General features: G+C 44.6%; 4 protein-coding genes and 1 long non-coding RNA gene across 5 annotated transcripts; 4 read left to right on the forward strand and 1 right to left on the reverse strand.

Annotated features, from left to right (window-relative positions):
• Positions 1 to 928: 928 nt before the first annotated feature.
• Positions 929 to 32,797, reverse strand: LOC121140294. The gene is made up of 8 exons (XM_040744989.1): positions 32,451 to 32,797; positions 24,851 to 25,066; positions 17,594 to 17,774; positions 13,324 to 16,527; positions 8,632 to 8,793; positions 6,306 to 6,478; positions 4,312 to 4,429; positions 929 to 1,142 (listed from the first exon to the last, which is right to left on the reverse strand). The coding sequence occupies exons 1-8, from the start codon at positions 32,795 to 32,797 to the stop codon at positions 957 to 959; spliced, it is 4,587 nt and encodes a 1,528-aa protein (XP_040600923.1). The 3' UTR covers positions 929 to 956.
• On the forward strand, positions 9,475 to 11,326 carry LOC121140513. The gene is made up of 3 exons (XR_005877393.1): positions 9,475 to 9,644; positions 10,832 to 11,123; positions 11,224 to 11,326. It is a non-coding gene; the product is annotated as an uncharacterized LOC121140513 (long non-coding RNA).
• Ttl (tubulin tyrosine ligase) lies at positions 32,622 to 63,740 on the forward strand. The gene is made up of 7 exons (XM_005068606.4): positions 32,622 to 32,952; positions 35,376 to 35,454; positions 45,508 to 45,740; positions 49,698 to 49,833; positions 50,506 to 50,775; positions 55,749 to 55,892; positions 60,468 to 63,740. The coding sequence occupies exons 1-7, from the start codon at positions 32,796 to 32,798 to the stop codon at positions 60,577 to 60,579; spliced, it is 1,131 nt and encodes a 376-aa protein (XP_005068663.1). The 5' UTR covers positions 32,622 to 32,795; the 3' UTR covers positions 60,580 to 63,740.
• A 7,949-nt stretch (positions 63,741 to 71,689) lies between these two features.
• On the forward strand, positions 71,690 to 94,929 carry Polr1b (RNA polymerase I subunit B). The gene is made up of 15 exons (XM_040746274.1): positions 71,690 to 71,960; positions 73,467 to 73,634; positions 74,101 to 74,247; positions 76,001 to 76,133; positions 77,366 to 77,502; positions 78,441 to 78,664; positions 79,257 to 79,428; positions 81,948 to 82,119; positions 82,778 to 83,059; positions 84,770 to 84,903; positions 87,036 to 87,206; positions 87,899 to 88,055; positions 91,337 to 91,533; positions 91,920 to 92,173; positions 93,437 to 94,929. The coding sequence occupies exons 1-15, from the start codon at positions 71,784 to 71,786 to the stop codon at positions 94,317 to 94,319; spliced, it is 3,408 nt and encodes a 1,135-aa protein (XP_040602208.1). The 5' UTR covers positions 71,690 to 71,783; the 3' UTR covers positions 94,320 to 94,929.
• A 2,339-nt stretch (positions 94,930 to 97,268) lies between these two features.
• Chchd5 (coiled-coil-helix-coiled-coil-helix domain containing 5) lies at positions 97,269 to 101,091 on the forward strand. The gene is made up of 4 exons (XM_013112271.3): positions 97,269 to 97,456; positions 97,786 to 97,926; positions 98,006 to 98,171; positions 100,905 to 101,091. Coding segments are annotated over exons 1-4 (339 nt in total). The 5' UTR covers positions 97,269 to 97,454; the 3' UTR covers positions 100,935 to 101,091.
• Positions 101,092 to 143,483: the final 42,392 nt, after the last annotated feature.

The raw sequence follows: 143,483 nt of genomic DNA on the forward strand, positions 1-143,483 counted from the left end.
GAAGTTTAATAAAATTAACGAACCACTAGCCATAATAATGGGTGAGGGGATTAGAGTACAAATTAACTATATAGGAACTGAAAGATGTGACATAATTATATATTTGACAGAAAAAGAGAATGCAGAAGTATTGTCCACAACAGCCAATAAGCTCAATAACAGTTTTACTCAGAATAGTTGAAATTGGAAAGAACTCAAGTGTCCAGTAATTGGTGAATAGGTAAGTGTGGCGTGTTCATACAATGGAAATATTTGGTAGGAAGAAATGAAGTACCAATACAAATCTACTCTCTTTTTCCCTTTTCTTTTTTTATTGAGCTATACATTTTCTTCCCCTCTCCCCATAAATGGTCTTTCAAAAGCCATGCTAAACAATGTAAGCCAGTCACAAGAAAACACTTATACTATTGTATTTATAGGAAACATCCAGTCTAGGAAAATCTATAAAATAAAATACAGAAAGTAATTAACAGCTACTAAGCTAGGGCAAAAGGAGATCACTGAAAGGATTCTCTCAGGGATGACTATTCTAAACTGACTGTGTCGATGTTTGCATAAATCTGTGAGCATTAAAAACAAGGATATATTTTAAATGTATGAATGCTATGATGCGTGAATTACTAAAATGATTTAAAAAACAGAATGAGCAGAACAGAGTGAAAGAATGGATGGGACAAACAAGAAACAAAAAAGGGCATGATTCTCTTCAAAGTACATTTAACTTCTGTCTGTGATGCTCTTTATAAAACCCCTCTGTGTGTGTCACATACAGACAGGAGCATTCCCTGTTAAATTTCCATCAGTGCCCCATGTTCTTAACCAGGAATCAGGGAAGCTCTGCAAAGCACAAGCCCAGGCCACACAGACCTGTGTCTCAGACTCAGCCCAAGAGGCACGCTAAGACGCCAAATTACTCGTCAACACAGGGTGACTTGGAGAATATGCCTCAGCTTTTATTATGCTTCTTGAACCAGGGCTGCCAACGCTGGGAGGTTCCTCGTGCTTGTTTTTCGTAAGCCCAGCTCATCACAGTCTTCGTTTGAGGCTTCTTGAAGTCGGTGTTGGAGTAGTTTCCTCTTCCACTGTGTGCAGAGGGTAGCAACCTCCAGCTCCTCTGGATCCGAGGAAGGCCATCTCAGACCCTGCAGGAGCGAAAGGGTAATCAAGCTCAATTCTGGGGGTGCTGCCGTATGTTTCCAGGGTCACCAGTTTGGAGCTTACTCTTGGGGGTTCCTTCTAGAGGGTTAGGGCTGCCTTTCTGGGGTCACAGCTCTCATGTTACAGCAGCAAAGTGTCATGTGTGAAGGGAGTAGGAACAGCCCACCCTAAAAGGTGATGAAAGGCAGACAAAGGGCTTTATATCGATCCCAGTGAGATGTCCTGAGAACATAAGCCCATTGCTGTATTCTCTCTCAGCAGATAAGAGCACTGGCTGCTCTTCCTGAGGACCCAGGTCCAGTTCCCAGCACCCACGCGGCAGCTCACAAGCAGTTTCTCTTCAGGCACCAAGCACGCACGTGTACACAGACATATATGCAGGCCAAATACCCACACACATTAAAAAGTATTTTCCCTCCCCACCCAAATCCTTCCTCTGTTTGCATCTTACACACAAAGAACTAAAACAGAGAAAATTGGATATGATTTAGTCTACATTACAGATGGTCCCTGACTTATGATTACCAATTTACAATCTTTCAGCTTTGAAATATGACTACATCTTAATGTATCACCATTAGGTGTGAGGGCTTGAAGACATGGCTCAGCAGTTAAGAGCACTGGCTGCTCTTCTAGAGGGCCTGGGTTCAATTACACACGCCGGCTGTAGCTCCAATCCAGGAGTATCTGTCCCCCCCTTCTGGCCTCTGCGGGCACTGCACACATGTGGTATACAGACACACATGCAGGCAATGTATTCATGCACATCAAATGAAAAATAAGTCATTTTTAAGAATTAGGTTAAATTATTAATGTATCTTTTATTTTTGTTTGTTTATCTTTTTCCATCTTTTTTTTCTGTAGTTGGAGGTGAGTTTCTGTCCTGCCCCATTCCATAGCTGCTTCCCATATTACCACATGGGAGGCTTACACTAATTATAAATGTTTGGCTGGCATGCTGCTGAAGGAGTAACATGTCAGATTACAGGTAAGCCACTGCCTCATGGCAATACATAGAGTAATAGAAATGGGTTAATAATTAAGAGATAGTTAGCCAATAAGAAGCCTGAGCCACCATCCAAACCGTTTATAATTAGTATGTCTCTGTGTCCTTATTTGGGGCTAATCGAGTTCATAATTAATATGTCTCTGTGTGCTTATTTGGGGCTAATCAGCTGTAGGACCAGGTGGGAAAGAAACTGTCGTCACTATTTAGGTTCTTTTACATATAGATATCCAGTTTGATTAGCATCAGTTTTTGAAGAGCTCATCTTTTTTTTTTTTTTCTTTTTTTGGTTTCTCGAGACAGAGTTTCTCTGTATTGTTTTTGGAGGCTGTCCTAGAACTCGCTCTGTAGACCAGGCTGGCCTCAAACTCACAGAGATCTGCCTGCCTCTGTCTCCCAAGTGCTGGGATTAAAGGCGTGTGCCACCACCACCCGGCCATTTTCCCTTTTTTAGACAGGGTCTCATCACTGTGTATCTCAGTCTAGCCTCCAATCTCCTTGCCTCAGCCTCCTGAGTGCTGGGTTACAGGTGTGAGTTACCATGTCTGGTCTTAAGTGCACTAATGACTTAACTCTATTCTCAACTTGTGGTAAGTTTATAGGGGCATAGCCACATCAGGAGTCAGGAGGCTTCCGTACAGTGGAGGTGTTTCATCCCTTCAGAGGAGGTAGGATTTAAGTCAGGTCTGAAAGGGAAGCAGCCGGGCCTGGGAAGAAGTGACGAGGACAGAGGCAGGCCACACACAGAAAGGCCCTAAGCAAACTCATACTTGTTTATTTAATCTATTTTTGCTTTGACTTTTATTTGCTTTGAGACAGGCTGGCCTCCAGCTTGCTGTGTATCTAAAGATAATCATGAACTTCAGATCCTCCTGCCTCTGCCTCCACTGTCCTACATCACACCCAGGGGAGGTGTTCTTTTAGGCATGCCAACAGTGTCTATTTAAAGCTGTTGTTTAAGATATGGGAAGCCAGAAAAGTATTGCTTTCACCCCAATGAGACAGTCAGTCAATACACAGACTGTGCTTTTCTGGACTCTATTGGAGAACTGAGTTTGAAGTTCTCCAGCCTCATACGTATTGGAAAACAGACATGTCTGAGGAGAGATGGGATAGGAATGGCTTGCATAAGACTCTTCCTGGAGGGAGACGGGGCAGACATGTAATTGAATATAAGGTTTGGGGAAAGTTTTAAAGGTCTATGGATGTGGCTTAGTATTAGAGTGTCTTCAGGGTATGCTTTGACCTCCAGGACTGAAAATAAAAGGAACAGTTGTTAATGTCCAAATTGGATTAGTGTGATACAGTGCCCAGCCACAGGAAAGGGCCATGTATAGTGAGTTCTCTGTCTAAGACATCGCCTGATACTCCTGAGAAAGGCTCAGGTTGGGATAGGGGACTAAGAACACCTCTCTGAGATGCAGGCTTTGGGGAAGGAAGCAACCCCTGTCACATAGACATGAATCACTAAACAAAACACAAATTAAGGCTAGCAAGCCTGATACCCTCACAGCAATTGCAACAATAAAACCCCAGTTCAAATCAATGCCTGACAATACTGCCTCACCTCCCATACTAGGTATCTGGAAGACATGAATATATGTGAAATGATATTTACTTAGTGTTTACAGTTCTACATGTAATGTCAAGTTTCCAGTGGAAAGTTATGAGACATGCAAACAAACCACTCCCAACCTATGATTAATATATTTAATTGAAGTGTGGGCAAAAATGCACAGGTGAATACATAAATCCTACAAAAGAGAAAAAAGAGATCTAGGCATAGTAGTATACACTTACAACCTCAGCACTCAGGAGGCCAGGGCAAAATGATCCTGACTTTTAAAGGTCAGACTGAGCTACATACTGGGCTATCTATGATGTTATCTCAAAAACAAAAACTTTATTCAGCTAACTAGACAAACAAAAGGAAATCCTGGAAACAGAAGAAAACATAGCAGAAGGTGTGCAGAATGCTACAGCCGGTTCATCTGCAGATTTATGGCTAAAGACATGATAAGATTAAAGCCAGGTAATGGAAATCATGCACATCAAATGCACAGGAAGTGAGGTCAGTGGTTTAGAGAGATGAATAGCTAAGAGAAGGTGTCCTTGTGACCACTTTTGTCAGGCCCTGTGGCACTCACCCGAAGACAGGTGGCTTCCGCAACCCGCACAGTCTTGGAGATGGCCTGGAGGAGCCGCTGTGCATTGTCAACAAGGAGCTCTTCAGAGGACTTGCTTCTTTCCAGGGAGGCCTTTACACTGGGGGCGTTGGGGAAGAAAGACGTCTTTATCCCAGGAAAGGAGGCAATTGCCAATGAACAGCAGCGTTTACAATGGAAGCCTCATATAGGAAGCTGAGATACTTTGGTGGGAATACTCAGAGAAAGGGTGTGTGTGTGTGTGTGTGTGTGTGTGTGTGTGTGTGTGTGTGTGTGAGAGAGAGAGAGAGAGAGAGAGAGAGAGAGAGCAATGTAAAGTGTTTTCCTCAATTGTCACCCCACCCCCCCTCTTTTTGAGACAGTCTCTTGCTGAGCCTGGAACTTACAGGTGTGGCTATAGCAGCAAGGCCTGGAGAATCCCATCTTCACCCCCTCAGCCCTGGGGTTAGACCTATACACTACCACACTCAGCTCTAAGATGGGAATCAAACTCAGGTTCTCCTCATGCTCCTGCCAGGCAAGCATTTTACCAACCGAGTTGTCACCACAGTCCCGGGGAAAGATGATACTAGGGGCTTAATTTTGCATTTTTAAATGGAAAAATGTATTGTAATGCCAAGAATGTGTGAGCCACATAGCATCTATAATGAAGACAAAAAAAAGTTTGTTGTTAATGGAAATAACTGGATAGAGGTCACAGAGCAGATGCCAGCTGTCATTGGACTGAAAGAATCAATTCTGTACAGAACTGTATGCAGATTGGGTCTAGTGTTGGAGGGTCTGCCTTTTCTAGGGATCACCAATCGCCAGAAAGAGCAAATGACTTACCTGCAAACACTCCTTCCAGACTCAGAATGGTCAGTCCTCCACTGCTTAGCCTGCTTACTCGGCCATACCCATTCATTCCCACGAGAACCACAGTGAGTGCTTTTCCGTTTCCCCCTAGCTCCTTTTGTGAGTTGACACTGATAAGTTTTTTGTGTAGCCCTCCCTGCTTGGCACCATGCCTCTGGTGTCTAGGGGGTCACATTTTGATTATGAAACTGATTTGTTTGTGGTGGTCATTTTTATGTCTATATCTTAAATGGAAAGAAATATATTGGCAGCTAATCTTGAGATGGTCATGCATCTGAGATGGTATTTCCTGGAGAACAGTTGCCAAGTTTTATTATTATTTTTTAAAGATTTATTTTCATATTATGAGTGTTGTGCCTGCATGTATACACGTGTGTGCCTGGTGTCCATGAATGTCAGAAGAAGGCGCCAATCACCAGGAACTGGAGTTACAGTTCTGGGCCACTATATGGGAATCAAACCTTGGTCCTCTGGAAGAGCAGCTAGTTCTCTTCACCACTGAGCCATCCTACAAGTTGTTCTCTTGACTTCGCATGTGTTCCCTGGCATGCATGTGGATATGTTTACACTAAATAAATGAGTAAACAAATAAATATAAAATCACTCTAGTTGGGGATTGGAGGGAGCAGGGGAGGAGAGGAGGGAGAGAGAGTTGGGAGTAACATGTGTAAAAAGTTAAAGAATTAAAAAAAGAATTTAAAAAAACACTCCAGTTTGAGTAGTGTTATTTTTACTCGCATCATGAGAATGTAATGTAAGAATCTAGATACTGCATGAGTCCCTTGCTAACAGACTTCTTGGTGCTAGGGTCTAGCATCCCTTACTGAGGAAGTGAGTTTACATTAAAGTGGGTATTGGCACCACACATCCCTGCCCCTGCTGAGAATCAGCCTGGCTCCAGGCTTATGCTGTGAAGCCTCGTCTCCTTCAGAAAGGGTGTCAGTCACTTATGTCAAAGGCTAACTACACCTGAAGTGTTGTGAGCCCAGCAATGCCAAGGAGTAAGAGTCTGTGTTCTGAATGGGAGAGGGGCCAGTGTAACCGTAGGGGCTGGTGTAAACATATGCGTCCCCACTGCGTCTCACAAAAGCTTATCCATTCTCCCGAAGATTGCTTCCTACCTGGAGATGATGCTGAGCTGGCTGCTCAGGGTTTGAATCTGCTCCACCATACACAGAAGCTCCTGGGAGCATCTCTGATCTATGCAGTTCTTAGCAATGATTTGAATGAGTCTTGCGACATCCTTTCCGGAAGCTGAGATTTTTCTGGCAGAGGCAATGAGCTGATCTTTGGTCTATATCAGAGAAGGAAATGTTAGATTTAGGCAAACGCTGCCTTCACAGGTTTCCCCTGCAGCATCAGAGACAAATTATAATGCTTGCCCCAAGCTTTCTTGACTCAACTTATTTCTGCCCCTAGAAATGAGTATATTTTAGCTTAAGCCACCATCTCATGAGCCAACTCTCTTGAGTTAGAAAGAGCCTGTCCAAACAAGGTACAATCTTCTTCCTTCTGTGGGGGTTGCAGAAGGCCAGAAAACCTAGCTTCCTAGGCTCATGAACCCAGGCTGACCGCAAACATTACATAACTGAGGATGGCTTTGAACTCCTGATTGTCCTATCTCCAGCTTGAGAGTGCTGGGGTAACAAGCATGTACCAGTGTGCTGGCTTATGTGGCACTTGGGGTTAAATCTAGGCCTTGTGCATACTAGGTAAGGGCTCTACCAGATGAGCTCTACCAAATAACCCCAGTCCTAACTAGATATTTTCTGTCTTTTTTTTTCTATTTCACTCAAGAGCATAATACTTCGATTCTTTAAAAAAAATGATTGGCTGTTGTGGAATAATTCTCTTGTACACTGTAGAGATTTGTCACTTGAATTGGTTTAATAAAATGCTGATTGGTCAGTAGCCAGGCAGGAAGTATTGGCGGGGCTACCAGAGTAGGATGACAGGAAGGAGAAGGGCAGAGTCAGAGAATTGCCAGGCAGATGCATAGGGAGCAGGAGATGAATGTGCCATGCTAATAAAGGTACCTCCATGTGGCAGAGTGTAAATAAGGAATATGGGAATAAGCCTAAATTATTGGCCAGGCATTTATAATTCATATTCAGCCTCTGAGTCAGTTATTTGGGACCAGGCAATTGGGACAGGAAATGTCTGATTACAATTGGCATTTCTATCAGGATGTGTGATTGGGGAACTTGGGTGAATTGTGCGTAGCCACTTCCTACCAGAAGCAGACCCACTCTTAAAATGGTCCCTGGATTTTCCTTTCAAATGTGCATCTTTTCAGAAACACCAGGGGAGCCGGGCATTGGTGGCGCACACCTTTAATCCCAGCACTCGGGTGGCAGAGGCAGGTAGATCTCTGTGAGTTTCTAGCCAGCCTGGTCTACTGAGAGAGTTCCAGGACAGTCTCCAAAACAATACAGAGAAACCCTGCCTCGAAAAACAAAAAACAAAAAACAACAACAAAACAAAAAACCAGAAACCCAAGGGGTGCAGGGTTTGCACATCCCGGGGTGCTGAGCCACACACCACCGCAGACACCTGAGTTCTATTTAAATCAAAACACCTCATTTGGAAATACATTCCGGAAAGCCACACCTATTTTGGTGACCTTGGGGGTCACTGGTTCAATCAGATGTTGATTGGCTGGGGGAGCTGGAAGGAGGGACCCAATAATGAAAGGTTTGAGTCTTGGTGTGGTGAAGGCTCTGGGTTTATCCTTGTAGTCATGTCGCCAGGGGATGTCCTTCCCTTTTCTCCTGGACCCTCTGTCTTGCCCCAGGATAGGAAAGTCAGGTCCCCTGTGGCTCAGTCTTGCATTTTAGAGCCATCTGTACCCAGTAGGCCCACACTGGCAGTAATCCCTGGACCTGTAATCCCGACACTTGAGAAACTGATGTAGAAGGGTCCTGAGTTAAAGGCCTGATGGGTATTAAGACAGGGTCCCAAGAGTCCACTTTAAAAGATGCAGATAATGGGCTGCTGAGGTGGCTTCGGGGAAAGGGCCCTTGCTATGAAAGCTTTTTACTCCGAGCTTGAAAGCCACAAAGCCAGAAGGAACTGATGTCACAAAGGTGTCCTCTGACCTCCAAACACATGCCATGGCATATCCCTCCCTGTGTTATACACACACAGAGGAAAAGTGAAATTTAAAAGTTCAAAAGGCATAAATAACACTTTTGACTCATTGTTCTGGGGGATTTTTTTACTACATTGCAGATTTGACAAAATTGTCATCCCTGATATAATTGATAAAACCTCAGTAGCCAAGCCAGAAAGAGGAGAGGAGAGAAGTGAAGTGAATTTTACAGAGACTTGGTGCTGGTTGGATCTTCAGTGGGACCTTTCCTTCCAGCACTGTCTAGGGAGGCCAAGGCACCACTTCCCCACGTGGTGCCCAATCACCCATCACCATGACCACTGAAGACCAAGTACCAGGACTCGCCCTCTCTTCCTCAAGCTCTGAGCCATCAGGAGCACCTCCTTGGCCATCTCTTGTGTGATCTGGGTGATTCTGTTCCCACTGTCTGTACGGCTGTCCTCTGGAACAGTCTGGTCCATCTGAGCAGGAGGCAGAGAGGGGCTGCCACTCTGGTGTGAAAGGAGACACCTGGTTAGACATTTAAACCAACACAGTTCCTGACATTCAGGCCTCTAAACTTCAGTGAGGATGTTAAGTGTGTGTGTGTGTGTGTGTGTGTGTGTGTGTGTGTGTGTGTGTTTGCGTGCACATGTGGAGGCCAGTGTTCCTCAGGAGCTGTCTACTTCGTTTTTTGAATGGCATCTGCCATTGGGCTGGAGCTCCCTGGTCAGGCTATGCTAGCTGACTAGGGATTTGCCCATCTCTGCCTCCTCCATGCTGGGATTACAAGTGTGTAGCACATCTGCACACACAGGTTTTAAATCAGAGAATACAGTTTAAGTCCTCATGCTTGTTCAGTATTTCAGTTAGGGTTTCTATTGCTATGAAGAGACACCATGACCAGGGCAACTCTTATAAAGGAAAACATTTGAGGTGGCAGCTTACAGTTTCAGAGGTTCAGTCCAGGATCATCATGATGGGGGAGCATGGTGGCTGGGAGAATTGTGGCATGCTGGGAGACATGGTGCTGGAGAGGTAGCTGAGGTTTCTACATTTTGTGAAAGTCACAGGAAGTAGACTGAGACACTGGGTGTGGCTTGAGCATATAGGAGACCTCAAAGCCTGCCTCCATAGTGACATACTTCCCCCAACAAGGTCACACCTACTCCAACAAAGCCACACCTCCTAAGAGTGCCACTCCCTTTGAGGGCCATTTTCTCTCAGACCACCACAGGCAGTAAGTGCTTTATCAACTGAGCCCTCACCTCATCCCTTAATTGCTTCTAAATCATTTTTAAAGAAGGCACAAGAGAATCAGGCAGATTTCCTGAGTCTTCAAAGCCCTTGGCAACCTTCCAAATGTACTGTAAGTAAACAGCAAGGAGAAACACAATGATCTCCTATGAGTTTGTGCTCCATTTATCCAGAGACTGAAGCATGGCATCCTCAAATCTCAACCTAGTTTATTTCCTTTCTATGAGTGCTCAGGCTTTACAAGGGAGAAGAAAGAACATGTAGCCTTTTGCAGGGGACTTAGAGATAGCATTAAGCTGCTGACAGCCCACTTTTGTTGTTGTTTGTTTGTTTATTGTTTGTTTTTGTTAGAAGAAGGGGCTGGAGAGATGACTCAGCAGTTAAGAGCACTGGCTATTCTTCAAGGTGACCTAGGTTCAAATCCTAGCACCCCTTTGGTAGCCTACAACCATTTGTAATTTCAGTTCCAGGAGATCTGATGACCCTCTCTGGCCCCAGGGCACTGAATGTAGGTGGTGCACAGAAATACACACAGACAAAATACACACACACAAAATAAAAATAGAAATCAGGATATAGTGGTGTGTACACCTTTAATCTCAGCCTTAGGAGCCAAGATAGGCAGATTAAAGCTAACCTGGGCTACTTAGAGTTCCAGTCTAGCTAGATTGCACAGTGGGACCTTGTCTCAAAAGAAGGGGGAGAAGGGGAGAAGACACGAAGTGGGACACGGACAGGGGACCTGGGGGCAAATAGGATAATGGTTGGGAATGGGAATGAGAAAGATCCATTATTTACATGTGTAAATTGTCAAAGAATAAATAACATAGTTTTTTTTGAAAAAAGGAAATTCAAGATTCTTTGAATGTTTCAACTTGTATACACTCACACCCATCCTTCTATACCAAAGGCTTCACAGTTTTGCTGTGAATAACTTCCTCCTGTGGAAACAGCAGCCCTGACATCTGAAAAGTCTGTTGGACCTGACAGGAGGCTATGTGGTTTTTCTGGTGGATCTTTAGGGGAACCTTTCCTATGTTCTTTCTGACCCCCAAATCAAGATAAATTGTCATGCACTGGGAGTGACCCCAGTAACGAACTGTTGAGGGCATCCTTGGTTATCTCTTTGCCTCACTTCACCAGATATGCCTCAACTTCCAGAACTGTGAGCCAATTAAATTACTCTTCTTTACAAACCACCTCATCTGTAGTAGCCCTGTGGAGTGGGCTGGGACACTCAGCTAGTGAGTACTGATAAATCGCCTGTCTTTGTTGGTGTTTCTGTCTCGACTTTTTCAGTTAAAGCATCCTCACCTTCTGAAAATGTATGATGTCATCTGCTTCATCAATGGCCTGACTAGATCAAGATCAGGATGTCCCTATGTGCTGGGAGTGGAGGGCAGAGGCCTCTTCTAAAGAGGACCACTGGCAGACCGGTTGGGAGTTGGGAAGGCAAGAGTAGGTGAAAAGAAGGAAATTATGAAGAACTCACTGATCAAGAATTCAGCAGCAGAGACTGAAGACCATGGGGGATGGACATAATGGTCTAGAGCTCAGAGTGAGCGTGGCGGTGTGAAGGAGAATGGCCCCAGTTAGTGGGACTTTGGGGGAAGGGTGAGGAGGTATGGCCTTGCTGTGGGAGGTGTGTCACTAGGTTTCAAGACAGTGTGCTCTCTGCCTCCTACTTGCAGATCAAGACGTGAACTCTCCCCGCTTCTTGCCAAGGTGTCTTCACTCCCCCATCATGGACCTTAACACTGAAGCCATCAGACAAATTAAACGCCTGCTTTTTGAAGTTGACTTGGCCATGATGTTTTATCACAGCAATAAAAACCCCAATTGTTATGGTGAGGAACCGTAGGAAATGGCCTTTTTTAAAAAGATTTATTTATTTATCACATATACAGTGTTCTGCCTGTAGGCCAGAAGAGGGCACCGGATTGAATTGTAGATGGTTGGGAGCCACCATGTGGTTGCTGGGAATTGAACTCAGGACCCCTGGAAGAGCAGTCAGTGCTCTTAACCTCTGAGCCATCTCTCCAGCCCAGGAAATGGCCTTTTTAACACCTACCAGATACTTTAAGTGTCCAAATCTAGAAATGACTCCTAGCTTTTCAACGTGGGCCAAGGATTGTGCGTGAGACTCCAGACCTGGAGTAAAGCACTTCCCACGGGTGTCCTTTCACAGACAAGAGTGGGGATGGAGCTTAGAGAGTGTGCTGTGGTCTTGTTCTCAGAGCCTTCTGATTTGGGTGTCCAGTGTCACCCTGCCCCGCCACCCTGCCTTGCAGCTATGGGAAATACTTCTGCTGCACTGACAGAAACAGAAGGCAAGTCAGTGAGTGGGTGGCGTCAGGTGGTGCTGACTACTACAGAGAGCCCGAGAAGGGGGAGAGAGTCTGAAAGCCACTTGGATTTATAAAACTGAGAGATGAGCAGGCAGACTAGAGCATTGGGGAATGGTGTCTGTTATTCTCCCCATTACTTTGGTCACAGGGTCCCCTTTCTCGGAAGTGACATTTTGATGAGAAAAGAAGTGACGCTAATAAGGGCAGGGATAAAAGCGTGCTGTGGTGTAGTCAGTTTTATCTTGGGAAAATCCCTAGGGAGTTTGGGAGATTCTGATCAGCCACCCATAAGGTTGCCAAGGGATGTATGAGGTGACTCATCTATCAAATCCTGGGTTGTCAGAACATGGTCCAAGAGTGCAATCATGCAAGGGACATTCTGAGTGCTCGGGAGAGAATCCAAGAAAGCAAGAGTCTTGTGACCTCAGTTTCTTCAAAACCACAGACTTTTTTTAGGGGAAGTGCAGTTGTTGTGCTCCTCCCAGGTATAGTAGATAGGAGTGAGTTTACTTCAGATTATTCATTACAACTTGTTATCGTTTATATGCTTCTATGGAAAAATGAATTTCGCCTCGTGCAGCTTCTCCTCATGATTGCATACAGCTTGACTGACGGGAACTTTACTCATGTGACCTTTCTTAACCCTCAGAGTATAAATTGTCTGAGGCTCTAAGTGAAGTTGACTATGGAATGAGACTTTAGTCGGCCTCATTTTCAGACTCCACTTGCCCAGATCCATCCGCCCCTAGAGCTACAAACACTGGATGACATGTATCTGAGGGAGACCACCAGAGTCCTGCCAAGCTGTATTCTATTTCCTACTGACTTTGGCTCTGTTCAGTAGAAATACACACAGTCTTTCAGATCCTTAATGCCTAAGTGTTCTGTCTTGCTCTAAAAGGAAGCAGATATGCAAGAGAAGTATTTAACAGACCTAGCATCTTTCTAATAAACCCATTTCCTCTCTACTACAATGATTCTAGTCATATTGTTGTCACTTCAGAGCAGGGAGGTGACATCCTAGGAGGTCAGAGTGGCTGAAGCAGCCTGAGTACTGGCAGTCACAGAAAAGTTCAGTTAAAGTGATAAGGAAAAGCTTCACAAAAGCCAATGAAAAGCACAGGTGCTTCAGTTCTAGGATACATACCAGATGCTAACGGAAGGGAAGTGTGTTTGTAGGGATTCATTCACTAGCCCTCTATAGGACTAGAATGCTGGAGTCTAAATGCTGAGACCGCTTTGTGATTTTGCTAAGGGCATGGCAGAGGTAGCTGCAGGCTAGGGAATCAAACCCAAGCTTAGGCTTCTAGAGGCTGCCCATGCTGTCTGCCTTGTGTGAATTATACATGTGGTGTGGGCATCCAGTCTCTGGAATGTGCAAGAGTCTTTAGTTACTAGGAAACAGGTCCAGGTGAGGTAGATGAAAGATGCCAAGCAGCCTACCATGCTCATGTCTACTGTGATGGTCCTGGTGGTGGCTTGCTCATCAGCACAGGTCCCCATTGAGCTCCGGGGGGTGCCTTTGGGAACAGCACCCTGAGAATCCACACTGGCCCCCGCAGTGGTTCCTGTTGCACCCTCTTTACAGTGAGGCTGCAGCTGGTCAGGATCCTCTCCTAGGGCCTTTGCTGGCTCCTCCCTGGGTTTCAAGCATTGAACCAGGAGTCTCCAGGCCTCAGTGTGACTACCTTTCAAGGCCTGGAGCTGAGTCACTGCATGGTGGACCTTGGCCGCCCATTCCCACCGAAGCCAGTTCAACATATGCAACCCCTGCTGCTCTGGGTGTTCTTGGAGTATGCGGACCCTCTTGGCCACCTCCTTAGTGAGCATGAGAATGTTCTCTAGAGACACAAGAAGTTTTTCCTGGAAGGGTCCAGACTGTTGACCTCCTGCTATGATTCCCTGCACAGCTTGGATAACAGACAGCATCCTTGTCGGGGAGCTCTTGTCGACAACATCTTGGAACATGTCCTCATAGACAGTGTTGATGCTGCTCAGGTAGTCAGTCAGGGCCTTGACTCGAAGGCTGAGTTCCAAGCAGAGAAGCTCAAAGCGTGTGGAGAGGCTGGGACAAGGCTTGTGGGTGGAGACCAAGATGTGTGCCACCTCCAGCAAGGCGGCTGTGAGTATCTGAACTTCCCCACCCAAAAATGAGACCTCACCCTTTACCTGCTCATCCCCACACAGAACACTAGACAGCTTGGCAGCCTCTTGTAACCTCTGAGAAACATCTGCTGCCTGATCTACGCCTTCCTGCAATCCCTGCTGGTTCTTCACTGCCTGTTGCAGGGGAAGTAGGAACAGCCCTTGTCTCCTACTGAGTCTGTCCATACACTGCATCAGGTCCTGGACAGCCACTGCCCATAGAAGGCATTCATTGTTAATATTCTCTTCCCTCGACTTGGGGGCTTGGAGACCATCAGAGGACAGAGCGTGGTCCAACAGCTGTTTAGCATGGATCTCTGTTTTTTCCAACAAGCCTTGCAGCTCTAAAAGCATTCCTGGGTTCTCCATTGGGTCAGGGCTCTTCTCTTTTGAATTCACAGGGCCACTTTTGGCTGCTACTTGAACCATTGAGGCCAAATTCTGCCGAAGTTCCACAAACGTTGCCATGCTCCCTGGTAACTCCACCATTAGGCTATGACAAAATAGTTGTTGGCACAGAGGGTACCAGTCACCGGCCCTGGCTACCAGAGCCTGCCTGGCTTCCCTGGTCCTCCCAGATTGCTGAAAAGCCATTCCTAGGAGCCTGCCACTTCTAGTGTTTGTGCTATGGACTTCCTCCCTGGCTAGGTCAGTAATCAAAGGCACCACTGTTGAGAATTCCTGCAGTCTTGTCATCCTCCCTGGTCGCAGGGCTTCTTCCCCAGCCTGGATTTCTTGGGCTGTATTCACAGTAGACTCCTGCTCTAGTATGTTGGTGTGTGGTGAGGTCACTACTTGGTGATCCCGGTCCTCCATAGCAGTGATGACTTTGCTGGCAGCAAGGAATGGAGAGCCCCACCCCTGTTTGCAGGTGTCAGGGACCACTTTGTAGGAAAGTTGTTCTACTGGTAGGAAAGAGGTATTTGTGCCACTTGCCCCTAAGCCAGGTACCTGCTGGTGTTTCATTACGGGAGCTGTGTGATGCTGGAGGCTGGGGAGAGTAAAATAAGGCCATTCCTTGGCAATGTCAAACCTTTGGACTTGGAATCGAAGTGGACTGAGGATGTCTGGGTGGTTGGCCCCATTCAGGCCCTCGTGGACTTGCTGAGCTGAATAGATGAGATGTTTTGCCATGGTTAAGAAGGAACCCGTGTCCTGAGTGCTGTCCCCAGCTGTGCTGCCTTCAGTGGCTGCAGCCAGCGTCAAGGAAGACCGCGCCAGCTGCTGAACCACGACTCTCATTCCGTTTCGGAAAATGGGATCTGGGTCTTGACCCACATACCTGCTCATCACCTGCACTATGTGTGTGGCTCTTCCACGTAAGAATGCCACAGATCCAGAGAACTCTCTGGAAGCTCCACTCCTTAGATCCCTTGTGTACAAGTCCAAGTGGTTAGTCATTTCCTGGATGGACAAATTCAAGAATTCGGGAATATCGAGAACCACATCAAAGCATGCCAAGAGGTGTTGGGATTCCCTGGCCCAGGCCTCAAGCAGAGCCTGCAGGGTGGCAGGACTCCAATCCAGGCCATGTGTTTGGGGACACTGTGAAAAGAGTTCCTTTGCTTTGACCACAAGTCCCCAAAGACCTGCCACAGCAGCCTCCATGTCTCTGCCATTTTGCTGTTGGGGGCAGAAGACCCAGACCAAGTGTGCCACTCGAATCATTTGCTTGGCTTGGTTGTGGAAAGCATCAAGCGGAAGCCGGAGAGTCTCAGCCAAGGCTTCCCTATTGCACCCGGGCCTGAGGGTGGAAGTCTCCAAGGTGGCCTGGACCAGCCTCTCTAGAGGACTTTGGGTATCTGTGAACGTATCCAGAATCTGGCGCAGTAATCCAGCGCGGACTTCCCGGCAGAGTGCGTCTGTCGCAGCCCTCAGAGCTATGCATTCTGTCCCTGGGCTGGTCTGGGGAGGCCGGTGCACTCGGAACTGCAGCAGCTGGCGGCAATGGGACACTAGGTGCATCCTCTCCCGTGGCGCGGAGCAGGCGGCTAGGCGCAGGCAATGCCACACCACGGCGGCCAGTGGCGTGTCGAGCAGCCCATCACGCAGGTGGCTTGGCCCGGGCTCCTCCAGAACCTGTCGCAGCTTCTGCAGACAACGCGCCAGTGCGCCATTCTGAGAGCGAACACCCGGCCCTGAGACTCCGGGCTGCAGCACAGCCAGGAGCTCTCTGAGGCTCTGTCTGGTCAAAGCAAAGATGCAGCGCCGTGAGACCACCACCTGCGGGTCGCATGGGTGCCGGAGGTGGCCGCGGGCGGCCGCGAGCAGCGCTGGGATGTAGCACCCTAGCTGGTGGCGAACTCGACCCAGGCATTCATCCGGGGCCCAGCGCATGGTCAGGCTGCCCAGTTGCAGCAGCGCAGCCGCCAGGTCAGCGATCGAGGTGCGCAGGGAAGTGGCGTCCTCCGCCGCCTCCAAAGCCTCCAGGCACGTCAGACACCAACCAGCTGCTGCCACGGTCTTCCTCGCCCTTGCTGCGTCTTCAAGGAGCAGGACCTGCTGGGGCGGTCACAGGAAAGAAACTTGAAGATGACTGAACATTCTTGGAGTCATGTAGCTTAAGCCTAGGAGACCTTATATTGTCAGTATCTGACTGTAACCAACTACAGGCATCATCTAGGTGACTGGACCTGAGAATGCACAGGCCAGTTTGGGAGTTTGTGGTGTGTGCATTTCTTTGTAAAGCAGAGCTCTGAAGCAGTTGCCTTCTCTCCATATTCACTGTGGGGTCTACCCTGAACTGTTCAAAGATGTGTTGTTATTTAGATGACAATGATGGGCTAGAGGGCTTCTCTGAGACAGCTTTTCTAGCCTGTCTCCTCCCCCTGCCCCCCAGCTCCATCCAATCCCTAATCCCGAGGCTGGTATCCGAGCCAAAAGCCTTTCCACCACCAGCAGGCGCCCTAACCCCTCTGGTTCTGCCTCTCACTCTCCCTACCCCATTGCAGTTACTCTCCGATGAGGCCTGTGCAAATACCTGTCAGCAAACCACACAACGAACAACAGCAAAATGTTTCGGGGATATGTATTTGAACCAGGAGCAATATCCCGATCTAAAAGTTGTGCACAGGAGCTGGAGAGATAGCTCCATAGTTAAGAGCTCTGGCTGCTCTACCGGAGGACCTGGGTTTGGTTCCCAGCATCCACAAGGGGGCACACTTGTCTGTAACTCCAACGCTAGGGTATCCTCTGCCCTCCTCTGCCCCCATCTGCCTCCCTCGGGCATTTTACAGATGTAGTACATAGACACACAAGGAGGCAAATACTCATACACATAAAACACAAGGAAATAAAATCTCCAAAATAAATTTAAGTTGTATTTAGCAAGGAATGTGTGTCAGGGTGAAAATCTGAGAGTATTTGGAAACCAAGGGCTTGTACCTGCTCCTATTACAACTTCAATTAAGCCCTGATTAAATCGATAATGAATTCTGTCTGGGATCTTGGCAAGCACTTGGGTAGGTTTCAAATTAAGAGACACTGAGGAAGGAGCTGTGGGAACTGCATGACCATGTGTATTCTCCAGCAATGTCCAATCAGCCAGCCAACTCTGAGGGAGCCTCACCTTGGTAGTGCCCACCAGGATCTGTTGAGAGGTGGCCACTAGCTCTTCCCAGTGGCGCTGGCACTCCGGCTGCAGGGGGAGCTTCTGGGTTACCATCAGGATGTTCTTCCCAGACAGCGTCAAAGACTCAACCACTGGCTGCATTTCCTCCCTAAGCCACTCCTCAGAGTCTCCCGCCAGCCTGAAAAGACACAGTGTACTTGCAATGTTATAGCATTAGAACCAAAGAATCCCGGAAGACAAGGGTACACAGAAGGTACAGAGGCATTAAAGTGAACCTTGACGACTGTGCTTATGGGCTTCTCCCCAGAACAGAATGCTGTGTTTAAAAAAAAAATCGGGCTGGAGAAATGGCTCAGAGGTTAAGAGCCATTTCTGATCTTCCACAGGTCCTGAGTTCAGAGGTCCCTGAGTTCAATTCCCAACAATCACATAGTGGTTCACAACCATCTACAGAAGGATCTGGTGCCCTCTTCTGGCCTGCAGTTATATATGCAGGCAGAACACTATACATTATAAATTATTTTTAAAAAGTTAAAATTTCTCTTCATACTTTCTTAAGGTGTTTTAGTTTGTGAATTAGAGTTGTTGCCTCAATATATTTCTCAACCTTCACAAATGTCATGTGGTTAGGCTAAACAGATTAATGACAGACATCTGGGTAGAGAATTCTGGGTCTCAGGTTTTTCTTCCCAACAGCCTGTATACAATGCCCCAGCATCTGCTGGCCTCCGGAGTTTCAGGTAAGAAATCTGAGGCCACTTTATCTTAGCTATTAGAAATAAGATAAAATCGCCATGCTGGGCATGATGGCACACAGCTATATTCCCAGCTATTTGGGAGGCAGAGCAGGAGGATTACAAGTTCACGGCATGTGTGGGCCAGCCTGGACAACTTACAAAGAACTTGTTTTAAAACTTGAAATAAAAAGGTTGGTGATCTAACTCGGTAATGCAGCATTTGTCCAGAGGTGCCAGATTCTAAGTTCAATCCCTGGGGACACAAACCTAAAAAGAAAGAACACTGTCGTGTATATTCAGACACAAGATTCCATTTCCCTTGGATAAATGCCCAGTTGTGATATCACACCTGATATATCACCACACCTAATAACAACAGGGATGCATTTAACTTTTAGAGAATATTTTCTAAAGTAGTTGCAACATACTGTGTTCTAATCAGCAATGAGAGAATTTAGTTCCCACACACTCTCACAAGCATTTGAAATAGCTCTTCATTTTAAACATGCCAAGAGTTGGCAGTCATCATTAAATAGGTAAAACATACTCCAGACTTCCCATGAAGATTAAATGAACCTTCTGCAGAGTGCTTGGATGCAAGTTTAGATCCTTGGCATTATACACCAGTCCCTTCCCTTTGGGGATGAACCTGCCTGTGAGGATGATCGCTATAAAGGATGAAGAACAGTCTAGATTAGCATCCTTCTTAACCTAAAGGATGCTGTCTTGCAGCTGATAATGGACAGGAGAGCATGGAGCTACCAAAAGAATTCATTACTCTCAGAAGACATCTCTTGCTGATCTAGACTTCTGAGTACATAGGGAATGTAAAAACCAGGGGCTGAGGAGGTGGTTCCCTGGGTATAGTGCTTGCTGTTCAAGCATAAGAGCCCAAGTTCAGATCCCAGGACCCACACAAATGTTGGTGGGGTCTGGAAGTCTACCAGTAGTCAAAGGGCTTAGGAGACAGAGACAGGGCCTTTCTGGAACAAGCTGGCTTGCAAATGTATATTTATGCATGCATACTCCACACAATGCACATGCAAGAAAGGGAGAGTAGGGAGAAAATGTGGAAGCATTTGGAAGCTTCAGGATGTCTTTACAAGATCAATCATATCATAGCTCTCACCAGGCAAGTCAAATGCTGTTGATACTTCCGTTCCTGACGCAGACTTCCACCAAGGTCACACAGTATTTCTACAGCATCAAACTAGAAGCCGTTTCTCCAGGCCCAAGTCTGAGTTTTTAATGCTCTGTGCATGGGTTTGTGGTGGTTTGAATGAGGTGTCTCCTGTAGGCTCAGGTATTTGCAATCCTACTCCCTCATTGGTGGCCCTGTTAGGGGAGGGGCAGCCTTGCTAGAGGAAGTGCATCCGGGGAGGCTGGCTTTGAGTCTCATCCCACCTCAGTTTGATCTCAGTTTGTTGTTAAAGACGGGAGTTCTCAGGTTCCTGCTCAGGCTGCCTGCTGGCATGCCTCCCCAATTTTGTCGTTTAGGCAATTCCTCTAAAAACACACCTGAAATAAACCCTTTCTTCTTTAAGTTGCAGCAAAGCAACCAATACAGGATTTCACTCTATCAATGCTCAGATATTACTATTAACTCACTCTGGGTTGTTGCAAGTGGTTTTGTTGTGGATTCACTCACTCCACTATTTGCTACTTTGTGTCCTTTAAGCAAAATGTCCACTGTGTATCTGTCATTAGCTTTATGGGATATATGGATTATGATTCTCCGTGGAGATGTAACAGCGTAATTCTAGACAAATCTTCACTAGAAATCTACTCAGATAGTCAATGACTGGACACTTACAACTGTGACAGGAGCTCAGAAATTGTCACACACCCCTTAAAATAATGAAAAACCCATATTATTTCTACATATGTTTAAAATGATTATTTCCAGGTCAGGCATGTGGTATATGCCTTTATTCTCAGCACTGGGGAGCCCAAGACAGATGGGTCTCTGAGAGTTTCAGGCCAGCCTGGATTATACAGTATATGCCAATCACACTACATAGGGACACTCTCTCAAAAGTTAAAAAAAATGAAAAAGAATTATTTTCCAGAAAGTTTATAAGCAGAGTGCAAGTTGCTACTATTCAGTCATACTATATGTAAAAATATAAACACTATTTTCACTGTGTCACCAAAGTACTTAGGTTTCAGAAATCTGAGTCACCAAGTGACCATGTGAGATAGACAATGTTTAACAAATGAAGCACATTGAGGAGAGAGCTGACACTAGTGAGATCTCCAGAGATCTACAAGATAACACCAACTGGCAAACTAAGCAATAGTAGAAAGACTACATTAATAGTCCATCCTTGATGGTAGGGTTGATGACTACCCTATATGCCATCCTAGAACCTTCATCCAGGGACTGATGGAAGCAGAGACAGATACCCACAGCTAAACACTGAACTGAACTCCTAGAACCTAGTGACAGAGATGGAGGAGTGATGAGCAAAGGGGTAAAGGCCATGATGGTGAAACCCACAAAGACAGCTGACAGGATAAGCGGGAGCTCTTTAATCCCAGATTGATGGCTGAGAGGCCAACAGGGGACTAATCCAGACTCCATGAATGTAGTGCCAGGGAGGAGGCCACAGAAATCTCGGGGGCCTTGGGTAGTAGATCAGTGTTTACCATGGTGTATGAATGATCTTTGGGAGCCCATTCCAAATAGAGGGATGCTCTCTCAGCCTGGACACATGGGGAAGGGCCTAGGTCCTGCCCTGGATGAAATGACAGACTTTGGAGATCCCCCCTAAGGAGGGCCTCACCCTCCCTGGAGAATGATTTGGGGATTGGGTGGGGGGCTGGGAGGGCTGGTAGAGGGACAAGGGAGAAGGGGTGGGAGAGGGAACTGGGATTGACATGTGAAGCATTTATGTTTCTAATTGAAATAAAAACATATATTGAGGGAAAAAATGAAGCACAGTGTGTAGTTTTTAGTTTAACTGACTCTTGGCAAGACAGGGGACAAGAATTTCACAAGGGAAAAATAACAATAATAACATTTGTTTATTTATTACGAAACTAAATTTAGATCTAATTGCTACATAGGTTTACAGTAAACACTGAATCACCATTGAGAAATGTAAGCAAGGCCATTGATACTTAATCTGATGTGTTAACAAGAGTCCAAGGTGTGTTATACACATGGCTTCCATTTTTGGTTTTCTTCTTTTAGACTTTGCAGTGGTTTGAATGAGATGGACCTGCAAAGGTTTATATATTAGAATGCTTAGTCACCAGGGTATGGGAAAGTGTGGCCTTCTTGGAGTAGGTGTGGCCTTGTTGGAGAAAGTGTGTCACTGGGAGCAGGCTTTGAGCCAGAATGAATATAGCTTATCAGTGTAGACTGCTTTACGTCATGCACCTGCACAAACATGCATGTGTCCCTACAGGTATACCATGTACATGGATAGGAACAGGTTTTAAAAACATCTTAACTTAAGCTACTCTACAAAGTATTGGTGTCATTGGAACTCATCCCTTCTCTCTCTGCTCTCATAATGATCCTTTTTCCTCCCTGCTCTTCTGGTGCTCCAAACACTCCTCCGTTCTGCCTTCATGTCATGTATACTCCACTACCTTTTTTCTTTCTCTCCTCCTCCCCATTTCATGATTCCCTTTCTAGTTTCACAGCTTGCAGGCCTTCACACATGTGCACACACACACACACACACACACACACACACTTTTAGGTCTAAGTGAAAGAAGGCATAGTGTTTATCTTTCTGAGTCTGGCTTGTTTCTTTTTACATAGTGACTACCAGTATATTCCATTGCCATGTAAATGTCACAATTTCTTTGTGGCTGAATGAAATGTAATTTTATTGTATACATGTTTCATATTTTCTTGTATGAATATGAATGTGTTTCCTATTTTCTTCATCCATTCATCTTACTATATTATTTAAAGACTTAATTTATGTATATGTATATGTATATGTATATATATGTATGTATATGTATATATGTATGTATATATATGTATATGTATATCTGTGTGCAAGTGAGTGCAGTGCCTAGAGAGACTAAGTACTGGATTCCCTGGAACTAAAGTTACAGGTGGTTGTGAAGCACCTCACATGGGTGCTGGAAGTCAAACGCAGTCTTCTGCAAGAGCAGAACTCCCTCTTAACTGCCGAGCCATCTCTCTAGCCCTCTACAGAGATGCTTTTACAAGAGTTTTTAAAAAGGGAAAGTGGAGTGATGGGGAGGGAAAAATTAGGAAGAGAAAGAAAAATATCTGGGATATGGGTGTGCTCAAATACTCAGAATGACTGTCTCTAGGTAATACTTTTGTGGGTAATGTTTTTTCTTTCTTTGCTCTTTCATATTTCCTCAATGTTCACCATGAGCTATGTTTCTAAGCAAGAGGAAACAGCCCTGCGCTGGCCTCTTCTCACCTGCACACCCCGACAGACAGCACTGAGGGAGCAGGTTCTGGTCCCCTGAGAGCCTGCCCAGCAGAGGAAGACAGGAACCTGCCAACCCAGCACTTAGTGGGGGTGCTTCTTGCCTCCATTTGGCCTTCTCGGAACTGCTCAGGAATGGTGGAGCCAAACTCAAGTGCAAGTGTTCATTATTATGACTCTGTTAGGATAAGAAGAGCTGGACCATTTCCCATGGTCATGAACACTGATAATTCTCTGTATAAATAATTTATCTTGCCAGGAACAAACAATAAGCAAAGACATTTGTATTGCACTGAACACAAACAACATTCAGCCTCTCTCAAAACTTACTGCTCTTTTTGTGATTTAAAAAAAATGTATTGGCTAGGCTGGAGGGATGGCTCAGCCATTAAAGGCTAGGCTCATAACCAAAAAAAAAAAAAAAGGCATTGTCAGAAATTCAGAATTTATGAGAAAGTATTAAATCAGTATAAAATCACTTAACAGATTTCTACAAAATTTATTTTATGCATGTGTGTGAATGTTATTACACAGGTTCTGGGATCTGAACTTGGGTTCATGATTAAGCATCAAGCACTCTTAAGTGCTAAGCCATCTCTCCAGCTCCTATACACAATTTATATCAAATATTTTACATTATTTCTCATTATAGTTTTTCATTTTACCTAACTGGAGTCACATGACCTTTAGGCCCTGCCCCAATTCCATAGCTGAGGTGGCCAATCTTGGTTGTCAACTAACACACCTGGGAAGACGGACCTGCACTGAAGAATTGCCTTCATCAGATTGTCCATGTCTATGTTTATGGAGGCATTTTCTTTATTGATAATTGATATAGTTGGGCCCAGACTACTGAGGTGGTGCCAATCATGGGCAGGTGGGCCTGGGCCATCTAAGAAATGTAGCTGAGCCAAGGGAGCAGCCCTCTTGGGCGTCACTCCATGGTTTGTACTTTAGCTCCTGCCTCCTAGTTCCTCCCTTGAGTTTCCCTTGATGATGAACTATAACTTTGTTAACACAAGTCAACACTTTCCTCTTCCAAGGTGCTATTGGTCAGGGTTTTATCACAGCAACAGAGAAGCCAACTAAACAATCCACATCCATTCTTTCTTTCTTTCTTTCTTTCTTTCTTTACTTGGTTTTACGAGACAGGGTTTCTCTGTATTGTTTTGGAGGCTGTCGGTCCAGCCTGGCCTCGAACTCACAGAGATCCGCCTGCCTCTGCCTCCTGAGTGCTGGGATTAAAGGCGTGTGCCACCACCGCCCGGCTTTCCACATTCATTCTTAATGCTAATTTACTTCTTACATGCCTTTTTTTCCCAGAAAACATTTATTTTTTGAGACACAGTGTAATGTAGCTCTCAGCCTGGATTCAAATTGGCTATGTAGCTGTGGTGGTTTGAATAAGAATGGCCCCCGTGGGCTTGTGCTTTTGAAAGCACAGTCACCAGGGAACTGACACTATTTGAAGAGATTAGAAGGATTAGAAGGGTTGGAGAAAGAGTCACTGGGGTAGGCTCTGAGGTTTCAAAGAGTCCATTCCACGCTCAGTCTCTCTCTCTCTCTCTCTCTCTCTCTCTCTCTCTCTCTCTCTCTCTCTCTCTCTCTCTCTTTCTCTGTCTCTCTCTGTCTGTCTGCCCCCCCCCATGAATCAGGATGCAGAACTCTCAGCTACTTCTCCAGCGTCATGTCTACCTACATGTTGCCATGCTTCTCACACAATGATAATGGACTAAACCTTTGAAACTGTAAGCAAGCCCACAATTAAATGCTTTCTTTTATAAGAGTTATCTTGGTCATCATGTCTCTTTACAACTATAGAATAGTGACTAAGTCAGTAGCCATGGAAAACCATGAACTTCTGGTCCTCCACACTCTACCACCTGAGCTCTGGGATTATAGGTGCATACCACCACATCCAATTTATGCAGTGCTGGGATGCAACCCAGAGCTTCTTGTATGCTAGCAGGTATGAGCTACATTCACCAGCCCCCAAAGCGTTAAAGACTATAATCAGAATCTACTTATGTGTTTCTTTGTCTGCCAATCTGTCAGGGTAATGGGCTTAAGTTCCTTGGAGATATTACCTGCTGGCAACATGCACAAACTCCTCACTAGCATTGGCCAGGTCCTCTGCCACCTTCTGCACGGAGGCAAGTGCTTCTTTCTGTACGTCTTTCCTCTCCAATGAGATGAGCAGATGACAAAGCTGGATAGTCATTGGTGTAATGATTTGTTCCATGGTCCTATTCTGTATCATAGGGTCAAAGTCATCCCAGAAGAATGAGTCCATCTCCATGGGTCTGTGAACAGAAATTATGACACCATTAGCTCAGGCTTGTTGACATATGAAAGTATTTCTCTTGATTCAATGTTCACCTAGTTTTGAATTTATAAAGGGAAAATCTATAAAATATTAAAGGGATACTTGGGTTTATCCTAAAGACCTTACACATACAGAATAGATCTCAGATTAGCAGAAACATATGAAGGGGGGAGGGGGCAAAGTCACAATAAGTCAGGTCCTGAAGAAGACAACAGAATAAATAGTAGACTCACAAGACCCAAAAGAGGCACAGTTAATGGTTAATGACAACTCAATGCTGGAATTTGTTTTGGAATATTACATTTGTTTATGCTGCAGAATATTAGTTTAACTATGTGAAGGACTGTTACATTGGTTTCTGCTGCCTTTGTTAACAATGTGAAGATTTGTTACGTTTGGTTAGGCTGCAATTGTTTAATTATGTAAAAATGTGCTGCAATTGTTTCACCCTGCCTGCCTAAAGGCACCTGAAAGGTCTAATAAAAAGCTGAATGGCCAGTAGTTAGACAGTAGAGAGATAGACAGGACTGGTGAGCAGAGAGAATAAGTAGGAGGAGAAATGTAGCCTAAGGAAGAACAAGAGAAGAAGAGAGGAGAGAACGAGGGAAATTCCTGGGGCCAGCCAGCCAGCTGCCAGCCCACATAGCCATCCACAGAGAACTAGCAAGAGGCTAGAAAGTGCAAACTTTTCCTTACCTTAGTGGGAAGACTGCACTCTCCACACAAATGAGATAACCAGTTTCACTTTTCCTTCAGAAACAGCCACAGGAAGCAACCAAGGTTTGCACATAGCTCCAAACTATAGGATCCCCCAGCTTCTGTTACCTGACCCTGCCCCTGACGCCATAGACAGTATCATGAACAAGCAGCAACATAACTTATGCATGGCATTGTGGCAGGGCCACTGCTCTGTTTCAGCGATAAGAACTGCATGAGAGTCTGCAAAGACAGCTATCTTAATCACAATAGGGCTCAACTATAGGTCTGAAACAGTTGTATTGTGTGAACTGAAAAGGGACTATGCTCCAGATGCTTGGCAGTCAGAGACTGAATTGCTGAACTTCTTATTTCTAACCCCTTATAGGTTGACTTTCATATAAATTGGTTGTTGAACAGATACCAGGCTGCTGTTTCTTGAGAACTAAAAGAAGCTAAGGTTTAAATTAGAGAAAGAATACATTGAAATGTGTATTAGGCATGTGTGTGTGTCCTGAACATCATCCCACAAAGCAATTTCATAATTTAAATCTTTCTCTGTCTCACTATGGATACTGGGTTGTCCTAGACACAGTACTAGAATTACAACCACACTCTGTCTCCAGTTTTGTCTTAAAGAGACAGGACTTCGATCTAAAAATACGATAGCAGGGCTAGATAGATGACTCAGCAATTAAGAAGACCTGTTGCTCTTTTAGAAGACCCAAGTTCAGTTTCCAGCACCCACATGGTAGCTCATAATCATCTGTAACTCCAGTTAGTAAAGTGCTTGCTGTCCCAGCATGGAGACCCTAGTTAGGATCCTCATCACTCATGAAAAGCCAGGGATAGGGGCTGGGCAGGTAGTTCAGTAGTTAAAAGAACTTGTTACTATTTTTTTTATTGTTTTTGTTCTTTTGTTTTGTTTTGTTTGTTTTGTTTTGTTTTTTGAGACAGGGTTTCTCTGTATTGTTTTGGAGGCTGTCCTAAAACTCGCTCAGTAAACCATGCTGGTCTCGAACTCACAGAGATCCGCCCCTCTCTGCTCCCCGAGTGCTGGGATTAAAGGTGTGTGCCACCAAGGCCCGGTATCAACTTGTTACTCTTATAGATGATCTAACGTCAGTTCCTAGCACACAAATGATGGCTGGAAACCTTCGTAGCCTCAGTTCTAGAGGATATAGTGCCCTCTTTTGGCCTCCACGTGGAACTGCATGCATGTGGTGCACATACACACATGCAGACAAAATACTAGGCAGATTTTTCTTTGGACCACCAGCTCACAAAAAAATATGGAGATGTATTATTAATTATGAAAGCTCAGCCTATACTTCAGACTTGGCCCACTAGTTCTTAAAGCTTAAATTAACCCATTTCTATTCATCTACATGTGACTCGTGGCTTTTACCTCTTATCCTGCATGTCTTGCTCCCTCTCCACCAGGCTGTTGACTCTGCCTTTTTGATTCCCTGAGACTTCTCTGCCCTCAGAAGTCCTGCCTAACTTCTTCCTATCTAGCTACTGGCCATTCAGCTCTTTATTAAAGCAATCATAGCTTATTCTGCAATAAAACTCTTACACACATAAAATAAATCTAAAAACCAAAAAGCTGGATGCAGTAGTGCATTTGTAACCTTGGCACTGGGAGGATGGAGTTAGATAGACTCTTGTCGTTCACTGGTCAGCCAAATCAATGAGCTCCAGGTTCAATAAGAGTCCCTGACTCAAAAAACAATTAGCTGGCAAGTGTTTGAAAACACCCAATGCTGACCTCTGCCCTCCATATTTGAATGTATGCATATGTATCCCTCCTATGAACACATACAGACACATGATGTAATAGCTGAAAGTTAAATGATGAGAAAATATATTCTCTACAAGAAATAATCAGCCGGGCGTTGGTGGCACACGCCTTTAATCCCAGCACTCGGGAGGCAGAGGCAGGCGGATCTCTGTGAGTTTGAGGCCAGCCTGATCTACAGAGTAAATTTCAAGACAGCCTCCAAGACAATACAGAGAAACCCTGTCTTGAAAAACCAAAAAAAAAAAAAAAAAAGAAAGAAAGAAAATAAGGAAGGAAGAAATAATCAGTGGTAGGGTGTTGTATTGGTTAGCTTGCTGTTTCTCTCAAACTTATGCCCACTAGGAACCTGTGCAAGCAATCTTATTTAAAGATGGGCAATTTATTTATCTATTTCTGATGATTTCTGATGATGTAGCCAGGTTAAGAGGCGGTCCTCTCAGAGCGAACCCAATGCAGTGACTGCCAGCTTCATAAGAAGAGGGAAATTTGGACACAGAGACATAGAAGGAATGATGGATACAGAGACCAGTGGGATGTGCTTACTTGTGGGTTATTGGGAGCCACTGGGTGCTGGAAGAGGTAGAGAAGGATTTGGGGGGTGGTTTCCAGGCAGGGTTTCTCTGTGGCTTTGGACGTTATCCTGGAACTAGCTCTTGTAGACCAGGCAGGTCTCGAACTTACAGAGATCTGCCTGCCTCTGCCTCCTAGCATCTTGGGAGGAAGCATGGCCCTGCTGATAGCATGCTCTAAGCCAGTGGTTCTCCCCCTTCTAATGTTGCAACCCTTTAATACAGATCTTCCTGTTGTGGTGACCCCCAACCATAAAATCATTTCATTGCTGCCTCATAACTGTAATTTTGCTACTGTTCTGAATTATAATGTAAATATCTGTGTTTTATGAAGGTCTTAGATGACCCTGTGAAAAGGTAATTTGACCCCCACAGTGGTCGCAAATCATAGGCAGAGAAGCATTGTTCTAAGGCTTCTAGCTACCAGAATTGTGAGACCATTTCTATTGTTTTAAGTCATCCAGTTTATTCTGATTTATTCTGATATCACTAAGATCTCTAACACTATGTTGTAGTACAAAATAGACTGTACTACAAAACTATTTTTAGAACCAAAAATAGTTAATTTCATAATGATGGAAAGGGCCAACACACCAGAAAGATGCAACAATTATAAATGAAGATATACCTTAGAGAACAGCCTCACAGTCGTGCAATCAAAGTTGACAAAGGGAGACAGACTTCAAAGCCTTGTGTAAATAATTAGTAGGACTACTAGCCATAAAATTAACAAAATTTGAACAGACCGTCCAAAAAGGCACTCCACTTAGCATATACAGAATACCCCACCTAGTAGGTAGAGAACACAATTCTCATTAAGAGCACATGAAATATTTCCACAGACTACAGGCCATGCTGCACATCAAGTCTCAATAAATAAAGGGACCGGAAGCATGTAAAGTATTTTCTATGACTACAATCAATTTAAATTATGGATGAACAGCAAAAAGAAAATTTGCAAAGCCTTAACATTTGAAAACAAACACATTGCAGTGGTTTGAATGAGTCGCATGCATTTGAACACTAGGTTCCCAGTAGGTGGCGCTATTTAGGGGGTTGTAGAAACTTAAGGAAGTGGAGTCTCCTAGGAGGAAGTAAGTCACTGGGGGTGAATGTCCTATTTGCTCTCCGCTTCCTGCTTGCAGGTGGAGATGTGATCTCTCAGGTCATTTCTTCTACTTTGCCTGCTGATTGCTGCAATGCCTCCTCGCCATGGTGGACTCTTGTCCCTTGGAAACTGTAGGCCAAGGTAAACTCTTCCTTCTATAAGTTGCCCTGATCAAGGTGATTTACCACAGCAGCAGAAAAGTAACTAGTTCACATATTCTAAATAAACAATAGCCTATGGTTAGGGAGGAAGCAACATAGGCATTTCCCTATGTTACTAAATATATACATTGTATGTGTGTATTATAAAGTTTGCAAACTTGAACTATGTATCTGGAGATGGCTGACCTTGAGCAGGGAGTAAATGTGTTCATTTTCACCAACAAGATAGTTTTGCTCTACAGACTCCACTTTCTCTCTAACAAAAATATTATTTCCAGTCAATTATGTAAGTGCGCCACCTAACTGTGATAATTTCCCATTTATGGGGAGTTTATGATATGCCAGGCATGTGCTGTGTGTTTTACATGCCACTTGACCCACACAACTGTCATGTTATTGATCCATACTCTTGTCTTGGGACATAGAGGGAATAATTTCTAGAGCTGAGATACTAGTTCAGCCCTGATTGACCTCAGAACTCCCAGAGTTTTTGACTTTCTGTGGTACTATTTATGCAGCGTCACAAGCCCAGATGCTATTACCTTCGGACAAAAGTGGCTCCAAGTTCTGTTGCCCTTATGAAAATGTCCTCGTGACTTTCAAATAGCATCATTCAAAACTCCAGATCCTGGTTTTGCAGCTCAAAGCCCTTCTCTATGCTGAGTTCTGGGTGAGCCGGAGGATTCACTAGGAATTTTAGTTAACGTCAAGCGAGAATAAAAAGAGACAAGATCTTGAGGTACTATCTGCCATGAGGCTGGACCTTTGGAAGAGGTGCTCATCAGTGTTCATGGAGGGACCAAGGATACCAGTTCCTCTTTCTGGATGTGTGTGTACTGTATACTTGCACTCCACACAACCAACATCAATCGCCCAGGTGTGTTTCTTCTCTGACACTTTACTGGAAGAAGTCTATGATGGTTTGAATAGGAATGGCCTCCACAGGCTCATAGATTTGAATGCTAGAGAGTGGTGGTGCTTGATATGGATTAGAAGGTGTGGCCTAGTTGAAGGAAGTGGGCTTTATTGTTTCAAATGCTCAAACCAGGCACGGTGTCACTCTTCCTGCTGCCTGCTGATCTGGATGTAGAACTCTCAGCTCCCTCTCCAGCACCATGTCTGCCTGTGTGCTGCCATGCTTCCTGTCATGCTGACGATAATGGACTAAATCTCTGAAATTGTAAGCCAGCCATAACTGAATGTTTCCCTTTATAAGAGTTGCCATGGTCATGGTGTCTCTTCCTAGCAATAAAACCCTAACTAAGACACAAAGTTTGCTGGGTTTGCTTTTAGTGCAACACAGGACCAATTTCCCAGGTGCCACAGTGGGCTGAGACATCCTACATCAATCATAAATCAAGAAGAATGCCCTCACAGACTTGCCCACAGAACAACCTGATGGAGGCATCCTCTCACTTGAAGCTCCCTCTTCCCAGATGACTTTAGCTTGTGTCAAGTTGACAGACTGGCAGTCACTTTCTGCTGCTACAGCTACTAACCAAGATAATAAAGGGCTACTCTGCATCTCAGTTTTGGGCTGTGGCTGATTGGCTCTGTTGTTCTTGGGACTGTGGCAGGGCAGCTCATCATGCTAAGAACACATGACAGAGTAAGACACACTCACCCTATGACCAGCCAGAGAATAGGATCAGCCCCAGAGGGGGAAGACACACAAGTTCCAAAGATCCAGACTAGGAGTGAGTGTAGCATACCCCTTACAAGTATAGGCAAGAACACACACACCCCTGTGGCCAGGACTAATCCAGAGGGAATGGGAAGTCTAAGTCTCTGACAGATCCCCCTTCTGTAAGATGACAAATGGCTCCAAGTTGCCCCACCTCTTGCATCTGAGTGGCAGTTGAAAAGGTTAATGATTTTCCACAACTCAGAGTCAAATCGGGCTGGATTATTTTTCTGTGTCACCACTGCCCCTGACAAAAGGAATAGAGTGGCCCCATGGGTGCAGATCTGATATTCATTTTCCTCAGTGTTAGTCTCACTAGACCCTCAAGGTGCCTGGGGGTGAGGTGGGGGTGGGAGCTTTTACCACCAAGAAAAGGAGTGATGTACAAAAACCAAAACAAAAATGATGCAGTGTTGGGCTGGGGGTGTACTCACTTGGTAGAATGTTTGCTTAGCATGCGGGAAGCCCTGGCTTTGATTTCCAGCATTAAATAAAGCCAGAGTGTGCCCATGATAGATGGACAGAGATGAGGCAGGGGCGGCCTTCACATTGTATTCAGTAGACAAGGAAAGCAGGGTGGAGAGAGGCCCCGCGGTGTTCTCCCCCTAACGCCCCCCCCAGAAAAAAAAGCTAATTAAAAATGTGACGCTTGGGTCTGCTGAGGGTATTTATGAGTGAGTCTAGAGATGCTCATGGTACCAAAGTTGGTTTCCTCAGCTATCAGGCAAAGGGACAAGAATCCTTTCAAGAACAAATCTGCCACCACTCAAACAGGGAAGCTGGAGTCCAGAGGAGGCAGAGTGGTCCAACGCTGGTGAATTGCAGGACCTGTGAGGAGTCCAGGGCTTCCCTGGTTTTGTTTGGGACTGACCCACAGGCAGAGTCCAGAGGAGCCCTCCTTAGCAGATGACCAAGTTTGACACCTCCCGCCCCCGGAAACCAACAGCCAGCAGATCGGAAGGGAAACATAGCTTCACTTGGATACAGAATAGGACCTTAGAATTTTTAGTTTAGAATTTTATTTTGACACAGGGCCTCCTGGTGTCCAGCTGGCCTCAAATTCCATAAATAGCTGAGGATGACCTTGAATATCTGATCTTTCTTCCCCTACCTTCTTAAAGCGGTGCCCGATTTTACAAGGCTCAAGATCGAACCCAGGACCCAGTGCTGGCTAAGCAAGCACTCTACCAACTGAGCTACACCCCCTGCCTGGATCTTTTGTTTTCTCCCACCAAATCTGATTTTGAACTAGGTGGGAGACCCAGACAGACTGCCAGAAAGGGATATTTGCGGGCCATGACCCGGGCACAGCTGCAATCATCTCGCTCTTTCTCTCCACCGCACTCCGCCAGTACCACGACTACATCTGCGCCCCACGCCACTAGCCCCTCGCGGAGAGGCGCCCGCCGAGGGTGGGCCCTGCACCAGAGCTCCAGCCGCAACACCCGCAGACCTGCCCCGAGCGCCGCGCGTAATCACGGTCGTGGGCGGGGCGCCGGCGGTGGGCGCGGCGTCCGGGTGGCGCTCGCCACTCGGGCGGTGGCGCGGGCGCCCAGGGCGGGTACTGAGGGGACCTGGAGGCGCGGCCCCGGAGCTAGGCGGACGGCGGGGCTGGGGTAGCGACCACGCGGGGCCGCTGTGCCTTGGACTCGTGAGGCTGCTGCGGGGCGCGCGGCCCTTCGCCATGTACACCTTCGTGGTGCGCGACGAGAATAGCAGCGTCTACGCCGAGGTCTCCCGGCTGCTGCTGGCCACCGGCCACTGGAAGAGGCTGCGGCGGGACAATCCCAGGTTCAACTTGATGCTGGGCGAGAGGAACCGGCTGCCCTTCGGGAGACTGGGTGAGCCTTTCCCTCGTGGCCACTGCTCGCAGGGCCCCGGAGAGCCAGCGCTTTTGTTTTTAAGGTCATTAATCTTCTCCAGGCGCTAGCTCGCTCTGGAAGATCTAAAATGGATCCAGCAAGACCTAAACCCATAGCTGGATTCGGAACGGAGCCTCGGTGCGATTGCTCTGTCTTCGGCAGTGACCTAGCAGAGTGTTGGCCTCGTCCCCGAGCTTCCCAGAGCCCGCTGCAGTCGTCTTGCAGCTTTCTGCCACCGAGGATTCCACCTTATGTGGTGTGGGTGTGGAGGGGGAGTTGTCGTTGTTGTAATCCCAGAGGCTTATGCTACCGAGAGGCCCAGGGAATTTGGGGAGGACTCACTGCATTACCCAGAGCTGGAGCTTCCAGGCCAGCCGGGTGGGTGGTTGGTTAGGGGGTGTTCCATTTCAGACCTTTCAGCTGCACCAAAAGTGTGCATTCGCAGCTGTGTGTCTAATGATGGTTTTTACAGGAGTTTGGATGCCCTTTGGTCTCCTCATGCACATGGGCGAAGCGGGCTCGGTACCACTTTATTCACATACTTTTCTGTAGGAAGGGGCAGCGACTCCCTTTTAAATGACGTAATCTAGAAGTTGTCCAGATGGGTTCAACTAGCATCCTAACCAGACTTGAGCCTGGTCTCACGGTCTCTTCACTGCACAGTTATCTGAGCAAGGCCTGCCTCTCTTTGGGTAGCTGTTTTTTGTTTGTTTGTTTTTGCAAAAATTTACTTGGGGGTGTGGCAGGTTGTAGTCCAAGGACAGAAGGGGAGAACTGATAGCGAAGAAACATCTCTACCTTGGAGAACACCCCAGAGAGTAATGTCCCATGCCTTGGGAAGGGGAGTGTTTTCAGAAATAGGTGTGGTCACAGATGGATCAGACTAGACTGAGTTAACTAGCTATTTGGCAAGCTTGCATAAGGCATTTGGGTAGCATTATAGTCCTATCAATATATGATAGCTTGAAGAATGAAGTATGTTAAGACTTAACCTTACTGAAATGGTCCGGGGACAATTTTTCATCGTTAAAGTTTATGCTGTAGCATGATGACTCCACGGAGTGGCCAGTTGGAAGTTTCAGGAATGTCAGAATAGAAATGCGTTTGGTAACCAGATTCCTCTGGAAGGGCTCAGCAAAGAAAATCTCCCGAAACTAACTTCCCCGAAAGGAGTGCAGGGACAAATACCAGCGTGTCCTTCCTTGTTTTGCCCCTTGCCTTCCTTCCTGCCCTTCCTCTTGGCACTTGACAGTGCCTGATGGCAAGAGCCTTGGTGGAACTTGGTATTGAGAACACACCAAAGGCTCTGCTCAGGCTGGGGTGGGGTAGGTGGCCTTGTTGCTGTGATGACAAAGTGAAACCCTTTGGGACCAGTCCTAAGAAGGCACCACACATTTAGCTGATGATCAGCAAATGTTTTGTTTTTATGGAAAAGACAGATGCATCCTCTTAACTAAAATGGTTCTGCACTCTCACAGTTGGGAGCATTCACATTTTTCTAAGGTGGGCTGTATAAAGCCCAAGGAGAAAGCACAGAGTCATGTTCAGGCACTGGAAGGCCAGACCAATGGGATGAGATGGTACCAGGTCAACAGTGAATCGGACCCATCTTCCCCATGGAGACCGAAAACCAGATATTTTCTGAAAGTTCTGATTTGATTGTATGCCATGGTTGGATTAATTATTGTTAACCCCTGACATCAACTCAAAGTCTCTTTTTAAACTCTTCCCTTTTGTTACTGGAAATGCAGAGCATTTTGTTAGGAGTTTAATTTTTTAAATAAAATGTATTTTTGTTATTTTATCTCCAATTTTTATCTTTATTTATTTCATTTCATCTTTTGTTGTGCTGGGGATTGAACCAATGGCCTCGTGTGTCGATGATGCAGTGTACCACTGAGCCACACTCCCGCCTCCTATTGGGGTTTTAGAAAGGCTTCTGTAGTACGAACTGTTGAAATGTTTCCTTGTGTGGTAGTGCAAAGAAGTTCTCTGGGCTTCTGACCTTGTCACAGGGCCTTCCTAATACCTTCTTTCACTTCTTAGTGGCTTCTAGAAGCTCCCGGGGTCGATGTGCCATACTCTGCTGCCTTCTTTGATGTATGCAAGTAACCTTGCTCAGCAGATTACAAGCCTATGCGTGCTAAGCTAAGAGAGGCTGTGTCAGGACCAGGAGAAGTAAGAAAGAAGGCAGCCACATCGCAGATGACCTGCATACCAGTATTAATGCTGCAGTATTGAGAGCAGATAACGAGAGGACAGAGGAACAGAAGTATCCCACGTTTGACAATGGACCGAGAGACGGGAAAGCTGGGCCTGACACATCTGTTCTGCACGCTGCTGCTGACACTGTCACTCCGCACCTGTTCTGTTTCCATTCTGAGTCTCTTCTTTCCTTATAGGTCACGAGCCTGGGCTGGTACAGCTGGTGAATTACTACAGGGGGGCGGACAAACTGTGCCGGAAAGCTTCCTTAGTGAAGTAAGTGTTCCCGAAGACCTCCATTTTTGGTATTTTATATAAATGGTTTTAGTTTTCATCCTGAAGCGCTTAGGCCAACATAAGGGATTATTTTAAGGAGAGGGGAAAAAAAAGTCACTTTTTTTTTTTCCAGATAGGGTTTCTCTGTGTAATAGCTCTGGCTGTCCTGGAACTCGATCATTAGACCAGGCTGGCCTTGAACTCACAGAAATTCGCCTGCCTTTGCCTCCCAAGTGGATTAAAGGCGTGTGCCACCACTGCCTGGCTAAAAACTGTTTTAAAAGTCAACAGCTGCCGGGCGGTGGTTGCTTTGACTACAGTTTGAGACGTTGCTGTGTATCACTTACTGAACCCTGCCTATCTCCTAGGTGAGGCTCCCAGAAGCAGAGCCCAAACCTTCGGAAGGGGGTTTGTGGTGTAAGTGGTTTCTTGGAAGATATACAAGACAAACCCATCTGCAAGCGAGGGGGGGCAGGATAGGGCAGGGTGAGTTAGGAGCCAGGCAGAAGTCATTTGCCCTCACATGGATGACACCTCAGAGTCGTCACACTTGAAGAGAGGCTGAGCTTCTGCCGTCATGTCAGTCAGGAGCAGTTCCACTTTTTCTAGGTATTTGCTCACCTAGAAACTTTCCCATGCTCTCTTGTGGGAAAAGGGCAGGGTGGAGGGTTGGGGTGGGGATAAGTTGTGAGGCATTTCTGGTCCCTGGAGAAGGGTGTGTGCAAGCGTCTTCAGAAGACTCAAGCAGCTAGAGGGCCTCAGAAGACATTCAGGCAGAATGCAGCAACCGTCCATCTCTGAGCCATTGGGGTGTGGCTAAATATCACAAGGGTGGTATTATAAGGTAGAAGTCAGCAGTATACCGTGGCTGAGATCCAAGACCAGCAGCTTGGGATTAGCCTCAGCTCTTTGAAGAATCTAATTAACAGGCAAACCTTCTCATTCCTCTAAGCCTGAACGGCTTCCTCACAAAGTGGGTTAAACTAGGTGAGTGGATGAGTGGATTCAGCATAAGGATCTGCTGCTACATATGGGTCGTGGGTATTTGTGGGTTTGTGTGTGTGTGTGTGTGTGTGTGTGTGTGTGTGTGTGTGTGTGTGTGTGTGTTTTGAGACAGGGTTTCTCTGTATTGCTTTGGAGGTTATCCTGGAACTCGTTCTGTAGACCAGGCTGGCCTCGAACTCACAGAGATCCGCCTGCCTCTGCCTCCTGAGTGCTGGGATTAAAGGTGTTTGTCACCACCGCCCGGCGGGTATTTGAGCTTTAACTTTCTTCTCTATAAGTGTAATGGTAGTAACTATCTATAGTAACTACCTATGACTCTTGTCATCATCGTCATCATTACTGTTATTTTCATATGGAACTCTCAGTCTGGTCCCTAAGATCAGGGCTGTAGTAGGTCTCCTGGACTCTTTTTTTTTTTAAAGATTTTATTTCTTTATTACATATACAGTGTTCTACCTATATACCAGAATAGGGTACCAGATTGAATTGTAGATGGTTGTGAGCCACCATGTGGTTGCTGGGAATTGAATTTAGGACCTCTGGAAAAGCAGTCAGAACTCTTAACCTCTGAGCCATCTCTCCAGCCCCCCTCCTAGACTCTTTCTCTGCAATTCATAAACAAATATGAATAGCCAAAAAGCCTTCACGTAGAGACACTAGGAGATGGGATTCAATACAAAATGCTCTTTTTCCTTGCTAATGTTTCTTTTAAGAGTTTGGGTACATATGGTAGCATCTCTGTTTTTCTTTGGATGTGGTGGTTCTGGTCTTTTCCATCTCTCTTCTCTGGGATGGATTTTCATGATTTAGCAGCAACTCATAAAAGAGTGAGGCTTCATGAAGTCTTTGTATGGTGTATTTTATTTGTTGGTTGTTTTTTCCAAACAAGTTTTCTCTGTGTTACAGCTCTGGCTGTCCTGGAACTGCCCCTCACCCCACCCAGTGCTGGGATTAAAGGTGTGGGCCACCACCGCCCGACCAACACATTCTTTTTGTATTTAGAATGTAAATGATCAGGGCTGGAGAGATGACTCAGGAGTTTGTTTGTTTGTTTTGGTTTTTCGAGACAGGTTTCTCTGTATTGTTTTGGAGGCTGTGGGTCCAGCCTGGCCTCCAACTCACAGAGATCCGCCTGCCTCTGCCTCCCGAGTGCTGGGGTTAAAGGCGTGCACCACCACCGCCCGGCTGATGACTCAGGAGTTAAGAGCACACATACAGCCCTCCCAGAGGACTTGTGTTCAGATCCTAGCACTCACGATACACTGCTCACAACTGCATCTGACTAGCTCATCTGGTCACTGTTTGGAATGTGAACATACCCACACAGAGAAATAAAGACAAAAGTAGAGTTTTGCTTTTATAAGTACGAAGCAGAGGATGCTATAAAAATAATAGTGCTTTGCATATTTGCATATTCAACAGCTGTAATGAGTCAGAGAGAATTCAATGCTGGAGTCATGACCAGTTCTATTACCTTGGACAGCAGCACTCTGAATCCCAGTGTCTATTTGCAAAATGGGCTTGGATGGTGATGGTAGTACCCATTCTTTGACCCAGAGTAACATGATATATCTTCTGTAATGGCATCTTGCAAATGGTGACTGTTGTCACCATAATCATCAACTTCCTTTGTTATCTAAGTTTTCTGCCGGGGGCTGTAGCAATTTCAGGAAGAGACTGTTCCCTCTTGCAGTGTGTCTGTTGTGATTGTGTATGGCTTGAAGGGATACTAGAGGCTTAGGAGTGGGGGTGCCAGCTGTGGGTTCCAAGGCCACAGCTGTTTATATTGAGCCAGGAGGGTTCTAATCTGTACAAATAGGACAGTATGGCCAGGCTTGCCTGAGAGGGCTTCTCAGAGCCTTAATGAGGTTCTGTGCTGGATCTTAGACTATCTGTTCCTTCTTTCTGTCACTTCAGGGAGTATCAGAAATTCATGAAGAACCTGTGGCCACAGCCTAGAGCCCTTGAGGACTTTTTGTCTCCTGGCAGGGTGGCAGGCTTTTTCTCTTCTGAGCTTTACTCCTGTGTAGGTTTAGTTGCACAGTTGCTTCCCAAACCGGCAGCTGAAGGAAGGGAGGACTTCACGAAGAGCTTACACTGGGAATTAGGGCTTCCTAACCAAGATCACCTTACGAACCAGCACTGCCCAGCAGAAACAGGATGCCAGTCACATGTGCAATGTTAGTCCTAAAACAGCAAGGGCAAAGAACAGGCGTCATCAATCTACTTTATTTAGGCAAATAAACCCAATTATGGAGGTGCTGGATAGTTTTATGTCAATTTAGCATAGCTAGACTAATCTAAGAGGAGGGAGCCTCAGTTGAGAAAATGCCTCCATAAGATCTGGCTGTAAGGCATTTTCCTGATTGATGGAGGAGGGCCCAGCCCATTGTGGCCATCCTTGGGCTGGTGGTTCTGGGTTCTATGAGAAAGCAGGCTGAGCAAGCCAGGAGGAGCAAGCCAGTAAGCAGCCTCCTCCATGGCCTCTGCATCAGCTCCTGCCTCCAGGATTGTGTCCTGTGTGAGTTTCTGCCCTCACTGCCTTTGATGAACTGTTCTTTGGAACTGTGACTGAAATAAACCCTTTCAGCTGGGCGTTGGTGGTGCACACCTTTAATCCCAGCACTCAGGAGGCAGAGACAGGTGAATCTCTGTGAGTTCAAGACTAGCCTCATCTACCGAGCCAATTCCAGGACAGGCTCCAAAACAATACAGAGAAACCCTGCCTCAAAAAACCAACAAAGAAATAAACCCTTTCATCCCCAAGTTGATTTTATTAATGGCATTTCATCACAAAAAACAGTAACCTCAACTGGCTGGGCATTGGTGGCACACACCTTTAATCCCAGCACTTGGGAGGCAGAGGTAGGCGGATCTTTGTGAGTTCGAGGCCAGCTTGGTCTACACTCTTGGTCTACAAGAGTGAGTGCCGGGACAGCCTTCAAAGCCACAGAGAAACCCTGTCTTGAAAAACCAAAATCAAACAAACAAACAAAAAACACAAACCAGTAACCTCAACTAAGTCAATGAGTGTAAGAGTGTAGCTTATTGGAAAAACACTTGCTTTTAGTGTGCAAAGCCTTTGGTTTGATCCCCAGCAATATAAAAAGTAGTCCCCACAAGAACCCACACTCTAAATTATATTGTCTTTTGACATGTTATTAATATAAAAAAATGAACTATACATTTTTCGTTCTAAGTCTTCAAAATCTGACATGTATTTTAAGTTTATAACATGTCCTGGTTCAGAGGTCACATTTTCACTGGAAACCTTTTAGCTGAATCTAGATTTCTTTTTTTTTTTTTTTTTTTTTTTTTTTTGGTTTTTCGAGACAGGGTTTCTCTGTGGCTTTGGAGGCTGTCCTGGCACTAGCTCTTGTAGACCAGGCTGGCCTCGAACTCACAGACATCCGCCTGCCTCTGCCTCCCGAGTGCTGGGATTAAAGGCGTGCGCTACCAAGGCCCGGCTGAATCTAGATTTCTTAAACTATGGTTGGAAAAAAAAATTAGAGCCAGGTGGTAATGGCACGCGCCTTTAATCCCAGCACTTGGGAGACAGAGGCAGGCAAATCTCTGTGAGTTCAGGTCAGCCTAGTCTACAGATCGAGTTCCAGGAAAAGCTCCAAAGCTACACGGAGAAACCCTGTCCTGAATAACCAAAAAAGAAGAAAAAGTATATTTAGGGGTGGGGATGTGGCTGGCTGGCTCTGTTGATAGTGTTCACTTAATAGGTGCAACAAAATCCCAAGGAGGTAAGCCCGAGTTACATAAGACTCTAACACACACACACACACACACACTAAAAAGTAGATTTCTGTAGCCAAATTGTTCCAAATTTTTTTTTTGCAACTTTCTGTTCCAACAAATTGTACCTTTCCCCCCCCCCCCCCAAAAATAAAGGTTTTTAATAACTGGATCATCAAGCAAACCTTTCATTTAATATTCATATACACATTGGCAAAATGGATTGCTTTTTAAGGAAAATTGACTAGGGTTTGAAGCAAAAGCATACATTTGAAAAAAGTTCATAGGAGCTGGAGAGATGGCTCAGAGGTTAAGAGCACTGGCTGCTCTTCTGAGGTCCTGAGTTCAATTCCCAGCAACTACATGATGGCTCACAATCATTCATAATGAAATATGGTGCCCTCTTCTGACCTGCAGGGTTACATGCAGACAGAACACTGTATACATAATAAATAAATAAATCTTTAGAAAAAAGTTCACATTAACTGTATCCCAATTATGTCAGCTGATTTTCTTACTATTAGATTTAAAGCAGTAGTGAACATATCAATAAGTAACTTTAAGTTACTTTTGACATATTTTCAGTTTTTCAGCCAATATTCAAAACACAAGTAAAGTCTTCTGCATTTTGTTGCATGATAAAAATATGTAAAATCATGATTATTAGCATGATATGAAATTGGAACACAAGTTATCCTATGTGTATGGTTTCTTCCTTGATTTATACATTTAGCTTATGTGTGTATAGTGTGAATATATGTGAGATTTTGTGTATCAGTGCCATTAAAAAATCTATGACTCGCCGGGTGGTGGTGGCACACGCCTTTAATCCCAGCACTCGGGAGGCAGAGGCAGGCGGATCTCTGTGAGTTCGAGGCCGGGCTGGACCGATAGCCTCCAAAACAATACAGAGAAACCCTGTCTCATAAAACCAAAAAAAAAAAAAAAAACTATGACTCCTGGGAGCACCACTCCCAGACCCCCCTGTCCCTGAAAAGTCTTCAGTTCCTTTCCTAGACCTGAGTAGTCACTCACTGTGCAGGCATTAGGTACGGAGTTAATGCCAGTTCCAGCTACGGTAGGAGCTCAGCCTTCTTACTTTGAGTGACAACACCAGAGACCTAGTCCTGGGCAGTCTCAGCCAGGATTGAGTGTCAATCTATGGTGTCTGCAGCATGGCCCTGTGGAATCTAGAATCATCTCCTGGATGGGGGGGAGTGCAGGAATTGAACCAGGGTCCTCTCCCACTGAATTTTCTCCTTAACCAATAGGGTTAACGAATGTTTAAAGTCATTTTTTATCCTAATGTTTAGCTGGCAATTTCATTTTGCACATTGAACATCAATAAAATCTTGTTCTCTTGGCCAAAAAAATGAATAAAATGAAAATAAAAATCTATGAATATTGAATGAAACGATATCTTACTGGGTGAAAATAAAGACTTGGCAAGTATTTCTACTTCAAGAAGATGCTTTCACCTCTCCACCAGAGAGTATTGGCAGAGAACACGCACTAAGGGCTCAGTCTTCTGTTGGATTTTTTAAATAGTTTTCAGAACCAGTGATTCATGTGACATGATGTTTGCAAGTGTATTCTGAGCCATTTGGGCAGCTGTGGCCAGGATGCTTTTTATAGAGTGGGCCTGAGAAAGCAAATGTTTCCAGTTTGTATCATCAGGTGCAGAAAAGCAAATGTTTCCAGTATGTTCCATATGGTGGAATGCGGTAGGAAAGGAAACGCGTGTCACCATCCCAGTAAGCCTGCATTCTAACCCATCCTCGTTCAAGTTCTGTCTGCCATGACAGAACCTAAGTTTTTACATGTGGATGAGATTCTTTGACAGATGCAAAATGTTAAAAGATGCCTGCACTACGAGTTCAACATTGTTTAGGCTGAATTTTGACCATATTTTCCCATATAAGCATACCCAAAGCATTAATTGGGCAACATCTGCATCATAATTTCTTAAGGCTATAAGGAGAACTTTCATATTTTTTAAATGTTTAAATTAATTTTTGGTATTAGAGTTTGTAGCCAATGGCTACTTGGGGATTAACTATACTACTTGAGAAATATCTGTTTTAGTTAGGGTTACTATAGCTGTGATGAAACCCCATGACATAAAGTAACTTGGGAGGAAAGGGTTTGTTTGGCTTATGCTTCCACATCATAGTCCGTCATGGAAGAAAGTCAGGACAGGAACTCAGATAGGGCAGGGTCGTGAAGGCAGGAGCTGATGCAGAGTGCTGCTTACTGACTTGCTCCTCATGGCTTGCTTAGCCTTCTTTTTTACAGAACTCAGGACCCCAGCCCAACCTACAGTGGGCGGGGCCCTCCCCCATCAATCACTAACTAGTGAAATGTTCTTCAGCCAGGTCTTACCATGGGTGCGTTTTCTCAGTTGAGGCCCCTCCTCGCAGATGACTCTAGCTGTGTCAGTTGGCTTAAAACTGCCCAGCACAGTATCTTTTCAAGCTAATTTATGTTTGTCATCTATCCATGTACAGTGGTTTTCTTTTTTGTGTAAGAATGGAAGCTATTTTGTGGCCAACTGAAGTTCCAAGTTTAGGTCCTGTTAAAAAGTTGTTGACAGGCCAGGGCATGTGCAGCTCAGCTATAGAGGGCTTTCCTGGACATGGGAGTTCCTGGGTTCTGTCCTCAGCACTACAAGGGGAAAGAAATACTTAAGAATGTTTTTGTTCAAGGATTGGTGAGATGGTTCAGTGGTTAAGAGTGCACACTGCCTTTGCAGGGGAAGTGAGTTTGGTTGCCAGCACCCACAGGGCAGTTCACAATCATGTCTGCCCTTCAGCTCTAGGGGATCCTCACAAGTGGACATACTCACAGATACACACACACACATACACATGTATACACACACATATACAGATACACACACACTTAAATATAATAAAGTAAATCTTCTTTAAAATAGTGTTTGGTTAGGTATTTATGATCTCAACCACTAACATTATTGATTCTTTCTTGACTTGGAGAGAAAATTGCTCATCAAATATTCTTTGCTGGGAATGTTGTGAGCCACCATGTGGGTGCTAAGAACTAAACCCAGGTCCTCTGCAAGAGCAGCAAGTGCTCTCATCCACTGAGCCATCTCTTCAGCACCAATATTTATTTTTTAAACCAGAAAAATAGTCGTATTCCACCTTAGAGGCCACTCATGGTGTGCATAGCTAGCTTTCCTCACTGTGTAATAAACACGTAGTGTCTCATCCACACACAGAAAATAAGCATTGCTTGGGCTGAATTAATCTGCTGTTCCTGGATAGAACGGTGATTCTTTTGTGTGTGACCTGAGCGCTGCAATACGGTAATACAGGAGATGCATCCTGTTAAATCAATCAGGTTGCACTTACTGGAAGAATATGAGTGCAGTGCATTAGTCTTCTGATTAAAATTAGATATAGTTTATGGCTTACTTCCTGAGTTGTACTGGCCACCATTCAAATGCTCACTGCTTGCACGAGACCCATGATGACCGTTTAGGACAGTGGTGCAGAGCTGAGCATCCAGGAGCCTAGAGGTTTGTTGATTTATATTTCTTAGTCACTTTGGGTTGAAGAAACTTTCAAATCCTGTTTGTTGTTAAAGTGGCTTTATTTAAATGTGTGTGTGTGTGTGTGTGTAGTGTGTGTGAGTGTGTACACACATGTATTTGGGAATATGCGGATAACCATGTGTATGGAAACCAGAGAATAACCTCAGGTCTCAGGTGTCGTTCTTAAGTACTATCCATCTTATTTATTTGTTTGATTGTTTGTTTTGGCCAGGCAAGGTGGCACAGGCCTTTAATAACAGCACTCAGGAGGCAGAGGCTGGTGGATGTCTTGTATATTCAAGGCCAGCCTGAGTTCCAGGACAGTCAGGGCTACACAGAGAAACCCTGTCTCAAAAAACCAAAAACGTCTTGAGACAGTAGACTAAGCCTGCTGGCCAACAAGCTGCACGGATCTGTGTCTCCCACTCCCAGGGATTACGAGAGTGTGTCCCAGCACACTGCCTTCTCTGCAAGGCTGGAGAGCAAGCCTCATGCCTGCACAGCAAGCACTTTACCCACAGAGCAATCTCCCCAGCCATTTTATTTTAAATCTTAATTTAAAATGGTGTTGATTTTGGTGTTTGCTCAGACTGAGCTTTGTAGGCGAATCTTGATAAAGAACTCACATGAGCAGTTCTGTTCTAGACTGAAGAGGACATGGGGGGGGGCTGTGTTTGTCCTGGCTAGACCTCAATGACTCCGGTTCCTAGGGATAGAGCTAACATGAGAGTTAGGACTTGGGAGTTTGGAGTTTGCATCTCGTGTGATGTAGGAAGTTTACATCTCTGCCACTCGGTTCTTCGTTTGTGAAACAGATTCTTGAAGCCCGAGCTCCAGGAGTGACAGGAGAGCTGGCGTGGTGGGAAGCCCTCACATTTTGAGCCTTGCCCAGCGCCTGACTCTATTCTCTGTGGTGTTATGTCATTCTGGGAGCAGAAGGCATTTCCCTAGGTCTGCTCCTGTCTGTGTCTCATCAGAAGGATTCCTTCTTTATTCTGTCAGGATAACAGCCAGAGCTAAAGGCAAGAAATAAAGGACTTAAAAATAGTGTTTGGATGATTTAGGCTGAGTAATCAAGTAGATTAAGTAGTTTTTCTCCCCGTGCTTTTTCTCCAGCTGTACTAAGATAGTATTTTTGCAAGTTATTCAAACATTTTTTCTCTTCTCATATTTTTTTATTTTTATTTTTATTTATTTTTATTTTTTTTAATGTAGACTGGGTTGGCCTGTACTCTAGAGATCCACTTGGAGTGCTGGGATTGAAGACCTGCTCTTGTTTTATTTGGACCTACCTAGTACAATATATTGTTTGAAAGGTGTCTGTTTAGGGTTGTGCTGAGTTTTTATAGAGGTGCACTTAGAAAGAGCGCAAGTCTGAGCTTTGTGGGGTTTTGCTGTTCATTTGTCTTGAGCCAGGGTCTCTGGTAATTCATGATGGTCCCCAGACCTTCAATGTCTGACCTTTCTTCTTGCACCCCTCAAATACTAGGGATATAGGCAAATACCACCCAGTCTGGTGTCTGTGGTTCTGAGGATTGGATCTAGGGCCCCACAATCCCAGGCCACCATGGGCATTTAACCAGGACATGGCTTTGGAGCCACACCAGATAATGTGATACATTGGAGGTCTGTCCTTCAGCCTAAGAGTGAATAGGAAGAAACCAGACTGGGTGTAAGCTCCCGGACAGGCTTTCTGAGCAAGGTGACCACTCCCTGGGAACAGAAACTGACCCTCTGTCATCTGCCAGGCTAGTCAAGACCAGTCCTGAGCTGTCTGAATCCTGCACATGGTTTCCAGAGTCTTATGTGATTTATCCAACTAACCTCAAGACGCCGGTTGCTCCAGCCCAGAATGGCATCCAGCTTCCGGTCAGTAACTCCAGGACGGATGAGAGAGAATTCTTCCTGGCTTCTTATAATAGAAAGAAAGAGGATGGGGAAGGCAACGTTTGGATTGCAAAGTCATCAGCTGGTGCCAAGGGTAAGTTACCATTGCCACCCTCTATCACTTGTGGGATTCTCTTCAGCATCATTCAGTGGTACACTGGCTGTTAGAGGTGTATTTATTTCTTTGTTTTGAGAGCGGCATGGATGTCAAGGTGTGCGTGTGAAGGTCAGAGCAGATCCTTCAGGAGCAGGTTCTGCTTCCACCATGTGGGTCCCAGGGACTGGATTTGGATTGTTAGGGTTGATAGAAAGTGGCCTTACCCACTGGGCCATTTCACAGGCCCTTACTGATGTATTGAAATGAATGACTCCACTCGGAATCATCACAATCACAAGACCTTGTCCAGTTTGTTTCTGGAGAAAAAAAGTATTTTTGAGATAGGATCTTATGTAGCCTAGGCTGGCCTTGAACTCTCTAAGTGGCCAAGAATGGCCAGAAACCATGATCCCAAGTGCTAGGATTACAGGCATGCACTCCCACGTTTGGTTCTATTGGGCCCTGGGAATAGAACCTGGGACTTTATGTATGTTGGGCAAATACTCTACCTACCGAATTTTGGCCACAGCCCTTTAGATATTTCTGTAGCCTCCTGAATGCTGGTGGCCTGAGTCCTCACTTTAAGCTCTGGGTTCAGTGGTGCCCTCCCTCACTGTCTCTAAGGGGCCTTTTACACTGACACAGGACTTTTATACCCTTCCCAGTGGTGCCCTCCCTCACTGTCTCTAAGAGGCCTTTTACACTGACACAGGACTTTTATATCCTTCCCAGCTCGTCCATCTCAGCCTAATCCTTCACATCTCCTCTTTAGTGTATGATTCTACTGTCCATCCAATCTCCAGAGCCCCAAATCTCAGATCCCTCATTTCTTTACAGTCTCTTCCAAGTGCAGTAACGTCATGCCAGGGCTGCCTTCAAAATATGTCCAGGATGAGGTTCTCATAATGTCTACTACTAGCACTCACAGTCAAAGCCAGCATTCTCTAGCCAGTTGCTGCAATGGGACCCCCAGCCATCTCTCATCTTGCCAGACAGAGTGATGATTTAAAGACATAAATCTGATCATGTTACTTCCTAATGCGTTTAGGATGGCTCCAGAACCCTGCGGGGAGCCCACCCCAGCAGATGCTTCCTGGTGTCTCTGATGTCATCCTCTATTCTTGACCTCGTTCACTGTGCTGTAGACACAAAGACTGCCTTGGATCCCTCAAATACGCAGATAAATTTGCCTCTGTACCTGGAATGTCTCCATCAGCTCAGTCATGCCTGGTCGGAGAAGGCTCTTCTGGTCTACAGTGGCCTCCACACCCATTGCTTTCCGTGTCTTTAGTCGGCATGTCCTAGTGTCTTCCCAAGATGGTATCACATCTAGCCATTTCCTTGACACATTATAAACCCCATGTAAACCCAGATTTATGTCTTGTTTGCTTCTGTACCCTCCACACAGGCACTCAATACATGTGTGGAATGGATGCCTAGAAAGGGATAAGACTCATAATATTAACTCAGACTTAAAAACCTGCAGAGTGGAGACAAGTTGTGCCCACAGACCATAGAACCCGGCGGAGGAAGTGTGCCGGTTCACCAACAGTGGTCTGCAGGCTTCCTGCGATTCCAGTTAAGGGCTCAGCAAGGTTTTCCTGTAGCTTCTAAATCATATGGAAAAGCACAGGCTATAGGGTATGTTCAGAGGTCTCTAGAAAGATAGAGGAGAATCATTCACTCTACTCACCGGGTAGGGTTAAGGCATACTGTAATGCCGTAGTACCCGGGACCCTGCAGTGTAGCAGAGGACACAAGTGTGAACCCACAAAGCAGGATCAGTTACTCAAAAGTAGGTCCAAACATATATGTCTTCCTTTCTTCTCCTGTTGCTGTGGGAAAGCCTCCCGACAATGCACCTGAAGGAAGGAGGGGCTCATTTTAGCCCACAATCCAAGGTACCATCCATTGGGGCCAGGAAGTAAGGACACGGGAGCTTGAAGCAGCTGGCCATAGTGCCTCTGCAGTCTGAGAACGAGAGCTTGCTCCAGGGAGTCATACTGCTGCCTCCCAGGCACCAGGATTACGAGAGAGCAGCCATGCCCGCCTGGCTTTGACATGGGTTCCGGGGACTGCACTCCGGCTTCATATTTGCGCACCACGTGCTTTACCCACACACCCCCCCCACCCTACCTTTCTTTTATTGACAGTTGTCAATTTGATGGACTCTAGAAGCACCTGGGAGCCGTGCCCAAGGGGACCCTGTGCAGGGGATTATCTTGAATACATTATCTGAAGTGAGAAGACCCATCTCACTTGTGGATGGGCCCACTCCCTGGACAGTTTCTGGACTGTCTAGAAGGAAGTGGGAACTGGAGCAAACTGGCTAGCCAGACTAGCCGAAATGGCAAGCTCTGGTTTCAGCGAGAGACCCTGTCTAAATACTTAAGGTTGAAAAGAGCAGTTAAGAAAGACATCCAGCATCAACCTGGGGGTCCTGCACACGTGCACATATGGAAACCACATCAACACACACATGAATTATGTACACTCATATCCATGCAAAAGAAGGATAAACATTTCAACAAGTGGTGCTATACACAGTGCATATTCACAGAAAAAAATTTCAATATCATAATACATCAAGTCAAACCTAATTTATAGTTCATGTAAAAGGTAAAACTAAAAGTGGGTGAGAGAGTGGCAAAGAATCTTTAAACATAGCCAGGCAGTGGTGGCACACACCTTTAATCCCAGCACTTGGAAGGCAGAGGCAGGCGGTTCTCTGTGAGTTCGAGGCCAGCCTGGTCTACAAAAGCTAGCTCCAGGACAGGCTCCAAAGCTACACAGAAGTACCCTGTCTCAAAACAAAAACAAAAACAAAAACAAAACAAAACGAAATCTTTAAACATGATACCAGTAGTGTTAAACCATAGATCAAGAACTGAGAAATTAAACCTCATGAAAATCTTTCTCTGTGAAATTTTTTTTGAAAACTTGTTGTACCATGAACACACAAGTGGCCTTGTGCTGTGTGATGGAGTTCATATGGAATGTGCAGGGACGCAGGTCCATAGAGGCAGTGGTTATAGTTGTGAGCCGTGTGCTTACCGTGTGATGCAGTTCATATGAAAGATGCTAGGACACAGGTCCATAGAGACAGGGGGTTGTAGTTGTGAGGGGCTGGGGTGAAGGAGTGATGGCTACAGATTTTAGAGGGAGATGATGAAAATGTTCTAAAAATAGACTCTAATGACAGTTGAACTCCTGAATATACTAAAAACTATTGAATTGTATACTTTACAGAGTTGGATTTTCTAGGGTATTGTATCTCAGTAAATTGTTAAAAGGCCATGTCTCTCGTAATTGATGGGTGGTTTTCATGCCTTTGGTCTTCTCTGTTGTACTGCAGGGCACGCTTCCTTAGGTCTGTGCCCTAACCTTTGTGCTCTGGTGTGCTCGCCTTCTTGGCATTTCTATAGGGCATCATCTTCGAAGTGAATTTGGTGATCACAGACCATAATCCTTATTATAACCAGTAACCAGTGACAGTGGTATCTTAAATGACTTAGAAACTGTATATATAAAATTGAAATTTCGAGCCAGAGAGATGGCTAGTCAGTAAAGGCTCTTGCTGCTAAACTTGACAGCCTGAGTTCAATCCCCAGGACCCACAAGGTGGAAGGAGAAAACCAACTCCTTTGGCCTCCATACAAGCAGTATGGCATATACATATACACACAAAAAATAATTGTAGTATGTTTTAAAACCTGAAATTTAATGGCCTACCATGTTAGTGTTGAGAGCACTATATAGAGAAAGTTAGTGGGATGATCCTGGATGCTCTTGGCGGGGAGAGAGGAGAGCATGAGAGACATGAGAAGTGTGGGGGGGGTAGTCCGGGAACAGGCCAGTGAAACCCTCCTATGGGTTTTGTGGTTTCCTCTGGCTTTGGTCGGGAGCCGTTCCTCTTGGAATGAGCTGGTCTCCATGTCACTTTCATTCTGTCAGGTGAAGGCATCCTCATCTCCTCGGAGGCGTCAGAACTTCTGGATTTCATAGACAACCAGGGTCAAGTGCATGTGATCCAGAAATACCTCGAGTGCCCTCTGCTCCTTGAACCAGGTCACCGCAAGTTTGACATTCGGTAATATTTGCTGTTCAGAGCCTTGACCTCAGCCTTCTTTTCAGAATGTGTTAGTACGGGTGAGAAGAAGATGTGACTTCATTGGAACATTGTATCCAGCGTGTTGCCACACAGTACAACTGAGCCCCTCATCTTTGTTGCTACTTTAGTTTGAGTTCTAGAAAATGTTACTGAGATTGTAGTATCACTCAAGACACACACACACACACACACACACACACACACACACACACACACACACACACACACACGTTTGCATGTATTGGTTAACCTCAGACACATGCATAGCCTTCAAGATTGTCTATTTCTAAAAGGAACTCAAACCTCTCATTACTTGTGACATACTTCAGTTGCCTCATTATGGTGCTAATCCACTATTTTGGCTAACTCATGATTTGCCTTATATAACTTTAGAACCTTCTTTTCACTGTCTCCTCCCTGCAAAAATGCAAGGTGTGTGCCAGGTGGTTGCATACACATTTAATCCCAGCACAGGAGGAAGAGGCAGGCAGATATCTTAAAAGGAGGTTTCCAGACCAGTCAGGACTTCACAGAGGACCTTATTTCAAAAATTAATAATAATAATAATAATAATAATAATAAATCAAGGTGTGGAGGTTATGTATGAAAAGCTTGGTATCTGAATAAAACTGTGTGTTTGTTGGCTTGCAGAAGCTGGGTCCTGGTTGACCATCAATATAACATCTACCTCTATAGAGAGGGTGTGCTTCGAACAGCTTCAGAACCATATCATGTAGATAATTTCCAAGATAAGACCTGCCATTTGACCAACCACTGCATTCAGAAAGAGTTCTCAAAGAACTATGGGAAATACGAAGAAGGGAATGAAATGTTCTTTGAGGAGTTCAACCAGTACCTAAGCAGCGCTCTCAATATCACCCTAGAAAGTGGCATTTTGACACAAATCAAACATATAATAAGGTAAGTTCATTGACACTTTTTGATTTATCTGTTTCTTCTTGCCAGAACGTCAGGTGTTTATGCCTTTTAAGGGATTTTTCCCTCTTATGCTGTCTAATTGATGGGCAGAAACCATTTGTAATTTTCCTTTTAACATCTGTAGAATCTGTCGATGATGATGTCACTTCATTTGTTCTAAGTATTGATAATTTTTATCTTCTCTCTAGTTTACTTGGATGGATTAAATATTTTTAAATCAATTTTGGACCTTATTAACTGTATTTTTTGTTTTTATGATTTTTGTTATCTTGTCTGCTCTTTGGGAAATTTAATTTGTCTTTTGTTTACTAGGTATTCAAGGTGAAAGCCTAAATAATTGATTTGAGATGTTTCTGTTCAAAAAGACAAACATTTGTGACAAAAAATCATTCAATGTCTTTATATTTCTTCTGCATCCCAGAGATTAATGATGTTTATATTTTTATCATAACAAAATTTTTTATTTTCCCTATTTCTTATACCCTGCCTTGTGTGATATAAACATTCTTGCTTATTATCCAGGTGTTTATGGATTTTCCATAATTTCATTATTGTTATTGAGACATTGTATAATTTCACTTTTTTTTTCTAAGACAGGGTTTCTCTGTATTGTTTTGGAGGCTGTTCTGGAACTCTCTCTGTAGACCAGGCTGGCCTTAAACTTACAGAGATCCACCTGCCTCTGCCTCCCGAGTGCTGGGATTAGAGGCGTGCACCACCAACGCCCTGGCCATATGGTTTCACTTTTATTTTATTTGTCTATTTATTTTATTTTTGCAGGTGTAGAAATATGTGGCTTGTGTGTCTACATGTGTGTTTAAATGCGTAGGTGCCTGTTCACATGTGTAGTTTCACATGTGTGCTTGTGTGGGTAGAGGCCAGCCTATACCTTAAATATTGAAACATGGTCTCCCAATTGAACCCAGAGCTCACTGATTTCATCTGCTCTACTTAAACAACTAGCTGTAGGGATCCTGTCTGAATATTTTGTATTTAGTAGTATACCTTGTATCTGTATTTACTGCTCCTGACTCATTTCTAATGTCTTTTTTCCCTCTTGATTCATTTCTTAGTATACCTAGGTGTTTTTTTAGTGTCGCTATTCTTTATTATAGGTTATAAAACCTAGTAATTTTAAAAAGTGAAGTATAATACTCCAAAGTGTGGTTCAGTGAGTTCATACAGATCGTGATATAAAATATTTATAGTAGGTGCACTCCTTTGATCCCAGCACCTGATAGACTGAAGCAGCGGGATTGGGGGCTCCTGGCTAGTCCCGGCTATATAAGAGACCCTGCCTCCAAAACAAATAAACAAATAAAAACATAGAAGGAAATAAAATAGATTCAGCATCCCCAGAGACTCCTTTTAGCTCCCTTAGAATAAGAGTGCTTGACCAAGGTAGCCTTCCTTCCCTTTCCATCTTTATCACAACAGAGCTGTGTCTGTTTGTCTTAAACGGTGTAATGGAATCGCTTTACGGTTCCTGTTTTGAGTTCAACTCTTGTCAACATCATGTCACTGTATTTATCTACACAGCAGTAGTTTTTTTTTCCTTTTTTGTTACTGTGTATTATTCCATTGTGTGACATTCCAAAGTTTACCCCTTCAGCAGTTGACAGACATCTGGGTTTTATTCCTTATATTTTAGCTTTGTTCACCTTTCATTTTGTTTTTTCTGACTTCTAATGTTTTAGACCTATCCTTTGTCTGGAATTATTACATGTCAACTTCTCTGGTAGTCATAGGTTGGAGATGGTTTGAATTTTTACATTGAGAAAATAAAATATGCAGCAGGAACCCCAGCTTCAGGCACTGTTTCTTGGGTGCTTCCTGGCTCCCTGGTAGCTGTTCCTGTATGTTGCTCATGGCTCTCAGCTTTTCTTTTTCCCTAGCCAGCCTCCTGTTGACTCCTACTCCAGCTAAAAAAGGTGCACTGCCTGCAGCCTCTAGTGATAAAAACCCCTTTACTGTGGATTATTCACCCTAACCTCCCGGCAGATAAAAAGTTCAGTTTTGTGTGTTGTCCGATTGCAATGCCTGTGCTTTTATCCTTTTCTGTTGCCGCCCTCTTTTATTAAACTGCTGAATTATAATATTTAAGTATGTTTTAGCTAAGACACTTCTTAAATGAGCCAGGCATGGTGGTGTGTTTACCACTCTGGAGGAGGTGGGACCTGGGAGAAGGAAGTCAAGAAATGGACAAACTAAGGGCTCGGACGGTAGCCAGCTTTATTCAGTTTAACTCTGAGGGTTAGAACGGGTCACCTGAGTAAAGTGTGCAACCACAGGACAAGCCACGAGTGGCAAATATGCTTTTCCATAGAGGCCTATAGACAAATAACAACAGCCAGTTGTAATGGAATAATCTGAAATAAACTAACTTCTGTCTGTTACAACTGGGAGGAGCATGAAAACACATTCCAAGAATAATTCTGTGTTTTGAATGAACTGAGAACATGGGACTCTTGTTTTCTTACAAGTACTCGGAATTCTGCTCACCCGACTTCATTCTTGGACAGTGTCCCACAGTGGTGCACATCTTTCATCCCAGCAAACGTGGTGCATCTCTGTGAGTTTGAAGCCAGGCTGGTCTGCATAAGAGTTATAGGCAGCCAGGGAGACACAATGAAACCTGTGACCAAAACAAGGACAAAAAACATTCACTTAAAGCATTTTCTCTATGTTTAATAGATTGCTTTTTTTTCTTTTCTTCTTTTTTTTTTTTGTTTTTTGTTTTTTGTTTTTTGTTTTCCGAGACAAGGTTTCTCTGTATTGTTTTGGAGGCTGTCAGTCCAGCCTGGCCTCCAACTCACAGCAATCCACCTGCCTCTGCCTCCCAAGTGCTGGGATTAAAGGCGTGGGCCACCAACGCCTGGCTCTTCTTTTTCTCACTCCTCTCTCCCTGATTTTTTTTTTTTTTTTTGGTTTTTCGAGACAGGGTTTCTTTGTGGCTTTGGAGGCTGTCCTGGAACTCACTTTGTAGACCAGGCTGGCCTCGAACTCACAGAGATCCGCCTGCCTCTGCCTCCCGAGTGCTGGGATTAAAGGCGTGCGCCAACAAAGCCTGGCTAGACACATTTTTAAAAGATCTTAAAACAAACAAAAAAACTCACAAATAAAATCAGGGAGGGAAGCTGGGCATTGGTGGCGCACGCCTTTAATCCCAGTACTCGGGAGGCAGAGGCAGGCGGATCTCTGTGAGTTCGAGGCCAGCCAGGTCTACAGAGCAAGTTCCAGGACAGCCTCCAAAACAACACAGAGAAACCCTGTCTCGGAAAAAAAAAAAATGTGTCTATCCTTGTGTCTGTATATGTATGCCATGTGCATGCAGTTGCTGGCTAAAGCCAGAATAGGGCATCAGATCTCTTGGATCTGGAGTTATAGGTGGTCTTAAGCTGCCCCAGTGTGGGTGTTGGGAACTGTATCTGGGTCCTCTGGAGGAGGAGTCAGTGCTCTTACCTGTTGAGCCATCTCTCCATCCTATTGTCTGTTTTGAGACAAAGTTTACATAATCCAGACTGTCCTTGAATTCAAGATCCTCCTGCCTCAGCCTCTTGAGTGCCAGGATTACACTGTGTTCCATTAGGCACAGGTTAGTAACAGGTAGTGGTGGCACAAATACTATACAGTGACACTTTCTCACCTGCTTTTAACATAATTTGGCCATGCTCACCCGTCTCCATTATCCTATCTTCCTAGTCTTCCAAAGTTTTTGTTGTTATTTTGTTTTTTAGTTCCTGAGTAATATATGTGTGTTCATTGGCATCAATGGTAAAGAATCAAGAGATGCTAGTTCATAAGAGCAGGGTTTATTAGTGGACGCCTAGAGCCGGCTGTGGTGGAACGTGCTGGTAGATTTGCTGAAAGAAGTGGAGGCAGGAGAATCACAGCTTGAGGGGAGCCTGGACTACACATTTAGCCAGGCATGGTGGCGCACACCTTTAATCCCAGCACTCGGAAGGAAGAGGCAGGTGGATCTTTGTGAGTTCAATGTCAACCTGGTCTACAGAGTGAGTTCCAGGACAGCCAGGGCTACACAAAGAAACCCTGTCTCAAGAAGAAGAAAAAAAAAAAGCACTTGGTGCTAATAAGAATTCTGTAATAGATTTCAATATTTAGTTTGAATACTTGTAATCTTTTTTTAAATTGTTTATTTTGCTTCCATTGGTCTTTTGCCTACATGTACGTCTGCATGAAGGTGTTGGATCCTCTGGAACTGGAGTTACAGATAGTTGTGAGCCACCATGTCGGTGCTGGGTGCTGGGAATTGAACCCGGGTCCTCTGGAAGTGTAGCCAATGCTCTTGACCACTGAGCTATCTCTCCAGCCCTGAGCACTTGTAATCTTAAATGTTCCATTAGTAATAGTTGGCAGTAGATGTAGAACTAGCAAGAGAAATCAACGCTGCCTGGATTCTCTGCAACTCCTGTCAGTCAGTCCACTTTTCACATGGCAAAATCCAGGGCTGTGGCCTGGGTAGCTGGCTCAGGTGGTCAAGTCATCGCTATGCAAGCATGAGGACCTGAGTTCCATCCCCAGCACCCATGTTTAGAGCCTGGTGTAGTGGCTTGAAACTCCAGCGCAGGGCAGGCAGAGGCAGGCAAGTGTCTGGGGCTCACTGGACCCCTGGTGATTCTCATAAACAACTATGGTAACAGCCAGTGACATCTATACTGATGGAGATGCATGGTGACTTGGGGCTGAGCTGCTCATGGTGGGACCTGAGCTAGCAGCTTTGACCTGGGAGAGCAGGATTGATGCATTTGTCCCTCACAAGTTGTTTGACAAGTAGCCTTCTCTTGGATAATCTGTGAATTTATCCATTGAAAAAGATAATAAGTTGAAACTGATTTTTGCCCACACTTGGTATACGATCTTCCAGGCATGGTCCATGTGTCCCTACTGCCTCTACCATTCCATTCTCAGTGGGCTCTCCCCTTTTTACCACACAGGAGCTGCCTCATGAGTGTGGAGCCTGCCATCAGCACCAGGCACCTCCCTTACCAGAGCTTCCAGCTTTTTGGCTTCGACTTCATGGTGGACGAGGAGCTGAAGGTCTGGCTCATTGAGGTCAACGGCGCCCCTGCGTGTGCTCAGTAAGCCTGACTGCCTGGGTTGAACAACTGGAAGTTGGATGTGCACCTTGGGTAGCATGACAGGTGCAAGCATGGACCCTTTGACCACTGTCAGGATAGCTGTCACAGTGAGGGGAGTCCTTTGGAGACCCTGGCTGGCAGGAGGACTCAGCTGGGCTATTTCCCTGTGTGTTTATGCCACCAGGGTTTCAAAGAAGACTAAGCTAGTTATGCTGGGTTAGACCCGTAATCTCAGCACCAGAGAGGCTATGGGTTCAAGGCCATCCTGGGTTACACAGTAAATTCCAGGATGTCCTGAGCTGTAGAGTGAGATCCTGCCTCCAATAGCAACATAAAACAAGCCCCCCACCCCAAATTGTGAGAGCAACCTTGCCATCGGCATGTTCATGTGACAAGTTGACTAAGCTGGACCCTGTGAGTAAGAGAGACAGTGAGATTCAAAGGCTCCCCAGGCAGGAGGTGACACAGCAGAGCCTGAGCTAGCATGTAAGGCACTGGGGCTCAGCTGCACAGTGGGAGACTATACACGGGAGCCTTGCTTGGTGCTGGGTTGTAGCAGGGTTAGATCCTCAGCTGAGGAGACATCCTCGCAAGCAGGATGACATCCTGCAGGGTCTTGATCCTGCCTGGTGTTAGTGCATACAAAGCACGAAAGGGCGGTAGGAGAGTGAGCTGGACTTTCTGTGGAGGGTCTTGCTGTACAGGTGAGCTACGAGGGGATAACCCTCCTTTGTTGTTTGATGGTCTGAAGATGCACTTTCCCCGTGTCAAGAGCCTTCCATGGATCTCATGTCTGCCTCTTGCAGAAGCTAGAGTGATTGTGCTGTGGTTTAGAAGAAAGACCTGCCCACAGGGGACACTGTGAACACATGATGGTTTAAAGGCCAGGCCTTTGGGGGCTGGAGATGATGATGCACTTGCATTTTTCAGACCCCGCAGCCAACAGGTGCCTGTTAGGCTCTGCCTAAGCTTCTGGGTCCCACAGCGGGTGTGGGGAAGGGAAAGGAGACAAGCTGTCTAGCAGAGAAGAACATCAAAGGGGATATGATTTACACACGGCCTCTCAGGGTGATGGTGGAGCTGAGACCTGGGGGAGGACCAGCGAGAGATGCTGAGGGTAGAGGCGAGCGGGTGTTTCTTAAGTCTCCCTTCAACATGGACAGCCCTGTGTCTCCTCCTGCCCCTTCAATCGAGGACCCACTCCAGTCCTCCCTCCTGATGTCTCTCTCGTGCCTGTGGGGCTCCCATTACCACATGCCTGCATCCATTTTCCAGCTGCTTCTCCATGAAGCCAACCCTACTCCAGTGAGTGCACCCCTCCCCCCCAGCCCGCCCTCTTCACAGACCAATCTTTGGGCTACAGCTCAGGAGCTGCCTGATCTTCCTTCGGGAAGCATCCTGTGAAATGACAAGCCTATCTTTAGTACCTGACAGTTCCTTTGTTTCCTCATTTCCCGGTGGCAGCTTTGGAGGCAGCTACCTCCCTCTCGTTGAGTCTTTCTTCTCTGAGTAAGAGGCTGCAAGCAAGCTGGACTCTGTCTTCCTCACCAAGGACTTCAGGTTCTGGCTCTGAGTGGCCTTTGGCTCTCCGCTCCACTCCCCCTGTATGTGTTCTTGTTAAACTTCATAAGAAAGCCACCAAGTCAATGCAGCTCCTGAATTCTAGACCCATGTGTGTGCCTGCCTTCCCCAGATCCTGTGAGATGTCTGTGGGTCTAATAGGAAGCACCACCTCTCCAGACTTTTCCATGCCTGGGGGAAGGGTGGAGCTGCCATCTCCCTCAGGAACTGGCAGAGAGCCTGCTTTCTGCACCCATCCCCTCAATCCATGGGTCCTGTGGACTCTGCCTCCAGCCTCCTGCTCCTCAGTCACATTCCATCACTGGGGGAAGTTTTGCAAAGGGACTCCTTATCAGGATTTCTATTTCTGCACTGCCCCCGTAAAATCCGTCCCAGAGCTGCCTGAGTGAGAAAAGAGAAGCCACCCTCCCGCTTCTGCCCGTCAGACTTCTGTCTGGCCAGCCTCTGTAGCTCAACCAAAGACACCACTCCCTGGTTCAGCCCTTACCAGCCGTGTGATCTTTGCTTTCTGTGGACCCTGCCTCCCTCACCAAGGCTTCCTTTTGCTCTATCAGAGTCTTGGTATTTCTTCCATTGCATCAGTTGCTGTCAGACAGCTAGATTTTTTTAAAATATGGAATGTTCACACTATGATGTGTCCAGCCTTGTTTTTCTTGGTCACTTTAGCGTCTTTGAGCCTGGCCCTGTGCCTGCCACACAGTTCTCTGTCCATATTCTTTGAATGAGAAAACCATTCTTCCTGGTTAATAGTGTTTTCCACTCACTTTTTATCTCTTTCTTTATTATTATTATTGTGTGTGTGTGTGTGTGTGTGTGTGTGTGTGAGTGTGTGCAGGCACATATGTGCCACAGCATGTGTGAGAAGGTCAGAGGGTAACCTTGTAGAGTCAGTCCTCTCTTCCACCTTTACGTGGGTTCTGGGGACTGAGTTCAGGTTGTCACACTTATGCCTTTTCCCACTGAGTGTCTCTCCAGCCTCACCTGATTTACAATTGCTTGGATTTTATTGAAATAGAGATGTCTTTCTATTAGCTAGCAACTGCAAAGCTTAAATGCAAATGATTTCTTTATATTATGCCCAACTTCACATGTCAACCCAAATTCTTCTAGTGACATGATTTTACGTATGGATCCCTAGGGCTGGGCTTCCAGTGATGCAGGTCTGATGACTGTGAGATGGCCATGCCACACTAAATCTTCCTGTGTCACTAATGTTTAAGACACACCTTGAAACTGCTCTGTGTATCATTTCTTTGCTCCAGCATGGCATATTTTTATAGCTTGTGGTTCTTGGTGAACTAACGCCATCCACTGAAGGGCTTCCATGTCTCTGTCCCTTCAGAAATGGGAGCTTGAATAATTTGGCCACTAAACTGTTGAAAATGGGGCTTGATTGTGTAAACAGAGAGTAGGGAGCCCGGGATTGGGAGTGGAGAGAAAGAGCAGGACAGATAAAGGCCAACCAGAGTTGGGACTTCCTAAGAGAAAATGGAAGGAAGCATGGCTTCCCAGAAGTCTTAGAACAGGGTGAAATGCAGACCTAGCAGTCTAGGGATGGGAGAGGAAGTGCTGCTGGGTGGACATGTCATTGTGCCTCGGGGATGGCAGTGGCGTAAGAGGTGGGACGCAGCATCTTCTGGGAAGTAGAATGGTTAAGACCTTGGTCCTGGGCAGGTGGTCTGGATTCCTGTCCTTGGATTTGACCGCTTAGATTCCCAAAACCTGCTGAGCAAGCTGTGGTTGTTACTGGTCAACAGCACTGGAGGGGAAACTCCGTGTGCTGATTGGAACCATAGCAGAGGAAACAAGGTAACGGTTTGTTGCTACTGGAGGAGGTTAAACCCACTCGGCCTACGGACTTGGGTCTCGGAGAGTCTGTAGCTCTGCTCGGCTTCCCCGGCTCCCAGTTTACCCTGGGCTCTTCTGTCTTGTTGGTGTAGGCTGTGTTCCCTTCACACTGGCTTCTTTCACTCCCAGCACGCACACTCACACACACAGCCTCCTCCCCTCCTCACACACACACACTCACACACACACTCACACAGCTCCTCCCCTCCTCACACACACACACACTCACACAGCCTCCTCCCCTCCTCACACACACACACTCACACACACACACACTCACACACACTCACACAGCCTCCTCCCCTCCTCACACACACACTCGCACAGCCTCCTCCCCTCCTCGCACACACACACTCACACACACTCACACTCACACAGCCTCCTCCCCTCCTCACACACACTCACACACACTCACACTCACACAGCCTCCTCCCCTCCTCACACACACTCACACAGCCTCCTCCCCTCCTCACACACACACTCACACACACTCACACACACTCACACACACACTTACACAGCCTCCTCCCCTCCTCACACACACACTCACACACACACTCACACAGCCTCCTCCCCTCCTCACACACACACTCACACACACTTACACAGCCTCCTCCCCTCCTCACACACACACACTCACACACACACTCACACAGCTCCTCCCCCTCTCTTTTCCTTCCCCCTCCCCAGCCTTTCTAAGCCGCCATCCATTCTTTGGCTGCTCTCTATCCCCTCAGTCCCACCTCAACGGTCAGTCCCGCAGTCTTCATGGTATCCCTTGTCCCTTAGCAGGTGAAGATTTTCCTGGCTGATGTCTACCCCTCCGTCTGCTCCCTCACAGGCAGACAGGCAGGGCTCATGACACTGCTGAAATCGCCTTTTCTGTCTGTCAGCAGGATTTGTTTATGTCCCAATGAAGGCTGTTTTAAAATACTTAAATTCTGCCTTACATGTTTTACCTGTGTGTAGAGCCTCTTGCTGGTACTTTTTCTACAGAGACCAGTTTTACAAAGGCGCCACGCAAAGGCATGCCTGGAGCAGGTCCTCACTGAAATTCACGCCCCCTCCCTGTCACACACCCAGGTTTGATTTTCCTCTTGCACTTGGAAGAACACCCTCAGTGATATCTTTAAAAACTTATTTCAGGAAGCTCTACGCAGAACTGTGCCAAGGAATCGTGGACATAGCCATATCCAGTGTCTTCCCGCCCCCGGACACAGAGCAGGTGCCGCAGCCGGCTGCGTTCATCAAGCTCTGAAGGATGGAGGGTGCAGAGCCACCTTGGGAAATGTGTGGAGCCCTGCTCCAGAGGAGGGTGAGATGACTGGACTGCTCCTCATCAAGGCGTGCTGGGAACAGATGTGCAGGAAGAGCGTGTGAAGAGAAGGCAGCTGCAGGAGAGCAGGTGGTGCTGTCTCTGGTGCTGCGGAGACCTGAGGAGACGGACCCAGTCGCTGGCAGGGAGAGCCGAACACTTTTCTAAAGGGCCGGAACCAGGGATTTGGCTGTGGTGTGTCTCAGCCCGTGAGCGGTCTCGGCCTTGGGTGGCACAGGGAGCAGAGCTCCCGGCCCCCAGGATGCAGCCCAGAGTCCTCTGAGCGCTGCCATCCCACCTGCTGCAGCGTTAGTGCCTTAGCTCTGTGTCCAGTGCAGCCTCACCGGACACAGACTGGACCTTAGAGCATTCTGGAGGTTGCCACATGTTCCCTGCACATCCCCTCTGCGACACTGTCCCACTAAACTCTGGACAAGCGTGAGGCACAGTCCACACTGTGCACAGGCCTGTCAGTGAAGGCCTCTTGCTTGTCACCTTCCTGGTGGCTTATGAGCGAGCACTTGCCAGGGGTCCTGTGGGCACCAAACAGTGTGTGTTGCTCACTGCATGTTTTAGAAACAAGCAGCAGGCCTGATGAATCTGCAAGCATCAAATAAGCATGAGAGAGAAAGAGAGAAAAAAGGAAACCTGGCATCTGACTTTACTTAATGGTGTGGGTGGGCGGGAGTCTCTGAAGTCTCACGAGCCTCAGCAATCTTTGAATTAATCAGAACTCTGCATGCAGCTTTGCCGTCCCTCCTCCTCTCCCACCTTTGACCTTGGTAGCAATCCTCTCTGGGAGTCAGGGAAGGTAGAATTCCATTCCCCATCCTGCTCCTCGCCTCCTAGCTCTCCCCATATCTGTCCTCCTTGGCTTCAAGGGCCTGGAGGGGCAGGTTCCATTCCAGAAAGAGCCCTGTCTGCTTAAGCATGTGGGTAACAGGAGAGATGCCCTCTGGATGAGGGTGTGTCCTGCCTGAGTAAAAAGAAGTGTTTTTGGAGCGTTGTACAGCTTCCTGGGTCAAGAAAAGTGCACTATGAGGTGTGGTTCCCATGTATGGATCCATTCGTGTTTTATAGGCTTCTTGGGAGCCCAATCCTGAAGCAGGGGGAAGATGTCATGAGTATTCAGTATGAGCTGAGTAAATAGGCTCCTTCTGCAGAGTGTCCTGGAAACCACAGAAGACACAGTGAAAGCTGCCCTTCTTCGCAGAGCATAGTGTGTGGTTTTCCCCTGGTGTATACAAGTGCTTCCTCATGTGCATCTGCTTGGTGTGTTCTGCAGTCAAATGGGACTTGGACAAAAGAGCTGCAGAAGATAGAATGAGTGGTGGGAATTTGCAGCGAGGAACAGAATGATGAAATTATTTATTATGTGCGTCCATGGGTGACCAAATGTGTTATACTGAAGTGAAGAATGTCCCAATTCATGGGAATCTGGAATTAGAGGCTAAAGGTGCCATGGTTGCCTAGAATATGGGTAACAAAGTTGGCAGCCAGAGCAAAGTAAAACATTGACATTAAGTCAGTCCTTGAGGCCCAGCACAACTGATGGGTTAGCGCTGAGGAATTTCTGAGAAGCAGAACGATTAGCCACACCCTGGAGAGGTTCACACACTGGGAAATTGGAGGGTGCTGGGTTCACGACTAGTTTAGGTGGAGAGAGCAAGGCGGTCTAGGTATGTTCTTGAATCCAAATCCCAGGGGCATTCAAAAGTATTTGGCTGTTATGGTGGCAGAGTTGACAAAGCAGATGTCAGTAAGTCTTTATGAATCCTGACAGGTTTCATAATAAACCAGAACAAACCCATAACATCTGTATAAGGGGAAATGGGAAGGGTTGAGTTCATTCCTCACACAGCTTCAACCATTTTTTGCATTTACTTCCCACCAAGTAGGAAGGTTGGCTCTGAACCATTTTGTACCGTTCCATGGTGCCATTGGCACAGATGGTCCCTAGCCAGTCTTCGTGGTTAGTGGGTGTAAGTGCTGCCGTCACTGCGGGAGGGGTTATTTGTTTGGAGCTATTGATTCCACTCCTGCCTCTGTCATCTGACTGCACAATGTCACACGAGCCAAATAATCTCGCTGTGCCTTAGCTTCTTATCTCATGGAGGACATGTCCGCTGACCCAGGGACTACCTCAAGGGCTTTTTGTGAGAATAAAGGAGAGCAGGAATTAGACTCAAGGGCCTTTAGTCCCAAGGTTCTCAATGCTGACTACATGCTATAACCTCCCATGAAGTTAAAAGAAGTTGATGGCCCTTCCCACCTCTGGTCAACTGAATCAGAACCTCAGGTAACTATATGTCTTGAGGTGCCTTGAACCATTACTTTGGGAAGCAGGACAAACACATTATTACCTTGGAAGAATCACTTAAGGATTTAGGCTAAAAAAAATCTCTTTGAAGCAAGCAATTCCGTAAGAACTATCAGATATTGACATAAATACTCCTAGTGTAAGTATTGGCTGAGCAGCTTCTTAGTTTGCGTCTCATCCAAGCACCTGGAGAAACAAATGTGCTTTTATTTACACAAGCAGTTTATGAAGTCCTTGATGGCAGATGTAAACAGACATGAATCTCTAAATCTAATAATCTATATCAGAGTTATCCATTAATTATGGGAGAAAAGTCCCTCCCCTTCCCTCACACTTGACTTCAATGGCAATTATAAAGTCCATTTTGCCAAGGAATTTTAAGTGCCTCTGTGTTGTGAGCTACAGCAGAGCAGCGGCTGGTGTGCACACCAGCTGACAGTGTTTCTGTAGCTCTGTGGGATGGCACTCACATGCACAGGACGTTGGGGAGCATTGGGAACGGGCTGCGAGCCACGGAACCAGCCAGCGTCAACTGTGAAGTGTTTTTATGAACAGCTGTGGTTGTGTTCATGGGTGTGGCAAATGGGATCCATGAACAAAAATGGTAGGGTGCCAAAGGAGGTTGCAGGTGGCATGTGGGTGCTGTTGTGAGGACTCGGTGGTTGGTGGATGTGCCTCCAATCCTGGACATAGAACCGCACCTAAGAGGAAGTGATTTTTGAAATAAGGCAACTATATGAATGTTTTAAATGCCTGGAGCATTAAAGTATAGATATTTCAAGTGTTTTTGTGTCCTTGGAGTTGGTCATTTAATGTGGGTGTTGCTAGCCTTGTCTATCACTGATTATTTCAGTCTATGATACCACCAGAAGAAGGCAGGGCTTTCCTGTAAACAGCAAGACAGCAAATATCCTGGCTCCTGTGAGCCATGTGGGGTCTGTTCCATATTCTTTGTTCTTTCCTCAACTCTGAAAGATAAACATAACTCTAAGCTCACCTACCATACAGAGCCAGGCCAGATAGGACCATAGTTTCCTAAACAAATGTTTAAGAATTCAACAGGCAACAATCAACTACCAGACTCCAGTCTCCTCTCCAGTGTCTTGTGCATCATATGACTTATGGTGCAATGGTCAGGTAGACCAGTGGTTGTGCGGGAGAGCTCTGTGTGTTTCCAGCATAGGGCAGAGTTGGAGGAGCCTCTGACATGAGTCTATTTGCTGAGAACTCCTTGCTAATCATCTGGCTCAGGCTGGGTTTTTAGATACCTGTAAATCTCAGGAAGATGTCTGGACACCACAGCACTTAGGGAATCCAATAGGGTCACTAACAATTTATTCAGAGGTAAAATCAGTGCACAACACTCAAGACAGAGCAAAGCTGCTACACCACTGCAGGCCCAGCTGCTACACTGCTGCTCCTGGTTCCCAAGGGGCATGGGGAACCTCAGCCTGACTGTGAGTGGCTCGTTGCCAGTTAGTCTACCTTCCAGGAGAGCACATAACCCTCAGGCCTGTGCCCTTTATTCGGGTCACATGCTCCTCAATGCAATTCTGCCCCTTGGGCCAAATTTCTTACAATTGGCCAGCAGAACAGTGACAGAATCCCTGCAACGTTTCCCCTTTTCTGTCTAATTAAGAATTATATACAGCCGGGCGTTGGTGGCGCACGCCTTTAATCCCAGCACTCGGGAGGCAGAGGCAGGCGGATCTCTGTGAGTTCGAGGCCAGCCTGGTCTACAAAGTGAGTTCCAGGACAGCCTCCAAAGCCACAGAGAAACCCTGTCTCAAAAAAAAAAAAAAAGAATTATATACAATAAGAACTACTGTCAAGTATTGTTTAGAAGAGAGAAAAGGTAATAACCTTAACAAAAGTGAAACTATATACAACAAAAACAATTATTATGTAAGAAATGCATTCTAAATGTCCAGACTATAACTAATTGATGGATATATAGAGATTACACCAATAGCTGTCCTCTCCTGAAGAATCTAAAGCCTTGTGCCTAATATGTCTTTCGCTAAGATTTGGGAGGACTGTAACTGTAACGATCTAGTCTTCAACCCCCATCAAAGAGATGAGAAAGAAAATAATATTACCTGAGTAAGCAGGAAGTGCAAGCAAACAATGCGACTTCCAAACAAATGTAAGAAGTGGCAGAAGCAGCTGGCTGCTGGACAGTCACCCAGGTTCCTCTGTAATGTTGGGACATCTGTCTTTAGCCTACAGGCCTAATATATCTGACAGACCTTTTTCAGAAGCAGGAAATTATGAAGGACTGTCCAGCCCTGTCTTGGAAAAGTTTGGCAGTCGCTTTTCTTGGTGTTCTGCTTGTCCAGGTTGGACACTGGACGGAGTACTTACCGTCAGCAGTTGAGACAAGGGTAGTTTCTTGCCCTTTAGGCCAGTTTGTTCCACAAAGAAAGCAAACTCCATATGGAGAGTCTTTGGTGTCCATCACTCTCTTTAGAAGTAGATTGGTGATGTAAGGAGCAGACATGTCTCATGTCAGAAAAATCCTAAGTTATTAAAACATCTTAAATGCCATGCTCTGTAGGTCTTTGAAGTGTTTGAAGACTACCAGTTTGAAACACATCTTTGAATACCTAGAAAAATCTAATATGACTATATGTTTGGTATTTATGGCTGACTATAAACCTGTGTTTCATTATTCTATATTACTGTTAAAGACTAGGACTTCACATTGTATAAATAAACAAGTTTTATATGTAATACCTTAAGCAAAACTAGAAACAGATGTACAATACAAGGACAATAACTTCAAAATTGTGACAATGAACAAAAAAATATATGTATATTTTTGGGGGGGTTTCGAGACAGGGTTTCTCTGTATTGTTTTGGAGACTGTCCTGGAACTCACTTTGTAGACCAGGCTGGCCTCGAACTCACAGAGATCCACCTGCCTCTGCCTCCCGAGTGCTGGGATTAAAGGCGTGCGCCACCAACTCCTGGCCAAAAAATATTTTTTAAAAGATTTATTTATTTATTATGTATGGGGTGTTCTATCTACATGCATGTATTTCTGCAGGGCAGAAGAGGGCAGTAGATCTTGTGGTTGCTAGGAATTGAACTCAGAACCTCTGGAAGAGCAGCCAGTGCTCTTAACTGCTGAGCCATCTCTCCAGTCCACCTACAAAAATCTTAAACAGAAGTAGAAACATATACACAGTATAGCAAAAAACCTTGCGTTTGTACCAATAACATAATCCATACCAATGTAAATTGTTTAAAACTGATAACTGCTGGGTTGTAGAGATAACTCAGTGATTAAGAGCTTTGGCTGCTCCTCCAGAGGTCCTGAGTTCAATTCCCAGAAACCACATGGTGGCTCACAGCCATCTATAATGAGATTGACCTGCAGGCAGAGCACTACATACATAATAAATAAATAAATGTTTTTTAAAAACTGATAATTGCCTATGCTCCCAGGGATTATTTTTATTTAATATGACACAGAGCTTGCCCAGTGTAAATAACCTTTCTCCCAGTGTACTTGTCAAAAGTGATATAAACCATTATTGTACATCTCAACTTCTTAGGGAAATTATACCTCTTGGAACTAACAACTGACCAAAAAATGCAGATGGACAAGCTGAGGCATAAGATATTCACAGGAGACTTTTAAAGACTCCAATATATTCATGAGACCATAGAAGGTCATGTACATGGGTAGGGCTGTGGGAATGACCAGGGAGCCCCGTTAAAGTCCCTGTTTTTGTCTCTGATGTTCAGGCTCTGTGCTGTAGGAAGTGAATATCAAGGCAGAATTGTAAAATGCTTGCACAAGTATTGAAGACACCACCACCAAACAGGAACAGTGCCCTCAGCAAAGGTGTAAGTGTAGGTATTCAAGGAAATCCCGGCTCAATTTTTAGTTGAGCATTTAGCTAGTGAGCAAAAACACACATGACATAGGCTTCAGGGCAGTCATCAAGCAACAAATCCTAGAGAGAGCAAGTATCCAGTTTCCAAAATTCATTAAGATTTCCTAATTTTTGATACTAATTATGGGGTAGACCAAGATAGACCTACATGGGGCATGGGTAGAGCATGGATGCTACCCTGAAGAAACCCAGGTTTGGACCTACTAAACAAATATTTATTTTTATTTTTTGGTTTTTTGAGACAGGGTTTCTCTGTGGCTTTGGAGGCTGTCCTAGAACTAGCTCGGTAGACCAGGCTGGCCTTGAACTCACAGAGATCCACCTGCTTCCTCCTCCCGAGTGCTGGGATTAAAGGCGTGGCCATCACTGCCCGGCTAAACAAATATTTTAGTTCACCTTTTTCAAGTGTGTGTGGAGAACTGAAGGAGGCTGAAAATGATGTGAGACCACAGAGAATAGCAGCTAGGAGACAGATCTGAGTTTTGAATAAAATCAATTGGAAATGTTGGAACTGAAAAATTCACTAACACAGTGAAAAACTCACTGGAAGTTATGAGGCATGTTCAAACTGACCAAAGAGGGAATCAGTGAATGTCAAGTCAAAGATTCTACAGTCTGATGAGGAGCAGAAAAATCATTTTCAAAAAATGAACATTGTTGGGCGTTGGTGGTGCACGCCTTTAATCCCAGCACTTGGGAGGCAGAGGCAGGCAAATTTGTGAGTCCGAGGCCAGCCTGGTCTACAGAGCAAGTTCCAGGATAGCCTCCAAAAAAAAAAATACAGAGAAACCCTGTCTCAAACCCCCCCCAAAAGAACATTGTTCCATAGACAATGAAGTATACCAACACGCACATGGTAAGAATAACTTTAGAGAGAGGAGAGGTGCATAGTACGAAGAGAGAGGAGAGCAAAGGGATGGAACATACATTGGGAGATACAATCACCAAGGGGCTGGAGAGAGAGTGCAGTGGTTAAAAGTGATTCCTGTTAAATCATGAGGTCTGGAGTTCAGATCCCAGCACCCACACTGGGTAGTCTGAAAATGCCTGTGACTTCGGCTCTAAGGAATCCCTGCCTCTTTTTTTTTTTTTTTTTTTTTTTTTTTTTGGTTTTTCGAGACAGGGTTTCTCTGTGGCTTTGGAGGCTTTCCTGGAACTCACTGTGTAGACCAGGCTGGCCTCGAACTCACAGAGATCCACCTGCCTCTGCCTCCGAGTGCTGGGATTAAAGGCATGCACCACCAACGCCCGGCTGAATCCCTGCCTCTTTAAGTACTCACACATAGCTGGGAGGTGATGGAACAGTGACCAAGAACTATTTTGCTTTATTAAAATGAGCAAACACAATTAAAATGTATGTAAGAGGGGGTATAAAGTGCTTGGCTTGCAAGCATGAGGACATATTAAATCCCCAGAATTCACTTTAAAAAATCAGGCCTGGAGCCGGGCGTTGGTGGCGCATGCCTTTAATCCCAGCACTCAGGAGGCAGAGGCAGGCGGATCTCTGTGAGTTCGAGACCAGCCTGGACTACCAAGTGAGTTCCAGGACAGCCTCCAAAGCCACAGAGAAACCCTGTCTCGAAAAACCAAAAAAAAAAAAAATCAGGCCTGGTGGTGTATAGTTTTTGAAGAGACCCTCTGCCAGCCCGAGCATGGCAAACATGTCTCTGGCAGGCCTTGCCTTCTCCCCCATTCCTCTGCCGTGCTAAAAATCCATTATACTGCATTCCCCAAGCTGGCCACCAAGATCTAGTCCCTTATTTGGTCTCTTCCTCCTCCTGGAACTGACTACAAAGATCCAGTTATCAAAATATTGAAGTCCTGCAATCAATAAGCATCTAGCTAGAGAGCCCAAAGTCCATGAAGCAAAACCCTGATGTACTTGAAAAATCAGCAATAAGATTTGGGACATTGCACTTTCAGTGGAATAGAACTTTCAGTGGTGGGTAGAACAGCTACAGAGAAGAGCACCAAGGAAACAGCACTAAAGCAACTGGAACCAACAAATATTTGCCATACATCTCACCCTGTTCTTCTAAGGTACACATGGATCATTCTGTGCTCACATGCTAAGCTATCAAACAAGCCACAGTAGATGTAAGGGAATCAAAACACTTATGTTCTCTAACCACAGTAGAATAAACTTAGAAACCAATAACAACTTAATTCTCCTGCAGGTAAGAATGCTTGCCTCACAAACCCAACAACCCGAGTTTGATCCCAGGAATCTACAGAGAAAGGCAGATTTTATGCCTTGCATATGCAATTCTAGCACTTCTGTAGTGAAATATCAAGCAGAGACAGGAGGCTCATGGGTCAGATATTGCAGAGTATGCAGAGTGTAAAGAGAGACTGCCTCAATATGATGGATAGCCGGTTAGACCCCACTCCTGAAAGTAACTCTGATGTCCACCTGTGGCAAGTGTGAACCCTTACACATACATTTGTCTCTGTCACAAGCAAATGAATACATATAAAAGTTAGACTAGATATGACTGTGTGAGCCTGTAATCCCAGAGTTTTCGAGGCTGAAGCAGGAGGATCATAAATTTGAATCCAACCTGAACTTCATATAGAGTCCTTGTATCAGCCATGCCCTCCTCAGAAAAAAGGGCACTAAAGGTTCTAGACAGTGCAATTAGCCAAAAGAAGGAAGGGATATCAAAATTGGAAAGAAGTGTAAGTATGTCTCTTTGCAGATGACAAGATCTTACACAGAGAAAACCTTTAGCAAGATTCCTAGGTACAATATCAACATATAAAACTCAATTGCATTTCTGAACACTACAAATGAACAATTTGAAAATGAAATCAGAAAGCAATTCTACTTTTATCAATATAAAAAACAATGACTAAGGAATTAACACAGATCTTTTTGTTGTTATTGTTTTGAGAAAGGGTCTCTATTATATAGTCTTGGATGTCCTGGAACTGGCTCTGTAGACCAGGCTGGCCTAGAATTCACAGAGATCCGCCTGCCTCTGCCTCCCAGTGCTGAGATTAAAGGCGTGCGCCACCACACCCGGCACACATTCATTTTTACGAAACAATTTCTTTTCTTTCTTTAAAACAGTGTATTTCCATGTGGTTCTAGCTGTCCTGGATATGTAGACAAGGCTGGCCTGGAACTCAGAGATCTGCCTGCTTTTGATTCTCAGGTTCTGGGATTAAAGGCATATGCCACTATATCCAGTTACACAAATATTTTTTAAGGAAATAGACAACCCATAAAAGGGAACATATTTTGAAATCTCAAGCCCAAGAATGACCAGCATATTACAACTCAATGGTAGAAAGACAAGGGATTTTAAAATGAGCAATGAATTTAAGCAGGCATTTTCTTCCAGAGAAAATATACCATTAACCAATACACACATGAAATGTTTGACACTATTAGCCTCTAGAGAAATGCTAATCAAAACCTACAAATAGATGCAATTGTACAAGTGATAAGATTGATATAATCAGAAGATAGTAAGGATATTGCTAGAGGGGTGTTAAATTGTACAGCTCACTTTAGTAGTTTCACAGAACTTCACAAAGTTAAGGATTCTGTTCTTAGGTCCAATACTTAAGAGAATTGAAAACATGCCCATACAAAAATTGATATTCATAGCATCATTATTCATAAAAGCCAAACAGTGGAAGCCGGGCGTTGGTGGTGCACGCCTTTAATCCCAGCACTCGGGAGGCAGAGGCAGGCGGATCTCTGTGAGTTCGAGACCAGCCTGGACTACCGAGCGAGTTCCAGGACAGCCTCCAAAGCCACAGAGAAACCCTGTCTCGAAAAACCAAAAAAAAAAAAAAAAAAAAAAAAGCCAAACAGTGGAAACAGCACAAATGCTATCTGACAGCACCCATCCACCTTCCCACCTTTTACCTAGGATTTCTATCCAGAAGTGGTTTGGGGTGACTTCTTTTCTTTTGGCGTAAGGGGTTGGGTAGGATAGCCTGATTCCTGCTGACCATCCCAGTGATGAACTTCACTTATTAAGAGTTGAGTAGCTGGGGGCTGGGTGTGGTGGCCCAGGCTTTCAATTCCAGCAGTCTGGAGGAGGCAGGTGGATCTCTTTTTATGCCAGCGTGGTCTACAAATTGAGTTCCAGGACAGTCAGAACTTCAGAGAGCAGTTCTTCCTAATGCTTTGACCCTTTAAGACAGTTCCTCATGTTGTGATGACCCCCAACCATAAAATTATTTTAGTTGCTACTTCATAACTGTAATTTTGTTACTGTTATGAGTTGAAATATAAGTATTTCTGGAGATAAAGGTTTGTCAAAGGAGTCGCGACCCAAAGGTTGAGAACCAATGGCATAAACGCCCCTGTCTCAAAAGACCAATAATTGGATGGATCAATCCATCGATAGATGGATGGATGGGTATAGATAGATAGATGATAGATAATAAAGAGTTTGGTAGAGAGGACAGAGGTCTTAGTGTCCAACAGCTGCATTTTGGTTGAAGCCAAGACCCCAGAGTCTCTTAGGGTTAGCATCAGGATGTAATCGGAAAACTGCCCAAAGGAACAGAAGAAACTCTTTGAAAATAGTTCTATCGGTCCTAATTAACTGATTGAGCAAATAAGGGTCACAGAGGTTACACACTAAAGTGCAGTGGGTTTTAGCACGGTTTGCAAGATACAGCTGAGAGAAGGGGCTAATCTAATCCCTCTCTAATCTGCCTCTCTGTGTAGTTTTCACCGGCCCAATCTCGCTACGGTTTTGGTTCCTACTCGATCCTGCAAAATGGAGGGACCAGGGTAGGGGCGGGCGGAACAAGAGGAACTACATTTCCCAGCAGGCCGTGGGAGTCTGGGACTCCACCCATTCCTGCCGGCTGCGAGCCGAGTTGCCGCTCTGGTGTTCCGTCCCGGCCGCGAGTGGAGTTGCCCCTCTCGTCTCCGGTCTCGGGTTGGCCGAAGCATGGATCTCGACGGCCGGTGGCGGAACCTGCCCAGCGGGCCCAGCCTAAAGCACTTAACCGACCCCTCGTATGCGATTCCTCCGGAGCAGCAAAAGGCGGCGTTGCAAGACTTGACGCGGGCGCACGTGGACTCCTTCAACTACGCGGTACTGGAGGGGCTGAGCCACGCGGTGCAGGTGAGCGGCGCGCCCTCGGCTCCTGAGCCCTGTCGGCGGCCCGAGTGCGGCCGGAGGGTCCCAGCATTTGAGGAGGTGGCCGGGAGGCCGCAGTACGGCTTTAAATAGTGACGTTCACTCTCCGTGCAAGGTAGCTCAGAGAGAAAAGCACTTCGTTGCGATTTGTAGTCGAGTAGTGTAGGAAAAGATGTATTTGTGATCTCTGGGTTTATGTGTGAGTACGAACCCTGGTTTTGTGAATACTATGAGATGAGAGTGAGGAAGTGTTCTATTTGGAGCCGTGTTTTCCGCCCATTCACAGCGCTCACACCTTTTCCCACCTGGACTCTTACGGTCTAAAACGTCCTCCGAAGGTTCCAAGCTGAGACAGACTGCGAACTGCAGCAAGCTCATCTTCAGTTTCCTTTCCTTAGAGTTTTCTTGGGGGTTGGCAGGGGAGGTTAGAGATCTGGTTTCTCTGTGTAGGCCTGTCTGTGGATCAGACTGGCCTCGAACTCGCAAATCTGCTGGCTCTGCCTCCGGAGTGCTGGGATCAAAGGCGTGTGCCCAGCTTCCTTCCTTTAGAATTTTGAAGAAAAAAAAAAAACTGGCTACGGTCCTGAGTTAGGCAACCCGTCTAACAATGGTAGCAGAGCTCAGATGAGGGGGGCTGAGGGGTGGTCTCTTTTGTTAGCACCCTTAGTCCATCCTCAGTCTCCCCTGGCACTAGGCTCTGAGAGTAAGAACATGTCCGTTCCTCAGTTAAGAGGCCTCTCAGGTTTTAGTGCTCCTTGGTTAATTGTGTAGAGGTAGCAGACACCAGCAGGCAGTCAATACCAGTACTTTTGAGAACTGCCCTAAAATGTAGTGTTTACTGAGTCAGAAGCAGGGGGGGAGGTGCGACTAGCCCAGGTGTATAGAGAGCTCAACGTTAGACAAAGTCAAGGGAACAGGGTGGTTGTTCCCTACAGGGGGAGGTTAGGTGCAGGGAGAACCATGTGTATAGTGGACACTACCCTGAGGTTTTGTTGCTGAGCAATTGCTTTGGGAGAGATGGGGGTGGAGATGCGTTGGAGACCTTTCACTGCCAGACTGAAACTCAGAAGTATGGGAGCCATTTAGAACTCTTTGAATTGCCAGGCTTCAGTGTGAGGGAATAAAATGTAAAAGCTTAGCTTGAAGAATGGCGCTGAGAGCAGCCGGTTTCCCTGTTCTTGTCCATGAGCAGCAGCTCTCTCTGTCCTGCTGTGTGGAGAAGGTAGACTTGGCTCACTCAGCCTTTTCCGTATCTGTAGAGCCTACTGCACAATCGAATGCACAGCACACCTCCAAAAGGCCCCTAGTGAATGCATTATGGTTAAGTAGTTGGCGAAGTTACCAGTTAGTTGTAGCTTTAGTTGTCCCTCTTAGATGTGTTGCATTGGCATGTTAGACATCAGTGAGTGTAGAACATGTGTGATTTTGAAGATTCTTAGCGAAAAGTGCCTTGAAAAATGCAAGTGATTTAGCAGATGAATTGTATTTCAGGCCATTCCTCCCTTTGAGTTTGCTTTCAAAGATGAGCGCGTATCTCTTACTATTGTGGATGCTGTCATCAGTCCACCCTCAGTGCCCAAAGGGACCATCTGCAAAGAGCTCAACGTTTATCCAGCCGAGTGCCGGGGCCGAAGGAGCACCTACCGTGGGAGGCTGACGGTGAGCATTAGTGATGTGAGGTGACTGTCCCTGCACAATTTTGAGACTCAAGCTAGTGCCTTATAAGGTTATAGGAAAGGTCTGCTTTCTTAGTGTTGCAACTTAAGGAAATGTATCTTCTGAATCTAACACGTAAAATCAATTCACTGTGGCCCTCTTCCCTCTCTTAAAATACTTATTTGTGGGGCTGGAGAGATGGCTCAGTGGTTAAGAGCACTGACTGACTTTTTCCAAAGGACTGGGGTTTGCTTCCCAGCACCTTATGGTGGCTCACAACTGCCAGTAATCCAGTTCCAGAAGAACTAGTGCCCTCTTGTGGCCTCCACTGGCACCAGACACACATCTGGCACACAGATACACATTAAGATCAAACATTTACATACATAAAATAAAAATAAATACAGCTAAACATTAAAAAAATTCTTGCAGATCCAGATAGTTTATTTTTTCTTTTGTTTTCATGTAGGCTGACATCAGCTGGGCAGTGAATGGAATCCCCAAAGGGGTCATTAAGCAGTTTCTTGGCTATGTTCCCATCATGGTAAAGTCTAAACTTTGCAACTTATACAACCTTCCTCCTCAAGCCCTCATTGAGCACCATGAAGAGGCAGAGGTAAGTGCAGGGATCTAGGCTGTGGGGAAACAGGAAGCTTGCCAGTGGCAATCAGTTTTTCTGACTTCTGATTTCTGGCTGTGTCACATGGAGTGTTGATACTGTGTCTGAGTGCTGTGCATGACTCTTCCTCCTGTCTATTGAGGCAGTGTGGACAGCAGCTATACATTAAGTGTTGTTTTGGGCAGTGTACTAGGAGGGTTTTCCCCCTAGAAATAATTTTCTTTTCCCTTTCCTTCACTCCTTTCCTCCTTCCTTTTCCCTCTTTCTACTTCTTCTTTCTGAACATTGAACCTAGGGCCTTTGCTCATGTGAAACATAAGTGTATCATCAGGCTACACTCCCAACCCAAATTTTCTTTTATTATCTTCCTTTTTGGGTGTTAGGGTAGGGTGGGTCTAGCCTTGGCTGGCCTGTAACTCACTGTGTAGATCAATCAGGCTGGTCTTCAACTCACAGAGATCCATCTTAATCTGCTGGGATTAAAGGTGTATGCCACCAAGCCTGGCTTTCTTATTTGGCCCGTGTGTAGAGGTCATAGGATCAGCAGGCAATGTATGAGGAGTTGGTTCTCCCACCATCTGGCTCTCAGGGTTTGAACTCAGATCTTCAGGCCCTACCGCAAATACCTTTCCCCACTGAGTGATCTTTCTGGTCCTAATTTTCTGAATTATACACCTTCAGAGGAATACTTATTCACAAAAGTGTTGTAGGAACTGTTTTTACTTACAGTAAAATTCCCTGAGCTTATTGAATGACTGACCCATGTCCCTTTTTTTCCTGGTTTCTCCAGTGGTGTGAGGCAGTTCTGGGTTACTAAGCTGAAGTAGTGAGGGTGTGCCGACTGGGCCTATTTTTAGGAAGACTGTTGTGTTGTTAAAATGTCTAGGTTCCCAATCAGGGAACCAATGTCGTTAAAATGTCTAGGTTTATCCAGTAACGAGACACAAACCGTGACTCAATGATCCCATGTGGCGTTTTATTGGTGGACAGGGAGGGAAAGGGGGGTGAGAGGTAACCAACCCGTGCAGAGCAGAGAGAGAGAGAGAGAGAAGGGGGGTTGTTGGTGACTTATAAAGGGGATGAGGTACATACGCACTGAGTCCTGAGACGAGTGACATAGTGATGATGTAGCCATGTCACTGGGCGTGCCTGGTGTCAAGGGGCGGAGTTAATACAATGTCTGAGTTCCTACACTGTTGTGCCTGGGAAGAGAGTTTTGGTGTCAGATCAGGATGTGGCACTCCAGCCATTCCATTTATCGGTTGTGGGGGCCTCAGTTACCCCAGGCCTCAATTTGCTCTGGTGAAAACAGGCAGGCCATGGTTAGGAGGAGTAAGGGCTCCGTTAGCAGGGCACCCATCAGGATGTGCCTATTTGCTACCAGGCAGTTAGCAGCACACTCTTTATTATTAAACATTTTCCTGTATTTATCTAGTCCAGATTTCTAGTCAGCAAAACTTCCATGCAGCCAACCTTTTTTTTTTTTAACTTACCATTTTTATCTTTAGATTTTGGAATAAGTTTTGTTTAAGTGGTGCTTGGAAATTGAAATAATTTGGGATAGAGAGACTAGTTTGACTGAGCCTGTCTCATTAGAAGGAATGGCCCTGTATCTGACGAGACTTTCTGGAACCTGTACTGTTTCTAGAGAACGGGTGTCCATTTCACAGTGTGTACCTCTTCATGTGGCTAGATATGTTTACTTAGTAGTATACTTTAGTTTAACAGATAATGACCCTGTCTTTGACAGGAAATGGGAGGTTATTTTATAATCAATGGCATTGAAAAAGTCATCCGAATGTTGATTATGCCTCGGAGAAATTTCCCCATTGCGATGATAAGACCAAAATGGAAAAGCAGAGGACTTGGCTACACTCATTTCGGTAAGTTTTAGTGAACATTGGGATGTTGTCTTAGACAACTGAAAAACCATTTTCTAAAGTAGATACAACTATGCACAATCTTTTCTCTTTTCTTTTATAAGACAGTTTCTTTGTGTAGCCTTTGCTGTCTTGGAACTCACTCTGTAGACCAGGCTGTCCTCAAACTCGCAGAGACCCACTTACTTCCTGAGTACTGGTATTAAAGGGGTGTGTCACCACTGCCTGGGCTGACTATACAGTCTTTTTTTTTTTTTTTTTTTTTTGGTTTTACAAGACAGGGTTTCTCTGTATTGTTTTGGAGGCTGTCGGTCCAGCCCGGCCTCGAACTCGCAGAGATCTGCCTGCCTCTGCCCCCAGAGTGCTGGGATTAAAGGTATGCGCTACCACCGCCCGGCAACTATACAGTCTTTAATGTGTTTCTCTTACATGATTTTTATTTGTTTTGCCATAAGCATTTCTGTAAGAATCGGGGTGGTGTTGGCTGGGGAATTATTGATCAAAGTATAAACTTAAAGTTTCAGGCCAAGTATGGGGTTGGGACATGGTTCAGTGGGGAGGTGCTTTTTACAGAGGTGTGAGGGATTGAGTCCCCATCACCTACATCTAAAACCAGTAACAGAAGGGTATGGAAGTACACATCTGTAATCCTAGCATAGGAGGGCTGGGGACAGGTAGACAGGGGTTCCAGTCAGTTTAGCCAAGAAGAAAGTTCCAGGTTCAGTGAGAGACCTGTCTCAAAAGAAGCAAAGATAGAGAAGCAATTGAGGAAGACACCTGGGGACCTACACACGCATGTTATTTGTTTGTTTGGTTTAGGTTTTTGTTATTTGTTTTGTTTGAGGCAGAATCTCTCTGTGTAGCCCTGGCTATCTGAGAACTCACAGAGCTCTATCTGTCTCTTCCTCCCAAATGCTGGGATTAAAGTCTGTGCCACCATGCTAGGCCTTGGCTAATCTTTTTTTTTTTTTTTTTTTTTTTGGTTTTTCGAGACAGGGTTTCTCTGTGGCTCTGGAGGCTGTCCTGGAACTCACTCTGTAGACCAGGCTGGCCTCGAACTCACAGAGATCCGCCTGCCTCTGCCTCCCAAGTGCTTGGATTAAAGGCTTGCACCACCAGCGCCCGGCTGGCTTTGGCTAATCTTAACAAGTGGTTTGGCTTTGATTATGATAGTAAAATGATCAGAAGAAAAAAGAAACAACTAGGCTGTGACTCCTTGCTGTTCCTTTGATTAGGGGTTTCGATTCACTGTGTGAGAGAAGAACACTCTGCTGTCAATATGAACCTTCACTATGTGGAGAACGGCACGGTTATGGTGAACTTTATTTACCGGAAAGAGCTCTTTTTCCTTCCTTTGGGATTTGTCCTTAAGGTGAGATGAGATAATAGGCTCGTTGGAAGCTGTGTCCTGTATACGAGTGGATGGTTTCTTTTTGTCAAAAGTACGTGTACACGTATATTACCCAAGCTTCTGGGAAGTCTGAGATTGGAGTTTGCAAATTCTAGGCCAACTAGGGCAACATACCAAGACCCTGTGTGCCCTCCCCACCACCATAAACAAAAACAAACCATACGTGCTATACCGATTAGTCCCTGCTCCATTCTTAAGTCAGTTGCTTGAATTATCAGTAAGCATTTTCTAGAGTCTCTGCAGATGTAGAATTTGAGAGTAGCACAGGTCACAATGAAGACTGGAGGTGCTACTGGGCTGTGACTCCACAGCTGAAGAACCCGCCATGCAAAACTGACAACCTGAATTAGCCCCTAGAGCCCCCAGTGAAGGCAGACCAGGCTCCCAAAACTTTTCCTCTTACCTCCATATATGTGCTGTGGCCTGTATATTTAGGGACACACATACACACACTCACTCACTCATACACACACACTCTCCCAAATCAAGAATTTACAAGTTTAAGTTAAAAGAAGTCACTTGGATGACCAGGCTTCCAGGGCTCAATGCTGAGTTGGTGGCTATTGGTAGAAGGTCTCAATTCCTCTTCCCATTGGAATTGAGGTGAGGGCTGTCTGTTTGTGACCTAGCCTTGGGAATCTGGCATCTCTGTTTTGTCATATAGGACAGCTCTAATTCAGAGCATAGGGGATGATTCCAGAATTTTTGAATTTCCAGAAGTAGAATCATTGGGGCTTTGATGTTTGGGTGGTGTAAAAAGAATGTTTTTGTTTTAAAGGGCTAGTCTTGCTTAGGCATTAAGAATTATTAGAGGGGAGGGTTGTGACTAAGTGAATTAAACCTTTAGTTGTTGTTTAAAAGAAAGCTTTAATTTTCTTTCTTCCTTTCTTCTATTCTAGGCACTTGTGAGCTTTTCAGATTTTCAGATTTTCCAGGAGCTCATCAAAGGCAAAGAGGAGGACTCTTTCTTTAAGAACTCTGTTTCTCAGATGTTGAGGACTGTGATGGAAGAGGGTTGCTCAACCCAGAAGCAGGTCCTTAACTATCTGGGTGAACGCTTCAGAGTAAAGCTCAGTCTTCCTGACTGGTACCCGAATGAGGAAGCTGCCAAGTTCCTGTTCAAGTATGTGTGCTTTGTGGAGGAGGAGGGAGGGAGTGATGTAGGCTGGGTTCATGTCTAGAAAGTGAGCTTGGGTAGGATGCTGGTCCTAGCCAGGACGGTGGCTTTGCTTCTTTTATTCTGCATTAATTTCAAATTTGCTACAGTATCCAAGTAAGACAATGGACACTGGGAGTCACTAATGTTGACATTTTGTTACTGAGATCACTTTGCCTGTACATAGATACACATTTTCTCTCTGTATCTTTGAAAGTTGCAGGCAACATGTGACTTTGTCTTATATAACCACTGTATTAAAGGGACGTGGTTCCAGACCACCCTGCCGGAAGCTGAACGCTCGATGTGGCCAGTGCAGCTGAGAAAATGAAGTCTTTCTTTGAACTGAACTGGAGTAGCCACAGGTGGTTACTAATTGCTGCCATATTGCTGCACACAGCTCCAGACTTGGTGGCGATACTCTGTTATTGTTGCCAGTAAAGGTGAAAAGCAGTTTGGGGAGTAAGAAACATTAAGTAGACATGAAATTGGCACCTTGGTCAGTAGGGAACTAAGCAGGAAAAGGAGCAGAGTCGCTTGAAGGTTGTTTCTTTTGCAGTGAGTGCATCTGTATCCACTTGAAATCCAACACTGAGAAGTTTTACCTGCTTTGTCTCATGACCCGGAAGCTCTTTGCTTTAGCTAGAGGAGAGTGCATGGAGGACAACCCCGACAGTTTAGTGAACCAGGAAGTCCTTACCCCTGGTCAGCTCTTCCTGATGTTTCTGAAGGTAAGTTTGCTGCAGTCATTGGGCCACTTGAGTTGTGATTGGGCACAAGTGTTGTCTGCCTGTTGATAATTCCTAGTGTGGACATTTTGTATCATCTCCTTTCTGTTTACCACTAAGGGACTTAATCAAAACTCTAGCTTGTACCAGGTCCAGATTTCTGTGTAATATCTGCATGTATGTGATTTTATGCTTCCATTTAAAACCTAAGGTTTGTTGGTGGCGAACACTAATCCCAGCACTCAGAAGGCAGAGGCAGAGGCAGGTGGATCTCTGTGAGTTCCAGGTCAGCCTGGTCTACAGAGTCTGCCAGGACAGACTCCAAAGCAATATAGAGAAACCTGGTCTCAAAAGACCAGAAATAAATAAATAAATCAATAAATCAAACCTGAGGTTCCCAAATAAAAGGTAGTGGTTTGGGTTTTTTTTTTTTTTTTCTGAGACTGACTGATTTAATTTTCTCTCTCTCTCCTTTCTGAGACAGAGTTTCTCTGTGTAGCCCTGGCTGTCCTAGAACTCACTCTGTAGACCAGGCTGGCCTTGAACTCACAGAGAGTCACCTGCCTCTTCTTTCTGAGTGCTGGGATTAACGGTGTGTACTACTACCACCCACATGACTCAGTTTTCTTAGTATGATTTCAGTTAATGAACTCTTCAGTTGAATCCATTTCCCTTCAAATGCTATTCACCGTATTTTCCTCATCCATTCCTCTGTTCTTGGACACCTGGGCTGGTTCATAGCTTAACTGTTGTAAACAGTGCTGCATTGGTGTGTTAACACTGGTGTGCAAGAATCGTTGTGATATATTGCCTTAATCCTTTGGGACCACCCAGAAGTGGTGGGCTTGTTTTTGATTTTTGAGGGCCCATCACACTGACTTCCACAATGGCAGAGCTAGATCACGTGCCCACTAGCAGGGTGTCAGGGTGCCCTTCTGACTGCATCTTCTCCATCGTGCTATTTGTTTCCTTGATGACTGCCATTCTCATGGGTTCTGATAGAGTCTCACTATTGTTTCTATGTGCGTTTTCCCAATGACTGGTGATGCTGACCTTTTCTTAATATGTTTATTACCCATTTCTACTTCATTTTCTGAAAACTGTCTCCTCATTTAGCTCATTTATTGATTGGATTGTTGAACTTTTGAACTTTTGTTTTTTAAATTGTGTATGTGCACCTGATGGGTTCCTGTTCTTGTGTGTGTGTGCATGTATTCGGGCATATTTTTTTTAAAGATAGGGTCTCACTGAACCTGAAGCTCATTGGTTTGGTTGGGCTGGGTGGGCAACGAGCTCCAGGGATCTACCTGCTTCTGCCTCATCGGTACTGGGATTACAGGAGGTGCTGCAATGCCCTGCTTTCCATATAGGTGCCAAGCACGTCACTCACTGAGTCAACTTTGGCCAATATTTGACGTCTTGTTATTCAGTGTTTTGACAAGCGTCCCTCTACACCAGCTCAGGCTGGCATCTAATTTAAATTCTCCTGTTTGGTTCTGGGTAATATTTTTTTATATAGTCTCAAGGTAACATCAAATCTTGGTCATAGCACTGATGACTAAGCATAAAAGTACATCCTTGGATACAGTTAATCTTTGATTTTTTTTTTTTTTTTTGTTCTATGTCTTCAAGTTCAACTACTTCCTAAAATCAGTTTGCAATACTTTGTTAGTTACTTTTTATTGCTTTGACAAAATGCCCGACAGAAACTAACTTAAGGCAGGAAGGATTTATTTGGGCTCATAGTTTGGGGATGTGGTGTGCCGCAACAGAGAAAGGGTTTCTGGATGTAGAACAGAAGTGTAAACTAGGGAGTGAGGCTGGCTCTGGTGGTCTAGGTCCACGGTCCAGATCCCGTGTCCCAGAGGATGATGGGAACTGATTCTGTGACATCTGCAAAAGCAGTGCATACTCTCAACCACTGAGCAATCTCTCTAGGCCCAGTAATGAGTCTCCCTCTGTCCTGCCAGCCAGTTCTCAAATAATGACGCAGAGACTTCTTATTAATTATGAAAGCTTGGCCTTAGCTTAGTCTTGTTTCTTATTAACTCTTATAACTTAAATTAATCAATTTCCATTAATCTACGTGCTGCCATGTGGTCCAAATCTTTTACCTCTCCTCCTGAATATCCTGCTTCCTCTGTCTCTGACTGGCAACTCCCTCCTTTTCTTCCCAGAGCTCTCTCTGGCTGTAAGTCCCGCCTATACCTCCTGCCTAGCTATTGGCCATTTAGCTTTTTATTACATCAATCACAGTGGCATATCTTTACACAGTATAATCAGATACCTTGCACCAAGCTCCTGATCTAGACTTCCTGTCTCTGTCTTTAGGAATGCCTGACCTTCCGTCCTACCTTGAAGGGCTGTCTTTTACCACCCTGGTTGTGCTAAAGACACCTCTTTTGTTGCATGTATAAACAGTGGGCCTTGATTCTGGATTGTGTGGATTGTGTGGGGGTAGATACAGTATTTGAGATAATTCAAGCATGCACTACTTTGAAGTTAACATTTTCTTGTTTTAGGAAAAAATGGAAAATTGGCTAGCGTCTATTAAAATAGCTTTAGATAAGAGGGCTCAGAAGACCAATGTATCCATAAACAATGAAAATTTGCTGAAGATATTTAGTATGGGAACAGAGCTAACAAGACCATTTGAATATCTTCTTGCTACTGGGAATCTGCGTTCGAAAACAGGTAAAATTCAACAAATAGGCCATATTTATATTGTTTTGGATATGTGCATAATAAAAAAAAGATGTTGCTGTGGAATTCCAGAGTAAGCTCACCCTTCCTGAAGTCAGATTTTATGTTATAGTAAACTTTGACTGATGTCTGCCAACCTGAAGCGTTCAGCAGTGTTTGTTTTTGTAAATCCAGTGCTAGCGAACAAATACGTTCCATGACTCCTAGAAAGCAGCTGCCTGGGCAGGTTTACCATTGCAATCTGGAAGGGTTTGGTTCTATTCCCCTCCCTTAACCACTTGTATGGAATGAACTGGGGAAATAGAAAGGGACAGCTGGGTTCCAGAAGTCTGCTTTCTTTTTTGGGACAGATGCCACTGATTTCTCTTGTTAGCATGTCAGCACGCGTTTGTGTAACTTCAGGGTTCTCACACCAATCTAATTCAATTTTTTTCCATTTATCAGAACTGTGTGTTACAAACCTCTACGTGTGTGTTGGTACTGGAAAATTGAATCCAGGGTCCACTCATATATTAAACAAATGCTCTTACCACTGAGGTATATCCCTAGCCCTGAAGTTTTTGTCATTTTATCAAAACATCAGAAACAGACCGTTTGGGTTTTTAAAAAAAGACTTTGGCTTGTTTTGAGTAACTTTTTTTAAATTAAGGTCTCGGCTTCCTGCAAGATTCTGGCCTGTGCGTTGTGGCTGACAAGCTGAACTTCATTCGCTATCTCTCCCATTTCCGCTGTGTGCACAGAGGGGCTGACTTTGCCAAGATGAGGACCACCACAGTGCGCAGACTGCTGCCAGAGTCCTGGGGCTTCCTCTGCCCTGTGCATACCCCAGACGGGGCACCGTGTGGGTTGCTGAACCACTTGACTGCCATATGCGAGGTCGTCACGAAGTTTGTATACACAGCCTCTCTCCCAGCCTTGCTCTGTGGCTTAGGTATGGACACTGAAGGTCAAACAGTGAAGTCACTCTCTGGGACTCAGCTTTAGAGCTGAAATAAGTTCAATGTCATTAGTGTTATCCTTTTTTTTTTTTTTTTTGTAAAACAAAAAGAGAAAGATGAGAGATAGAACAGCCTAGTATTCAAAGTTAGGTGCTGTTGTAAAAGTTTCTGGGTCCTTCCTGTGCCTGGTAGATCTTTGAATTTCTAAGTAGAAAACTGTTGGTTTGGGGAGTTCAGTTAAAAAGTAGCTTGTGCAGTATAGCTGATGCCGTAGTTCCGCTGACCTTTGTCCCTGGTAGCTTGTGACCACCATCTCTGCTTGGAGGAAACTCAGTCATTGTTCTTCTAGGCTTGGTGGTTGGTTTGAGTTTACTTTCACAGTCAAAGATGTCATCTTTTTGTTTGAGTATTTTGTAATGGTTTAGTCCTGGGATTTTCCAGGTGTGATTTAAAAGCGACAGCATTGTATCATTGTTGGTGTGTGAGTGAGGTCACCAGTGGACTGAGGTTTATGAAATACAGCTTAGGGCAACTAAGGGTAGGTGGTGGATAGGTGCATCAAGCAACCAGAAGGACATTGAGTCAAAAGTCGAGAGCTTGTTACGTAATATTTCACCCCGCTGAAAAGTAACCATTAAGAAGGGACCATTAGAGAAAGCAATAAAGAAATAGCCAAGATTCGGGGGATACAAGCCATCTGTCCATTTGCTGAGCAAGGCAAAGGATATTTTTGTTCTGCCATTAATTAAAATCAAGCCAAGCATCAGTGGTATCCACTTGGGTGGTGAAGGCAGGAGGATTAGGAGTTGGAGGAGAGCTTCAGCTGCACAGGAAGTTTGAGGTCAGCTAAAGTCCAGGAGGAAATAAAGGGAAGAGGTTAGAGAGGTAGATAGGACATCACCACCCCGCTGTGGAGGAAGAGATGACTATGAGGAAGAGGGCTGAATGAAAGACACTCCCTGGAGAGCAGGTGTGGGTGACAGGTGAAACTCAACCCTGGACACTTGAGAAAATACTGGCAGTTTTCACATGTGTGTAGGTGTGGCTTTTCACTTAGTTGGCTCTCATTTGCTGCCCTGTATTGTATTATCTGGCAGTGCTGGTGGCACATACTGAGCCGTTGCTTGGTGTGGGGGGATTGTGGGGCTGACTTCCCTCAGTTCCAAACTTGAACTCTGTGCCAGCAGCCTCAGCTTATTAACTGTCCCTATGAGGCCTGTGACAGCCACTCTGCACTTAGGAACACTGGGCAGCACTCAGCACTGAGTGTCTGCATGGCCTTGAAGAGACATTGAAAGATTTGCTTGCAGTTGGAGTTACAAGAGTTAGAGTATGTGCCTTTGAAAGTGCCTGTGGTATGGTTTTGTCAAGCAGGCAAAGGTCCACGTGTGAAACCTGCAGATGAGGAGGGTCAACGATAATTAGATTTTTCTTGGCAAGGGGTATTCAGGGTGCAGGGGTCAGCACATGAAAAGGCATTCTGTGCAGAGCCTCCCTGGGGCCCACCATCCTCACAGGAGATCACAGGAGTTCCTGTGTGTCCTTGATGAAGCCGTTTCCTCGTGCACAAGCCCTGTGAAAGCACTTGTGTTGCACAGATGCAGCGGCTGCACAGCTCAGCTGAGAAAGCAGTCATCTAGTGTCCCCAGGAGCTGGAGGCGTTGCGTGAAACCTTCTGATATCATTATTCTGCTTGTCCCCAGGAGTCACTCCCGTTGATGCCACACCTTGTCGACCATACAGCGACTGCTACCCTGTCCTGCTGGATGGCGTCATGGTGGGCTGGGTGGATAAGGACCTTGCTCCTGACGTTGCAGATACTCTCCGTCGCTGTAAGGTGATCTTCAGTCTCTGTGGGTTGTCTTGCTTATTTATCTCGGGGCCTTTGGTTTCCAGTCCTTTCCTAGTGATGTGGTATCCTGGGGATGATCTGGAGTGGTCAAGCAGTCGGGGTTGACGCTAATTTCAGAAATGCCTGACACTTCCTCTTGCCTTGTGCGTGGGGTCAGTGACAGACACGTGACCTGTAAGCATTTATCGGTCCTTTCATTGAGGTCCCTGTCTGCTTATCCATCCAGTTTGACTTTCCAGGAGTGCCGCAAGCTGGTTACTGTCTCCTTTCCAGTCGAGCATCTTGTGTGTCTTGGGAAGGCCTGATCATGTTCCCTTGGCTGTTCTTTGCTAAGTCGATTGTGACCATGGTGAATATCCTGCACTCACTCTGTAGTCTAGACAGGCCTCTAGCCATCCTCCTGCATCAGTTTCCCAGGTAGCTAGGATTACAGACCTATCCAGTCAGAATTGTTTTTAAAGATTTTATTATGTGTACAGTGTTCTGCCTGCATGTATGCCTGCTGGCCAGAAGAGGGCACCAGATCTCATTATAGATGGTTGTTGGACCTTGAACTCAAGTCCTCTGGAAGAGCAGCCGGTGCTCTTAACCTCTAAGCCATCTCTCCAGCCCCTGTCAGAATTCTGTTTTACTCTTTCTAAGCTTGCTGCCTCTATTTGGGTCTCTTTTGGTGAGCTGAATTATGGGCCAATGATTTTTAAATTTATCTTTCTATATATTATCAGTTCTTTATTAGCATGAATGTTAATTCAGTTTGGGGGGGCCGGTGAGATGGTCTCAGGTATGGGCACTTGCTGGCCTAGTGACTTGTTCAATCCCCAGATCCCTCAAGTCACAGGAAAGAGCTGACTTCTGAGACTTGTCCTCTGCCCCACACTCTGGCACCCACTCCCCTGTACACGTGCATACGATCAGTTAGCAACGAATTCAAGGGCCAGGGAGATGGCTCAGTGGTTAAGAGCTCTTGCTGCTCCTCGAAAGGACCTGGGTTCAATTCCCAGCACCATGTGGTAATTTACAAGTGTCTGTAACTCCAGTTCCAGGAGATCAGATTCCTTCCTCTGAACTCTGTGGGCACCAGGCACCTATGGAGTACATGTACGTACATGCAGGCAAAACACACACATCAAATTAAATAAATCTAAAAAAATTAAGCAAACAAAGAATTCAGTTTGGTCCAGGTGTGATGGTATATGCCTCTAATCCCAAGCAAATGAGGGGCTTCGATGGGAGAATAGCCATAGCCATCATTTTGGCTTTCATTCTTTCCTCCCTTTTTGGTGTGTCTGTGTGGTGAGCTTTCCCCATTTTGCAGATATCAAAGGCATGGTATGGCTGGGTTAACTGAGGCTGAAGACTTGCATGTGGCTGGAATGCTGCCCCTTCTGTTGTTTCCTGGTGTTCCCCCCCCCCATCTTTTCTGATACTGTGTTTAGCTGTGGATCCCTTAAGTGTGTATAGGTTTTATAATATTTTTTAGATTATTTTTGTTTGGGTTTATACTTTTCCTTTATGAATTTTTCAACTGGCTTTTAAGATTTATTTTTGTGCGTGCATGCAGTGCCTGTGAAGGCCAGAGGAGGGCTCTGGATCCCTGGGAGTCAAGTTCTCCACAAATATAAGCCACCTGACTTGGGTGCTGGGAACTGAACCCTGGCTTCTGTGAGAGCAGTAAGTGCTCTTAACCCCCAAGCCATTTCTTCAGCCCTGTTTCTTTTTATGTGTTTTATCATTTAAATAATAATTTGTGTCTGTATTTGGGCATGCACATATGAGTACGGTGCCTGCTGCATGTACTCTTAGTATGTGGCCATCACAGCAACCCCGTTCTGTTTTGTTTTTTTAATTTTCATACATAAAACCTTTTTCATGTAGTTGTTTGAAAAGAAATTCATTAATCCATATTTCAGACATCAGAGAATCAACTTGCCTTTTTTGCCATTTCTCATGTGGGCTGGGGGGTGAGCTTGGGATGGACAGCTGTGGTTTGGGGCTCTGGGTTTATTACTAGGATGGTGTAATTTCTTAGATGCTCTTCCTTTCCCATTCACGTGGCTCCGTTGGCAGGGAGGGTGGGGTACATTTGTTCTTCATTAAACTCTGTTCTGTTGAAACAGGTGTTGAAAGAAAAGAGAATCCCTCCCTGGATGGAGGTGGCCCTGGTTCCCATGACGGGAAAACCAAGCCTATACCCAGGGTTGTACCTCTTCACAACTCCCTGCCGGCTGGTGAGGCCTGTGCAGAACTTGGAACTGGGCAAAGAAGAGCTCATTGGAACTATGGAACAGGTGGGTGCCCGCGGTGGTGGGTGTTTATAAAGTAGGGCGGTTTTCAGGGACTTGGCTTCCGCTTTTAAAAGCGTTTGACAGAACATCCAGCTCATTTTTCTGACCCCCTTGCCCAGGACTAAGTAGTTTTGATGTCTTGCCTCACTGCTGGGAACCTGAGGGAGGCTCGGTGCTCACATAACTGCCCATCCTTCCTGCCCAGTGTTCATGGTTTCTTGGCACCTGGCTCTGCCCCAGCTGGTGAAGACTGAGGCATCACAGTTGTCACCTACATCTTTGCCATTGCCAAACTGGAGTTTGTGCTTACTTTAAAATTTTATTAATAAGAAAAAAAGTTGAAACTGGATGTGGTGATGCATTTTAATCCCAGCACTCAGGAGGCAGAGGCGGGTGGCCAGCCTGGTCTAGAGTGAGTGATGAGATAGACAGGGCTATACAAAATAAATGTGTGTCTTCCTCTTTGGCCCTTCACCATTGGACAGGGTAGATAAAGGATGAAATAGCTAAGGGGAAAGTTGGAGCGTTTAGCACGCACAGACCCTGGGTCCCAACAGCAGCTCCCCACAGCAGTAGCTGGCATTCATGACTGGGATGAGGCGGGAACTCTGCGGCCGTGGGCACTAACCCTGGGAAGCAGTGAGACAGCACAGTTATTTTAAGCCTCTGCCTTCCTGATCCTCGCTCTGCTCCAGCTCTTCATGAACGTTGCCGTGTTTGAGGATGAGGTTTTTCCTGGAATTTCCACACACCAGGAGCTCTTCCCTCACAGCCTGTTGAGTGTGATCGCCAACTTCATCCCCTTCTCTGATCATAACCAGAGTCCTCGGAACATGTACCAGTGCCAGATGGGTAAGATGGGTGGAGGTGGTGGTTGGTACATGCACACACAAAAAGCGTGTGTAAGTTAAGCTGAAGGCATCTCAGACTTGAGAAGTTTCAAGAACAGCATAAAGAATGCCTGCAGATCAGTCGCCTATTCTATTAACATTCTGCCTGGTTCAGATTCTCCTTTTTCACTTGAAGATTGTAGACACAGTACCCCCTCCACACTGCAGTGCACATTCCTAATCATAAGAGCCTTCTCAGTCAGGCATATTTATCAAGGTCAGGAACTTCAGCAGAAATATGTGAGTACCGCGTCTATGTGCAGGTGTCTGCAGAAGCCAGAGGCATTCAGTCCCTGGAGCTAGAGTTATAGTCAGTTGTTAGCCACATGACATGGATGCAAGAGCAGCACACACTCCATGTTTCAGTCCTTCCTCGATTTGGAGCAAAGCTGAGAATCAAAGGGAGTGTCTAGGATCACTTGTGTACTGCAGTGCCTGCATTTGTGTCCTGTGATGCAGAAGAGCCCTTTGGCTTGTCTAGGATTACTTGTGTACTGCCAGTGTCTGCATTTGTGTCCTGTGATGCAGAAGAGCCCTTTGGCTTGTCTAGGATCACTTGTGTACTGCAGTGCCTGCATTTGTGTCCTGTGATGCAGAAGAGCCCTTTGGCTTGTTTGTGTCGTTCTTGATGTTTCCATTTTCCAGGAAAATGACTTGTTTGTCTGAGAGCTTATGTCTTCGCTTTTGAGGGGTTCAAGTCGTTACAGTCACTCACATAGTTATCACGTGACTCCAGTGCTCTTGATCCCTGTCTGAACTTCAAGCTTTCCGCACCTGATGTGCTCTTCACCCCACACCTTCCTTGAGCCGCTCTTGAACTCAGTGTCCTCCAGCAGGGCTGGAGAGATGGCTCAGCAGTTAAGAGCATTGGCTGCTCTTTCAGAGGTCCTGAGTTCAAGTCCCAGCAACCACACCCTATAGTGAGATCTGATGTCCTCTTCTGATGTAAAGGCATACGTGCAGATAGAGCACTCATATATACATAAAATAAATAAATCTTTAAAAAAAAAGAGTTGCCATGGTCATGGTGTCTCTTCACAGCAATTGAAACTGTAACTAAGACAGTATGTGTGTCTGTCTGTGTGTATGGTGTTTGTATGTACACACATGTGCACATGGACACTGAGGAAGATAGCTGGTGCCCTGCTCTGTTACTCTTCACTTTATTCCTTTGAGACATGGTTACTCACTAAGCCTAGAGCTAGGCTACCAGCCAGCCCCAGCAATGCTCCCAACAGTACTAGGGTTACAGATAAACATGGCCACTCTGGTTTCTAATTTCTGATGGGTGATCATGTTCACTGACATCATGGTGTCTTAGTCTTTCTTTAGTCTAGAATGTCTGTTTTTTTTGTTGTTTGTTTCTGAGAGTTTTGATTACTGATCACTATGGGCATATTTTCCTATATATATTGAGCTTGCTATAATCAGTTATATTGATTGTATATAATTACCTATTATGTTATAATGGGTGCTATAAAGCTACTTTTTGACTGTTCAAACATCTGGATAGTCCCAATATTGCTATCCATTGAGTGTGGGTTAGGTTTACTGTTTATGTCTCCAGTAATTACTGTGTCAGCTACTATGAGTGATAGGGTTTCAAGCTAGGCCTCTCTGAGAGGGCTGTTGTCAATCTTATGCTGTTTAACTTGGTTCTTAGTCTCAGGCTACTTGGATCAGTCTCATGCATCATGAGCAATTCATTGCCCACCAAAGGCTTAGACACAATGTGTGTGCAGAGTGAAGGCTCTTCCTCTGTAATCTGCCTTAAAACGAGGAAAGAGAAAAGCAATGCCCCTTGCTTTCCAGTAGCCCCTGTGCTCTGAACTCTGTTCTTTGATTCTTCAAGACAGTAACCAGAGATTTCTAAAATAACTTAAAACGGAAAAGGAAACAATTGTTGACTAAAGTGGTAGTTATGTTTCAAATATAAATTCCTCTCAGTTTGTGGCTATTTTCAACAAATCTCCAGTCTTCCAGAGGAGGTGTGAGCAGGTGGCTGGCGGGCGGGCGAGCAGGCATGTGGACGCAGTTGAGACCCTTTGTGCCCTGAATCTTATAGTTGAGTGTTGCGGGTGGTCAGTTATTTGTTCTGTTGCTGCAACAGTATTGACAAACACAACCTAATGGAGTCTTAGTCAGTGTTCTATTGCTGTGAAGAGACACCACAGCAACTCTTACAAAAGAAAGCATTTAATTGGGACTGGCTTACAGTTTCAGAGTTTAGACCATTGTCAATATAGCAGGAAGCATGATAACACACAGCAGTCACCGGCAGCAGGAAGAAAGCCATTGGGCCTGGCTTGAGCCTTTGAAACCTTAGAGCCTATCCCCAGACACACTTCCTCCAACAAGGCCACACCTCCTAATCCCTCTCCAGTAGTGCCACTTCCTGATGGCTAAGCATTCAAATATATGAGCCTATGGGGCCATTCTTATTCAAACCACCACATGAGGAAGGGTTTGTGTTGGCTTACAGTACCAGGGAATACAGTCTGTCATGGCACAGGTGCAGGAGGCAGCTGGCACGTAGGCACATAGCATCAACAGTCAGAAAGCCGAGAGCAATCAATCTTTGCATTCAGTTTGCTTTTCCTTTGTCATTCAGTCCAGGACTACAGCCCACGTTGCTGTGTCTCCTCTCTCAGTTAACCTAGCCTGGACAATCCTTTAGAGGCATGCCCAGAGATTTGTTTCTGTGTAGTTTCTGCATCTAGACAAGTTAACAGTCCAGATTAGCCATCATGTGTGTATACATTTTTGTTTGTAAAATCATCTTGTTCTGAAAGTATCCTTTGTGAAATAATCCATACATGTTTCTACTTACCTGTAACCCTACACTCTATTACCCAGAATTTACACAAATTGACATTTCTGTGTGTGTCTCCATATGTCCTATACTAGTATATATCTTCTGTACATTTCAATGTTTCCATTATATTATACGTTTGTGTCAGTAAATGATAGTGTCGCTTGCTGTGTGTTGCAAGTGTCTATAAATAGTATCATTAAATGCAGTTCTGAACTTCTCTCGCCCAGCATTATTTTCATAGTCTAGGTGTGTTGCTAGAGATTCTCCATTCCCAAAGCTGATGTTAGTCTATAACGAGCAGAGCCGCCATGCTTCATGGTGGTGTGTATTCATCCTCTGTGGTGTGTATTTAGTTGTTTCCAGTTTTATGAAGCACATTGAGAATGAGGATTAAAAACAAGATCCAAAGACATTTTTTTCCTTCATAGGTAAGCAGACCATGGGCTTCCCATTGCTCACTTACCAAGACCGATCAGATAATAAACTCTACCGTCTTCAGACACCTCAAAGCCCTTTAGTGAGACCATGCATGTATGACTATTACAACATGGACAACTATCCAATTGGGACAAATGCCATTGTAGCTGTGATCTCCTACACTGGCTATGACATGGAAGATGCCATGGTAAGTGTTGCTAGTTGTAACTCTAATCTTTTTTCACTGCTATTTGTGAACTCTCTTACTGTGAGAGCACTGAAGGAATGTTTATGTATCCTCAGGGATGTAATAGAAAATACATTTGTTCTTCAAGTAGTTCATTTCTGGTCTGAGGCGTCCACACTATGGGGGAAAGGTTGATGTGAGGTCTGGGTGTATTTGCCTTTTATGTTTGCCTTTGATTATGTCTTAAACCATTTATGAGTCTGGGTATTGGCAATTTGGAAATGCAGTTTCAAAATCAAATGCCAGTTACCCTAAATCAAGTATCACTATAATCTTAACTGGTTCTATTTTGAAAATTCTTGTTTGCACTCAGTTTTATAAGTTGATTTGATTCTTTTACACCACAGATTGTGAATAAGGCTTCTTGGGAGCGAGGCTTTGCTCATGGAAGTGTCTACAAGTCTGAGTTCATAGACCTCTCTGAAAAATTTAAGCAAGGGAATGATAATCTTGTGTTTGGAGTCAAACCTGGTGACCCACGGGTTATGCAGAAGTTGGACGATGATGGATTGCCATTCATAGGAGCAAAGCTGCAATTTGGTGACCCCTACTACAGCTACCTAAACCTTAACACTGGGGAAGGCTTCGTGGTTTACTATAAGTAAGTTTGGGCACATGCTGGACTGCTGATTGGTTTGTTAGTGGGAAGTGTGTCACAAGAAGCCCTGACTGGTCTGGAGCAAACTGAGTTGACCAGTCTGGCCCTGATGTAACGGGTGATCCCCCTGCCTCTGCCTTAGCCTCTTAAGTGCTTAATTATAGACCTATGCTGCTACACCTGTGCTGATTTTTATAGACTTTTTTGTAGTGAAATTACTGGAGGTCAATGAAGTTGTCTTTTAACAGAAGGAAAAAAATACATACACACACATAATCTAGTTATTGTTTTAAATCTCTGCTTCTCTAACAAAAATAGGTAAGACTGGGAATTAAAACAGAAAGTCTCTCTCTGTTTTGGGAGTCAGGCCATTTAGGATTGAGGCACTGGTGAATTCACTGAGGTAGACTCATGGAGACACTACCTCAGTGTCCCAACGAGAACATGGAAAGGCGAACAGCAGTGAACAGCTCAGCCCCCTTTTGTAAAGCCACTGTCTACTGATGAGGCTCCATCCTCAGGACCTAAACCCCTCCTAAAGGCCTGACTCCTTACACCACAACAGTAGAGGTAGAGCTCAACATGAGATGGGGTGAAAATGTCAGACGATGTCATTCATGGTCATTGCCGAAGTGAGCACTGTCCCTTGGCTTTGTGGTAGTTTTCTGTCATTGCTGCCTTCATGAATGGCATTAAGGCTGTTTCCTACCTAAAATACTGGGTTCATTATGCCTCTTTCTAAAAATGAGTAATTATCTTAGCTGCTTTAACAATGATTAAAAATGGCTTCAGTGGGCTTGCCTAGTAGTTTTCCCATTGCTGATATTCTCTCATATAAACATAATTAGTAATCCCAGTCACGAATAACTTCTTTTTTTTTTTTTTTTTTTTGGTTTTTATGAGACAGGGTTTCTCTGTATTGTCTTTGGGGCTGTTGGTCTAGCCTGGCCTTGAACTCACAGAGATCCGCCTGCCTCTGCCTCCTGAGTGCTGGGATTAAAGGCGTGCGCCACCACCGCCCAGCATCACGAATAACTTCTAACATCTATTTATATTGGTGAGCAGATGGGGGATACATTTACATATATACTTTATGGAACATTAATCATGTCAAACAAAGCTTGGGTAGGTTTTGTGTCACATACCTGTGATTCTAGCACACGGAGACAGAGCCAAGAGGATCACTCCAAGATCCAGGGCTACCCTAGTGAGACTCAACAAACAGAACCAATAGCTTGACTTTTTATTTGATTTTTTTCCCCCCAGGAGTAAAGAAAATTGTATTGTGGACAACATCAAAGTGTGTAGTAATGACACGGGCAGTGGGAAATTCAAAAGTATTTGCATCACAATACGAGTCCCTCGGAATCCAACCATTGGAGATAAATTTGCCAGCCGTCACGGACAGAAGGGCATTTTGAGCAGACTGTGGCCAGCTGAGGACATGCCTTTTACAGAGAGTGGGATGGTGCCAGACATTCTGTTTAATCCTCATGGGTTTCCCTCCCGTATGACCATTGGTATGTTGATCGAAAGCATGGCTGGAAAGTCTGCAGCTTTGCATGGTCTCTGCCATGATGCCACACCCTTCATCTTCTCCGAGGAGAGCTCAGCCTTAGGGTACTTTGGGGAGATGTTAAAGGCTGCTGGTTACAACTTCTATGGCACCGAGAGATTGTATAGTGGCATCAGCGGGATGGAGCTGGAAGCAGATATTTTCATCGGTGTCGTTTATTACCAGCGCTTACGCCACATGGTGTCAGACAAATTTCAAGTTAGAACAACTGGAGCCAGGGACAAGGTCACCAACCAGCCTATTGGGGGAAGGAACGTCCAGGGTGGAATCCGCTTTGGGGAAATGGAGCGGGATGCTCTGTTGGCCCACGGTACATCCTTTCTCCTTCATGATCGGCTCTTCAATTGCTCTGACCGCTCGGTGGCCCACGTATGTGTGAAGTGTGGCAGTTTGCTCTCCCCACTACTTGAAAAGCCTCCGCCTTCTTGGTCTGCTATGCGCAACAGAAAATACAACTGCACTGTCTGTGGCCGCAGTGACACCATCGACACTGTCTCTGTGCCATATGTTTTCCGGTATTTTGTCGCTGAGCTGGCAGCTATGAACATCAAAGTAAAGCTGGACGTCATTTAACGTGATCCTAGACATCTAAGTTAGGAGATGAGAACAAAAGGTGACTTTAATCCAAAAGGTGGTTTCACTCTGGGTCTATACAAGGATCAGTACTGAAGCCAAGAACAGGCAGCTGAGAATTCACAGCTTCCGTGACTCTCACACCTGCTGAAGTTGGTTTTGCTATGTTTAAAAATGTTCTTAAGGCTGGAGAGATGGCTCAGCAGTTAAGAACACTGGCTGCTCTTCCGGAGATCTTGAGTTCAATTCCCAGCTACCACATGGTGGTTCACAACCATGTGTAATGAGATCTGGTGTCCTCTTCTCGCATATATGCATAAATAGTAAAAAAAAAATCTTAAAAAAAGTTATTAAGTGTCTTCTTTAAAAAATGGTTTATTGATAATAGATCATGCAGGGACACCTCCTTTCCAGGGTTAGGTTCACTGCTCCCTGTCTTTCATCCATTCAGAGCAAGGCAGGATAATAGACAAAAAATGGGAGCCATAAATATATTTTTATTTTTATATACATGTAAATGAAAGCTATTTCATGTATATAATCTGATGGATTATAACATAAGTTTGTGATGTTGTCATGGTCAAGGTAAATAAACATCTGTCACCTCCGGTTTCCTTGTGCACCTTTGGGTGGTGTGTGCATGCATGTGTGTTTGAGATCAGTAACTCATGGTGAGATCATGCAGCGCTGCCCTTGGTGTTCTCAAGGTTCAGCCATGTCCTCAAATATGGCAGGACTTCCTCCTCTAAGGCTGGATGTATCTGATTAGTGAGTAGCTATGTTCCTTTGCCTTTCTCTATTTTAACCTTTGAGTTTTTTGAGTGCTTTTTAGGGTTTTGTGTGTGCTTCTGTATAATATCTTATGGCTATTAATGGGCGTTTGAAGGAAAACACCTTGAGCTGGTTGATACTTCCCCCTGCCATTAAAAGAAGCTCAGCTTTGGACCCCATTCTTTGCCTCAGTCCTATGGCTGGGGGTACTTTTCAGATCTTTTAGTGTCACAGATAGTTGTGGTTTTGAGGGTCTTTTTTGCTGAGGGTAGAAGTCACAAGATTGGCTGTCATCTTCCTGCCTCAGGCTCCAGAGTTAAAATTATCAACACATACCACAATACCCAGCTAAATTGGTTTTGTTTTTCTGTAGTCCTGGCTGTCCTCATTCTGTAGACCAGTCTAGCCTTGAACTCAGGGATTACCTGCCTCTGCCTCCTGAGTGCTAGGATTAAAGGCGTGCACTACCACTGCTCAGCACCAGATAATTTTTTGTTTTGTTTTTCCGAGACAGGGTTTCTCTGTATTGTTTTGGAGGCTGTTCTGGAGCTTGCTCTGTAGACCAAGCTGGCCTTGAACTCACAGAGATCCGCCTGCCTGTGCCTCACAAGTGCTGGGATTAAAGGCGTGAGCCACCAACGCTTGGCAGCTAATTTTCTTTTAATTAACTTTTGATCTTAAATTGTAGATTCTTGACCAGTAAACTGACATGACACTAAGACAACCCAAGAGCTTACTCAAATTTTTCCAATTTTGTGTGTATTTACGTATAGTTGTATGGAATGTTATCCTCTGTGTAGACTTGTGTTACACATAAGATACTTGTCATGTTGTGCCTTCTGTTAGTATTTCTAACCCTTCAACCCTTCTCTGTAATTTCAAGAAATGCATGTAAATAGAATAAAATGCTTTGAGACTGACTTTTTTTTTTTACTTAACAGAATCCCCCTTAAATTCATCTGAGTTGTATGTATTAATCCATATGTTTGTATTGCTATATAGTACTCCAAAGTATGGGTGAACTAGTTAAACCATTTATGTTGAAGGACATTCAATTATTTCCAGTTTGGGGCATTAACAGGTAAAGCTGCTCTGGAAAGCCACATACATGTTTGTGTATAGAAACAGTTTTCTTTTATCTGGGACAGATGTTCAATAGAACAATTACCAAGTCATGGTTTTATAAGAAATAGCCATGGGACTGGGGAAAGCGCTTGCTGTGCAAGCATGAGGCCCTGAGTTTAAATCTCCAACACTCACATAAAAGACACAGCAGGGCACACTTGGAATACTAGTGGGTGGAATGTGGGACAGGATCCCAGGTGCTCACTGATCTGCCAGTCAAACTCACTGTTGGGCTCCAGGTTCCGTGACAAACCCTGTCCCCAAAGACGTAGTGCAGAGCAATGGAGGAAGACCCTGCCACGGGCCTCTGGCCTGCACAGTCATGCACCTGCACACACACACACACACACACTGTACACAGTGAATGGACCTGGTGTTTGACACAAGACACCTGAAGACCAGCTTCTCAGCACAAAGATGTATTTGCCTCAGAGGGACAAAGCACAGGGAATAAGACAGAGATAGAGGACAAAGTGGAAGGGACATTTGTCAGCAACAAGAGAAGGGGAAGGGATATTTGTCCTGGAGGCACAAAGGACTGTCACAGGATAGAGAGGAGATAGATGTGGCCCATAGCCAATGGTAGTTTATAAAGGTAAGGGGGGAGATCTGTGTTAGGGTGAGGTGTTTAATTTTGGTTGGGCAAGTTAATGAAAGTTGGACCTTGGAAGTCAGCCTCAGGGGAGAGGAAGTGGCTAAATAAGGGGGCAGGTTTGGTGGCGAGCTATGTAATCTAACAGTTCTAAGCAAGGTGGGGAGCGTGTACCGAAGTAAAGCCAACGGTGGCAGCTCAGCGGAGAGGTCAGGCCCCTGTTGCTGAGTCCAGCAGCGGCGGACACGGCTGCAGCGTGCAAACTGGCAGCGCGGGCGACTGCAGACCGCAGACGACACCCACAGGGAACCCGACTCGCTCTGGTGCCGAGGAGCAGCAGCACTTCCGATCCCATACTTCCGGTGAGCTCTAAGCGACTAGCGCTACAAGCCGGAAGTTTTTACTGAGCAGAAGCAAAAATAGCCGGCAGACCGGAAGTAGTTACGTAGGGTCCGGCCCGGTAAAGCAGTGAGCCGGAAGGGGAGGCAGAGCGCAGCCATGATGATTGAACCTAGATGGGATGAGTGGCTGGACTCTCGGCGACCGGAAGAGTGAAGCCGGGAGGTATGGGTTGGGCGCCGCCATGTCAGCCTGATACCGGAAAAGGCGGGTCTCCCTGACGGATCGGCGCCTGAGCTCGCCTGGACATGTGAGTTATAGCTCCCTACAACTCTAGATCGTGCTTGTCAGGCTGCATGATCCCCAGTGGGAAACGACTGCATTCAAGACTGGAGATACTCCAGGCGTGCCTCACGATAACCAGACTTTGTTTTAAGACTTCCACTGTCTTTCCAAACACTCCAGCCCCGTACCACAACGCTCTGGGCTCAGCTCTTATTTCTGTCCCTCGTTGGTTGTCCCTGTCATAGCAGCCTTACAATTTCCCAATCTATCCTGGATCCCTAGGCCAATCAGAGACCCAAATGAGAACTTTTTCTTGTCTACTCGAGATTATCTTCAGCTTACCCTGTCCCACAGGCAGGCAGCCCTGGAAGTTACTGCTCGATACTGCAGCCGGGAGCTGGAACAGTATGGCCAATGTGTGGCAGCCAAGCCTGAGTCCTGGCATCGGGACTGTCACCACCTTAAGATGAGCATTGCTCGCTGCACATCCTCCCAGTGAGTGTAAAACTGGGACTAGAGGGTGCTCGGCAGTGGGGTGGGAGTGCTCCGGGTCTGAAATGCCCTCCTCCCACAGCCCCATCATCCGCCAGATCCGCCAGGCCTGTGCTGAGCCTTTTGAAGCCTTTGAGGAGTGTCTTCGCTTGAATGAGGCAGCAGTAGGCAACTGCGCAGAGCACATGCGCCGCTTCCTGCAGTGTGCTGAGCAGGTGCAGCCAGCGAGTTCACCCACAACTGGAGAGGTAAAGGAGGCCCACGAGATCATCTCTTCGTCCCTTCACAACTCCCTTCTTTTAAGTCCTAGCCCCACCCGATTCCCACACATGCCTTGGATCCAGAATCCAGAACATGGTTGTCTGCCCCAAGTCGCAGGCAACCTCTGCTTTAGTCTAACTGTCTTTCACACACCTCCCCTGCCAGGCCACCTGTCCCAGCCGTCTCCCTGACTTGCCTGAATCACTCTTGCTTCCGTATAATGGCCTGAATTCTGGTCACATTGCCCTTGGTTAAAACTCCAGTGGTTTCCCACTCACACTAGACAAGGTTCCGGATTCTTACTGGATCCCTTGTGTTCTTCCCTTTCTTGCCCATTTTGTCCTTTTCATTGCTTTCAGCTGTACTGGTGGGGGTGACAGGTAGAGTGGGGGGTTCACAAAAGACGACCTTAATGTACACAATACGTAAACACAGCCAGTGTATCTGAGATATGAATGACACTGATGGGGCAGTTAGAAAAAGACTTAAAATGCTCTGGGGTTGGCAGAAATGGAGGAGTGAGAAGCACCCTTTGGATGTTTTTTGCCAGGCCACTCCAGAGGGACACGTCACACCTTTAACCATCCACCTCATGGGGTCTCTCGTGGCGTCCTCTGTCCCTGCAACCTGCTTTTTCTTTCTCACTGTCTTCTGTGCTGCCCCATCTGTCCTTTCCAACCCTCTCCCTGTGATGGCCCCAGCATGATCTCAGAGGAAATCTTACCATGTATGTCTGCTTCTACATAGAGCCCTCTCTGTGGTTTCCCTTTAGCCAGACTGGTCCTCGTCTTCAGCGCAACCTGGTCTTGGCTGACTCTGGTCTCAACCTCTTCTGTTCTCCACCTCCACGCTCCATCCCCAGTGAACAATGTAGTTATTCAAGGGCATGTCTGCCTTGCTTCTAGTTATTTTGCTCTGCCTGAACTACCCTCCCCAGTCCATCTTCTGTCTAATTCTTACCCCGTTTACATGGTTCTTCTCTCAGAAAACCTCCTGTATTCCCTATTCCCTTACTTTTAAGCTCCCTCCATCCTGGTTCACACCCCTACTGTTTCCCTTGTATCTTGTGCTTCAGGAGAATTCTTGGCTAAAGGTTACCCTCTAATTATACCTGATATTCATTGGTTATTTGCACAAGACAGGGGTAGTTGAAAGACTTAGGTTATGAGGGCAGAAACTGCCCAGAAGGACTTTAATTCTCCACAGGAAATGTTCAGGAAAGATTACATATTGTTCATACCAGTTGCTCAGATATCTCATAGGAGTATTTCTTTCTTTCAAGTGTTTTTGGCATCTGGACAATAAAGCCCTTTCATTATTTTATGTGTATTGATGTTATGCCTGCATGCATGTGGACCATGTGTGTGCCTAGTGCCCATGGAGGTCAAGATTGGGTGCCAGATCCCCTGAGATCCTCTGGAACTGGAGTTGCTGTGGCTGGTTGTGAGCCACCGTGTGGGTGCTGGAAACTGAACTCAGGTTCTGCGAGAGGAACAGTGCTGAGCCATCTCTTCAGCCCCTCTTCCTGTAAGGTTGGTTTTTTGTTCTTCCTAGACCAGCAGCCATCCCCTCAGGCTCCTCCGGCCATTCCTGCTGTCACCCCACAGCTCCTCCCTGCAACTACAAGAGCTTCTAAAAATGGCCATTAGGGCAGGGAGGTGGCTTAGCAGGTTAAGGCATTTGCTGCCAGGCCTAATAACTTGCGTTCTATCACTGACTCCTGCAAATTGTCCTCGGACATACACACACATCTACACACAAGCACTGCTTAGATAAATTAATAAATGTAAGAGTGGAAAACAAAATGGGAATTAAGTAACTTGTCTCCCCTCATGGTTGAAGGCTCTCCAGTGCCTTAGGAACAACTAACACCCAGTTCTTTCCCTGTCCTGCTCCTTCATGCTGATGGCGTCACAGCTTCCGTTTTTTTCCTCCTCATTGGGGGTGTTGAGATTTAGGCCTCCTCTGTTCTCCAATCTTCACATTAAAGACATGACGATACCATGTGACAGAAAGGCTTTGTGACTGGTAGTTCAACAATCTCCCTGTTCCTGCACACAGACTTTTGCTCTTTACCTGTGAGGTGACTTTTTTATTCTTTGGGTGTCTCTGTCTTCCATTTTGAAAGCAAGTTTCCTAGAATGAGAGTTTTTTGGGTTTTTGTTGTTGTTTCGAGACAGCGTTTCTCTGTGGCTTTGGAGGCTGTCCTTTAACTCTTGTAGACCAGGCTGGTCTCAAACTCACAGAGATCCGCCTGCCTCTGTCTCCTGAGTGCTGGGATTAAAGGCGTGTGCCACCACCGCCCGGCTAAAATGAGAGATTTTTGCTTCCTGGATCCCCACCACTTGTAACAATGCTGGCATGTGCCTGTAATTCTAGCACTAGGGAGGCTGAGGTAGGAAGACTGCCTTGAGTTCAAAGCAGCTTGACTTCCATAATTGAGCTCTAGACCAGCCTGGGCTACTGGTGTGTCCCAAGCCAACCTGGACTAGAGTTAGACCCTATCTCTCTCTGCTCTCCAAAACCAAACAAACAGAATACTACTTTCCAGCTCTGGTTTTTAGCTTACTGTGGACAACTTGTTCTCGTGGCGAATGGCCAAACCACTTGGCACCTTTACCCTCTAGACTGGACTATGTGAGGGCAGCCTCTACTGTGTCTGCCTCATCTCCCCACCAGTGGTCTCAAGGCCAGTAAATGTTGGTATGTTTTCTCCACAGGCACAGCCACAGCCGCTTCCTGCCACCTGAAGACCCCCTTGGACTTTGAGAAAACTAGACATGATTGACTAGCCCACATGATGTCCTCATCTGGAAGAGTGACCATTTTGGAGTCTTCAGGACTCTGGTGTGGGTCTGGCTTTCCTGGACTTTGGGACTCTAAGTAAATAAAGAGTACTGGGCTTTGGTTCCAGCCTACAGCATTGAAGGGGGCAAGCACTAGGGGAGCTGGAGGAAAGCTTGGGCACCCACCCCAGGCTTTACTTAGTCAGCCAAGTAAGAGGTGTGCCTGTCCCTGGCTTAGGCCATTCCCTGTCCCTGCTGTGTGTACGCTGGAAAAAGGCTTCTCTCCCACTCACTCTCACCAGATTGGTTTTGGTTTTTGGTTTTGTTAAGTCTCGGCAGTCCTGAAGCTCATTATGGATACCAAACTGGATTCAGACTCACAGCTAGGTTACAGGTGTGAGCCACCATGCCCAGCTTCCCTCTGGAACTAGAATAGAGACAACCCCCCGACCTCACACAGGCCAGTCAGTATGCCCCACCTGCCACTGTGCCCTGCACCTGCATTCACTACCGCTTTATACAGTTCTCTTGAGGCTTGTGTGAGGAGCAATAAATAGTGTATCTTTTCCACTGCTGAATCAAAACCAGCTGAGCAGTAGACACAGGCCTTGAGCAATGGATGTAAAAATATTGGTCTTCGAGAGGTGGTGCACGCCTTTAATCCCAGCACTTGGGAGGCAGAGGCAGGCGGATCTCTGTGAGTTCAAGACCAGCATGGTCTACAAAGCAAGTTCCAGGACAGTCAGCACTGTTACACCGAGAAACCCTGTCTCAAAAGACTGGCCTTATTATTGACAACAGTTGTGCGGAGGCAGAAGTAAGGCATGGGAATCAGAAGTTCAAGATCATCCACTGCTGTGTAGTTTGAGGCCAGACTAGGCCACCTGAGACTCTGCCTCATTAAATAAATTTAAAAATTGAAAACTGAGAGGACATGGCTTGGATGCATCCATGACTGGTTTGTCTTGATTAGCAATTTCCCAGAAGCCAGGTCTCAGGATGAGGCACTGATAATGTATTCTGAGTCTGAATCCAGAAATAGTGGTAGGGAGTGAAAGGGGGAGACAAGACAGCCAATAAAATGTGCATTATCTCAGTGGAAAAAAAAGATGGAATCTTGAAATTCACAGGCAAATGGATGGCACTAGAAGAAACCATCCTGAGTGAGGTAACCCAGTCACAAAAGACAAACATGGTATGTACTCACTCATAAATGATTTTAGACATAGAGCTAAACAGTACCAGCCTACAGTCCACACCACCAGAGAAACTAGGAAACGAGGACCCTAAGAGAGACATACATGGTCCCCCAGAGAAGGGGAAAGGAACAAGATCTGAGCTAATTGGGAGCATGGGGTGAGGGGAGAGGGAGTTAGGAGAAAGAGAAGGGGAGAGGAGGACATGAGAGAGCAGGAAGATCGAGTCTGAATCGAGGATGAATAGAGAAAAGCAAAAAAGAGACACTATAATAGAGGGAGCCATTATAGGTTTAAAGAGAAATCTGGCACTAGGGAAATGTCCAGAGATCTACAAGGTTGACCCCAACTAACAATCTAAGCAATAGTTGAGAGGCTACATTAAATGCCCTTCCCTGATAATGAGGTTGATGACTTCCTTATATGCCATCCTAGAGCCTTCATCCAGTAGTTGATGGGAGCAGAAGCAGACACCCACAGCTAAACACCGAACTGAACTCTGGAATCCAGTTGCAGAGAGGGAGGAGTGATGAGGAAAGGGGTCTAGACCAAGCTTGAGAAACCTACAGAAACAGCTGACCTGAACAAGGGGGAGCTCATGAACCCCAGACTGATAGCTGGGAAACCAGCATAGGACTGTTCCAGACCCCCTGAATGAGGATGTCAGTTTGGAGGTCTGGTTAATCTATGGTGCCTCTGGTAGTGGGTCAGTATTTATCTCTAGTACACAAATGGACTTTGGGACTCCACATAGAGGGATACTCTCTCAGCCTAGATACATGGGGGAGAGTCTAGGCCCTGCTCCAAATGATATGACAGACTTTGAAGATTCCCCATGGAAGGCCTCACCCTCCCTGGGGGGCAGAAAAGGGATGGGATAGAGGGTTGGTGGGGGGCAGGGGAGAAGGGGAGAGAGGCAGCTGGGATTGACATGTAAAACAAGCTTGTTTTCTAATTTAAATTTAAAAAATGAAGAGAAACAAATGAAAAAAAAAGTGTATATCTGGGTGGCAAGATGGATCAGTGAGTGAGGATGCTTGCCACCAAGCCTGATGGCTTGAGTTTGATCCCCAGGACCCACATGTTAGGGTGGAGCTAACTAAGTGCACTGTCAAGCTGGTTACCACGTTGGGAAATGAGACCTATGAGAATGGCATAGAACTTAGTTACTGTGTCTAAAAAGTTAGTGTATTTACTAACTCCCTGTCTGTCAGAGAGGGCCATTGTCACAAGCAAGGCTTCTTGCATTATCCCACCTTGCAAACTATATGGCAATATGGGTTATGTTGCTCTTTTTCCCCCGAAGTTTTTTTTTTCCAAAATGCCCTTAACCTAGCATAGTGGGTCCCTTTTGTAATCTCTAGGGGAAGTGAAAAGTTTGCCAGGTTTGAAGTCAGCCAGTGCTAGTGAAAAGACCCAAAAAATATGACAAAGAAATAACAACAACAAAATAGGTTTAGCTCTGGTCCAGCAGGCATTTTTGAACTGCTGTCTAGCCCACTGCTGGCCATAGTGAAAGCTTGTCTTTGGACCTGGACCCTTGTTTTTATGGCTAGTGTTTGTAATGGCTCAGTAAACCCTCTATTTCAGAAGGCTCTTGATCTCTAGAACTTTTGGTTAACAATGCCCATGACCTTCATACAGATTAACCACTGAGACAAGTCTCTTCTCCCTTGAAGTGACTCCAAAAGCAGTCAGCCACTTGACACAAATCCCGAGATTTGTGTCATGGCTTAGAAAACTGAGCCTGACCCATTGAGAGTTTCCTTTCAATATTTGCCTCCAAAACAAAAGAAATCTGTTGGTTTAGGAGTCAAAGTGGAAGTCCTATATAGTCAACAATGGGAGGGGCTACCAGGTGCTATGTGGGTTGCAAGATTGGAGGGAATAGGTGGCAAAGAGCGGGTGCTGCCTAGGTTCTACTCCCAGCTCATTTTTCCTGAGCTTTGGTTTGAGCCTCAGACTTTGGAGGATGTTTTCAGGCATCTTATTTTGTTCAAGTGGGGTTCTGCTCCATTCTCCTAAAAGTGTGATGAGAACAGACAAAAATGGAGGTTCAGAATACATTTTAGAACATTTTTATTTGGCCTCTTTTTTGGACCAAAGAATCCAACAGAGCGAAATGGGAAACCTTAAAGGCATCATGCTACTACCTTCTATTGGCCCAAGCATTTTTGAGGCCTCACACATTACAAAAATGGAGACTTCATTTCCCAATGACATTTGGTGGCAAAGAATCTGTACCTATATGTAGGCTACCAGAACAAATTTATGGTGTTTTATTTCTCTAGCTGTGTTTGGTTTGGTAGTTGTATTTTTCTGATAATTTATCACCTTGTCTATGATTTGGGGTTATATTAATCTGCTCACAATATCCATGCTATCCCAAGGCCTGTAGCATCTGTAGTATCTGTCGTACTGCCTCTCTAGCTTCAGACGCTATGCTTCCTATCTCTATCAGTATGGACAAGGGTATGTCAAGTTTGTTAACATTTTCCTATAATTTACTTTTAGCTTGTTTGTCTTCATTTTGGTTTGTGCTTGCTTGTTTGTTTTGAGATAGGATCTCTTATAGGCCAGGATGGCCTGAATTTTTTGTGTAACAAAAAAGTTATCTTGAGCTCCTGATCCTCTTGCCTTGGGATTACAGGGGTGTGTCACCAAACCACACACAACCTGTACCTTTTTGAGGTGGAAGTTTCAGGCCTCTCCTTTACAAATACATGTATATTACATTGCTTACAAATTTGATTATTGCAATTTCTCTCTAATTTATTGGTATTGGATTATTTAGAAATTTAGAGGTATATTTCTTAATTTCTAACCATATGGGAATTTTTCTAGTTATCTTGCCTAATTAAATTGGTTTGGTAACATCTTTTACATTTCACTCTTTTAAAATTTGTCACAGCTTTATGGCTTGGCAGAGGCTCAGTTCTGTTAATGTGCCATATGTTCTTGAGTCATAATCTCCCTCATGGTGCACTGTCTTAGCTTAAGGATGTGAGACAGGGAATCAGGAGATGATCCCAGAAAGCCACGGTAGTAGAACAATGAGTGTGACCACGAAGGGAAAGATCTCACCAAGCAAACTGTCACAGTGGACAACAGCATGACCCAGATACCACTGAAAACAAAGACTAGATGATGATGTTGTTTGTTTGACAACCAACAAAGATTTATACAAAAGGATTAGGAGACAGAAAGAGTAAGCAAAGAACTCATAGTGTTCAACATACAGAAAAACATGGGAGTATGTACTCAGAATACACACAGCAGTGTGAATGGAAACTGAATTTCACAAATGCACAGCATAGACAAGCACTTCTACATCAACCAAAATTAGCATTCGACCAGTTGTGGTGGTACACACCAATAATCTCTGCCTGCTAACTTTATGTCTTTAGAGACCTCAGAATCAGTTGACCATCCTCCTTTAGAACTATTTTTCTAGGCAAGAGGGAAAATGTATATATAAATAACAATGCTAAGGAGACTCTGTGTGTGTGTGTGTGTGTGTGTGTGTGTGTGTGTGTGTGTGTTTCCAAAAATAAGGAATTTTATCGAAGTGGTAATTCTCAGACTTGGCTGCATATTGAATCAACGTTTAAGCTTTTTAAAGTGTGGGTCTCATCCCAAGAGATTCTGGCTTAATTGGCATGAATATAGCCTGGCTTTTAAAAAGCATCATGCTATGTGATAAAAGCCAGCATACTTTCTTTCAAGACTGATTTTCCTTAGAGAATCTGGCTTCTATTTGCACACATTCCCTCCAAACGGCTTTTTGTTATTGCTTTGTTTTAAAGACAAGGTCTTGCTATGTATCTCTGCTGGTCTGTTAGACCAGGCTGGCCTCAAATTTACTATAATCTTGCTACCTTAGTCTTCAAGTCCTGGGATTACAGGTGTGTATCACCAGCCCTGCCTTCCTAAAGTTTTTATGATACTAATTATTTACCCATTGGAGATTGGTGCTGAAGATACTATTGTTATTATGATTATACTTTTCAACAGGATACATTCAGTAGCAGCACTTAGCATTCTCCATTCACTATTTAAGTCATGACATTTGCACTGTTGAACAATGAAGCCATCCTTGTCTCAAAACAGAGTGCAATAGTTAACCCATTATCAGAGATGATCTGTTGACATAGAACTTAAAGGTAGCAAGTCATACAGTGTGTCACAGCATTCAAAATGGCACTGCAATGGATGATTCGATATTGTGAGGTACAGAGAAATACAACAACGGTGACTTATGGAAGGTAGCAAGTTTCTGGAATTTAACCTCCTCTCAAGCTTGTATGTTAACTGCAATCTTGCTACTCCTTCTGGTGGCTTAGAGTGTCTTGTTGTGTTCAGCGCTGACCTCTTGACCTTGCTCTTGAACTGGCCCATGCTCACCCTCCCCTGAGGCGGGTGGATCTACTTTTCCAGATGTTCAGACCCAATACATAAGAGTCCTCTGACCCCCTTTCCCTCTTATATTAATCACCAGTGTGCCACCGACAAAATACACCTGTAACCCAGACACTTCTCTCTGCTTCCTTGGCACCAGATCCAGATGAGCCACTGTCTCCTAGTTTCCACAGCAGCCACCATCCTGGTTGTCCAGCTTCTGCTTTGCTTAGCCTGTCTAGATGCTCTTGATGTCATAGCCAGAGGCTTGGTAAGAAAGAAGCCAGACTGTATAATACTTTTCTAACAGTGCGCAAAGGCAAACACCTCCTGTACTGATTGAGCCAGTGGCATGGCTCAGAGAGTGAAAGAGCTCGTGACACAAGCCTGACGACCTTAGCTAGATCCCTGGAACCCACTGTGGAAGGAGAGAACAGACTCCAAAAGTTGTCCTTTAATGTTTCTCTCTCCTCCCCCCACATACACATACACACTAACACCAACAATAGTGATGATAACAACAATAAAAGTTTCTTTAGAGGCCAGCCTGGTCTACAAAGTGAGTTCCAGGACAGCCTCCAAAGCTACAGAGAAACCCTGTCTCGAAAAACCAAAAAAAGAAAAAGTTTCTTTAAATCTCGGAGAACCCATAAGTGCTTACAGCAGCCCCCAAAATCCAACACAATGGGGCTCCCCCATCTCATTACTTCTCATTACTCATGTTCTCCCAAGCTCCCACATGTGTGAGCATTTTCTACTCTTAGAACACATTGGGCTTTGCCTGCCTTGTGCCTTTTAGAACATTAGCTTTTCTCCCCATCTTTCCTACTAGCAGGGACATGAGGGCGGGAATCTTTTTCTTGTTGGTTTGTTTGCCGGTATATTAAAGACATTTAAAATAGTGTATGTCACACAGTAAGTGTTCATAATTTTTTCTTTTAGCTTTGTGAGACAAGGTGTTGCCAAGTAACCCAGGCTGGCCTTGAGCGTTATATTCTCCAACTTCATTCTCCTGAGTGCTTGGATTACAGGTGTGTGCCATCATGCCTATTGACAGAAAACGTTTTGAACGAATGAAGGATGTGGTCACTATGACCTCTCCAGGTCCCATCATGGAACGTGGTCTGCTTCAGGGTAGAGCAAGAAGACACGGGGTTGGGGGGGGGGGTAGAGATGGTGTGGTAGCAGAGGGCCTGGGGCCTAGTGGTCAGCTGCTGCTTCCTCTCACTTCCCGTCATAAGTGGTACCAGCAGGTTCATCAAGGATGGACTCATTGCCTGGGGCAGGAAGGGTCAAAGGGAGTATGAATGTCTGCCAAGCGTAAGTCAGCCATGTGCTTCAAAGGTGCTCACACCACTTCTTACTCCGCCCAGAAACACTGGAGGGTTTGGAGTCCTCCACCCACCCATCTTCACACATCAAGCAGATAAAGGAAACGGTAAGGCTCAAGAGTCAGGGAGACATTTATTGGGACTAGTTCTAGATGTGCTTCTAGAAGCCCATCACTGTTGCTCTCATCAGAGCTCAGGCCTACCTCACTGCAAGTCTTGCTGGGAAATGTACCCTACCTATATCTTCTGGAGGGAAAACAGGTGAGCACTCAGCACCATTCTTGTCGTGACAGATATATCCTACTGTCCTGGTTAACCTTAATTGTCAAGTTGACAATCAAGGAGAAATATCAATTGGGGAATTGCCTAGATCAGGTTGGTCTGTGGGCATATCTGTGAGGGATTGTCTTGATTATTCATTTATAGAGGAGGGTCCAGATTACTGTGGATATCACCATCCCTTGGCAAGTCATCTTGGGCTGTGTTTAAAAAAAAAAACAGCTCAGCAAGAATGAGTAACTCAGGAAGAGAATGAGCCAGCAAACAGCAGTCCCCTGTAGTTCCTGCCTTGACTTCCCTCAGTGATAGACTGTGGACTGGGACTATAAGTCAAATAAACACTTTCCTCCCCAGTTTTTTTGTTTGTTTTGTTTTTTGAGACAGGGTTTCTCTGTGTAGCTTTGACTGTCCTGGAACTCTCTCTGTAGACCAGGCTGGCCTAGAACTCAAAAAGATCCATCTGCCTCTGCCTACCCAGTGTGGGATTACAAGTGTGTGCCACCACCGCCTGGCCTCAGGTTGTTTTTGGTTAGAGTATTTTATCAAAACAGAAAGGAAACTAGAACGCCCATACAATTTGGGCAGAATACTGACCTTGAGTCTACTGTGAGGGAGGTGACACTATGTGTCCTGGAACAGTCTTTTATGGAAAGCAGTGGGGAATTATCTTGCCCCATTCGAGGAAGTTATGCTGAAGAAATTTATCTGGACACAAACTGGAATGTCCAAGAGCAGATCTTGCAGTATTTGCAAGAATGAAGAACTGGGAACACCGGACAAATGTTTGGTCTATAAAATGAGATGCATATGGCAATTTGAAAGAGTATGAGAATTCTTATATTACCATTTGAACAGATGTCCAATAAGATGTAAATCACAAGTGTGTAATCTCAGAAAGAATCAAATATGTAATTTTAATTTAAAAATAAATGATAGCTGCTCATAATATAGAATTTAAAAGGTACAGAGAGTTGTGGTGAAAAGACTGCTTTCACCACTGCTCTGGGTCTCTGTTCCTCTCCTCATGGGTAACCAAGGTTACCAGATGCTTTTGCATCCTTTTAGAAACATTTTATGTATATATCAGCAGATGCATGCATGCAGACACACTCCTACATATATAAATGTGTATTTTTATCCCTTTTAACAAAAATACTACCTTACTATATATAATGTTCTGTCCTCTCCTTTTCTTCACCTAGAAGTTTAACTTGCAATCACTCCATATATAAATGACATACTTTTTATGGCTACATAATATTTCCTTATGTAGATACAGGAAATGAGTCATATCTAAAATTAGTACTTTTAGTATATTCACAGTTCTGTATGGAAAACATCCTCAGACTCCCAGCTTGTCCAGGTCACCAGTGACCTCTGCGTGGCTGCACTTTTCATTTCTCATCTCTTCACCAACCTAAGACTCGCTCATAGACCAAACTTCAGTCAGACTCCCATGAGCCCTCTTCTGGGCTAGACCTCAGACTCAGCCTGATGGGCAGCTTTGGCTTGCCCAGGCTTATCTTAGTGTGATCTTCTAACCCTAGCTATTTGATCAACTTCCTCCTCCCCAGACTTTGGTGTTTATACCCTTGACCTGCCTTGCTAGGTCAGTTTAGCTAGGATCACCCTACCTTTGTAGCACTCTTAGGACTTTCCCACCCACTGACCCTTCATCCCGCCCATTGGTTGTTAAATCCACCCATGTCTTTCTGTTGAAATTGAGTCCCTTCTTTCTCCTCCTGCAGTATCCCCATTGCAATCCTCCTGCATAGTCATCTTTACTATTTCAGAGCAATCTGATTTAACACCTCTTCTAGTTCCCTGAAACTCTTCTTACCCCAGTCGTATTTTTACATACACTCTGAAGACATCTTCTTACACATTAGGCCACCCCTCCACTGCCTCCCACCCTGATATTACATGGCAGAATTTTTCAAGACTTTAGCGAAGTCTTTTACTTTTCTCTGGGTAGTGATCCTTGTCATGGAGAATTATCCAACAAATCATTGGCCCATGGTTGGTCATTCCTAGTCCAGGGCCTCTGTCTTGGGCTCCACCTGACTATGAGGTTATCTACATGGATTTCTCAAAGGGAGCAGTTAAGTTTCCTGTTGGGTTTTGTGCATTGCATGGTTCGTTCAAAAAAGGAGAGTCACCCCAAAATGTAATTCAGGCTCTCTGGAAGCAGGGAGGAACAGTTTCTGAGAACTGAACTTCAAATATCTGTATTTATTGACTGAACACAAAGGTTGTGTTTGGAATATAACAAGTTCTTATGTCAAAGCCCCTGTGATTTATCCTATATGTTATCTGAAGAAAACCATCACAGTCTTGCCATCTTTAGTCCTATTGTGTACTGTTTGCAGTACCCAGTATTACAAGGCTTCCAAGTGTGCCGGGATAGTCACAAGATATGAAACAGAGTGGTAGAAAAACAGCTCTACAAATCATAGAAAATAGTCACTGTTCTCTACATTATTTCCTCAAGGTCCAGCTACCTTCAGCAAACACTAATACATCCAACTGTTATCCTAGATACAGTGAGAAACAACTGTTACAGTCTAATGTTTACCCTATATACAGTGACTCTACTAGATCCCACTACAGTTTGCAGGATGGAAACCATCGTTTTCCTAGCTCACCATTCCTTCTGCCTGCTGTGCTGTCCTCACCACTACATGTTTGCCTGGAATGCTCCTGCTCTCAACGACACAGTGTGCTCAGGCAAGTCCTACTCATTGCTCAGTCCCAAGATCAGTCAAGAGCTCCTTTGAGAACCTTCCCTCTCCCGATCACCCCAGAGGCCAAGTTTCCACTTCTATGTTTCCATAACAACGTCATAAACTCTTCACTGTGGTCCCACTTGAATGAGGAAATGCCATATTGAAACTGAAACCCACTATGAATAACTGTTCTGGGTTCTTGAAAAATGTTGGTGTCTTGAAAGACAGAAAAATCCCAGGGTAGAGTCCCCAATTAAAAGTGACACTAGGAAGCTCTAAAGGCCATTCCTGGAGTCCTACACATATATGGCATGAACTCTATATTAGATGGTAGTCATGTATCAGTGTTAAATGTCTTCAGTTTGAGAATTGCTATTTTGTTCATCCAAATGCATGCCTTCGTTCTTAAGAGACTCACATTTGCATTTGTTACTTTTCTTGTTGCTCTGACAAAATATTTGATAAAAATGAAGTTTATTTCGACTCACAGTTGGGGGTTTACTCCTTCATGGCGGGAAAGGCACAGTGGCTGGCGTGTGAGGTGGCTCTGGCCACATTGCATTTGGCGTCAGGAAGCAGAGTGATGAGTACTGGTGCTCATCTCTCTTTCCCCTTTTAATAAAGACACCAGTCCACTAAGTGATGCCACTCACATGTAGGGCAGGCCTTCCTATCTTAACCAAATCTAGCAAACCCTCACAAACAAGTGCAGGGCCTCGTCTCTGAGATGACTCTAGACTCGGTCAGGTTGACAGTCAATATTAACTATAGCAATGATGCAGCTACTTCTCTCAGGACTGGACAGTTAACCCGAATTGTTCCTTTCAGGGTCTCTTAAAGATGCCACCGCCCCCAGACAACAGGATAACTTTAAGAACACAACACCCACGTTCCCAAGAGGTGGGGTGGGTGTTTTTTGGTCTTTCATTGGGTTATGGATATTTGTCATGGTTAGGGGGATTGCTTACAAGTTCTTATTGGTAATGATCGGGGGGGGGGCTGAAGAAGGAGATTAGATTCAAGGTTCTTTTTTTGAAAAGAAGAAAATGGGGATACTGTTGATATCCTGACTTCTCCCTCTCCCCAGGTCCTGGGCAACCTGGCTCTGTTCCTGCTCCTGACTCCTCTCCTTCTTCCTTTCCAACTGTCACTCCATGCCAGCCCTCTCCTGGGCCTGGGCCTTCTCCTTAGGGAACTTTTCCTGGTCACCGGGCCTCTCTAGTCCTTGGGCTCTCTCCACACCCAGGAATGGCTCCTCTCCAGGCTACCTTACCTCGCCCCAGGATCCATCTTTGACAGGTGATCACTCTTCACTGACAGCTGTCAAAGGTCGCATGACCGTTTCGTACATGCGCTAGGTGGCTGCATGCGGAAACCATGTGGAACGGCAGCCCCATGACTCCAGTTTCAACGGCCCCAACTGCTGAGACTTGTTCTAAACCACTCCCATTCCCTATATAAACAAGCGCCTCCTGCCTGTTCTCTCTGTTTCTGCTCCTGATCAGTTAACACCTACCCCTCCCTTTGTTTCCTTTCCCAATAAAGTCCACGTGGGTTTGTTGAGTTTGGTGAATCGTGTTTCATCTCCTGAAGCTGCAGCAAAGAACAACAGATACAGATAAGATAGGATAAAAGGGTAGATTATTGAATCTATTCTGAAAAGAAAAAAAGGGAGGATATAGATATGATAAGATAAAAGGTAGCTTGTTGAATCTACTTTTAAAAAGAAACCACTAGTTTTAAATATTTTACATTTGATTGGACTTTTGTATATTGTATACAAATATTGTATATTGATACAAATTCAAGTTAAATTTTGTTAGAACATAGTGTACATACATTTTAAATCTTGCTCAAGGTATCATACCTATACAGCTCATTTAACAATGTAATTAAAATTTCTAGTCCTTGAAAGTTTTATTACCAACTATATACGACAAGGAAATGTAGGTGATTAACTAGTCAAATATATTTTAGAAAGACAGGTTGTCTTAAAACACTTCAGAGACCTACAGAATATGGCATTTAAGATGTTTTAATACTATAGGTTCTTTTTATGACAATAAGATATGCCTGCTCCTGGCAGCACCAATATACTACAGAGAAGGTAGTGGACATTGAAGAAACTCCACATGGAGTTGACTTTCTTTGTGGCAAAAGTAAGCCACAGGGCAAGAAAGTGCCCTTGCCTCAACTGCTGATGGTATGCTATCCAAATTGGACAAGCAGGACACAAAAGAGAGTGACTGCAAAACCTTGCCAAGATGAGGTGGGACAGTCCTCCAAAAATCCTGCTTCACAGAAAAGTCTGTCAGATATGCTAGGCTTGTAGACCGAAGATGGATGCCCCAACATTGCAGAAGAACCTTGGGTGACCTTCCAGTAGCCAGATGTTTCTATCATTTCTCATGTTTTTCAGAAGTCGCTTGCTTACCCAGTTAATATTTCCTTCTCGAGTCTCTGAGAGAGTTGAAGACTAGATAGTGATATTTATAGTTTTTCTTGTTTACTAGAATCAGAAAAGAAACACACTAAAAAGGAAATGTAAAGTATAAACATTTGAGAGACATTAAAAGATAATTAGAATAGGAAGTAAATTAGGTACAAGACTTTGAATTCATCAAGATAGGATAGATAATGGAGTATTTTCTCTGAATTTGTCAAATGCAAATGTATTAGACCTTGTTGATGTACTTATTATCTGTGTATATTGCATATACTTATTATACTTACTGTATATAGTTTTTCTTAGTTAGTTGTATCCTTCCTTTTTGTATTAGACAAAAAAGGGGAATAGTGGTGATGTATTGTTTATGATTTAATAAAGCTTTCCTGGGGATCAGAATGCAAAGCCAGCCACACTAGTTAGCTATAGAAGCTGGGCAGTGGTGGTACGCACCTTTAATCCCAGGACTCAGAAGACAGAGCTAGATGGATCTGTGTGAGTCCAAGACCACCCTGGGCTACATGAGAGTGAATCAGTCTAAAAGAATAACAGAGTGGGACTGGAGAGATGGCTCAGGGGTTAAGAGCACTGACTTTTTCCAGAGGACCTGGGTTTGATTTCCAGCACCTATATGGCAGCTCACACTGTCTGTGACTCCTGTTCCAGGGAATCTGATACCCTCACAGAGACATACATGTGGACAAAACACCAGTGTACATAAAACACAAATAAATAAATGGATAGATAGATAGATAAATAGATAGATAGATAGATAGATAGATAGATAGATAGATAGATAGATGAGTAACAGAGCTCACATCTATAATCCCAGCACTAGAAAGGGTCTCAAGAAATTTAGTTTTCAGTCACAGGGAGACAGGATCTCCATTTCAGCTTGGTAGAGGTAAGAGCTACTGGTTGTTACTTTGCTTTTCTGATCTTCAGCTTGAACCCCAATATCTATCTCTGGGTTTTTATTATTCATGTCACACAGCAACATAGAAGTGTTTGAGGATAAAGCCTCATACGAAAATGCGATTTACTTTTAAACAGTTTAGAGAAGAAAAATGTGTACCTATGTCTATAGAGTCCAGTATCAAGAGGAAAGGACACAGACACAAAAGAGATGTTAAGAGGAAAGACATCCATACTTAGCATTCATTATATGAACACAATATGTACATGCACATGTATGTACAAACACAAACCTCAGTTTTTTGACAAACCTCAGATGACAAAGATACACATTAGAGAAAAGTATCTTCAACAGATAATGCTGGGAAAACTGGAAGGCTACATGTAGAAGAACGAATCCAAGTCACTATTTCCTACCCTGCACAAAAATCAATTTCAAGTGGATCAAGGTCTTCAACGTAAGTCCTGAAACTCTGAAACTGCTAGAGGAAAGAGTTGGGGGGGTCACTTTAAGATCTAAGCATAGGTAATGACTTTCTGAATAGGTGTCCTGCTCAGTCAGGAAATATGGCCAACAATTGACAAATAGGACCTCGTGAAATTAAAAAGCAGAAGAACATGTCAATTAATTGAAGAGGCAGCCTACAGAATGGGGAAGAAAACAACTGGCAGAGGATTAGTACCTAGAATGTGGAAAGAACCCAGAAACTACACATCAAGAAAACAACTCAACAAAAGAATGAAATATGACATTTGTGGTGGCTTGAATGAAAGTGGCCCCCATAGGCTCACAGGGAGTGGCGTTATTAAAGGTGTGTCCTTGTTGAAATAGGTGTGTCCTTGTTGGAGGAAGTGTGTCTCTAGGCATGGGCTTTGAGGTTTCTAAAGTTCAAACCAGGCCCAGTGTCATTCTCTCTTCCTGCTGCCTGCTGATTCAGAACTATAGAACTCTGATATATTTCTCCAACACCACGTCTGCATTCCACTATGTGTTCCCACCATGATTATAATGAACTAAACTTCTTAACCTGTATGCCAACACCAATGACATGTTTTATTTGATAATAGTTGCCATAAATATGGTGTCTCTTTGCAGCAAAAGAACAATGACTAAGACAGCACTGAATAAAGTTCTCAAAAGAAAAAGCACAATTGGCTGATAAACATTTTTTTTAATGTTCAACATCCTTAGCCATCAAGGAAATGCAAGTAAAAATGACTTTGAGATCCCACCTCATCCCAGTCAGGATAGCTATTGAGAAAAAAAATGGCAGCAAATGTTGGCAAGGATGTGGGGAGAGGCATACCCTAATATACTGCTGGTCGGAGTGCAAACTGATACAGCCACTATGAGCATCTATGTGGAGATTTCTTAAAAATCTAAAAATAGAGTGACTATATGATGCAGCTATTGGACATAAATCCAAATGGGTCTAATCCCTACTGCAGAGATACTTGCTCAGCTTTTTCCATTGTCGCTCTGCTCACAAGAACAGATCTAGTGGAGCACTTGAAAGCAGAGGCTTCGAATGCTGGGGTGGAAAGGGTTATTCGAGGCTGGTAATGGGGGATGGAGGAGAGGAAGGGACAGGGAGAGGGCTAACAAAAACTAAGGATGTATGACAAGCCCTTTGTAGGATGCATGGAAAGCCTACCTCTTAAGTTATGCAGCCTCTGTGCTTGATGCTCTCTTCTACCGGATAGAAATTGAGGCAAAACATCATGAAAAGAGAAAACCAAAGTCAAGGCTTTCTACCTACTAAAAAAACAAAATCTTGCATCTTTTGACTATTCTGATCATTCATCTTCTACTCAATTGTGAGCATGTGCGTTTTGGTTTTTACATTTCTCTCAAAAAACTGGAGTCTCTATCAATGCATTTTGCTGGTTTCTATTAACGTCCTTCAAGTCAAGACTCTTTTTGCAGGATGTCTCCCCCTCCCTTAACAATTTATGAATCTGTATTGGGCATAGAAAAAAACTGGGTGGCTGTCCTTCCTGGAAGAGAGTGGGCTTTTCTGGGCTTGCCCTCCTGTCCCAGGGCAAGCTGCCATCTCCTCCAGCTTTCTTAGGCATGAAGGCTACCACTGGGAAGATGTCAGCGGTGGGAGCATTGGTGCTGCTGGAAAGACCAGCTTTCGGCAGCTCAGGAGTTGGGGGGAAGCATGGAGCTGGAGCTGGCAATCTCATTACTCAATTGACATCTTTATCTCAGGCTGGTGGAAACACACACACACACACACACGCACGCACGCACGCACGCACGCACGCACCTTCAACATGTCAGGGTCTCTATCTTCTATATTTCTTCCCTTACCTCTATCCTGATGTATTCCCTAACTTTATTTTTTCCTTACAGATCATATACCCCAGCAAAATCTTTCAAGAAATATAAAATTACAATGTGGTTACATTCTATTTTTTCAAGTGAATGATTACAAGTAAAACAATAGCATGGTTTTCATTTCCCATAAATGATTAAGTATTTTATGTATTACAGGTGAAAAACAAATTATTGCCAAAGGCCCACATATATTTATATCTAAACAGCTTGTTAGAGATTAACAAAGTATAAACACAAGGTATTTTTCTTAGCCAGTTCTTTTTTTTTTGCATTCTTGATCTTATTTATTTTTTATATTCCAATCCCAGTTCCCCCTCCCTCTCTCCTCCCACTTCTCCATCTTCTGATCTGCTCCACAGAGAGGATAAGGCCTCCCCTAGGAAGTCTACTAAATCTGTGTCATCATCTAGTTGAGGCAGTACCAAGGCACCTCTTGACCCCTGCACCCCTCTGTCTAGGCTGAGCAAGGTATCTCTCCATATAGAATGGGCTCCACTAAGTCAGTTTATGCATTAGTATTAGATCTTGAACCCACTGACAGTGGCCTCATATATTGTCCCAGTCACACCATTGTCATTTATGTTAAAGGAGTCTAGTTCAGTCTCATGCAGGTTCCCCGTTTGTCAGACTTGAGTTAGTGATCTCTCACTAACTTGGGTCAGCTGTTTCTGTGGTTTTCCCCATCATGGTCTTAACTCCTTTGTTCATATTTTCATTCCTCCCTACCTCGATTGTATTCCAGGAGCGTGGCCCATTGGTTAGTTGTGGATTTCTGCATCTGCTTACATCTCTATCTGGAAAAGGGTTCAAGCTTCTGTGGGGTTATGGATTGTAGGCTGAGTATCTTTTGCTTTATGTCTGGTATCCATTTATGAGTGAGTACACATTATATTTGTCTTTCTGGTTTTGGGTTACATCACTTAGAATGTTTAATTTTTTTCTAGTTCTGTCCATTTGCCTGTGAATTTTAGGATGTCATTGTTTCTTACCATTGAGTAGCACTCCATTGTATAAATATACCACATTTTCCTCATCCATTCTTTAGTTGAGGGACATCTAGGCTGTTTCCAAGATCTGGCTATTACAAATAATGTTGCTATGAACGTAGTTGAGCAAATGTCCTTGTAGTGTGAATGTGCCTCCTTTGGGTATATGCCCAGCAGTGGTATTGCAGGGTCTTGAGGTAGGTTGATCCCTGATTTTCTGATTAATTGCCATACTGATTTCCACAGTGGCTGTACAAGTTTGCACTCCCACAAGCAATGGAGGAGTGTTCCCATTTCTCCACATCCTCTCCAGTATAAGCTGTCATTGGTGTTTTTGATCTTAGCCATTCAGAGTTGTTTTGATTTGCATTTCCCAGATGACTAAGGATGTTGAGCATTTCCTTAAATGTTTTTCTGCCATTTGAGATTTAAAAAAAAATTCTCTATTTAGATCTATACCCCATTTTTTAATTGGATTATTTGGTAGTTTGATTTCTAGTTTCTTGAGTTCTTTGTAAATTTTGAAGATCGGCCCTCTGTCAGATGTGGGGTTGATGACAGTCTTTTCCCATTCTGTAGGGAGCCATTTTGTCTTATTGACTGTGCTCTTTGCTTTACAGAAGCTTCTCAGTTTCAGGAGGTCCCATTTATTAATTGTTGCTCTCAGTGTCTATGCTACTGGTGTTGTATTTAGGAAGTGGTCTCCTGTAGCTATCTATCCGTTCAAATGTGTTTCCCACTTTCTCTTCTATGAGGTTCAGTGTAAATGATTTATATTGAGGTCTTTGATCCATTTGGACTTGAGTTTTGTGTATGGTGACAGATATGGATTTATTTGCATTCTTCTACATGTTGACAGCCAGTTATACCAGCACCATTTGTTGAATATATTTTCTTTTTTCCATTTTATATTTTTAGTTTCTTTGTCAAAAATTAGGTGTTAATAGATGTATGGGTCTTTGATTCGATTCCGTTGGTCCACGTGTCTGTTTTTATGCCATTACCAACTCAGTCAGTTCTTTTATTGGCAGGTTGCAGTTTTCGGTTACAAAGAAAGGATCAATGATTTTTTTATTTATCTCAGAATGTAATCTTATAAAATCATAAAAGAATCACAAATATAAACTTTTATATAAGAAAAACAGTCAGTCATCTCTACTTTAAATCCTCAGTATGCACACACACTCATCAACAGTTTTTTGTTAAATGTGAGGTAGAATGTGTACAAGGAATTAATCAGCACCTTTGATCACCAGCCCATCCTAGCAAGAAAGGCAGGTCAGCTAGTAAAAATCAGGCTTCCTTTGTTCTTGTTTCTTCCCTGAACAAGTCCTTTGCTCAACTATTAAAAGTATGCCTTTCTAAACTTTAAATTGTTCCCCAAGATTTTCTACACCAAAGTCATTAACAAAAACACCATACCCCAACCTTACTAACAATTCTGCATGTCTAAATTCTTTCTAAGGGTGGTGGTTGAATCATTAATCTGCTCTAGCAGCAATGCTTGGAAAAAGTCAATCACTATTATTATCAGTACCAATAACATTGCTCAGAGAGGGACTAGAACCCCCTGAGAGTTTTCATACAACACATAGGTTGTGAGGAACATGGTGACTGTGAGGATAATAAGCAGAGCTGTGCTCAGTAACAGCATGAGGTTCTCAGGACACGTATTCCTCTGGGGCTCTGCCTCTCACACAGTCTGTTTGTGCTGGGCTGTAATCTGTGAGTTCCAGAGCTGCTTACTGTCCCTCTCGCGTGGTCCCCAGCACTCCAGACAGACCCCTTTTCATTGCACACATTTTCCTATGACCAGAATCCTTGAGAGACTCTTGGTTCATAGAGGGAAACTTTCCCTTAATGTTTGTTCATGGAAGCATTAATAAATGACACCAAATGAAATCATCCCCAAACAAGGTTTGTGCTGTTTGTACAACATGACAAATCCCAACAAGAGTAAGTCTGCCTTTTGTTTTTGATTTGAGACAGAGTCTCATGAATCCTAGCCTGGCCTCCAACAAACGATTATTCCTAGGATGGCCTTGAACTTCTGATCATCCAGCTGGAAATGCTGACATGTGTTAGCACCTGGCTTCATGCAGTGCTGGGGATCAAACAGGCTCTGTGCATCTAAGCAAGCCCCCTACTGAACTTCAGCCCCTCCCCCTACTTATTGCTTTAAAACACATTAAAGCCATTTTCTATTACTATCCAATAGCCCTGGAGAGACAGCAAGGGCTCATGTCAACCAAATACTGACTTGGTCCCACTCGCTTTCTTGGGAGAATTGTCCTCCTCACCCATATTGACTTTAGTTCTTTATCTTTCTATCACATGCACGTTGTTTTCAGTATCTACCAGGTTTGGCAAGGAAAAAATATGAGATTAACTGCCTAGATCTCAAAGCAGAGACAGCAGCTCCCAGCTGGGCCCCATCATTTGCATCCAAGTCCTCAATGCAAACAGAGGCCTCACATCAACATATCCAATATGCAAAAGTAATACATTAACAAGCTGCCAAGTGAAATGCGTTTTAGCCTCCTGCCATGGAAAATATAATTTCACATGAAAGAAACTGAAAAATGTATGAAGCTACGGCTTTTGTATGATAAAAATTGGCAACTTATTAAAATGTTTACGTTTAACATTTGCTGTTCAGATCTGTGCGGTTTGCGATGGTTGAATGAGTAATAAAATAGACATAATAGAAGCTACAGCTAATATTTATCTCATTAAGGGGTTTTTACCTTCATTTCAACAAAACCACTTAACTTTTTAGAAAATCAAGACTTTCCTGTAATTTGGGAAGAAAGGAGAAAGTGGGTGTTTGGCAATGTTGGGAATTGGGAAACGATAAAGAGCCCAGGGCTTTTGTGGTGGCATATCTGTCTGTTGGGAATGGGAGATGGGTCTGCTGCTTTGGAAGCCAAGATGACAGCTCTTCAAAAATTTAACCATTGATGAGGAAAGCCTGATCAATGGGTATTAAGCTACAGTTACACAGGAGAAGACACTTTGGTGTGCTAGTGCACGGTAATACAATGTACTATATTTCAAAAGGTCAGACAGGATTTTAGGAGTTTTTGTCATAAAGCAATAAAAAAATCATTGAGGAGACAGATATGTTTAACCATATTTAAATATTCTGCAACATACACATGTATAAAAACTTTACATAGTGCTCTCTTAGTGTATACAAATTTTATGTTTTTGTGTATTAGTTAAAAATAAAGTTAAAAAAGAAAATGAACAAAAGCATATGTTTTTTCCATTTTAAGTTTGGGAATTACATAAACAGACAAAATCTCTGTCCTGGTGGAGGTAATGGGTTGGAAGATAAAGTGAGGGCTGGTAGGAGCCGAGCCCCGAGCAAGCTGTGCTGTCTGTTATCCCGCTGAGCTAGACACTGCCTCCCCATCACACACTGGGCACAAAATGTATGACCCTGTTGCAAAGGACTCTACTGGATGCCAGGATTGAGACTTCTGCCAAGAGCTAGTTCCTGTGTGGCATGCAGGGAAAGGAGCCTCATTACTGGGGCACTGGCTCTACCAGTCCCAGGCATACTTGCCACATTGGCCATCCTCTCTTCATGCTCTAGAGTTGCTGTTCTGTTCTTATCAACCCACTTCTGGCCACACAACTGTAGCTCTTGAAACTAAACTATTACATGTTTGCTTACTAGACATCACTGCTTTTGCAGTGGTATACCTTTTGTAATAAAGCCTCAGATTCTGCCCAGCAATACACTGAGAGTTGATATATTCAACAGACCTGTAATCCCAGCACTTGGAGGCAGAGGCAGGAGGATCATTGCAAGTTTGAGGCCAGAATGGTGTACATAGTTCTAAGCCAATTGTGGCTACAGAGCATCACACACACACACACACACACACACACACACACACACACACACACACACACACACACACACACACACACACCCCAAACATGCACCATGGATCTTCTAGAGTGTCTCCTCTCTGTTCCTCTCTTGGCCATCTGTCTTAGAAAAGCAGTTTGGCCACTAGGCCTGATGCTTTGTTACGTCTCAACTTGTCTGGCCTGAACTGCATGCACTTCCAAGGATTCTATTGCTCACCACTGGCCTCTGTTGTCAGTAGGTTGGACATTCATCAGGATCGTATGCATGGCAGCCTTGGTGAGAGGAAGGCCATCATGCTGAACTCATGCACAGACTCCATTGCTTCCCCATGGCCAGGTGATCTCTCATGAGGCCTTCCCATACATTTTCTATCCGATGGGCGTTGCCACCACCCTCTGACTGCATTTGTGAAAACGTCTCATTGCATCTGTTCATGTGTGAGAGTTAGATAGTGATGCGATTGGAATCATTACCTCTGGATCTTTAAAACCCTTTGTGGAGGCACCAAAGGGACAGGGCATAACTGTGTGGTTGTCATCTCCGTGGAAGAGGCAGAGCTTCCATGCAGCCTGCCACATCATAGCAGCTCTTATTCATGGAACACAGAGAGGATGTGGGGGCAGTCTTCCAGCCATGCAATGTTTTGGTGTATTTTCAGTCTCAAGATGTGGCTGCAATATGATCACAGGTTTAGTCTGGGGTCCCTGGACCCACTGTGAGGTCTATTGACCTCCACCAGCTCAACTGGGGACCTGCTCCCAAGTCTGACAATCTGAGTTCAATCCCTGAGACTCAGAGGATGGACAGAACTGACTCCTAAAAGTTGTCCCCTGTGAATGCATGTGAACACATACACACATAAATAAATGTAATAAAAAGGGTTTTAAGATTTATATTTTAGTTATGTGTACTTGTATCTGTGTAGGAATGCCAGAAGAGGGCATCAGATCCCTCTCAGCTAGTGTTACAGGCAGCTATGAGCCACCTGATGTGAGTGTGCTGTCGACTCTTAGGTCAACTTGTCTCAAACTTTCAGAATTATTTGAAAGGAGGGAACCTCAATTAAGAAGCTGCCTCCAGAAGATCCATCTATAAGGCATTTTCTTAGTTAGTGATTGATGGGGGAGGACCCACCCATTGTGGGTGGTGCCATCTCTGCACTGATGGTCCTGAGTTCTATAAGAAAGCAGGCTGAGCAAGCCATGGGGAACAAGCCAGTAAGCAGCACTCTTTCATGGCCTCTGCATCAGCTCCTGCCTCCAGGTTCTAGCCCTGTTTGAGTTCCTGTCCTGACTTCCCCAATGATGAACAGTGATGTGGAAGTGTAAGCTGAATAAACCCTTTCCTCCCCAATTTACTTTTTGCTCATGGTGTTTTAACCACAGCAATAGAGACCCTAACTAAGACAGTGGGTGATAGGTGAAGAAAAAACAATGGAAGGAAGGAAGAAAGGAAGGAAAGAAGGGAAGAAAGAACAATAATAAAATAGTTTAAAAGATGAACCCTGATTCTGTTATCATTTTTTTCCAAGTTTTTTTTTTCCTCTGAAGGGAGGGAGAGTTTGTTAGTATCACAAAGCCTGGTTGTTCACCTGTCAAACAAACTAAAATGCTCATGTGACCATCGTGGGGCTATTAGATTACATCAAGCATTTCACACACTGCCTGATACACAACCTAGCAGCCATCCATACCATCTATTTTCTTTTGGAAGGAGATCACAAACATTAGCGATTGCCATGCCTTCATCAATATTTTAAGAACTCGCATTCTGTACTGCTCTTGATTTTCCTAAAATACTTTCAAGTGTTCAACATCATTTAATTATTCATAATATTTCTTGGAAGTAGGCTGATGTTATTTATAGTAAAACTCAGAGAATATAAATTTCTTGCCCCTTATTTCCAAATGATGATCAATGTAAATGAACTTATATTTTGAGCATAATGCTGTAGTGCTTAATTTAGCAAATTACTATGCTGCAGTGTTGGTGCAGGTATAGGGAATTGTGCTTAGACAATAGTAATTCTGGAGAAAGAAACAGTAAAGTTTAAAAGACCTGGGAAAATATTACCATCTTAACCCAGCTATTCAGTCTAGAAAACCACAATCAGGAAATAAACTTCCTTCCTTCCTTCTTTTCTCCCCTTCCCTCTCCTCCCTCCCCTCTCCCTTTCTGTTCCTTTCTTGATAGGCCTAGGCTCACCTTCTACTCATGGTCCTCTTGCTTTAGCTTCCCAAGTGTTGGGATTACAGACGTGTACCACAGCACCTTGCTCAGAAAATAGTTCTTTAAATCAGCAAAGTTGTGGCTGCAAAGGCTTCGGTGCACTGTGGTCTGTTAATTGCAGAGAAAGGACAAGATGACATTATTTTAAAACATAGGACTTGGATACATCTCTGCAGAATACAGTGCAAAAATGATGACGAGAAGAAGATATTGACAGAATATTACAGCTGGTCCCACATGTATGGATCTTATACAGCCATGTGCTGGGTCAGTCATAAAGCAAAAATATTTAGAAAAACAGAATTTTTATTGAACATGGACAGATATTTTTCTTGTCATTAATCCCTAAATTATATTAAATTATATAAACTATATTTATATGGCATTTATGAAGTAAACAAATAGTACCCAAACTCTAGAGAGCTGAACTGAGGCTAAATATGGGATCTCCCAGAACAAGGAAGGACAAGTGAAATCTCAAAGATCCTTTGCAAGGAAACAAATTGGGGGCTGTTACCAGACACAAACATAGTCAAGGCTAAGTATGTCTGCTTCTTTATTTATTTGCGCTAAAGTGTTACCCTGAGAAAAGTTGTATAATTGCATATCATGAGGTACACATAAGTCAGTATTCCTTGATTTTAAAGGTACAGACATCTTTATTGTTTCTATTCCAGACACTGGACAGTAACTACACAAGTGTTTTTTTTAATAAAACAAAATAAGCCTGGACTGCAGATAATAATCAAAAGGTGTTGCAGGAAATTTCTTTTGACTGGCCCAGGCCTGAGCCCTTGCTGTACGATGTGCACCGGAAGAGAATCAGGTGGCAGGCTTGGGGGTGCACACCTGGGATCGCAGGCTCAGGAAGCTGAGGAAGGAGGATCCTGAGTTTCCGGCACTCCCGGGTTAGACATGGAGATCCTATCTCAAAGAACCAAAAGACAAAAGCAACAACAAAAAAGGAAGAATTAGTCAATTCAAATCTGATATTAAACGGAAACTATAGTAGTGTGGCTCCTATGTTTCCTGAGGGTGACAACCGTTACACCATGCCTGGAAGTAAGCACGCTGTAGCTGTGCCTCCTCACAGTCCCGAGAAGAGGGTTTCTGGCACCCATGTTGGGCAGCTCACAATCACCTGGAACTCCAGCCCCAGGCAACCTGAAGGCCTTCTGGCCTCGGCAAACGTGCCGCATGTGCACACAGACACACACATACAAATACAAATAAATAAGTAATATGGTCCTTAAATTTTTTCCATCTAAAATGACTCAGAAGAAAATATTATTAGAAAATAAAGTATTTTAAGGCTAGCTAGATAGCTCATCAGATAGACACTTGCTTCAGATTTTCCCTCTATTGACATTTTTGCCTCAGAACAATCTTGAGAATAGTAGAGAACATCATGGCCCTCTCCTCTGGAGGCAATGTAGAGTACACTAGTGAGGAAGCCTGAAGTCTGAGAGGTGAAGGTTTCCATGGCCTGAGAGTGACAGTGAGACTTGCTGCCACTGAACAGGACCTCCTACTACAAATGGGAATGAAGACTCCAGAAGAGCAGAGGTGTGTGGAGACACTTTCTCAGAGCTAAGGGGGTCATGCTTCCTGGAGTGGAAGCCATGGTGCCCTGACACAGAACTATAGCTGTTGTGATGGCTAACGCTCCACAGCATTTGTGGGGAAGAGGTAAGAAAGAAGCTGCCTAAGTAACATTTGATTGCATAACAGAAAACGGAGGAGCAAAGCCAGATGGCATCCACCACGGTGGGAACCAGAAGTCTTCATGTACTTTCAACATCTGTGTCAGTTCTTGGACTCGGATAGAGGGAGGCAGCTCAGTGTGTGTGTGGGGGGAGGGGTGTATGGTGTGTGTGTATGTGTGTGCACGTGCATGTGGTGTGTGCATGTGTGTGGTGTGTGTGTGCTCACTCATGCATGTAGCCCTCTGGATCTTCCTTTAGTGACCCATGGCTGTGTTCTAGAGTAGGTGTTCACCACAGAGAAAGGATGGTCTGGTTCTGCCAAGGGCTGTAGGTATTTCCTGACTTCTGACCTAAACCAGTGGCGGAGGACCTGAAGTACTCTCATGGCTCCCTGCCTAGAACAGCCAGTAAAGGCAAGGTAAAGAGTCTTGCCTCACATTTCTTTCACGGTAAGTCTAATGGGCCCACAGGTTCATTTTGCAGTTATTTCTGGGTCTTCTACTTTGGGATGAATATATATCTAACAGTTAGCAGGAGGGCATGCCAGATATCCCACCAATTATGTTAGGAAGGTTCTAGTAGTCAATGTTAAGACAATAAATGAAAAGCAAAATCACATTGGGTGAGGAATTGTAGAGATCAGCCCCTCCACCAAAGATTAAAGGAACAACAATGGCATTTCCTATCACATGCCCACTGGGGTCATTGGTACAAGGAACTTCAGACTGGATGAAAGTGGCTTTCCATCAGTTTAGCCAAGCCATAGTTCCAAATGCACCTGGGCCAATCTCTACCAAAGCAGATCAATACAGCCTTTGGCATTGGTGTGCAGCACTGCACTAGTGAGGACAGTCTTTTAAATCTTCATCGGGGCTAGGTATTGTGACACACACCCTTTTTAAAATGGTATTTTGAGCCGTAGCTGTCCTGGAACTTGCTCTGTAGACCAGGCTGACCTCAAACTCACAGAAATCCTCCAGCCTCTGCCTGTTGAGTACTGGGATTAAGGGCGTGTGCTGCTGCCACCACTGCTGCCATCACCACCAACACAGCCACCACCTAGCTCAGGTGGCAAACAGCTTTAATTTTAGTACTTGGGAGGCAGTGGCCGGTGAATCTCTGTGAGTTCAAGACCAGCCTAGTCTACATAGAGAGTTCCAGATCAGCTAAGGTTATATAGAGAGAGCTTGTGTCAAACCTTACCCATCCCCAAATTAAGTCCTTACCAGTAAGGAAATTCAGTTATTTTGTTCATGAGTGGGAAAAACAGCCATGTAGATTTCTTGACTTACCCCAGTAGGTAGAGTTAATTCTATCACAATGCAGCCCCTGGGCCCTTGATCACGCTGTCATTCTACAGTGCATGATTCTAATTGGATCTGAACAAAACATAGCCAGTAAGGCAGGTGAGAGATAAAGTTCCCTTCCCTTAAAATTTAGAGCTCTGTCATATCGGTGAAAATATTGTGGTGATTCACTGGTCTGAGACAGGATGCTGTATCCCAACTACCCCTTCTTTCTGAGAAAAACATAGCATTGTACAGCATCGATTCATCTATTTTGTGGTTCAAATAATACATAGCAAGGAGAGACTTTGTAGTAGATCGATGTTACAAAATGCCCAGTGTGCACAGGGAAGTTATTCATGGTAGATAAAGAAGCCTGCCATGTGGAGTCTCTAGAAGGTTTGTTATTAGAATTGCAGGACAGAGCCATGGAAACCTGGTACAAGGGTATTCCTTTTGTAACAAATTACTTTTAGCTACACGTCAATTAAAGGACATTGTGGAATTGACCATGAGGCATCAAATGCCTTTGAAGCTGGAGCTGCCTTTCAAGTATGATGGAAGTGGTCACTGGGAGTAGGTCCAAAGAACACAAGGCAATTAAGTGAACACACGGCCAGGATCCCAGCGTCTTCCTCCTCTGCTGCATTAGAGTCGGTTTCTCATCCCACGCCATCGCCTCGAGCCTGTGTGTGAGATAAACTGACGGAGGAAAATCCTGTGCCTTGGGGTGATCTAGAAGGAACCAGTTACATCAGTATGGGCTCCCAAACAGTAGCATGGTGTCGTGTCTGTCAGTGACCAGATCTGTGAACAGGTATTGTGGCTAGAGTGTGAAACGCCACCCACAGGTTCTTCATCTGTTTCAACTCTTGGCTCTATATCAAGGTTGTGGAACCTTTTCGATGTGGGGTCTAATCAGTAGACACAGCTGTGGGGATTACAGCCAATCTTGATCCCGGGCTGAGATCTCTGCTTTTTGATCCTCCAAGACATAGAGGTTGGTGAAGCTCCTGCCACCCTGGACACAGCCCCACCCACCACATCTTGCTCTCTATGGAACTATGAGCCAAAATAGATACTTCTTCCCTCCAGTTGCTTCTCATCAGGTGTTTGCTCACAGAGATGAAAAAACTAGTATGACAAGTATTGACCCTTCACTTTGTATGGGAGAGGAAAAGGTAAGATGTAGTTGTCTTAGCTTTTCTTTCTTTCTTTTTTTTTCCTTTTGTTTTTCTAGACAGGGTTTTTCTGTGGCTTTGGAGGCTGTCCTGGAACTTGCCCTGTAGATCAGGCTGGCCTCAAACTCACAGAAATCTGCCTGCCTCTACCTCCCGAGTGCTGGGATTAAAGGCGTGCGCCACCACTGCCCAGCCACTAAGAGTTATTTGAGTATGGATGAGGTTTAATACTGGGTACCTAAAAACAGACCCACTGGTTCTATCTCATCTGTCACCCTGGCTGGTGCAGCTATCCAGATCAAATTTTGGAACGACCAATTGTATAAACTTTTGCACCACCCTGGACAAAACATTTTAGGATATTCTCCTTCCAGGGCTGCAAGATATGCCTTCCACCAACAGCCAGAGTACACACGTCACAGACTAAAGCAGGAGGATTAGGTATGGGTGCGTTTTCTCAAACGATGACCATGCTGCTCTTCACATCCTTGTATTTTGAGACTCTGCTAGATATGAGGTCTAGGTTTACAAAGAAAGGATGCTTGAACCTGTGAAAAAAATAAGGTCTTTTTCTAAACCAAATGTGGTAGTACATTTCTGTAAGTCCCGGCACTCAAAATGCTATAGCAGAAAATTTGAGACCAGTGTGGACTACACAATGAAACCCTGTCTCAAAGCAAACCATAACATCTTTAAAAAGATTTATTTGGATTTATGTTGACTTCTTTTTTTTACAATTCCTTAAATTGTATATTAACATGAATGTTGAATTTATAGCTTTTATTTTTTTCTCTCAACATGAGCATTTAAGACTATTACTATCCAGAGAGCATTTGTGATGTGGCAATTCTTGTCATATTTCTGCAATGGAGCTCCATTGTGGATCTTTGATATGGACATTTAGAAGGAAGGTCATGGCTTTCCAAATACAGTAATTTTCTACTTTTCTTGACTGATATAGTCTAACTTAAATTACAGTCAGAGAATGACATCGGTACTTTGGTGAAATATTCTTTGAAGCTCTTCTTCACACATGTCATGTGAAATTCAGAATATGTGGACATCAGGCTCTTGTGTCTTATCTGTAAGACACAGGTAAGCTGATGGGCTGCAGAGTTCAATTAACACAGTGGCAACTAGACCCCACAATGGCTGTGTTGTGGTTTCCCCCCTGGTAGTTCTGTCCATTAAAAAAAAATCACATACTAAACTTCAGGTTAGGATCACACATTTGTGTTTTGTTTTTGCATGCATGCTCGCTCTCTCTCCCTCTTCCTCTCCCTATGTGTTTTCTTAAGGACTGAACCTAAGACTTCACATATTGTGGCTGGAGAAATGACTCGTGGTTAAGAGAGAGCAATTATAGCTTGCACAGGACCATCCTCTGAGCCAATCCACCAACATTCTCATGAGTTCAACTGACCTTGTGAAAGATCTTTACAGCAGGGTTTGTTGACTATGAAATTCCCTTACACAGGGGGAGGGGCATGGAGGTCATGGGGCCTCACCTGAGTATCCAGCCACTTCTCTCAACTAATTGCAAGCAGTTTTTGCCCTAAATGCACATGGTCTCAGGGAGAGGCTAGACGTATAGATAGGCTGGGAAGGACTAGGAGAGGACTCATTTTTGCAGCCTTGAGAGAGTTGGCATTTATGCTGGGTGTAGACCTTCCAGTGAACCTATGTCAAGGTCACTGTACTCTTGTTTGTATCCTCTCACACCACTCTGTAAGTAGCCTAATAAACTCATTGGTTCCCCAAAGTGACCTCTGTGGAACATTGATTTTCCACTGGGACCTTAAGAGGTGGGGAGGTAGGTTTTACCTAGCTCCTGTACCACACACACACACACACACACACACACACACACACAGAGAGAGAGAGAGAGAGAGAGAGAGAGGGAGAGGGAGAGGGAGAGGGAGAGGGAGAGAGAGAGAGAGAGAGAGAGAGAGAGAGAGGGAGAGAGGGAGAGAGGGAGAGAGGGAGAGAGGGAGAGAGAGAGAGAGAATAAATTCTCATAGCACTGATCTATCAGATGACCCAAGATTAGTTCCCATATTGAGCAGCTCACCTGTAATTCCAGGTCCAGGAAATCTGCTGCCCTCTCTGACCCCTATGGGTATCTGTATGTATATGCACATATATACACACACACAGACAGATATATAATGAAATATTTTTATAGACTTTATGTATGCTATACAAACAAGCCATACTGTCCAACTGTGTTTATGTTCCTGGTATAGTTAACCTTTCATTGTAATGTCTGTTCCTCCTTCTTGCACAATGATTTTGCATTCAATTCCTTTTTTTTTTCCTGATGTGATCATTGCCACAACTCTATTCTTTAGATTTTCTAAATCTATTGCTTTGCCTTCCTTTACTGTAAATTCTTCTGGGAATTAAATATTTAGCTGTTTCTTATCAACAATTTAAAACTGCATTTCCTATAATCTATTCTGACAATTTGTTTTGTTTTCTGGATGAAAAAGTTCAGTTATTGGCATTCTGTATATTTGATTTTAATTTACATAATAATTAGTGATCTGTTACATCTGTCCTAATAATCAGTGCTTTAGAATATTTTGCTCGTTTTACTTCTGCAGTATATTTACATTTTCTTCTATATTTTTTTCCTGGATTTTCTTTCTTTTTTTTTATGAGACAGGGTTTCTCTGTATTGTTTTGGAGGCTGTTGGACCAGCCCAGTCTCAAACTCACAGAGATCCACCTGCCTCTGTCTCCCGAGTGCTGGGATTAAAGGCGTGCGCCACCACCACCCAGCTGGATTTTCTTGATTGATTTCATTTTCCTCCTCCAGCCTCTATTTCATGTATTTTCATACTCATCACTAAATCACGAATGCCTAAAGTTAATTTGCCCTTTGACAATGACAACCTTGTTGGCCTGCTGTGTGTGTGTTGGTGGGGAGAGAGTGTAGCTACAAAAGACCCCCCCAAAAAACGCCAAACAAACAAACAAGCCAGACATTAACAATTTTGCCTGTCTATTCACAATGGACTCACACCAATGTTAACTGTTCCATAGTGTTGTGATCCATCTTAGGAACTTGCCTGTTACCTCTCTTCCAGTATATATTTAAAAATTCTGGTTTTGCTTACCATTAATAAATTCTTTTTATTGTTCATATCCCGGGCCTTCCAAATGCTGTTATGTATGGCACATAGAGAGAAGACACACTAAAATTTTTAGAAATCCAGAGACTCACTCTGACTCATGACCAGGACAGCCTGAAGGCTTTCTTAGGCATGAAAATGAGCCAAGAAGCTATCTCATGATAAGATAAAAATTAGCCCAGGAAGAAAGGTTATTATATTTTTCCAGAAGAAGTTTGGCAGCCCCCAGGCAGCTGAGTGTCTGCTGGACTCACATCAGTGCTCCAGGGGAGGGAGGCTGAAGGAAGGAGCCTGGGAGACTGAGTAAGAGTCAGAGATGCCTGGGATGCTAGTACGGTGGGGGGGGTGAGTACCAGGCTTCCGCAGCCAGCAGGTGGGAATGCAGGAAATGGTCCCTGACTGGTTTTAAATCACAGCAGTTTCATTATGACTTGAAGAGAAGTTCTACGCTAAGTTTAAGGGTGACATTAGGCCTCTTTTAGCACACACACCTGCCCCTTTCACTCTTTTTTTTTTTTTTTTTTTTTTTTTTTGGTTTTTCGAGACAGGGTTTCTCTGTATTGTTTTGGAGGCTGTCCTGGTACTAACTCTCTGCCTGAGTGCTGGGATTAAAGGCATGTGCCACCAACGTCCAGCCCAGACAGTGATCACTCTTAAGGGGCCAGATCCAGCAAGGTGGATGTGGTGGTACACTCCTTTAAACCAAGCATTTGAGGTAGAAGCAGGCAGGTGTCTGTGAGATAGAGGCCAGCCAGGACTACATAGGAAAACCTTCACACACACACACACACACACACACACACACACACACACACACACACACACACACAAAGGAAGAAAGGAGGAAAGAAAGGAAGGAAGGAAGAACAGCTTCTATATTCCTAACAAGTACCTGATTCTTTTCTTTTTTTTTTTTCTAGTTTTTCAAGACAGGGTTTCTCTGTGTAGTCCTGGCTGTCCTGGAACTTGCTCTGTCCCTGGAGTGCTGGGATTAAAGGCATGTGCAACCACCACCCAGAAACTTCTCTAGATTTTAAAGGGAGGCCTCTCTTTCCCTTTAAGACCCTGTTATGATGATTCCTATAACTGTATTGCTTCCTTTATAATTCTCTCCCTTCTCAAACGGATCAACAACCAGTCTTTTTCTCTTTTTCTTTTCTTCAAATGACATGTGCATGAGTGTGGATTTGTGCATGGGAGTGCAACGCCCATGGTGGCCAGGAGAGCCTGGCAGATCCCTGGGAGCTGGAGTTACAGGCGGTTGTGAAGCGGCAGTGTGGTTTCTGGGAACTACAGTACTGCTCTTGACAGGGAGTCAACTTCCTGTCCCCTTTCTCTATTTAACATTCTCATGGCAGAGAGAGGGTTGAGTCATGGAAGAGAAGGTGAAAGGTTTGTGAAAGTTAAACCAGGAGGCCCTAAAGCCATGGCCCCTATAGAATTACATTTTCTTGGGAGTCTAGTGTTAGAGAAGGGAAAGCCATATATACATGTATATATGTAGAGATAGATAGATAGATAGATAGATAGATAGATAGATAGATAGATATCTTTGCCTTTTTTTGAGACAGGGTCTTGATGGGGCAAGTCCTTCTGTATATATGCATTTCTTTGGTTAATGAGTTAAGCACTGTTGGCCAATAGGGAAGCAAGATAGGTGGGACTAGGAGTTGAGGAGGATTCTGGGAAACAGAGACACAGGCAGTCATGATGTAGGATGCTGGAGAAGTAAGAGATCCGGACCCTTTCTCCGGTAAGAGAAGATCACGTGGAAATACTTAGATTAGCAGTTGTGGGTTAATAATTAAGTCAGAGCTAGCCGATAAGAAACCAAGCAAATGGCCAACAGCTTCATAATTAATATAGTGTCTTGTGTTTATTTGGGGGCTGAGACAGCAGCGGGACCCAAGTGGCTGGCAGGAAGAATACACGTTACAGGGTCTCACTATGTAGCTCTGCCTGTCTTGGAACTCACTGTGTAGACCAGGCTGCCTTTGAATTCATAGAGATCCACCTGTTTCTGCCTCCTGAGTCCTGGGATTAAAGGCGTGCGCTACCCAGGCTTGGCTTGTTTTATACTTTTAAAAGTATTTAACACTGATGCAGTGGAGGTAGAAAGAAACTTGGAATTTTTCCTCTCCCTGTTGGTTTAAGTGCCATATAAGCCCATTTCCTTTATCAACTTCTGTTTCCTAACTTCTTCTGAAATACAGGAACTGAGAGCCAAGAGTTTGTGGCCCTAAGTGTACGAGAACAAGCACCTTCCCCGCTTTCATGACACCCAGTCTCAGGTCACCCCGATGCTAACACAGCCCCAGGGCTTGTGTTCTAGACAGGACCCCTAGCCTACCAGACCATCTAGGAATTCAGTTCCCTGAAATGGGTTCATTAATGGTCGTCCTACTGTTGCTCATGACACAAGATTAAAGGGAAGAAAAAAGAAACAATTAACCCAAACTTGCTTTCAGGAGTCTTAAGTCCTCGCTAAGCCCTTGCTCACTTTCACTGGGGCTTCCCAGTTACAACGCCGGGCAAAGCTGCGATTGTGAGTGTGATGGGTGTCACTGTGCACTTTGTGCTTCCTGAAGAGATGCAGAAGTGTAGTTTGCTTGATAGCATGTGCATACTTGAAGGGACACACATGGCTGCTTCATCAGGCAGATCAGCTGTGCCCAGGGTTTCCGCTGTGTTTGCAACACTGTCTTCAGCTAGACTTTGTCTGCTAGACTACAAACACAAGGGGCTTTAGTAGGGGATATCACTTAAACTCACCTCCTCTGCATCCTCTCAATTTTTGGGGGTGGCAATCCTCCCTGTGGCATTAACTTTTGCCCATTGTTCCAGATAGAGGAAGCCATTTCTGGGGTTTCTGGGTGATGTTTTTCATTGTGATTTCTCCGCCACACAACAGGGGTCATGTTCTAACTGTCAAGCATAGCCATTCCCATTTCATAGTCATAGGTTAGTCAACCACCATCAGGTTGATCCATGGGCACAGTGGACTCATTATGAGTCTTTTCTGCCCAGGGCCCCAGTTATTAGTTGACCCCTATAATAATAATGTTTGAGTCCCTGATTTCCAAGGTTAATTAGACTCTGTGTCTAACAGTCCTGGAAGGTTCTCACTATTTTCTTTCCCCCGGGATATAGTTACCTGAATATTTGACTGCAAGGCCTTCTGAAAAAGGATAAAGGGAAATGCTGACCGCACATGTTTGCCACGGTGACCTGGCATCTTTCTTTATGAGATCTTACCTACTTATAAGCCAAAGAGCACTGGCTCAGGTCTATAAAGCAGGCAAGGGGTGAGAATTTTTCATTGGTGGTGACTACTACTAAGTCTTTACTATCCTTGATGGTTTCCTCTGGCTGTATAAGGCAAGCCACAATTTGTCCCTAGGAATATTCTCTTTAGCTGGCAGCTGTGATTCTAGGTGGGGACAGACTCCTCTGGCTGATTGCACATGTTCTCTTGCTGTGGCCTATGATAGCCTCTTGCTTCTGTCAAGAGAATGCTGTGCTGTGGCCTCTGTGTCACAAGGTTCTGTCACCCCATTAGTGTTAGGAGTAGGGTTCCATAGCAGGGAGCAGTGGTTCTTTATTGCTTGGGTAAATAGAAAGTTCCCCAGATGCTCCCATGAATCACTATCACCTTGAGGAGTTTCTGTCCAAGGCAGTGTCTTGATCCATCTTTGACAGTTCTAGTACGTCTGCAACTTAGTATGGGCCACTGCCTTCTCCAAGCTTCTATGAGCCAACCAAGTGTTGGCATCATGCGCAGGTCCTTGTCAGTGTTAATCCTGGGCAGCATGACAATGTTTTGTGCCGGTGAATGCTCCTTTATCCAGCTTTACAATTTTGGATCTTTTGATAGCAACATAAGAAGGATGAGTCCCAGAACTTTCAGAGCCTACTGGAAGCATTGCCCATGTCCCACTGTTCCTTTGGTGTATGATTTTCCCATTTCTCTCCTTAGCAAATCTAGAATCTTATAAGTGTCCAGACAGCAGAATGACAGCTATCAAATGCTTAGATGATGCATTTGGCCAGGAAAGAGATGCTGAGCCCTGTTTTCAAACAGGCAGATCAATCTTGAATTGCCATGGCCAGGTCCAGTCACTGTGGCCTTTTCATAGGGTGACAAATAGCAAAAAGGACCAGATGAGAACGACATGTGTGATATGTGAACTCCATGCCTTTCTACAGCAGTGGTCCTACGACTGACAGTTATGCTGTGAGCCGGGATGTAGCAAGTAGGTGGTTACTGGAGGTGTTGGAGTCTGAGGCTATCCTTTGTAGTCCTAAAATGCCATTGTAACGTGTACTCTTCCTGCCCCCAGCCTGGGCCCTGCTGAGCCGTTTGATCCCCCAAATAACACACAGGACACTATATTAATTATAAAGCTGTTGGCCATTTGATTTGGTTTCTAATCGGCTAGCTCTGACTTAATCATTGACCCATAATCACCAATATATATTTTTATAAGCATCCATTCTCTTTTGCAGTGGCATCTGCCACCTGTGGGTAATAGTGGCCCATGATGTCCCAGGCATGTCAGAGTGGAGCTCACCGCTGGGTCCTCTTGTTTGCATACGGCACTGTTGCTTGATTGGTTGTGTGCACACAGAACAACTCCTCTGTGAGTCCTGCAACAGACGCTCACAGTTGTATGGGATGTGTTTGCTCTGTCATGTCTGGAAACATGCCTGCTACGGGTGATGCCTCAGCAGATATCCTCAGCAGACGCTACAGAGGAGCATCGCAAAGACAGGAGTATTGTCTGTTTCCAGATAATACACGGAACCTGCTCTTTCAGATTTACACATACAGTGTTCTTTGGGTACTCCAATAACAGGCACAGCGACCAAACTTCGTGGAGACATCAGCTATGACTTTTTCCATTTCTTCCTCCTCCTCTTGCTTTATTAAGACAGGGTCTCACTAGACAGCTCTGGCTGGCCTGAAACACACAGAGATCCACCTGCCTCTGCCTCCTGAGTGCTGGGATTAAAGGTGTGAGCTGCTACACGCTTATGCTGTGATGATTAGGCCTTGCTTTGGAAACCAGTTCTGTATTGTCACGAGGGTAGATCCTGTAGCTTTTATCCAGATGGCACAGGTCTGATCAGGTGTTTAGTTCCACTCGTGTTTATTTTTCAGGATGTCCACATTAGTTATAAGCAGAGGGTGTTGGTTTTGTGACTCTAATACCACAATGTTCTCCACCACTTGATTATCTGCTTGTCTTGTTGCCAGACACAGGACCTACTGGCTGCTGTCCATGGATCAACAAAAACTTAACTGGTGAACCTTGGAGGGATCTTTCAGCTTTTCAGAGAAAACAGCACAGTTCTCAAGTATTGTCTACTGAGCAGAATTTCTATGAAAAAGTCCCGCAAAGCTGGAGGTACTCGCACATTTTCCTCTGAAATCTAGAAATGGCCCTTTTATGTGTGACACCCAGTGACTTCATTGTGCACGGTAGCTAGCCACTGGTAGTTAAACCTTAAAAGGCTCACTAGAGTTAACCGGGCTGAGAAGGAAGGCATTTCTTACAGTCTTCCAGACAGAGTTTTTAAGCTGCCTCTGCTAACTCTTTTATCCATGTGAAATGACGCCCCCCCCCACTAAACTGTACTACTCCACACATACCACACAGCACTGCTTGAGTGTGGGGTGGATCATCAGAAACACATGGATCCCATTACTAATAGGAACATTTCTTATGGTAAAAGGAGGACCACAGACTCAAGACAGGCTGTGAGGCCCCACATGACTCTGGGTACGACTGTTCCCTAGGCCACGGTCATTCTTAGGAAGGGATTCACTGTGAGTCACTAGCAGTCAATGCTCCAACAGCTCACTAAATAACTGTCTTGGTCCTGATGGAATATTATAGGAGGTAGGACGGGTACACTTTGTACCCTAATGTCAGAGGTTCAAGCCCTTGCTGCTACTGTTAGACAGAAAGTTAGCTCTGGTAGGGACTAATGTACCTAAAAAAAAAATAGGACACAAAGCACAGTTATTACTTGTGCTCAACTCCAGCTGAGTAATAGACAGTGTTGGTAGCCCCTCCATATGGGTGACTAAGGGCCCCAAACAGGACACCAAGAACAATGTAAGACCTCCCAGACAGGCACATGTCCAGAAAATGCTGTTATCCTTTCCCCAGTAAACCTTCCAAATTTGGGGGAACTTAAAACATCTTCCTGTGTTTGTACATCTACTTATGAAACTGACTTCTGAATAAAATTCCAAGAAAAATGCTCCCCCTTTCCGGGAGTATTTGCCCTGGGGGAAGACACAGGGAGGGGTTGATTGGGAGGAGAGAAATGCAAGCCCCACAGTTGCTAGGCTTGGTACCACTGTTCCTTACCATGGCCTGCTTTTTCTAGAGTACAAAGAGAGTCATGGGACTCACTGCACGGTGGTCTCTGGCCAAGTCTTATCTTGCCCCATGTCTCCTAAGTCTCTCCTCCGGATCACAGTACTCCTGGGATTAGCCTCAGAGGAGCCTCATTATCTAAAATGCAATTTCCAGTAAGATGAACCACATACAGGCATTAAAGATCCTCTAGGTGAGAGCTTGTTTGCTTATCTGCAAGTTGAAACCAAATATATTGTTTTAATTGTTGTTCATGCTGACACAGTAGAAGTGTCATATCCAGGCTGTTCTAACTTGTCTGGAATGCAGCCCAAGGGCCATCAGTATTTGATGCATCTTCAGGAAAGGGTAAGGAGGAACAGACACCTACTATGGTTTGTGATGATTTTTATCGTGTAATGTTCTCCATAGGTGCATGTGTGTGTTCATTTGGTCTCCAAATGAGGGCGCTGTTCTGAGAGGCTGAGGAGCCTTCAGGAGTTGGAGTCTAGCTGGAGGAAGTGGGTTGTTATGGGATGGGTATGGAGGCTTATAGCCTCCTTCACCTTTCTTCCTTGCTTCCTGGTATATGAAGAAAAAATAAAGCAAAACAAAACAGAGCAGATAACAACACCAGCTCCGACCACGACAGATGGAGCTCCAGCGACCATACCTACCCACCCTAACCCCCATCAAACTGAGCTGAAGTTAACCTTTCTTCTTCTGAGGTTGATTTCTTCAGGTATTTTGACTCAGAGAAAAGAAAAGAAACTACAATATCTTTCATTACTTAGTAATTTGTAATTATATACTTTTAGTTACTTTCATTTATTTCCAATTTATCAGTCTTATTATTGACAGTGCTGAGATCCACCCAGGGCCTCCTAGATGCTAACTAAATTCTTGAATGCCGAGCTACCTGTCCAGTCATATTATTTTAAAAATAGCATAGAATTCAGAATTAGGTCAATCTGATTTCCTTACACATCAACAGCTACAGCAAGTTTTTTTTTACGTTGTTTGTAAGGACAGTGCCTGAATAAGAGAAGGTACCCAAGAGGTACTGTTAGAATGTATCACTGTAGCTGGGAGATAGTGGTGCACGCCTTTGATCCCGGGGCAGGGGCAGAGACAGGAGGATCTCTGAGTTGGAGGCCAGCCTGGTCTACAGAGTGAGTTTCAGCGCAGGCTCCAAAGCTACAGAGAAACCCTGTCTGAAAAACCTGCCTCTCTGAGTTGGAGGCCAGCCTGGTCTACAGAGTGAGAGTTTCAGCGCAGGCTCCAAAGCTACAGAGAAACCCTGTCTGAAAAACCTGCCTCATCATTGTACTCATTTGTCTGTGTGTTCCTAATACTGTTTCTTAGATAGAGCTGTAAGAAAATGGCAGCAGGTTGTCTGTGGCTAAGGGAAACTAAGGTTCTTTCTCTTGTTCTTTTCCTTTCCTTCCTTCCTTCCTTCTTTTTTCCTTCCTTCCTTCCATCCTTCCTTCCTTTCTTCCTTCCTTCCTTCCGAGTCGTAAAGGTGACAGATAAACCCTCTGTCACCAAGCTACACCTCCAGCAATCAGCATGACATTTTATTGATTGTCTTCATAGTACCTTATAGGTTTGGGTTTGTTCTGTTTTCATTTTCATTTCTGTAGCACAAGAAATAAAAGACCCAGAGACTAATATTGGAATTTAAGCTTTGATATTGGAGTTTAAACTTCAAGCTGAAGACCATTAAAGCAAAACAGCCAAGCCAGTAGATCTTACCTCTATCCAGCTGAAACGGCAATCCTGTCTCCACAAAACCTCAGAGGCAAAAGGCTCTTAGTTCCTGTCTCTTCCAGCCTTTTATTCCTCTCTCTGCCCAGCCATATCACCCCTGTCTCCATCTCCCTAGTGCTAGGATTAAAGGCATTTGATCCCAGGTACTTAGATCACCTTTTTGTGAGCTGTTTCTTTTAGGACTGAATCAGTTTCATGTAGTCGGTGTGGCCTTGAACTAACAGAGATCTGTCTAGCTCTTAATCTGTGTCCTGGAATTAAAAGTGTGTATCACCACTGCTTGACTGCTATAGAAAGTGCTACCCTGAGCACATCTTCTGGTTGCAAGAAGTGCTGTCCCCAAAGGAATTTGTGTTTCTGCCAAGAGGCTCATTAAAACACATCTTAATGAAGTTTTGTCCTATCCTATTTAGCTTTTTGTTAGAAAAATATATTACATTTTGTTTATATTGTTCACAGAATCACCCACATCATTGTGCTAGAATCAGTCTGGGCTTTACTAATAGCATCTGCTCTATGAGATCGGGTGCACCTGTGTTCGGAGCGCATATGATTAGCAGTTGTAATGTCCCTGATAGGTCATTACCTTACATAAGTGACCTGAAAAATTCTACACGGGAACTCCTACAACTGATAAACACCTTCAGTAAAGTGGCAGGATACAAGATTAACTGAAAAAAATCAGTAGCCCTATTATATACAGACAATAAGTGGGCTGAGAAAGAAATCAGAGAAACATCACCCTTTACAGTAGCCACATACAACATAAATATCTTGGGGTAACACTAACCAAACAAATGAAAGACCTGTATAGCAAGAACTTTGAGTCTCTAAAGAAAGAAATTAAAGAAAATACCAAAAAATGGAAAGATCTCCCATGCTCTTGAATAGGTAAGATCAACACAGTAAAAATGACAATCTTGCCTAAAGCAACCTACAGATTCAGTGCAATCCCCATCAAAATACCAGCACAATTCTTCACAGACCTTGAAAGAACAATATTCAACTTTACATGGAAAAACAAAAGACCCAGAATAGCCAAAAACAAACCTGTACAATAAAGGATCTTCCAGAGGTATCACCATCCCTGACTTCAAGTTCTATTATAGAGCTATAGTCCTGAAAACAGCTTGGGATTGGCACAAAAATAGACAGGTAGACCAATGGAATTGAATTGAAAACTCTGATATTAACCCACACACCTACAAACATCTGATTTTTGACAAAGAAGCTAAAGTTATGCAATGGAAAAGAGAAAGCATCTTCAACAAATGGTGCTGGCATAACTGGATGCTGGCATGTAGAAGACTGCAGATAGATCCATATCTATCACCCTGCACAAAACTTAAGTCCAAATGGATCAAAGACTTCAACATAAATCCACCACACTGAACCTCTTAGAAGAGAAAGTGGGAGGTACTCTTGAATGAATTGGTACAGGAGACTGTTTCCTGAACATAACACTGAGATTGACAATTAATAAATGGGACCTCCTGAAACTGAGAAGCTTCTGTAAGGCAAAGGACATAGTCAACAAGACAAAACAAAAAGGCAGCACACAGATTGTGAAAAGATATTCACTAACACCACATCTGACAGAGGCCTGATCTTCAAAATTTACAAAGAACTCAAGAAGCAAATCTCCAAAACACCAAAGGATCCAATTAAAAAGTAGAGTACAGAACTAGATAGATAATTCTCAATAGAGAAGTCTAAAATGGCTGAGAGACACTTAAGAAAGTGCTAAACATCCTTAGCCATTAGGGAAATACAAATCAAAACAACTCTGAGATACTATCTTACTCCTGTTAGAATGTCTAAAATGAAAAATACCAATGACAGTTTATGCTGGAGAGGATGTGGAGAAGTGGGAACATTCTTCCACTGATGGTGGGAGTGCCAACTGGTACAACCACTTTGGAGATCAGTATGGAGATTCTTCAGAAAAATGAGAATCAGTCTACCACAAGATCTAGCAATTCCACTCTTAGGCATATACCCAAATGATGTGCATTCATACAACGAGGACATCTGTTCCACTGTGTTCATAGCAGCATTATTTGTAATAGCCAGAACCTGGAAGCAACCTAGATGCCCCTCAACTGAAGAGTAGATAGAAAAAATGTGGTACATTTACACAATGGAGTACTACTCAGCAGAAAAAAAATGGTATCTTGAAATTTGCAGGCAAATGAAAGGCACTAGAAGAAACCATCCTGAGTGAGGTAACCCAGTCACAAAAAGACAAACATGGTATGTACTCACTCATATAGGGATTTTAGACATGAATCAGGGGATTGTCAGCCTACAATCCCACCACCAGAGTCTGGGAAACAGAGAGGGCCCCAAGAGAGATATGCATGGTACCCCAGAGAAGGGAAATGGATCTCCTGAGTGAACTAGTTCCATGGGGGGAGGGGACAGGGAGCTGGGGAAAAGTGAGGGGAAGAAGAGAAGGGGAGAGGAGGACATGGGGAAGCAGGAAGGTTGAGTTGGGGGAAGAATAGAGGAGAGCAGGATGAGAGATACCATAATAGAGGGAGTCATTATATTTGAGGAGAGACCTGGCACTAGTGAGATTTCCAGAGATCTACAAGGATGACACCACCTGGCAATCTAAACAATATCACAGAGGCTACCTTAAATTCCCTTCCCCGATAATGAGATTGATGACTACTTTGTATGCCATCCTAGAGTTTTCATCCATGACTGATGGAAGCAGAGGCAGACACCCACAGCTAAACACTCAACTGAACTCCTGGAAACCAGTTGCAGAGAGGGAGGAGTGATGAGCAAAGGTGTCTGTTGATCTGCTTGTGACTAGGAGCTTCTAGCAAAAACACTTCTTGTCCCCTCCTCCCAGTAAGGCCTGCATGTAAGTTCCTGTTTTCTGTCCATCCTTATTGTCTAAATGCTAATTCCTGTTTTTGGCCCATCCTTTGCCAGAGGGCCCTGGGAATGTAGGCTTCTGACCTTGGTTTTTTTCCACCATGCCTGCCATTGGAATATAAGGCTCCACTCTTGTAAAAATAAATGCCATTCTCCTTGTAAGAATGAGCCACTGTCTTTGTCTTCATTACACCCTTGGCCTCCAATTGTTGTGAAGTGTTATAGCACCGGAAAACCGTGAACAGCAGCTCGCTACACAAAGGGGTCATGACCAGGCAGGTGAAATCCACAGAAACAGCTGACCTGAACAAGAGTGAGTTCATGGACCCCAGACTGATGGCTGAGAGGCCCACATGGGACTGATACAGACCCCCTAAATTTGGGTGTCAGTGAGGAGGCCTAGGCAATCTATGGGGCTTTGGGTACTAGATCAGTATTTATCCCTGGCATATGAATGGATTTTGGGAGCCCATTCCACATGGAGGGATGCTCTCTCAGCCTGGGCACATGGGAGAGGGCCTAGGCCCTGCCCGGGATGATATGACAGACTTTGGAGATCCCCCATGGAGGGCCTCACCCTCCCTGGAGAGTGGAGTGGGGATTGGGTAGGAAGGTGGGGGGAGATGGGGGTGGGGAAAGAGGGGAGGGAGAGGGAGCTGGGATTGACAGGTGAAGCAAGTTTGTTTCTAATTTAAAAAAAAGAAAAGAAAAAGAAAATACATGGCTTTCCTTCTCCTACCCCTGTCATCAGTAGACTTGTGTTTTTCTTGGTGTTGCACATAACTTGGAATTCTCACTCACTCTCATTGGCTTATCATTGCCCTTGTTTGCTTGTTCCAGTTCCTTCGCCATGCTTAAAGGCTCCAGTGTTCTGTTCTCTCCTCGACTGGCTCTTTTGGTGAGACTTTCCCCAGAGTTTTTTTTTAATCTGATTTATTATACTCTCTATTTCCAGTATTTCAGATTGGTTTTTCCTCAGCGTTTCTATCTCTCTATTGAATTTCTCTTCTATCTTGAATCACTTTTATTTCATTCAGCTTTTTGTGTTCTCAGTCAAGAGCTTATATTCTTTGAACATACTTATAATATTGTGTTCTCTGGGATTTCATCTAATTCATTCTTGCTAGATGCTATTACTATAGGAGTAGTAATTTTTGGAGGAGTTATACTGTCTTGGTTTTTGTGTGTTTCTTAAGTTACTCGGTTGAGACTTATGCATCTGGTGTTATTTTTTTTTTGGTTCAATTTTTAACCAGTTCTGTTTTTTCAGTTGAAGTATTTACAATGTTCATGTGGGGTTTGGATGTGGTAGAGCTGAGTATATGTGTAGTTCAGAAAACAGTTCCTCAGTCCAGGAATTCAGGGCTCTTGGTACACGCTCTATAGTATTACTTGAATAGGGAATTAAATAGGAGAGCCACTACACATGCTTGGTATTAC

The sequence above is a fragment of the Mesocricetus auratus genome, unplaced genomic scaffold (genome assembly GCF_017639785.1).
Source record: "Mesocricetus auratus isolate SY011 unplaced genomic scaffold, BCM_Maur_2.0 Super-Scaffold_100004, whole genome shotgun sequence".
NCBI lineage: Eukaryota > Metazoa > Chordata > Mammalia > Rodentia > Cricetidae > Mesocricetus > Mesocricetus auratus.

Excerpts from the sequence above, each read along its gene's own strand:
- Chchd5 (XM_013112271.3), top strand. Across the intron at positions 97,927-98,005 it reads GCTCGCTGCACATCCTCCCA|CCCCATCATCCGCCAGATCC; the intron begins GTGAGTGTAAAA and ends CTCCTCCCACAG. Across the intron at positions 98,172-100,904 it reads GTTCACCCACAACTGGAGAG|GCACAGCCACAGCCGCTTCC; the intron begins GTAAAGGAGGCC and ends TTTTCTCCACAG.
- LOC121140294 (XM_040744989.1), bottom strand. The coding sequence starts at position 32,797 with ATGGCGAAGGGCCGCGCGCCCCGCAGCAGCCTCACGAGTCCAAGGCAC. Across the intron at positions 25,067-32,450 it reads CGTGGTACTGGCGGAGTGCG|ACCCATGGAGATGGACTCAT; the intron begins GTGGAGAGAAAG and ends TTCTGTTCACAG. Across the intron at positions 16,528-17,593 it reads TCCTGGTGGGCACTACCAAG|CAGGTCCTGCTCCTTGAAGA; the intron begins GTGAGGCTCCCT and ends TGACCGCCCCAG.
- Polr1b (XM_040746274.1), top strand. The coding sequence starts at position 71,784 with ATGGATCTCGACGGCCGGTGGCGGAACCTGCCCAGCGGGCCCAGCCTA. Across the intron at positions 71,961-73,466 it reads GGCTGAGCCACGCGGTGCAG|GCCATTCCTCCCTTTGAGTT; the intron begins GTGAGCGGCGCG and ends ATTGTATTTCAG. Across the intron at positions 92,174-93,436 it reads GGCTTCGTGGTTTACTATAA|GAGTAAAGAAAATTGTATTG; the intron begins GTAAGTTTGGGC and ends TTTTCCCCCCAG.
- Ttl (XM_005068606.4), top strand. The coding sequence starts at position 32,796 with ATGTACACCTTCGTGGTGCGCGACGAGAATAGCAGCGTCTACGCCGAG. Across the intron at positions 32,953-35,375 it reads GCTGCCCTTCGGGAGACTGG|GTCACGAGCCTGGGCTGGTA; the intron begins GTGAGCCTTTCC and ends CTTTCCTTATAG. Across the intron at positions 50,776-55,748 it reads CAAATCAAACATATAATAAG|GAGCTGCCTCATGAGTGTGG; the intron begins GTAAGTTCATTG and ends TTTACCACACAG.